At 42.8% G+C, this 142,202-nt stretch overlaps 9 protein-coding genes and 2 long non-coding RNA genes across 17 annotated transcripts; 7 read left to right on the top strand and 4 right to left on the bottom strand.

Annotated features, from left to right (window-relative positions):
- The first annotated feature begins 41,917 nt into the window (after positions 1 to 41,917).
- ncaph (non-SMC condensin I complex, subunit H) lies at positions 41,918 to 51,027 on the top strand. Its single transcript, XM_068311319.1, has 18 exons — positions 41,918 to 42,009; positions 43,080 to 43,299; positions 43,489 to 43,579; positions 44,056 to 44,148; positions 44,535 to 44,652; positions 44,753 to 44,898; positions 45,167 to 45,356; positions 45,476 to 45,558; positions 45,880 to 46,061; positions 46,431 to 46,576; positions 47,369 to 47,475; positions 47,842 to 47,961; positions 48,058 to 48,165; positions 48,329 to 48,472; positions 48,635 to 48,745; positions 48,915 to 48,991; positions 50,571 to 50,646; positions 50,789 to 51,027. Exons 2-18 carry the CDS (start codon positions 43,085 to 43,087, stop codon positions 50,846 to 50,848), a joined length of 2,067 nt encoding a protein of 688 aa, XP_068167420.1. The 5' UTR covers positions 41,918 to 42,009; positions 43,080 to 43,084; the 3' UTR covers positions 50,849 to 51,027.
- A 1,883-nt stretch (positions 51,028 to 52,910) lies between these two features.
- On the top strand, positions 52,911 to 57,789 carry vamp8 (vesicle-associated membrane protein 8 (endobrevin)). The gene is made up of 3 exons (XM_068311750.1): positions 52,911 to 53,106; positions 55,371 to 55,532; positions 56,055 to 57,789. The coding sequence occupies exons 1-3, from the start codon at positions 53,092 to 53,094 to the stop codon at positions 56,238 to 56,240; spliced, it is 363 nt and encodes a 120-aa protein (XP_068167851.1). The 5' UTR covers positions 52,911 to 53,091; the 3' UTR covers positions 56,241 to 57,789.
- Positions 57,790 to 69,372: 11,583 nt separating this feature from the next.
- LOC137592691 (ectonucleoside triphosphate diphosphohydrolase 2-like) lies at positions 69,373 to 83,783 on the top strand. The gene is made up of 9 exons (XM_068311022.1): positions 69,373 to 69,683; positions 79,161 to 79,278; positions 79,980 to 80,130; positions 80,210 to 80,369; positions 80,481 to 80,708; positions 81,322 to 81,594; positions 82,431 to 82,550; positions 82,683 to 82,817; positions 82,919 to 83,783. Exons 1-9 carry the CDS (start codon positions 69,567 to 69,569, stop codon positions 83,123 to 83,125), a joined length of 1,509 nt encoding a protein of 502 aa, XP_068167123.1. The 5' UTR covers positions 69,373 to 69,566; the 3' UTR covers positions 83,126 to 83,783.
- LOC137593092 (uncharacterized) lies at positions 70,675 to 78,831 on the bottom strand. Of its 2 annotated transcripts, XR_011035075.1 has the most exons (4): positions 78,686 to 78,831; positions 78,528 to 78,610; positions 77,831 to 77,957; positions 70,675 to 71,044 (listed from the first exon to the last, which is right to left on the bottom strand). It is a non-coding gene; the product is annotated as an uncharacterized lncRNA (long non-coding RNA). The 2 variants fall into 2 exon arrangements; XR_011035074.1 differs by lacking the exon at positions 70,675 to 71,044 and having other exon boundaries at positions 77,625 to 77,957.
- Positions 71,405 to 71,918, bottom strand: LOC137593093 (uncharacterized). The gene is made up of 3 exons (XR_011035076.1): positions 71,773 to 71,918; positions 71,615 to 71,697; positions 71,405 to 71,533 (listed from the first exon to the last, which is right to left on the bottom strand). It is a non-coding gene; the product is annotated as an uncharacterized lncRNA (long non-coding RNA).
- Positions 83,784 to 83,900: 117 nt separating the features above from the next.
- On the top strand, positions 83,901 to 90,187 carry nelfb (negative elongation factor complex member B). The gene is made up of 13 exons (XM_068310804.1): positions 83,901 to 84,331; positions 84,979 to 85,139; positions 85,227 to 85,326; positions 85,408 to 85,638; positions 85,725 to 85,910; positions 85,990 to 86,102; positions 86,186 to 86,288; positions 87,167 to 87,262; positions 87,387 to 87,529; positions 88,445 to 88,551; positions 88,631 to 88,772; positions 88,908 to 89,016; positions 89,867 to 90,187. The coding sequence occupies exons 1-13, from the start codon at positions 84,230 to 84,232 to the stop codon at positions 90,023 to 90,025; spliced, it is 1,752 nt and encodes a 583-aa protein (XP_068166905.1). The 5' UTR covers positions 83,901 to 84,229; the 3' UTR covers positions 90,026 to 90,187.
- A 1,712-nt stretch (positions 90,188 to 91,899) lies between these two features.
- ube2l3b (ubiquitin-conjugating enzyme E2L 3b) lies at positions 91,900 to 99,345 on the top strand. The gene is made up of 4 exons (XM_068310953.1): positions 91,900 to 91,947; positions 95,784 to 95,879; positions 95,961 to 96,147; positions 97,828 to 99,345. Exons 1-4 carry the CDS (start codon positions 91,921 to 91,923, stop codon positions 97,980 to 97,982), a joined length of 465 nt encoding a protein of 154 aa, XP_068167054.1. The 5' UTR covers positions 91,900 to 91,920; the 3' UTR covers positions 97,983 to 99,345.
- Positions 98,789 to 107,177, bottom strand: ydjc (YdjC chitooligosaccharide deacetylase homolog). 2 transcript variants are annotated; one of them, XM_068310950.1, is made up of 6 exons: positions 107,106 to 107,177; positions 106,187 to 106,362; positions 105,454 to 105,613; positions 103,711 to 103,810; positions 102,363 to 102,540; positions 98,789 to 101,888 (listed from the first exon to the last, which is right to left on the bottom strand). In XM_068310950.1, exons 2-6 carry the CDS (start codon positions 106,348 to 106,350, stop codon positions 101,558 to 101,560), a joined length of 933 nt encoding a protein of 310 aa, XP_068167051.1. In that variant the 5' UTR covers positions 106,351 to 106,362; positions 107,106 to 107,177; the 3' UTR covers positions 98,789 to 101,557. The 2 variants fall into 2 exon arrangements, with proteins under 2 accessions (XP_068167051.1, XP_068167052.1); XM_068310951.1 differs by having other exon boundaries at positions 102,363 to 102,537.
- Positions 107,178 to 107,922: 745 nt separating this feature from the next.
- On the bottom strand, positions 107,923 to 110,687 carry ak6 (adenylate kinase 6). The gene is made up of 5 exons (XM_068311288.1): positions 110,451 to 110,687; positions 109,719 to 109,811; positions 109,351 to 109,409; positions 108,446 to 108,591; positions 107,923 to 108,315 (listed from the first exon to the last, which is right to left on the bottom strand). Exons 1-5 carry the CDS (start codon positions 110,479 to 110,481, stop codon positions 108,126 to 108,128), a joined length of 519 nt encoding a protein of 172 aa, XP_068167389.1. The 5' UTR covers positions 110,482 to 110,687; the 3' UTR covers positions 107,923 to 108,125.
- A 224-nt stretch (positions 110,688 to 110,911) lies between these two features.
- rad17 (RAD17 checkpoint clamp loader component) lies at positions 110,912 to 123,340 on the top strand. Of its 2 annotated transcripts, XM_068310971.1 has the most exons (18): positions 110,912 to 110,975; positions 111,064 to 111,123; positions 111,644 to 111,739; positions 112,688 to 112,921; positions 113,582 to 113,656; positions 113,737 to 113,875; positions 114,013 to 114,161; positions 114,576 to 114,628; positions 114,739 to 114,864; positions 115,629 to 115,698; positions 115,787 to 115,898; positions 115,987 to 116,175; positions 116,880 to 116,983; positions 117,061 to 117,207; positions 117,500 to 117,628; positions 117,834 to 117,954; positions 118,288 to 118,345; positions 122,709 to 123,340. In XM_068310971.1, exons 3-18 carry the CDS (start codon positions 111,698 to 111,700, stop codon positions 122,890 to 122,892), a joined length of 1,932 nt encoding a protein of 643 aa, XP_068167072.1. In that variant the 5' UTR covers positions 110,912 to 110,975; positions 111,064 to 111,123; positions 111,644 to 111,697; the 3' UTR covers positions 122,893 to 123,340. The 2 variants fall into 2 exon arrangements, with proteins under 2 accessions (XP_068167072.1, XP_068167073.1); XM_068310972.1 differs by lacking the exon at positions 111,064 to 111,123 and having other exon boundaries at positions 110,931 to 110,975.
- A 180-nt stretch (positions 123,341 to 123,520) lies between these two features.
- Positions 123,521 to 132,071, top strand: ccdc125 (coiled-coil domain containing 125). Of its 4 annotated transcripts, none has more exons than XM_068310975.1 (12): positions 123,521 to 123,823; positions 125,048 to 125,300; positions 126,295 to 126,356; positions 126,436 to 126,522; positions 126,772 to 126,849; positions 127,433 to 127,518; positions 127,591 to 127,673; positions 127,925 to 128,037; positions 128,192 to 128,296; positions 129,399 to 129,549; positions 130,667 to 130,785; positions 130,867 to 132,071. In XM_068310975.1, exons 1-12 carry the CDS (start codon positions 123,812 to 123,814, stop codon positions 131,131 to 131,133), a joined length of 1,416 nt encoding a protein of 471 aa, XP_068167076.1. In that variant the 5' UTR covers positions 123,521 to 123,811; the 3' UTR covers positions 131,134 to 132,071. The 4 variants fall into 4 exon arrangements, with proteins under 4 accessions (XP_068167076.1, XP_068167077.1, XP_068167074.1 ...); XM_068310976.1 differs by having other exon boundaries at positions 126,298 to 126,356; positions 130,867 to 132,069; XM_068310973.1 differs by having other exon boundaries at positions 127,433 to 127,673; positions 130,867 to 132,069.
- The last annotated feature ends 10,131 nt before the right edge of the window (positions 132,072 to 142,202 follow it).

The raw sequence follows: 142,202 nt of genomic DNA, 5'->3' as shown, positions 1-142,202 counted from the left end.
TGTGTGTGTGTGTGTGTGTGTGTGTGTGTGTGAGTGTGAGCTTTAACTTGATTGAGTCCTCTGGACTGGAGTCACCTCTTTATTGAGTTGTAGTCTTTAGCTCACAAAGTCTACAGCTTAGGGGAAATAAGTTTTGTCAGAGTGAAAGATGGCAGTTTCTGGTGATGTCATTGTTAGTGCTTCTTTCTCAAACTCATATCACTGCTTTACCACAGAGTGGCAGCTGCCAACAGCACAAAAAACATGCATAATGTGACCTATAATGGAGACACAAAAGCTGAAAGAAGTCTGGTAATCTGCCTGGATCAGCAGCAAGCCTTCATTTCCCAAGAGATTTTTTTGATAGACGCATGACCATTGTATACTGATTAGTTAATTCCACAGGTAATTCATTTAAAAATGTCAAATGAACTGATTTTGTCACTCTCACATTTGCTCCAGCTTTCCCTCCATTCTCTTTTCATCTTCATGAATGAGAGTTACGATGAATTGCATCCAAAATAAAAAATTTTTTATAAAAAATACCCGAAGCTTTAAAGGAAACACTGCAAGGCATCAAAACATTTTCACCTGAAAACGTTTTATTGTAAAGTGGGGGTAAAAAAATCTCTACTGAAAACACAAATACTACAATTTCTGGGTTTCTCTGACAACAATTGGACCATAATTTCAAGCAGAGATTGTCCGACTGTGAATGTTCTAGTGCTCTTTGCATGACTTTCCAGCATTTCCGGCTTTGCTTCATGGATTTGGACCCTGCCTGTTCCTGGATTTTCATTTTTTAAATTTTGTATACTGGTGTGATCCCCGAAGGGAAATGAAAAGCATACACTCTAGTATTTCGTCAATCAAACGTATGCATATATATTATATCCCAACTTGTAAAGCGGGATGGTGCCTTGCTCAAAGGCATCTCAGCAGTGCTCTGGAGGCGTGCTGGCACCTCCCACTGTCAGCTCACACGCCGGTCGTCTGGGCAGGAGCGGGAATCGAACCGCCGATCTTGGGAACATCGGACCACCCGCCTTACCACTGAGATACTGCTGCCCCAATTAATCAGTTCCTGGATTAATCAGAGATTAATTAATCCCAGATTTGACCATGCTGGTTCTCAGATACCCGTTCTGCCTTGTATTGGACTTTGCTTCAGCTTTCTGTCCCCTACCAGACTGGACTCAATCTGTCTCATACCTGCTCTGTGTGCCAGCTCTCGAGCAAAGACCATGTTGGAATTACCTTTCTGAGATTTCTGCATTTGGATCCCACTGCTAAACCCCAGGACAGATTACAATCTTCTTGTCTCTACCCTTCCCTTTATTTCAGGTATGACCTGACTCTAGCTGTTCCTCAGAAAGCTTGGTACCTTGGTGACCATAGGAATAGTAAATTCAAACCTTCGCTTTGTATGATCAATATTCATATTTCTCATTTGTGGAGGTTCGTAAAAGTTTATTGGGGGGTAATCTTATCAGTTACCAGTTTTTACTTTCTTGCTTGAGTGAATCCTCTGATTACACCGGCACAAACTGATTTGGATTACGTGTGTGTCTGTGCATTAATGCAGTTTTAGGTGTGTTTATATCCAACGGTGATTGTGTGTGTGTGTGTATGTGTGTGTGTGTGTGTGTGTGTGTGTGTGTGTGTGTGTGTGTGTGTGTGTGTGTGTGTGTGTGTGTGTGCGTGCGTGCGTGCGTGCGTGCGTGCGTGTGTGTGTGTGTGTGTGCTCTGAGACTCCAGGCAGGTGGTGAGCAGAGTCTTCGATCTTGAGAGACTTCTCTCCAGAGATAAAATGAAGGACTATTATTTCTCTTCACTCTTACTATCTTTGCCACTCACATTGAGTACATAATAACCAGCCAGGAGCAGCACAGCTCTCTGCTCCCCTCTGTGCAAACACACACATCAGATACAGTATTGAGATCTGCTGATGCCTCAGGCTGATACTGTCATTCATATTAGATAGCAGAACACCCCGACAGAGCTCTCCACTCCTGACAGGATCCAGGTTTCTTCACAAATCGTGAATAAATGTTTCCATCGTGGACGAGGATATATTCCAAAATGCACATGGCAGCAACACAGATCTGTCCAGACACACGTTAGCCTGGGTCTTAAGAGTTCGAGATACTCAGGAAACTGCCTTTGGAAACTGATAACTGCTTCCATGCCTCTGGCAACCCCGTCAATAATTTAAAAATTTTGAACTAACAGCAGGTAGTGACAGAGCTTTCTGACAGGTAGTCTATCGTCTACATAAATTTCCCAGTTTGGGATAAATAAAGTGTATATATATATATATATATATATATATATATATATATATATATATATATATATATATATATCTCTGTCTATTGTTGCTCTAACTTTCAAGCTGACCCGAATCGTCTCCATGTTGGTGGATGTCTCCATGAACAGAAATGCATTGTGGGTTCATTTCCCACTCAGAAATTCACAGAGATGTGGAGAAAATAAGGGGGAAACGCTGCAGATGACGCCAACAGGAAAGACCAGAAGACCACAGGAAGTGACATCAGACCAAACTGTTCACTTAGACTGATATTTGCGGAATCATGTTAACATGACACGTGGAATCTGGTGTTACGTTCAGCAGACCGTTAGCATCAGGCTAAATCGTGTTGCCATCGGCCTCATTAGTACATCTTCATCATCTTCATCTTCCACGTTGTGACTGGAACACGAAATTACCGTATTTATTCGAGTATAACGCGAACATCCCTAATTTTCGATTAAAAATCGGTATAAAATTTTGTTTCACTTTTTCTTGGCTCAGACAAAGCATTGTAAGTGCCAAACATTGTTAAACACGTGCGTCCATGATAAAAATCATTTATTGACAACGTAAACTATGAAAACAATACCGAAATAAAATTAACAATATTTACCGGTATTTAAAATCCTTCAAAGTCCGATTCATCATCAGATACACCAGCAATGCTTACCGGTAACTCACGTTTCAGTGTGGCCGAGGCGAGGAAAGGAAATGAAGAGACAAGGCGTAGCTAATAAAATGCTAATCAATAATCAAATATCATACGTCACAGCGGATAATAAGAATTCTCGGAAATGACACCATCCGACAAGGTCTGCTGATGACGCATTTGATTATTGAATACCATTTCCTTAGATACCCCTCGCCTCTGCAGGAGTGATGCGCATAAGCCATCATGAATTACCGGTATTTATTTTAGATCGCCCACGCAAATGATTTGGATATTGTTACTAAAAATCGACCATGGACGTTTTGTGGGTATAAAGATGTGGTTGCATTCAATGTTTTGCGATTGTGGTCAGCGATATCTTCGACCAATAAGTCATTGCGCAAATAATACTGTATACTAATACATCTAAGCGTGTCACCCCAGTCCTCGTTTATAACGCGCACCCAAACTTTGAGTTCTTTTTTAGGTAGAAAATTTTGCGCGTCATACTCGAATAAATACGGTAAGTTTTATTTAACTAAATAAAGATGTCCGATGTCATTTTCTCCATTCAAAGGAAGCGATAGATCAGAACTTACTTTCCTGATTATTTTGTTTTTCTTGGAAACACACAGTGAAAGCAATTCAGATCATTATTAGATGTTGAAATGACTTCTCACTAACAGAAAATGGGTAAAATAGCTTTTTTGTTTTTCTGCATGTCATCCTTAGAACCACCAGTCATTTCACACCATCATTACTACACAGAGCAGCATTCATCCGGCTGCAGAAAGACCCCTCAGTTCAGAGATTCCTCAATCCATACTATGATGGTGATCAATAGATGAAATAAACTAAACTAAACTAAACTAATAAAATAGTCCAGAGATCAAAATGAGACTCTAAGAAAATTTTTCTGTGCCCTGAACGCTTCTGTCATCCTGCTCCTGTAGAAAGAATTCATCAACAGAAGAAACCTTTGTTGTTTGAGAATCAGTTTGGGCTCATTGTGTTCAGCAGTGACAAATCACAGAGGGAATTCCCTGGAGACATGGCGGATGGAGAATAAATCCAGGCCCGACGTCAGGAAGACGAAGTGTGGCTCGCTCCAAAATGGCATGGGGGGGGGGCATTAAAATGTGTCTTCTTATTTGGTACAGTTAAGAGTTTACAGGGTAAATGAAGGAGATTGACAAGTTTAAAATCAGTAACAATGGCAGAATGTTGACATTTTACGTCGTAACTTTGTTATATCAACGCATTTACAACACTGTTCTGAGTGTTGAGAGGAAAAGGGATCGATAAACACTAATCAATGGTTATTTCTGGCTTGGCAATGTTTTTGGTTGTCAAATGGAGGTGAATGAACAGTTTTATTAAGCAACATGTGAAACATCTTAAAGTAGGACGATGCATTTCTATACGACCACCAGAGCAGTAAATGTGTGACTGTTTCCTTTCTCTTTTTGCAGGGAGTCAAACACTAAATGGTATAATAATAGTTATAATAATGTTCTGGAAACAGTGCTTTCCAGATCCATGTACTTTTTGGAATTCCCATTTATTTGGTCAAACTCAGTTTCCACATACTTTTAGCTTCAATGCTAAGCTAATTTGCGGAGTTAGATCATTAAAAAGAGTAAAAAAGGACTATATTTTCCTAATTGATTTCTATGTCAAACTATTTCTTGATATTAAAATTTTCATTTCATTTACTCTACCTCTCAATTTCCCCATTAAAAAAAATAATCAAAGATACTACTGTACGTATTAGTAATTTATGATTAAGCTGCTTAATGATTAGGAATTTATTCTATGATGCTACCGGAAGTATGAAAATGCAGTTGAAGTGTAAAGAGAATTTAGGAGGAAGGTTGACTTCAATGCATTTAAACTTTTGAAAGGTTCATAGAACAGAACTAAGAAGCAGCATTTCCTGGTAGTGAATGTAGTTTCACCCCGTCCCCTTCACTGTCGACTACTGACCTTTCATTCCAAAAAAAAATGTGTAAAGAATAATTCATGAAATGCCACAAACAATCTGAAGGCTGTTTCCAGAAGTAGAGAGGATGAATACAATGGTCACAACCTGACAGCAATTTTGAAAAAGAAGCCTGTAAAAAATAGAAAATAGGAGAAATGCCTGTGAAGCAGAGGGTGAAAAACTTTTCTTCAGTAAAGGACAAAGAAAACTCCCCCGCACGTTTAGCTTGTTAGGTGCAGATACTGTGTCCGATGTCGACAGAGTGTCCCTGAAGAGCATCGTCCTCCACATCTACAATTCCAACTAACGGGCAGCACAAAATAGTCCCTGAGCGAGCCAATTATGAACGCTTTCATATTTTTACCGGAAAAACCTACTGGTTTCAGAAATGTGGGCCGAAACAAAGAAGATTTTTTTTTAATTAAAAAAAAAAACATTTATTCATAAAAGCCAAATTACAAGAAAATCACGTTGACAGAAAATCCAAAAGAGATTCACACAAAAAAGGAATTCACATCAAAAACATTCCTGAATGAAGAAAACTAACATTTATCAAACTAAAAACAGAGGCTCTTGTCTCCATTATGAATATGTTCCATTCATATTCAAAGTACAGGACTTAAAACACAGAAGAAGAGGAAGGAGAACAGATTAAAAACATTGGATGTTCAGCAGGGAGCTCACAGCCTGGGGGTCCACCAGCGCTGGGGCGTTGTCCACCAGCTGCTGGAGGGTCCTGGTCCTGGTTCTGCAAAGCGCTGCAGACAGCCCAGGTGTGGCTCCACTGCAGACGTCCAGCCTGGCTCCATGCACTAGTGGTTCCTTCAGGAACCAGAACAGAGTCAGAGCTTTTTCCTGGGCTGCTTTTAAATAGGACCCATGACTTAAATACACCACGATAAAACGGAGGCAAACTTTAGAAACTTAGAGTCCATTAAAAACAGAGCAGCATCCAGGTCCACGTTACTCACACGTCTGAATATGCAGCCGGCCACCTCTCTCCACGTCAGATCCGCTGGTCCGGTCAGAAACCGCTGGATGGACTGTAATCTGAACGTGGCTGTTCTGCTAGCCAGGTGGACGAGGCCCTGTCCCCACTCCTCTCTTGATAAAAACAACACTCCTTGAGGCACCCAATGCAGCCCATCCATCCCAATATTTATTGATTCTACATTTCCAAATCTTTAAAATTATAAATTTGCCATTATAAAAGAAATGCAGTTTAGGAAATGTCATGTTTTCTGTTGACTAACCGTGGAACAGAATTTTATTTATTTGTCACACTCATCAGTAAATACTTGTAAACACCAACATTACTTTTTGTAAGGCACCCCAACATTTGGAGTCATAGGAACATCTTTTAGACTTCTGGTCACAGAATGATCACACAACTTTAACACCTCACAAATCCTCAGTTCTACTTTTAGAAAAAAAATAGCAAAAATGTCCCCTTTCTGCTTATTTTATAGCAAAAACTATTTCATACTAGCTTTTCCAAGAGCTGACCCAGATTATATAGCTGACCTGGGTGCAGACTAAATTGCATGAATTATTTAATGTGACAAAATAATTTCTGTCAGTCATTCAGAAAACCAAAAGCCGTTCCCAAGTGTCAACGCAGATAGCGACTTAGCAGCAGAAGTGGAGTAGACTAAGATGATGATGAAGGGGAGGAAGATGTTTGTGACAGCTGTCAGTTGATCAGATGCTGAGTGAAGAGGAGAAGATGGTCTTGATCTCACTCTAGAATTAGTTTAATCCCCACCGACAGTAATTGCTCTTACACAGAGTTATCCCCGCATAAGATCCTAACTTCTCTATTTAGTATTCATTCCATATATTTATGTATTTATTTAGATTAATTTAATTAATTTACATTATTATTTTGATTTATTACGTTGCACTTTATTATGTGAGATATGACCCAGGCATGTGCGAGTTTTCTAGCTGATTCGTTTTTATGCTGCTGTAACATGACAGTTACTGATAAGTGCTTCAACACTGTTAATTTGTGTCTAGAAAATCAATTAATCAAGTTTATTAAAATATAATAACCAGTGTGGAATATTAACTGTTGGATATTTTTGGTTTATTATAATTTATAATTTATCCACTGTTGAACTGGAGCTGATTGCAGTTTTTAAATGTATGGTATTATATAAAAGTCTAAAATAATATATCACAATTTTATGAATGATACAAGTCAATGACTGATGAACCTCAGTGTAACTGTTCAGTCAAAGATTGGCGTTCAGACTCATGTAAACTCTCCACCTCCAAACAGGAAACGTCTCCTGACGGCGGAACAAAGCCCGGCGCGGACGCCATCGTTCATTTCACAGCGTGCGAGAACGTTTCTGTACGGCTGCTGACGGCTGCTGATGGAGAAACCATTTATCAGCCACAATATAATGTCAAACAAACAGAATGCAGTTAATCCCCTGATATAAATATTATATAACTGGAGCAAACATTGGCCCCACTGCTGACGATGTGTTTCTGTGACGTGGGAGTAATTCTGTGCCAGAAAACACTGGAAATCACCGCTACAGCCTTTTCATCTGACATGAAACCCTTTCCACCGCGTTTGTGAATCTTATAAATGTTTGAATTTCCCACTGAATAACGAACTAAACACACAACCTGAGTACAGTCAATGACTTCCCTGACCTCTTGCTGGATTAAATCTGAATAGTGTAAGGAACAGTGTTCTCCCACCTCCAACACAAAGTTAAATACTTCCACTTGATGCTTATTTAGGGTGGCTTGACCTACAGAACCCAAAACACAAGAGCTCTGGTTTCAGGAATTCATTATTCTAGTAAAGTTAGCAGTATGACCGCCCTCCAGAGCCTGGGTCCTGGGTTTCTTCCTCAACGAGGGAGTTTTCCCCCGCCACTGTCACTTATTCTTGCTCTGGAGGGTTCTGTTAGTTTTCTGTCTGTAAAGCGCTTTGAAATGTCTGCAGATGCGATTAAGCGCCTCATTCTACTTACGAATGTCTCTACATACGAAATTTTCTACTTACGAAACGCCTCAACAGGAAAATGTTGCCTCTAGTTACAAAAGGAATTTCGAGTTACGAAAGGTAAAAATACAGTATGGGCTGATACTCACAGCTCCCACAGGTTCCTGAACACAACATTCTCATAGCTGCTCTGCCATTGGCTATTACCTAGCATCATCCTGGCATCCCATTGGCTCAGAGGAACCTCTGTGTGGAGCTAGATAGGTGTCTATGCAGCGTCCTCCTCATTCGGCCCTCGACCCATGAGGTGTTCTGATAGTTTTACGTAAATATATTAACTTTTAGGGTATTCACTATGGACCCCAAGAAAGTGACGAAGAAAAGAGGAAAAGAAAAGACCAAGAAAAGAGTTTTTATGTCCGTACAAACAAAGCAAGAGATGATAGAAAAGCCTGAAAAGGGATGCTTTTGGTTGATCTCACCAAAGAATATGGCCGTAATGCATCTACAATCACCACGTTATCTTTCTTTACTCTTTATTCTTTGTATTTTACATTATACACAACTCTCATTTATTGTGTAATAATCTAATCGTAACATGTATTTGTTACATGTTTTGATGCAATTTTATGCTTTATAAAACATTTATGTCTGAATGTTGGGGGGCTTGGAACGGATTAGGGCATTTACATGGAAACTCGTTTCTACTATTTTTCGAGAACCAATTCATTTCGTAAGTAGAGGTACCACTGCATTAATAAAGGTTGATTGATTGATTGATAATTGATAGATACAACTGTGTATCATCAGCATAACAACGGACGTTGATGGGGTGTTTCCTTAACAAATTACTTATGTAACCATTAGCATGCTAAACTAACTAGCTCACCTCATACATAAGTAACATTAGACCTACCTCCAAACAAAAGCCTTCATTCTGAAGCTAAATTATTGTGTGAGCACAAACACCAGAAGTACTTACTGCTCTTATGCATGTTTTATATTTTCCAAAGCCAGAAGTTCATTGTTTTAACCAGCTGAATTATTCTATTTGGTTTAAATATCCATTTTAATGACCCCTACTGTATGAACTTAAAAGTTAATATATATGTCTACTAAGTTTTAAGGAGACTTCATTGAACATCCAGGGTTGAAAACACTATTTATGGAATGGAGAACTGAAGTCAAGTGAGTCCATCCCAGTTGTTCTTCAGGAGACAGCCATAAATTTAATTTCTGCTGATATTAAATTAGACTTTTCACTTGCAAGATACCGCTCTGTACTTCTGCTCGACAGGAGGGGAACAAGCATGGAAGACAGGAAGTCCAAAGGCCTGGAAATCCCACCCCCACTTCAGCAACTACAGCACAATGTGGACTGGAAATTCAATCTGGACTATCTGCTACTCTCTGTCTGTCTCTGTCTCTGTCTCTGTCTGTCTCTCTCTCTCTCTCTCTCTCTCTCTCTCTCTCTCTCTCTCTCTCTCTCTCTCTCTCTCTCTCTCTCTCTCTCTCTCTCTCTCTCTTTTCCTTGCCCTGTTTCTATCCCCAGTTTATTTCTTTTCCACCCAACAGGTCAAGGAGGATGATCGCCCTCCAGAGCCTGGGTCCTGCACGGAGTTTCTTCCTCAATGAGGAAGTTTTTCCCCGCCGCTGTCGCTTATGCTCTGGACGGTTCTGTTCTGTTGGGTTTCGGTCTATTAAAGCGCATTGACATGTCTGATGATGTGATTGTGATTGTGATGTGATATGAAGCGCTATATAAATAAAGGTTGAGTGATTGATCGATTGATTGATTAATGCAACTACTTGTAGGAGAAGATAGAATACAGTCTTTACCATGCATTCAATGGCAACAGTTCCTTTAACACTGTTGAATGTGCCTTTCACTATTTATAGAATGATGTTGTTTGTCACCAGGTGGTTAAATTAGCTGGTTAATGTTAGGTAAGACTAAAGTTGATCACGGTCAGTGGTTCGAACACACAGTCCCCAGCTCTCCATCTGAAAGACTCTTCTTGTTTGTGAGATAATGTTTCTGTCGAGTCGTCCATCAACCATCCATCTATTTATTTGTTCCGCTTGTCTGGACTCGGGTCACAGGGACAGCAGTGCTACTGGAAGAAACCCAACCTCCACCTCTTTGGCCCCCACCAGCTCTCCTGGGGGGCGTATCAAGATGTTCCAAAGTCATAATCTCTCTAATGACACAAGCATTGTTTTGTACATTGATTAATCCATGATAATATATATATATATATATATATATATATATATATATATATATATATATATATATATATATATATATATATATATATATATATATATATATATATATATATATATATATATATACAGTGAATCAAGGCTTCCTAAGTAAAATCATGTGATCCTACGTCATGTTGTTGGTTGCTATGGTAATGATTTCAGCATCACGTCCAGCGAGTAAAGGTGTTCAGCGTTAAAACCACCTGGGAACAACAATGACAGATGACAGGTTGTTGAGTTAAAGGGGGAGTTAAGAGCATCGAGTCTTTACAGACATGAAGGAATTATGAGACGTTTCGGTTCAAGTCACACAAACAGCAGAACTACAGTATTTTGAGAGGAACATAATGTATATCTGGATCTTAAATTACACACAGGAAATACTAAGATTTTCTGTCTTTAACTATTCTAATTATAACAATAATTATATACATAACCTTTATTAGATTAAATCTTTATTTCAAAAACATTTTTTAATGTACAAGAGTTGCTTGAAGGTATATTTTGCTAAATATACTCCGTTATGTGTCTTTTTCCACAGCTATAGAGCCAATGGAAATTAAATGTATGCAGATTGTTTCTCTAATAATATGGATGTATTTTTTGGTCCCTGATGCGACTCATGTGTGCTCACAGTGGAAATGTTTGGGTCTGTTAGAAGATTTATAATTTCATCCAGACCTGGTATTATGTAAAGAATCAAGAGAGAACTTCTGTTATGATTTGATGCTTTTTACATAAAGCTGAATTGACTTGAACTGAGTAAGAAGAATTCCAGATCTGCTCCTGCATCACTAAGACTTTTGTTCTGTCGAGTTTCGTCTCATTAATGTTGGAATACTTTGTTTTTGACATTTCTGCTTTGCTACCATTTGCGATTAAAAAATCAGATTCAATCTAAATTTGAATTTAAATCATGTTTTCAACCGTTGCATTCGTTATGGGTAAATCAGGAGGCCTGCCTTAACTTTTCTGACTCGGATTTTTTTATACTCCTACATCATAAATTTGACATACAGTCAGACGCATGCATCTCCATTTTCCAAGTGAAAAAAATCAGGGTTTAGCCATAATTACACAAATTAAAGCTCACATATCCAAATTTTTTGCAATTATTTTGTTATTATTTTAAATTTCTGGTAAGTATTTCATGTGTCGGGCTTTAAATGGTTAAGTAAGAAATGCAGACATAATTCCTCTGACAGCTGGTTGAATCCATGCAGTTACTGCTCTGTTTGTCTCTAGTCATGCAGTCAGTCTGTTTAGAGACGAGACAGTCTTGTCTGGACGTCTAAACTGTGAAGGGATGATGGTGGTGATGGTGAGGTGGGGGGGGGGGTAGTGTCCCAAAGACAAGCAGCCAGCATAGAGAAAAGGAAATGACAGAAGGAAACACTGGGAGATGGAGGCCGCCAACAACCCTCTCAGGTCAGAAAGACAAGATCTCCATGAAGCATCCAACGATATTCACTGAGGGCCACATCAGCATAACGTCGGTCCTCAAAGGGCCAGATTTAACCAATGAATGTAACTAAATGTAACATTTGGCCCCCGGGCCTTGAGTTTGACACATGTGGTTTAGAGTCTATGAATGTTGGCTCAGCATTTTAAAGACATCTGATTTTAATATATGTCCCTCTTGATGGACTTTATTTGTGGGGTTGGGTCATTTTTAGAGTACAGTCATCCGTAAATCCATCCATCCATGTTTTTGTAGACGAGACGATCACGATAGCTAAATTGTCTTGGTTATTGCAAACAGCTGATAAATAGCACGCTTCTCCAATACCCCTTACATTTGGGAATCCAACTGTTGCCGCCTTAATCCATGATTTTTTATGCACATGTCTGCCTTTTCAGGGAGACCATCTGTTGAAAATGTGTTTTTTTTTGTGCTTCAGATTAAGTCAAAGCTCCCCTAGGAGCCTCATCAAAAACGATGGAATTGTTTCCCCATCTCGGTCGTTTTACTCTGTTCCGGATGCTTCCGAGTTCCTTCACCAACGGGTGAGCAGCTGGCTCCACATGTCGACGTCTCAGCCAAATTAACAGTAAAAAAAAATTCACCAGCATTGAAATCAAAGAGCAAATACAATCGCAATCACGATCAACCACATCAAATCACGTTCCGATTCAGATTAGTTTTCAGGAAGTAGGGTCTCTCACACACACACACACACACACACACACACACACACACACACACACACACACACACACACACACACAAAATAACAGAAGAAATGATGAAGACAGTACTCACAAATAGACCAATCCTGGTCTGTATTCAGTCTTTTTTACTTGTGCTTCCCGAGAGCTTAGGTGGAACGTTTTGTTGGGGATGGTGTCGCCATAGTATGAGCACATATGTCAGTCATAATAATTTAATTTCAGAGAGCAGAAATAAATCAGAGTACTGTACTGAGGCCAGCGGGAGCCTGAGGCCAGCAAGAAAATTGTTCTTAATAATAATGATAATAATGAATAGAGTGGAGCTGAGTGGAGCCAAATTGGTCTATGCGAATACTCAGTGTATAAAGAAGTATAACAAAACTGAACACGAATGTCATTTTGTAGAAGTCAAAATGAATAAAAAATAAAAAGGGAGAACTCAGAACAGGTCGTCGAGCAGTACTGTAAATTAAAATAGTTCAAAGAAAAACAGAGAAAGGTCAGACGGACAAGAGAAGAGACCAGCAGCAGCAACTGAGGTGAGGAGGAGGAGGAGGAGGAGGAGGAGGAGGAGGATGATGATGATGATGATGATGATGATGATGATGATATGATATGATATGATATGATATGATATGATATGACTTGATATGACATGAATGAATGAATGAATGAATGAATGAATGAATGAATGAATGAATGAATGAATGAATGAATGAATGAATGAATGAATGAATGAATGTGAAGTAGATAACCAGCACCACTGGATTTTCTTTTCTTCAGCACTGAACCAACAAAATGACAAGAAATCCATAATTTAAGCAAAATAAAGACGTGTTTCAATCTTCGATGTAATGAAAATAAACACTATATCAGATTAATGATGATGCAAGATGAGACGACTGTTACCGTCTCTACTAATACTGACTAAATACAATAAAATGTAATATCATCGTTTTGAATAAATAACTTAAAAATAACAACGTTTCTGTCATTTCAATTATTAAATACATTATCATCAACAGCAATGATATAAATGGTAACATGGTCTTTATGTTTGTCCAGCTTCTGTCTATTACTAATCATATTTACTAACTAGTGATATTGACACAAGACCCAAATATAAACTAACAGTCCAAAGCATAAATTGATGTTTGACTATAAATTCCAGCTATAAATTCCATATCACTAACTGGTTAGTTTACCACAGCCAATAAAAGACAGGCCTGTTGGAAAATAAGACTAATTCTAGTCCAGTAGAAGTTGAGCGACTCCTCCTCCCTCTGAGGGCCGGAACTACTTTCATTTTTAGACTTTTATGCACTTATTTTTACATCCAACCTGTGAGAGCGTCATCTTGTCTCTTTAGAATAGTTGGGGACATTTATTTAAGAACATATACTACTGAACACCTGATTAGAAGGCAGGCAGGTGCATCAGAAAGATCATCAAGAATGATGATTGATTTAAATATTCATGATTGATTATTTGCAGGATTCTCCAAAAGTATCTTTTGTTATAAACTTCAATATGTTCTGTGTTGTTTCACATTTTGTCACTTTATGTTTACGAATGCTAAAATTATAAATCCGATTGTCTTGAATTGGTGAGGAAAATATCCTTCTTCCTTTCTCCTCTGCAATTCCCAATAAATGATGCATAATCTCTAGGATTATAGTCACACCTGAATCAGACAAGAGCAAAGACGCACAAAAGATATCTTTAGATAAATGTTGTTTCCATGATTGTTTTCCACGTTGGCTTTTGAATAAAAGCAGGAGATGAACGCTTCAGCGGATTAGCAGCACACATTTAATATTCAGTGCTATGATTTGTATTGATTTGTGAGCCAATCCTCTGTGCTGCTCTTATTGGGAATGTGCTCTTCCACGCGCTAAATACAATAAGAGCTAACAGTTTCTTAGAAATACCTCTGGTCTGCTTCTTTTTATGACCATTTGATCTGGACCTCATCGAGGGTCGATTTCAGGACGTAGCCCCCGTCTTATTGGATCTTTTTTTATCCATGTTTCAGAAGAATGGACCCAGACAGAAAGACTGACACTCTGAGATTTATTACTCTGAAAATAATTAAATTGCTATGGATAGAACAAGAGAAGTGATTTTTTTTTTTAGATATCAATGTTCATTTTGCACACATTAGATATAAGCTAATAAAGCTGCAGTCACTGGACTCACATGAGCACTACACACCGTCACCGCTCTGCAAAGAAACATTCAGTTGGTATTTATTTAGAGGAGATTAACTGTGGCCTTTCCTCCACCTGTCTTTCAAATCAATGCAATTAAATTATGGCTAAAGCTAGTTCCTTTTGTAAACTTATCCATTGAGCTAATTAGAAAAAAAAACTTAAAATGTGCACCGAGAGACCTAGAATGGACTGTTTCCATACATGCATCATCACATCTGTGTGTGTGTGTGTGTGTGTGTGTGTGTGTGTGTGTGTGTGTGTGTGTGTGTGTGTGTGTGTGTGTGTGTGTGTGTGTGTGTGTGTGTGTGTGTGTGTGTGTGTGTTAGATGTTTGTTTGTTCAGAAAACACACAGTATTATTGAAAATCCTCTTTACGTAAATCTCTTTTGGATTTTGTGTCAACATGATTATTTTGTAATTTGACTTTTATGAATGAACGTGATGTTAAAATAAAAAAAGATATCGCTCTATCTCATACACACACACACACACACACACACACACACACACACACACACACACACTTACACACAGACACACACACTTATTCCAGCTGCCACCAAACCTAAAGAGCTCCTCAGCTCCTCGCCTCCCTCCTAACGACGAGCGTTTCATGTCAGTGATATCCGGTTCGTATCCCGTTGATTGCTTCATTTCAGTCGTGTTGCTGTGTGTTGATTCGCTGCTGGCGTTCTGTTGCCAGACTGTTGCCATAGCATCAAAGCTCTCACCTCAGGCTCAGCCAAGGAGTCGAGTGTGTCGCCTTCCAAAACCCACAGTGAGCCTTAATCTGAATGTAGCACCATGTCAAAGGAAACGAGCCTAAACCAATGAGAAGCCAGGCTAAGACTTGTTTCTGAGACTCGTTTCTGACTCTTTTTATGTTTTAAATGTTAAAAACTAAAAATATTGAGGGGCCCCAGTAGAATATGATTGTCAGCACATGAACAAAACATATAAAAATCATTTTCAATCAGCCTTAGTTTTTGCTGACTCCTGTATTTAACAGTTAGTCATCTCATGCTTCATATTTTTTTCATTTTATAGTCATATTTTATTCATATTTATTCATATTTTATTTATATGACTATTTGCCGATTAGTGCTGATCACAGTTAAGTGTGTACATCACTACATGAGAATCAACAGTATGAATTATTTACTTTAACTATTTAACTAAAGTCTTACCATTAAATAATTGCCGGAACTTTTTTAAGCTAGTGTTGATTGAACCTTCTGATGAAGGTTCATTTGATGTAAATTTAATGTAATATAAATTTACATATGAGTTGTAATTTGTACAATTTTGAAATTGAACTATTTTTGTGTGTGTCTGATTGTGAACATCAGGTTTTTTTTAGGAAAGCAAAGTCACACTCATCAAAATGCAGCTCTTTAAAAAGCTGTGATGCTGTGTTAATGTACTTTATGATATACAAATTATTAAAGTTCATTTGCACCCAAACATTCTCAGTTGTAAAGAGAAAATTTGATTTTTTTTTTTTGATTAATTTTTTTAATTCATTATTTATCTCTGAGTTCATCACGTCTTCTGTTTTAATCAAATCAGTGAATAAAGTTGAAGACCATGTGACCTCATACCACCAAAAAATCTAGTTTCACAGAAGAATTCTAAATGTAAAGAGAAAATTTAGTTATCAAAAGTCTATAAAATTACATGGTCTGTAAATTAAAGAAATGAATTTAAGTATCGCCAATATTTTTTCTAGTAAAAGAACAATATTAACAATGCAGTGTTTTTCTTTATTTAATTACTAAAAATGGAATTGCAATTTTTGTATGAAAAGATTTATGCCACATGGTACCTCCGCCATTTCAGCTTCCATCCATTTACATTTGATGATTTTTTTTTTTACAGTGCATTCTCTGTAATATTTATCTCCCAATCATTTCTGTGAAGAATTAATGAGGCTTTTGTCTCAAAGCTGCACTACATTATTAGTGAGTTAAAAGGTGATTTTCACACACACACTGAAGGCACACACACACACACACTTCCACCACGTAGCCCACACACACATGGGGGACCAATCAGTTTGGAGTAGCAGCAGGTTGTTTCGGCAAACAGAAACGTCTCCTTGATTTATGATCAGAGGACTTGTTGCCAAACTCATTTCCTGTGACGGCGACCAGCCGCTGCACTTTAATGATGAAAGTGGTCCAGAAGTGATCCAAGCATGTCATTGTTAAGAAAACAACAAACAAGTAGACCTGTGTGTGTGTGTGTGTGCGTGTGTGTGTGTGTGTGTGTGTGTGTGTGTGTGTGTTCCTTTTAAAGTGTTTGACATTATGCATAAGAAACTTTATAAAGACAACAGAATCAATCATTGTATACGTTCTTCTTCCACGTCTCAGGCGACCACAGAACGCCTGGAAAACATCTTTTATCGAATCTTTCATGATCTCAGCGTGTGACAAGAAGCTTTTCCTTACAAAAGGTTCTATACTTTGAATATTTGGAGTAGCGGATGGGATAGATGGAGACAATTTTGAAATTAAAATTTGCTCCATGGGACCGTTACAGTCTATAAGTTCCACAGCATGGTGGAGCAGCAGATTAGGCAGTCCAAAAATGGCGCTGATGAACTGGTGACTCTACACCTCTAGAAGGTGTATCTGCAACTTCCCTTCATGAATGCAGAAATGAAATCTGCTTGAATCTGAATTCAGGACATTTCCTTCTAAGTGTTAAAGTCAGACGAACAGTTTAGTGTCATCAGCAAACAGCGTTATGCTAAATACCTCTTTCGAGGCTCACTGATGCACCGTTATTACAAATACAAGTGGCTTTTGGTCAGCATGCAAACCTACACACACACACACACACACACACACACACACACACTCGCGCGCCTGTCATCATTAGTCAGCGTGATGGCGTTAATTGCCACAGCTCTGCATGCCTTTGCTTAATGAGATGAGGTTCTCCGGTCCCACGTGGAGCACCAGGTCATGATCAGGGATGCAGGGGGTGGAGGTTCATGCATGTTTAATAGACACGCATCATTCATTCATGTATTTATTGGCAGGAGCGAGTCGGAACACGTGTGTGACATGTTACCGTGTCGGTGTGTGAGAACAAATATCACCCTCAGCTTCACTTTGGATCTACTGACACAATGTTGGAGGGTTTCCTTTCACAACCTCGTCTTGTCTGAGTGTCAAAACGAGGTCGACGCTCTATCCTGCTCCATCCCTACATTAACTCTTGCCTCTGCTGCTAACCTGCTACTATAGACTGTTGAAATATGCATCATATCTTACGTTCAGTGTGCCTACACACACACAAACGCACATGGAATGTGCTGTCCATCACCACTGGTGGTTCTCCCTCCATCACACACAGGAGGAGACGTTATTAAAGCAGACGCTATGAACTCAGTCAAGACATATCATCTTCATTTCGTCTCATCAGCATCACCTCCTTCAAGATTTTCTAGCCTTAACTTCCTTTAAATGGTCGTTACGCTCAGTTCAGCCTGAACAAGGTGCTTTTTAGGTCTCCTTTGAGAAAGTTAAGGTTTTATGGACTGAAGATTATATATTAAATCCAAATTTAGAATAAGGGTTCATAGATCAAATCTTGAGAAGTATAGACACTGAATTTCTGAGTGAGTGACTGAATGTGACGCTTCATTTCTTGATTTAGATCTTCTTTTTGAGGATGTCAGGTTTTATGAACTGGAAAGAGTTACTTCACAATGCCTACTTAGACGGCACTTTATTTAAATTATTTCATAAAAATGTGATATAAACGGGCTGATTTAACTCGACCCCTGGCATTTTCAGTTGATGACCCCGTCTGGGATCCATGGGAACATTGTGAATGTTTAAAGATATTGACCCAGGAATGTTTCACACCTCTACCATCCTGGTTCAGAAACTGAACAGGGTCTGACCATCACCCAATCACCGAGGTAGGGAAACATGCATGAAGTTGTTTAGTATTTGGGGGAATTTTTGTTGCAAACACTCTATCCCACTCTATCTCACTCTATCTCACTCTATCCCACTCTATCTCACTCTATCCTGCTTTATCCCACTCTATTCCGCTCTATTCTGCTCTATCCTACTCTGTCCTACTATATCCCACTCTATCCCACTCTATCTTGCTCTATCCCACTCTATCCCACTCTATTCCGCTCTATCCTGCTCTATCCTACTCTATCCTACTATATCTCACTCTATCCCACTCTATCCCACTCTATCCTACTCCATCCCACTCTATCCTACTCCATCCCACTCTTCCACTCTGTCCCATCTATGTCTGTGGCTGTCAGTCAGTCCTGGATTGAACAGACGTCTCTTCAGATTAAAGGTTATTTAAACTATGCTGTCAAGTGCCTGAGATGAAGTGGAGGTCTCGTCTTGATGCATTCTTTTTGGCAGCGTTCTTCACAGCACAAGGCCATGTCGGTCCTGAAATGAAGTGCCTGTAAGTAACTCACAAAAAGCAAACGCGAAGCTTGGGAAATGTTGATGTATGTCGACCTTTCCTAATGCCTGTAAGGCTGTCTGCATTTCTTAGTCTCTAAAAGGTTTCAGAAGAGTTCTTTAGAGGGGGGGCTGCCTCTGTTGTTGGACTAACTTAAGGTCTTGTTTTGTTCCAGAGGTCATGGGTCTGGTGGTTAAGTCTCACTCTGGGTTGTTCATAAGAAAGTTTTGATTCTTGTAGGATTGAAATCCAACTTTTCTGTCTTGGTTATTTTGTCTTGAGGGTTCTGGGAGGAACATTTTGAACGTTTCAGTTCAGGTCTTCCAGATGAATATCTGATGAGGTTGGCATGTTTGATGTTGGTGCAATAGCCCTGAGGTAGGGGTTCAAAAGATATGAATGTTCTTGATGAAGCTAACCTTAAGTCTAAGTCCAACATTTAGACACTGCTTGACTAGATGGACTGGTTTGTTGTGTTACGGCCGTAGCTCATCCGTTTGTGATTGTGTGTCCCTCTGGCCCTGCCTTTGAGCTGCTGGCCCTGCCCTGCTCTGCTCCCTGATGCTCCGCCCTCCGTCAGTGCCAGGTGTGGTTGTTCTGGGACTCCTGACTGCACCTCATCACCAGACCATCTCCTGATTGGTGTGCTGTCTTCCTGCCTGGCCCAAGCCCTGCCACGTCACCTGGCGGGGACACTTTAAAAAGCTCGGCAAGCCAGCTAGTCAGGGCGCCTGTCTGACTGTGGCAGCACGCCTTTGACCTCTGACGAATTAAGAATCTTGTGACCTTGCTTATATGTTGAGTTTGTATCCGGCCCTTGGTTAAAAGCTTGTTTAATTGGAGTATTTTTGTTAGTGAAATTTTGATCTTTGAAATGCGCCCATTGGCTGAGAACTTTGGTTAAACCTTTGTACTTGTTTGCGAGAATTTTGAATAAATGTTTTATGTTCCCCCTTTTTGAAATCCGTATTATGTTATCTATCCAGTCCTCTAGCTGGGTCGTAACATAAGTGGGGGCTCGTCCGGGAATTGAACACGGGACCTCTCGCACTAGTTGGTTTATTGTCCTCTCACACTAGTTGGGTAATTGACCTCTTGCACCTGTTGGGTAATTGACCTCTCACTCGTGTGTTAATTGAGATCGTTGATTTTGTGCAGCTGTCATGTCACAGTTTGACTTGGACACTTTCTTAGCTTCCCCCTCGCTAACGGTAATAAATATCTGTAGAAAAGATGACTTATTAAATATAGCCAGTCATTTCAGTCTCTCGGTGCCGAAACCAATTTTGAAAAGGGAGCTCAAGGCTCTGGTTACGGGTAAGTTGGTGGAAGTGGGACTGATTGAGGCTCCAATGCCGACAGTGTCAGCCAAGGTTGAAGAGGTCCCCCTGGGTGGAGAGGCTGGTAGTCTACCACTTAAGGGTGACTCTTCAAAGGGTGGGGATGATGATGGAGCCTCAGACGAGGGCTCCCGTTCCCCTTCCCTCAGCAGTTCCGGGTCCAAGGACGCAGCCCGTTTGAAGGTGCGCATCGCTCGCCTGAAAATGGAAGCCCAGGTGAAGGCGGAAACCCGACAGGCTGAGCTGCAGTATCAGCTTGAGGTACAGAGAATGGAGATGGAGAAAGCTGTACGGCTGCGTGAGCTGGAGATTGAGGCTCTGAGGTTGACTCAGAAGCCCAGTGTGTCTGCTGGTTCTGATACCAGAACCCACTCTTCCACCACTTCCCTGCCAGCGGCCTTTGACATCGGTAAGAACATTGTTTTGGTTCCTACCTTTCGAGAGACTGAAGTGGACTCCTATTTTGGTGCATTTGAGCGTATAGCTAAAGCTTTACAGTGGCCACCTGATGTGTGGGCCCTTTTGCTACAATGCAAACTTCAGGGGAAAGCTCAGGAAGCTGTCGCAGGTCTTCCGGTTGAGGATAGTTTAATTTATGACTCTGTTAAAGCTGCTATCCTTCGCGCCTATGAACTGGTACCTGAGGCCTATAGACAGAAATTCCGAAATCATAAAAAGGCCTCATCCCAGACTCATGTAGAGTTTGCCAGGGAGAAAAATACTCTTTTTGATAAATGGTGTACTGCTTGTAAGGCTAACGACTTTGACTCTTTGAAAGAGCTAATTTTGATGGAGGATTTTAAAAAGTGTCTTCCAGAACGCATTGTGGTGTATATAAATGAACAAAAGGTGTCCAGCTTGTCCTCTGCTGCTGTGTTAGCGGATGAGTTTGTTTTAACGCACAAAACGGTTTTTTCCTCTGGTGCCGAGGAAAAGCCTCGTTCGCCTCCTGCTCGGCAAAACTCTCTCCCCTCTGGTAGCCCTAAAAAAGAGAACAGGGAGTGTTTTTACTGCCATAGGTCTGGACATCTCATCGCCAACTGCTTGGCCCTGAAAAACAAGTCTTTGAGCTCATCACAGCCAAAAGGTGTTGGTATAATTAGAGCCGAGTCACGCGTCAGCACGGACTCCACTGGTGAGCCGCCTGATCCCTGTTTTAACCCGTTTGTATCAGACTGTTTAGTCTCCCTATCAGGTGAACCCGATGACCAGTGCCCAGTGCGTATGTTGCGTGACACTGCTTGTTCACAATCTGTGATCCTGGCTAATGTGTTGCCGTTTTCTGAGACGTCTGCTTGTGGTTACAGTGCTGTTTTACGTGGTATTGCGATGGGTTATGTTCCGCGTCCTGTGCACCGTCTCCACGTGCAGTCAAAACTAGTAACGGGATTCTTCCCAGTTGCTATCTGTCCTGCGCTGCCTATTAAAGGTGTATCATTTTTAATGGGTAACGATATAGCTGGTGGTAAAGTTACCCCCGCGTTAGAAGTGTTGGATATCCCTCAGTGCGCACAGACATATAAACCTCGGTCGTCTTCTGATGCCTTTCCATCTTGTGTTTTAACTCGAGCACAAGCTCGAAAAGGTGATAATGTGTCTCTATCCGACAGTTTTCTGATGCCGGCCTTCTCAGGAGAGGCTGAGCCAGAGACGGAGGCAGAATGCGCCCCGGAGCCTCGGTGCGTAAAGGCCGCTCCAACCTCTCCTGACAGCTCGTCTCTTCATGATGCTCGGCCGATCAAACAACACCCTTACCGTGTAAACGCCTCTAAGCGCGCCATAATGAAAAGAGAGGCTGAGTATTTATTAGAAAATGGTTTAGCCATCCACAGCTCCAGTCCCTGGAGTTCTCCGTGTCTCCTGGACACTAAGCCCGACGGTTCACATCGTTTTATTACGGACTACCGAAAAATCAACGCCGTTACTGTACCTGACTCCTATCCGTTACCGAGGATGGAAGATTGTGTGGATAATGTGGGTTCAGCAAATTTCGTGAGCAAGTTAGATTTGCTCAAAGGTTACTGGCAGGTGCCGCTAACCAAGCGTGCATCTTTGATTTCCGCTTTTGTAACCCCCGACTACTTCTTGGAATACACCGTCATGGCTTTCGGTATGTGTAACGCACCGGCCACCTTTCAGCGTCTCATTAACTCCGTGCTGGCCGGTTTATCACATTGTAGTGCTTATCTGGACGATCTTATTGTGTACACCTCCACGTGGGAGGAGCACATCCAGATCTTGGAACAGGTGTTCGCACGCCTCGCCAACGCATCCCTCACCATAAATTTGGCCAAGTGTGAATTCGGTAAGGCCACTGTCACCTACTTGGGGAGACAGGTGGGCCAGGGACAGGTGCGACCTGTAGAGGCTAAGATTTGTGCCATCTCAGAGTTCATTGTGCCATCCACCAGGAGAGCCCTGCGCCGCTTTCTGGGCATGGCTGGTTACTACCGCAGCTTCTGTAGAAAATTTTCCACCGTGGTGCGACCACTAACCAACCTCCTTAGCCCAAAAGTAGAATTTGTGTGGTCCCCAGAGTGTCAGACTGCTTTTGAAAGTATAAAATCACTTCTGTGCCACTCTCCCGTGCTCGCTGCGCCTGACCTCTCGCTACCCTTTAAACTAGAGGTTGATGCCAGTGGGGTGGGAGCCGGTGCTGTTCTGCTGCAGGAGGATGGGGATGGAGTAGATCACCCAATCGCATTCTTTTCACGAAAATTCAACAAGTACCAGGTCAACTACTCCACCATTGAGCAAGAAACCTTAGCTTTGTTGTTGGCACTCCAGCACTTCGAAGTTTACCTCGGGTCCAGTCCTTTGCCAGTTACAGTTTTTACAGATCATAACCCTCTCACCTTTCTATCCCGCATGTATAATCACAACCAGCGTCTCATGCGGTGGGCACTGGTCGTTCAGGACTACAACCTGAACATACAACATAAAAAGGGGTCTGAGAATGTGTTGGCTGATGCTCTGTCCAGACAGTAAGTATGGTGTTGGTATTTTGGGAGATTTGAACAATTTTTGCAGTAAGTATGCTTTTAGTTTAGATGGGTAATTTGATATGTAACCCAGTGGGGTTCCATTTTTAAGGGGGGGAGTGTTACGGCCGTAGCTCATCCGTTTGTGATTGTGTGTCCCTCTGTGGCCCTGCCTTTGAGCTGCTGGCCCTGCCCTGCTCTGCTCCCTGATGCTCTAGCTGGGTCGTAACAGTTGACTCACACACATCCTGCTGTCCGTCTCTGCAAGCCATTTAAAGGGAAATAGGATGGAGACTGTTTCTGTGGGACTCCGTCTGTGGAGTCTTCTTAAGTGTGTCTGCCTCATTTGTTCAACCTCAAGCACAAATTAAGGACTAAGCTTGTATGGCTAAAGGAAACAGAATAATTTAGACTCACAGAAGGAGGAAAACACTGGCTAATGAAGGAAACGGGAACCCGGGTGTTTCTGGGATTCGTGTTCAGAAAACAGTAGACGTAGTTATCGATTCCTGTAGGCTCCAATACTAAACAGGCAAAATAAAATAAGAGTGGACCTATTCCCCACATCAGTAGACATCACCGAGGTAAAACAGACAGGATTACTGTGTGTGTGTTCATACTGCAGCTCTCAGTAAACTGGACCGATGCATTCGAGGACCGCATGATTGAACTAAGCCTTTGTCAGTCCTCAGAGCCTCGGGATGAGCGGCACAAGGTTGTTCTGTCAAGGGCAAAGTGAACACAATTTCTGAAGGAGGTCCTGTTCTCTGAGGAATCAATAGGTCAAGTCAAAATTATTGGCAAAGTCCAAAATTACAAATCACACAAGGGATTTATAATCTTAAACATCTCTACCCTATAATCTCAATACAGACAAAGAGAATTCACATATACAGTGGTTCCTCTACTTACAAACGTCTCTACATACGAAAATTTCTACTTACGAAACGCCTCAACAGGAAAATATTGCCTCTAGTTACGAAAGAAATTTCGAGTTACGAAAGGTAAAAATACAGTATGGGCTGATACTCGCAGCTCTTACAGGTTCCTGAACGCAACATTCTCATAGCTGCTCTACCATTGGCTATTACCTAGCATCCTGGCATCCCATTGGCTAAGAGGGACCTCTGTGTGGAGCTAGATAGGTGTCTATGCAGTGTCCTCGTCATTCAGCCCACGACCCATGAGGTGTTCTGATAGTAAATAAAATGTAAACTTTTAGAGTATTCACTATGGACCCCAAGAAAGTGACGGAGAAAAGAGGAAAAGAAAAGATGAAGAAAAGAGTTTTTTTGTCCGTACAAACAAATCAAGAGATGATAGAAAAGCCTGAAAAAGGGATGCGTTTGGTTGATCTCACCAAAGAATATGGCCGTAATGCATCTACAATCACCACGTTATTAAAACAAAAGGAAGTTTAAGGAGTTTCAGGCGTCGCGTGGGTGGTTGGAGAAGTTCAGGAGGAGGACTGGAATTCACTCTGTTGTTCATGGTGGGGCAAGAGGGCATGAACCAAAGAGGGCAAAAAACAATGAGGGCAGCAGTTAAAAGGTAAATGACCATCATTTTTATTCTTTACTCTGTTCTTTTTTTTTTACGTTATACACAACTCTCATTTATTGTGTAATAATCTAATCGTAACATGTATTTGTTATATGTTTTGATGCATTTTTATGCTTTATAAAACATTTATGTCTGAATTTTGGGGGCTTGGAACGGATTAGGGCATTTGCATTGAAAACACGTCTCTACTTACGAAATTTTCTACTTATGTAATTTCTTCCGGAACCAATTAATTATGTAAGTAGAGGTACTACTGTATTTGTCTAACACTGATGTTACCTCTGTCGGTTAACAGGATGGAGATGGTGAAAGAAAGAGATGGAGTAGCATTAGCAACAACAACAGCGAAATACGAGTCAGTTTCAGCTTGTTTCCTCTTGGTTAGGTTCTAAAATTAATACACAACAATGGAGCGTTCAAGGCTAAAGGCTGAAGGCTGAAGCTGAAGGCTGAAGCATCACTCAAGGCCGTTTCAGCCATGTTTTAATAGGCAATCCTATTTTGGTGTTTTTATTAAGAATTGAGACCCTGCCGCCCAGGAGGATCAGGAACTCGTCACCAACTTGACAGAGTTCACTAAATTTTAATTTGTTAAAGAAAACTAAACTGTTTCAGAAATATATTTTGTGTCATTTAAAAGTTTCTTGCTTCTATAACTTCGGTGACAGTGTTGGATTACGTGCTAGGACTTGTGAAAACGAAGCTTCTCCAGCGTCTTTTAATTGTGATATGTTGTTAAAAAGCTCTGCTTCAGTCTCACAGTTGAATCTCACTCCTCCAGGAGGGGATAATTGAAGTCAGAAACGGACGCCTGGGGATGTTTTTAACCAACCAGACGTCTATCACTGTCTATCATTACGAGCTGCATCTGCTGCTCAGCGCTGCGTCAGCGTGGAGCAGAGACCGACCTCTCCCACATCCAGCTTCTGAGCAAACCAAGTGCATTTTAAAACTTATAATTGATGGTGACTATCTTCTATTATCTGTTGCAGTGTGAATGCATTTATTTGTTGAATGATATTTTCAGTGTGAGATGACACTTAAAAGTCATTCAAGGATTTATTTGTGTCTAAATAATAGCACCAAACACTTTCATTTTATAGGTTTTCCTTGTTTGTAGCAGCCAGGTCAGTTTGCCCAGAACTATGTTAAAGGATGTTTAGAAACTCTTCATTTTCTCCAATAAAAGTCAAATCATTCCAGAGCCAGAGGGTTGAGGAGGAACCTGATTGGATAAGGATTTGTCTTTTCAGTGAGCCGACCCAAATGTCAGGAGGGAGTGGCACAAGATTCTCCAATTAATAACTGGAGCTGCTGATGAATGGAGGATGAGGGAACAAAGAGGTGGGGGGGGGATCAGCGGTGCAACATTTAAAATTACACACTTTGACATTTAGACTGAATTGGTGATCATTTTAATGAAGTATTGTCACAGGTGGGCCAGACAATTTCTCGTTTTAGCAGCGGTTAAAGGTAAAGAATGTTTCTCTGACTCAACGTCAGCCTCTCAAAAAAATGAGTCATGTTTGTATTTTTAACACATGTAATACCTACAAGTACCTACCTGAACAAGGCGAGACTATTTCAGTTATATAATACCATTCAGAGACCTGGAATGATATAAAATAAGAAGAACTTTATTAATCCATCAATACATTTATTGTAAATTAAAAAAGACAGTAAATTAAGTCAATATAAGCTAAAATGTTAAGATGAGCAACTTGTTAGTGTGTTTCTGTCAAATTAAATGAAATTACAGTATTTTCCACACTATAAGGCGCACTGGATTAATAAACACATCTGAGAACTCATCTTCAATTAATGGTCCATTTTTTTCATATATAAGGTGGACTGGATTACAAGAAATCTAGAAAATTAAAGGCTTTTAGGTAAGCCTTATAGTGTGGAAAATACTGTAAATGAAATGTCCTTTTTTTACCTGGAAAGATGGACACAACACATTTTCATATTTCATTTTGAGATAGATAGATAGATAGATAGATAGATAGATAGATAGATAGATAGATAGATAGATAAAAGAATTTATTGTATGAATTTAGATTTAAACACACACACACACACACACACACACTTTGACTTTTCTCAACACTCTTCCCAAAGGACGACTCCCAGACAGAACAAACACAAAAAAAGATGAAGAAGAAGCATACAAAATTTATCATACAAAATTCATTTTAAAAAAAAAGACTTAAAAAGACACTGATAAAACTGAGGCAAAGCATTTGACTTTAGAGATGACTTTAGTTTGACCCAAACTCCCCTCATCACCATGGCAACCAGACTAAACAACTAGGAAATACAGAAAAACAGACAGAAAATGACGTGTGGCTCCTGCATCTCGTCTTAGTCAGCATTCAGGAGGATTGTTTTTTTTCTCCATAAAATTACAGTATTTTCTGCACTATAAGGCGCACTGGATTATAAGGTGCATGTAATAAAAAATATTAAAATAGATTAAAATAGATTAAAAAACTAGTGGCTGTTGTTGCGCTATCTGTCCACTAGATGGAGAATTCATGACTGTGAGTACCTTTAGTCAGCTGTGAACGCCCCTATTGTTACGTCAATAATCCATTCTGAGCCTCATCAAGGAAACTTGATCCCTTTGCCATCTTAGAAAGAAATCAACACGCATATTAAAAAACCTGACATTAAAAACTGGTTAAATTCATTACGAGTGCAGTCAGTGCCAACAGAGCGGATTATTTCCTGATCTGAACTTTGAAGAAGCGACGTTCGTCTTCGTTTATTAATTAAATATTGTTTCGATCGATCGGTAGTCCAGTCGGAGGTGAGGTGCAGCTATTTGCTGCTGTGTGTCCTAAACAATTTTTTAACTAGTTTTAATGTCAGGCTGATAATTTACTGTCAAACGTGAGGCTGTTTTACTCCTAGAACTGACTTTAACGTCGGTGTCTCACCGCCGTGAATCTCACAGCACGTCGCTGCAGACAGAATACACAAGCCTGAATGCGCCCCTCCGCCCCCCCAGAGCTATCAACTACATTTGTAAATCAGTGCAGCACACCAGACACCTTTGTCTAGCAGTGACTCTGCTCTTGATATTTCAGAAAATATCAAGAGCAGATGATAAAGCATTCATTGTCACACGACTACAGGTGTGACATTCCCCCATTCAATAGTGTTCTTCAGAATGACATGTCAGCTCTTCATTCTGAGGAAGACGAGTGCAGCAACACACACGCCAGTGTCTCTGTCCAATCACGGGCCTCTCTATCAAACAGGATCGACATAAATTGCACATCGACTCCAGCAGCGAGAACGAGACATGAATTATATTTTTCCCTCCCATCATGCAGCCCATAAGTGCTTCATTTAATTCATTCAGTTGAACCCAGTGTGTAGCATAGCGTAATTATCAGCTTTAACACCCCCCCCAGCTGTGACACGCGGCCCATCTTTCTTCTGAAAGGGGGTGACCTCAATCATTACATCAACAAGCAAATGACGATCAGCGGCGGGAACAAGAAAATCACTCAAACAAATGTCTGACCCCCGGCTCAGGGGGCAGAACTGTTGGTTCATGATTTAGAAGCGAAGGCTCAGCTGCAATGACAAAAAGCCGGGAAGAGCATAAAGATTATAAAGTATTATTTCACTTTTGTAAGTAATACATGCTTTCATTAGTTCAATGTGATCAGCATCTGAATCAGTAACATTTAAAGAAACTGAATCATCTCAAGTCAAATTCTGATTTATCTTTTTAAGATTCTTATTTCTTCCTGCGGCATCTTTTCTCCGAGTCCGATCCCGTTAAACAACTCGAGCCAAAATCCTGACATGATAGAGCCATCAGGCCGATCCAGTGCTGTTAATGTAATCCATGCTTGTCTCAGTCATAGGATAAAACATGTATGTGTTGATTCTAATTCAAAAACAATTCAAACAACAATTCACTTTATTCAATTTAAAAACGTTGCACTTTATTAACAAAATGGAATACTGTACACCACAGGGACAAATCATGCTGAGGAGACAGGTTGGACATAGATAGATAGATAGATAGATAGATAGATAGATAGATAGATAGATAGATAGATAGATAGATAGATAGATAGATAGATAGATAGATAGATAGATAGATAGATAGATAGATAGATAGATAGATAGATAGATAGATACTTTATTAATCCCGGAGGAAATTGCATATATCCACTGCTCAGGCATTACTTAACAAATAATACTGGATAAACACCAGGAGAAAAGGAAACACTGACATCACAGGACATACCACAAGACATACATTACACTAACAGACAGACACATGCAGCACTAACAGGGCTTATATACTAAACTATAACTAAAAATATAAACAGTATAAAATGTAAAAATATTACAGTATTAAAATATAAACAGTATAAAATAAAATCTAAACAGTATAAAATTGAATTAAAATATAAAAACAGTATAAAAAATAAATAAATAAATTTTATATATATATATATATATATATATATATATATACAACAGTATAAAATTAATTTAAATTAAATTAAATCCATTTTCAACCCCGTGCTGACCTCGCCACCTCCCCCCCGCTCCTCCTGAGAGAGTCATTGTACCCCCTGATGGCACGGGGCACGAAGGAGGACCTCAGCCTCTCTGTGGAGGCGCTGTGTGACAGCAGTCTGCCGCTGAAGGTGCTTCTCTGCTGGGAGAAGGTGGTGTGTAGGGGGTGCCTGGTGTTTTTCATGATGGCCTTAATTTTAGACATGGTCCTGCTCTCCAGAAGCGTCTCCACAGAGTCCAGGCTCAGCCCGACCACTGAGCCCGCTCTGCGGATGAGTCTGTTCAGACGGTCCATGTCTCTTTTCCTGGCCCCCCCACCCCAACACACAATGGCGTATGACAGCACACTGGAGACTTCGGACTGATAGAACATGAAAAGGAGCTTAGGACAGACGTTGAAGGAGGCCAGCCTCCTCAGGAAGTACATCCTGCTCTGCCCCTTCTTGTACACACAGTTGGAGTTGAGTGACCAGTCCAGTCTGCTGTCTAGCTGCAGTCCCAGGTACTTATAGTTTTCTACCACCTCCACCTCACTGCCATTGATGATCACCGGCTGTGGAGAGGGAGGTGCCCGCCGGAAATCCAGAACCATCTCCTTTGTCTTGGAGACGTTGAGCTGGAGCTGGTTCTGTTGGCACCACTCCACGAAGTCAGCCACCAATGCCCTGTACCCCCCCTCATCACCCTCCCGGATACATGCCACTATCGCGGTGTCATCGGAGTACTTCTGTATGTGGCATGTATCCGAGTTGTGCTTGAAGTCTGATGTGTAGAGGGTGAAGAGAATGGGGGATAGAACGGTCCCCTGTGGCGCCCCCGTGCTGCTGGTCACCATAGAAGACAAACAGTCCCCCATACGGACGTACTGGGGTCTGTCCGTTAGGTAGTCCGTAATCCAGCTCACGAGGTAGGGGTCCACAGCCATGGAGGTCAGTTTATCCTGCAGGAGCTGGGGCTGGATGGTGTTGAAGGCACTCGAAAAGTCGAAGAAGAGCACTCTGACGGCACAGCCCCCGGCGTCCAGGTAGGAGAGCACACGGTGGAGGAGGTACATGACAGCATCGTCAACCCCAACCTTGGCCTGATAGGCAAACTGGAGAGGGTCCATAGCACCCTGCACCTGTGGACGCATGAGCTCCAGGACCAGTCGCTCTAGGGTCTTCATTACGTGGGAGGTAAGAGCGACCGGTCGGTGGTCGTTGAGCTCAGTAGGGCATCCTTTCTTGGGTACAGGGACAATGCAGGAGGTCTTCCACAGTGACGGGACCCTCCCCAGCCGCAGACTGAGGTTGAACAATTGTTGCAGGGGGTCCCCTAGTTCCGAAGCACAGGCTCGGAGGAGTCTTGGGGAGACCTTATCTGGTCCAGCCGCCTTGTAGGGACGGAGCCTCCTCAGCGTTGTCGTCACCAGGTCTGCAGTGATGATGGTCTCGGTCGTGGTGGGAGCAGGAGGTTGTGGCGAGGTTGGAAGTCCAGTGGTTGAGGTGGGGCCGTTGAGCTTCGCAGTTCTGCGAAGCTCATGTTGGAAGGAAGGACATGTTGCTTCCTCCAAACTTCTAACAATCCTTTCTCTTTCTTCATCATTCTGTACAACACCATGGCCTCTCCAGTGCATCCTTTCTCCATCCTCTAATGTGAAATTATTAGTGCTTCATCACCATCATGTCCCGTGACATTGGAAGGTCGACATAGAGGACGTGTTATGTGGACCTGTCTGTTAAGAAAAGATGAGGCTTCATGGTCAAAATCAAGTTTTTTCACAAGTGACTCTTGAATAAAAGCATAAAATAAAAAGTACGGTGAAATAAAATAATAATAATAATAATAATAATAATAATAATAATAATAATAATAATAATAATAATAATAATAATAATAATAATAATAATAATAATACATAGAAGTATGAGTCCAGTTTGCGGAAATATATGCAGAATATGTGTATAATATATATATAGAATATATGAACCAGTGCGTAGTGGTTAGCGCTGTCGCCTCACAACACGAAGGACCCGGGTTCAAGTCCCGCTCTGTAACCTTTATTTTCCTTTTTTGGGGAAATAAAAAACAAGGAAACAACAGCCCAAACAATAACTGATATCGACATATCAGAAAGCTTTTATTGAATCTCTATTGTTACAGGATTATAGAACACTTAGATAAATAGTATTTCATGGGAGTCAATCCTGCTTCCAGATGTCAGCTCTGTATTATGGTCCCCCTATGAAATTATTGCAGTACTGCACTAAATTCCATTGCAGTATACTTTTTAAAAGCATGGCCTGAAAGAATGGGTTTTTAAATAACTGCCATCTACATTTTGTCAGTCTTAAAATAACAATAATGGTTTTTGGTCTTAATAACGGTTCTTTTTTAAATTTTAATTGTAATCCTAAATCCCAGATGAAATTTGAAGCTTGGGTTTTGGTGGAGATTATCAGATCTTTGCTGATAGCAAAAAATGTAACTTACTACACACACACACACACACACACACACACACACACACACCTACTCTGTCCGATACCTGCCTCACACATGATTCAGGTTTATAATGATATAATAACAGGAAACTCTACAGGAAATTACATTTCATATTGAAGTCTGGTGATTCGTATGAATCACAAACCATTATTAACTGGGAAGAGTGGATGAACAAAAGGAAGAGCTCCTCCTCCTGTCTGGGGGTGAAGACCTCCAATATTTATGTTTTATATAACAGGACACACGAGATATCGGTTAAGATTAAGATAAATTATTTCCATCTTAATTCAACATTGTTTGGTATTTTTTTTGTTGGTGTTGATGTGCAAGAAGGGACAAACAAATATATCATGACACAGAAAACAAGTCATGAATGCGGAACAAACCAACCCAGGTGGAGAGAATAGAAGGTGTCTGAAACTTAAGAAAAAGTATTAAAATCAGTTAGTTTTGTGTTTCACTGTAAAATTTGGGTTTATGCTTAAATTATATTATTGATTAAGGGGTTTATCATATCCAACGCAGCGATGATAAATAAGAATTCCTCAGGTTACAAAAATGGCCAAAAATGTGTCTTCATTGAGGCCTGAACCTGTTTAATGGATATAGCCAATAAATAAATACATAAGCAAATCTTTCTCCCTATAATAATTCTGCTTGTCGCTCCGTCTGTTAGTTCTCTGTTTTATGACCCTTTTAAAAAACAAAAACTAAACATGCTTTGGGCAGTTATTCCAGTACAGTGAAGAATATTTTGAATAGAACATATAAATGAAATAAGAATCTATTATGTGCTGATTTATTTCTGATATACCCACAGATATTATAGAATGCAAATAATAAGAGAGGCTGCACAGAATTCATGTGTTTGCGACAAACACATCAAAGCACCAAAAGAACAGCTTTCATCAAATGCATCATCTAATCCCAAAGATTTTGCCTCCATGATAACTCGGGATGTGTTACACCTGCCCTGCTGGTCGCTGCCCACGTCCCACGAATCAACAAGGCTGGATAAGGTTCCTTCAAGGATCTGGGAGTTCTGGGAGTTCTGTCAGAGATGCAAGTTGAAAAACCATGCTGCCAGAGGGTTTGGACGTTCCCTAGAGATCATTGTGACATGTTTGGGCTTGCAAAGTCTAAAATCTTTTTTATTATTCATTTTTAGATCAAAATAACTATTCCATCAATCTTACATGTCTTTGAAATCATACCTGTTGACTGTTCTGAAGCTGGACTTGAGGGTAAACTGTTTCTCCACCGGTTTATCTATTGTCGGCACCCTTTCAGTCAACCTTTCAGTCAACATCTGAAAGGTTGGAAAAAATTTTACCGGAGTAAACAAAACCAGAATTTATGGCATCACATCCATCCATAATGTTTTTATTAATGGGTGAAGAATGAAATGAAACAAACAAAAGCCACATTCACACACAAAGAAAAACATTCACACCTCCATTTGGTGAAAATACTCATCTTTTTCACCACTAGATGGTATCATTCTCTATAATAATAATAATAAAACTAAACACGTTATCATTCTCCATCGAAGGTAGTTTTAACGATTAACAGATAAGACAATAAGTCAGTATAAATAACCACAACCATAAATAAAAGCGAAGGGAGAGTAAACTGTACTGCCATAACAAAGATTCAAGACACAAAGATGGCATGAACAGAATTGTGCCGGCATGATGAAGAGCATGATCCTACATGATCTTGTAAAGAAAATGATGACCTGCAGACTGTGTGCTATTGCTAATCCTACAGCTCCTTACGTTCAAAATGGATCGCGGCAAAATAAGTTTCGAGAAGAAATTCCGAGAAGAAACATGGCTGATGACGGCAGGTCGCTCTCTTCTTTGCCAGGAGTTGCTGTATCAGACTGTCGTTGAGCCGAGAACCTCCTCAGATGTCTTCAAGATGTCTGTTTCCAGTTGAGCCCATGGACCACCAGGGGCGCGTTCACAGGATTAGGGTGATTCCTCAAAACTTTATCTACCCAAAGGCTAACATTGGTCAGCAAGTTTACTCAGATCAGAATGTTGCTGGTGCTACCATTATCATCTTGTGACAAATCTGATAACATTCCTAAACAGTAGAGAACAAAAGAAGAGGTGAACATGATGCAAACTGCAAGAAAAAATATATTTATTTATTGCGTAACTCAAACGAGAGTGAACAAACTGAACTTTTCTGCTGTGAGGTAATAGTGTCATTCACTTGACACCAGGAACCTTTAAAAATAAGAAGGAAAATGAATCAATTCATTCATTCATTCTTTCATTTTCTTAAGCGCTTTATCTGTTTCTGCAGGTCATGGGAATTTCTGGAGTCTATCCCAGCAGGAGCATGAAAAATAACGTGGTAGGACCAAGAGGGAATTGGGACGTGTCCGAGGAGTCCAGAGATGATTTTTCCTACATCAATAATCAGTGTCAACAGGGACAATGTTGAAGTTGTTAGGATGGACGTGGGTTCCATAAAAGCCTGCATGTCTCCAGCATTTTCAGGATTATGCTGATGTTTGTTAATCGTGTTCAAGACCCAATTAACTCGCCATCAAAATCCCAGAGTTACAAATCAGGTCAATACTGGACATAACTGCAGGACGAGTTAGAGTTAAAATATTGAAACACAACATAAATCAATTTATGTTGACTTGGGTGAGCAGAATGGCTCCCAGTCCTGTTCACCCAATGGCCAACGTGGCCAACATTGCATTTTATCTTAGCCTGGGCTCTGCTAGCTCCAACCCCTATTGAGCACTGTCCTGCCTGCCAGTCTCCTCGATGTTCTTAAATGCAATCACTAGAGTCTCCGTAGGTCGGTTCCTCTGTTGTTCAGGAAACCCTGAATTCCTCCTCCAGGCATCTGAAAGGAAGCTGGAGTCTGTGGTTCCCTTGGTCCAGTGGAGAACTAGTGAGACTGTGTGGCAGATTCTCTCCAGACTCTCACAGTGGACGGGACTATCTTGTACGTTGACAGCTGCCAGAGGATACAGGGCAGGAAGCTGTGTTGATATAACCATGCCTTGATTCTGTCCGATATTCTAGACTTACAGTATCTACTGTGGAAAACCAGGCGTCAAGCTACATAATGGTGGATCCAACTGACGTGTCTCTGGCTGTGTCGTAAACCTTGCCTAGACTCGTGACTGCTTTCTTAGATTCGGGACCATGGACCTGGATTTTGTTAGTTTAAAACTCATCCCAGAAAGATCCACCTGCATCCATTCAAGACACGAATGTGGAAGCCCAGACTTAGACCTGGGGTCTCTACACTCCTTCTCAGCTGTCTTCATCAACATATGATGGCAAGGGCGATTTTCTCCAGAGATGTTCTGCTGCCTGACGTCACTCTCAATCTGAAGTTCCACCAGTCGTTCACGATGAGGACATTGATCTCGTAGGGTACGTATTGTCAATCCAGGGAGGTTTCCACAAGCTGTTGGGGGGATTGACCCAAATGCATTGCCTATGTCTTGCCACAGACTGCCAGGTCACCCCTCATATGCCTGCTTGATCAGCTGTGTGACCCCCCATGTGTGACCACACACCCCAGGACTCCAGGAATTCTGTCCTTCTTGACTATATTCAGTTTTGTCACGTAACAGATACCCTGGGCTAAACAGCTTGTTTGAATCGTTGTGATATTAGTTATTCTTCACTCTACAGATATTCATGGAAATCAGCTGATTATCATCAAGTTAAGGACGTTGTTGAGACGCATTTTGTAATAACGGTGCATTATGTAATAAACGTCGAAAATGTCATAAGTTATTACATAATGCAGCAAAATGTATTACAAAACGCGTTGGGGCAGTTTATTACAAAAATAGATAGATAGATAGATAGATAGATAGATAGATAGATAGATAGATAGATAGATAGATAGATAGATAGATAGATAGATAGATAGATAGATAGATAGATAGATAGATAGATAGATAGATAGATAGATAGATAGATAGATACTTTATTAATCCCGGAGGAAATTGCATATATCCACTGCTCAGGCATTACTTAACAAATAATACTGGATAAACACCAGGAGAAAAGGAAACACTGACATCACAGGACATACCACAAGACATACATTACACTAACAGACAGGCACATGCAGCACTAACAGGACTTATATACTAAACTATAACTAAAATATAAACAGTATAAAATTTAAAAATATTACAGTATTAAAATATAAACAGTATAAAATAAAATCTAAACAGTATAAAATTGAATTAAAATATAAAACAGTATAAAAAATAAATAAATTATATATATATATATACAACAGTATAAAATTAAATTTAAATTAAATTAAATTAAATCCATATTCAACCCCGTGCTGACCTCGCCACCTCCCCCCCGCTCCTCCTGAGAGAGTCGTTGTACCCCCTGATGGCACGGGGCACGAAGGAGGACCTCAGCCTCTCTGTGGAGGCGCTGTGTGACAGCAGTCTGCCGCTGAAGGTGCTTCTCTGCTGGGAGAAGGTGGTGTGTAGGGGGTGCCTGGTGTTGTTCATGATGGCCTTAATTTTAGACATGGTCCTGCTCTCCAGAAGCGTCTCCACAGAGTCCAGGCTCAGCCCGACCACTGAGCCCGCTCTGCGGATGAGTCTGTTCAGACGGTCCATATCTCTTTTCCTGGCCCCCCCACCCCAACACACAATGGCGTATGACAGCACACTGGAGACTACGGACTGATAGAACATGAAAAGGAGCTTAGGACAGATGTTGAAGGAGGCCAGCCTCCTCAGGAAGTACATCCTGCTCTGCCCCTTCTTGTACACACAGTTGGAGTTGAGTGACCAGTCCAGTCTGCTGTCTAGCTGCAGTCCCAGGTACTTATAGTTTTCTACCACCTCCACCTCACTGCCTTTGATGATCACCGGCTGTGGAGAGGGAGGTGCCCGCCGGAAATCCAGAACCATCTCCTTTGTCTTGGAGACGTTGAGCTGGAGCTGGTTCTGTTGGCACCATTCCACGAAGTCAGCCACCAATGCCCTGTACCCCCCCTCATCACCCTCCCGGATACATGCCACTATCGCGGTGTCATCGGAGTACTTCTGTATGTGGCATGTATCCGAGTTGTGCTTGAAGTCTGATGTGTAGAGGGTGAAGAGAATGGGGGACAGAACGGTCCCCTGTGGCGCCCCCGTGCTGCTGGTCACCATAGAAGACAAACAGTCCCCCATACGGACGTACTGGGGTCTGTCCGTTAGGTAGTCCGTAATCCAGCTCACGAGGTAGGGGTCCACAGCCATGGAGGTCAGTTTATCCTGCAGGAGCCGGGGCTGGATGGTGTTGAAGGCACTCGAAAAGCACTCTGACGGCACAGCCCCCGGCGTCCAGGTAGGAGAGTGTGCGCTGGAGGAGGTACATGACAGCATCGTCAACCCCAACCTTGGCCTGATAGGCAAACTGGAGAGGGTCCATAGCACCCTGCACCTGTGGACGCATGAGCTCCAGGACCAGTCGCTCTAGGGTCTTCATTACGTGGGAGGTAAGAGCGACTGGTCGGTGGTCGTTGAGCTCAGTAGGGCGTCCTTTCTTGGGTACAGGGACAATGCAGGAGGTCTTCCACAGTGACGGGACCCCCCCCAGCCGCAGACTGAGGTTGAACAATTGTTGCAGGGGGTCCCCCTGTTCCGAAGCACAGGCTCGGAGGAGTCTTGGGGAGACCTTATCTGGTCCAGCTGCCTTGTAGGGACGGAGCCTCCTCAGCGTTGTCGTCACCAGGTCTGCAGTGATGATGGTCTCGGTCGTGGTGGGAGCAGGAGGTTGTGGCGAGGTTGGAAGTCCAGTGGTTGAGGTGGGGCCGTTGAGCTTCGCAGTTCTTGGAGTGGGCTCGGGAGAAGTGGCAGGGGTGGAAGGAGAGGAAGCACAGGAGGAGGGAGCATCAGTGGAGCGGTCTGTAGGGCCAGGAGAGGCCTGTAGGCCAGGAGAGGCCTGGGACGAGGAGCCGGGAGTGGTGGGGGAGCTGAACCGATTGAAAAAGCTGTTAAGTTCATCCGCTCGTTCAATATTCCCCTCCACAGTGCTGCGCCCTTTCCCGTGTCCGGTGATGGTTCTCATCCCATTCCAGACCTCCCGCACTTGGTTGCGCCCCAGCTGCTTCTCCAGCTTCCTCCCGTACGCCTCCTTGGCCTCCCTCAGGCAGAGTCTCACTTCCTTCTGGGCCTTCCTCATCTCCTCCTCGTTCTTGCTCCTGAACGCCTGCTTCTTCCTGTTCAGGACAGCCTTGACTTCCTTGGTTACCCATGGTTTGTTGTTGGGGTAACACCTGATTGTCCTGACAGGGGCCACGGTGTCCACACAGAAGTTTATGTAGTCTGTAAAACACTGAGCTGCCCCCTCAATGTCTTCCCCATGTGAGCCCACAATAACATCCCAGTCGGTGGTCTGGAAGCAGTTCCTCAGCATCTCCTCTGCTTCCGGGGACCACCTCCTGACCTGTCGTGTTGTAGCTGGCAGCCGTTTCACCAGCGGGATGTAGGTAGGCTGTAGGTACACTAGGTTATGGTCTGATTTACCTAGTGGAGGGAGGGGGGTGGCGGTGTATGCCTCCTTAGCATTAGTGTAGAACAGATCGATGGTTCTGTTCTTCCGTGTGGGACAGTCTACACACTGGACCATTGTGGGCAGAGATGAGTCCAAGGTGACGTGGTTAAAGTCACCGGTGATGATGACGAGCGCCTCCGGGTGCCGGGTCCGAAGAGCAGAGGTGGTCCCACAGATGGTCTCTCGTGCCGCCTCAGGGTCCGCCCGTGGAGGGATGTAGATGGCGAGGACGATGACGTGTGAGAATTCACGCGCCAGGTAGTAGGGTCTGATGCTAACAGCTGCTAGCTCCAGGTCGCGGTTACACAGTGTTGATTTCACCGTCACATGTCCCGGATGGCACCATCTATCGTTGGTGTAGATGATTAATCCACCTCCTTTCTTCTTACCGGCGGTGTTCGTGTCCCGGTCCGCTCGTACGGAGGAGAAGCCGGTTAGTCGGACGTTAGCGTCCGGCACGTCGCCAGTTAGCCACGTCTCTGAGAACACCAACAAGCTGGTCTCCCGGTAGCGATGATCAGTCCTGCACAGCGCCGTCAGTTCGTCCAACTTGTTGGGTAGAGAGTTCACGTTCCCCGTGATGACGGAGGGGACGGAGGGCTTGACTCTCCTCCGGTTAGCGGCTCTAGCCGTTAGTCTAGTCCTTTCAACTCGACCCGCTCGGCATCCGCGATATCTCCGTCGGAGCTCAGCGGGGATGAGATCGCGTGTTGCTGGGTCTCCTTTGACCCTCAGAGACATCAACTCCTCCCTGGAGTACACTAGCATATCACTATACATTATATAATTTAACGTTAGAAAAATACACGCAGAAACATAGAAAAAAACGCAAAATTATGCAAACAAACTCGCTCTGAGCAGAGGAAACTGCAGCCTGCTCGCGCATGCGCAGAAGATAGATAAAAGTGGTACTTTATTACAAAGTGGAATGAAAAAGTTATTACATTTTGGACCATTTATTACAAAATGCATCGTTTTTACAAAATGCGGCTCAACAACGTTAAATACAACATCAATGTTTGTTGCTTTATTTTTTTTTTTACAAACAATGGATTTATTAATGTTCGTTTGACTAATAATGTTCTCTATGACACCTCCTCTTAAGTTCATACCATCTGATATTCCCAGTGAGTGAAATAAACAGCACTCTATTCTTAGAGGCTGTTTTCCCGCTCCAGTCTGTCCTGGTTTTCGGGGCTGTTTATTGTACACAGCACTCCTCTGTTTTGTAATTCCATTAAAAGCATTGGAGCAGTATAGTGTATATATCTGCTGCATTGGCTCAGACCTCATCCTGTCCTCCCCACACTGCCAGTGAGGGCCCCCGCTGCATTATATAACACTAGACCAGGGGTGTCAAATTCATTTTCACTGAGGGCCACAATCAGCATAACGGCTGTTGTCAAAGGGCCAGATGTAACTAATAAATGTAACTAAATGTAATTTAAAATAAATGTAACTACTCCTTAATGTTAAATAACTCTGAATTTATTACTTATTCAAGATACAAACATTACAGTTAGACAGAAAAAAACATGTTTGTTTGTTTCTCTGTTCTAACATAAATCCTTTTCATTTGTCAGGTTATTAAACCCACAGAACTCCATCAATCAAGGATCAAACTATCAATCAATAAATAAAAATAACATCAGACACAAGTTAGGACACAGTTGAAATGGGCTTGATTGCTGCATTGTGGGAAATGTAGTTTTGATCAAAGCACACTTTTGGCCTATTTATTTTTAGAAACTCTGACCTTCTATGCTCCCGTGGGCCACATTAAATAATGTGGCGGGCCACATTTGGCCCCCGGGCCTTCAGTTGGACACACTAGAGTGTGGTGAGTCTTAAGTACCTCATTAACCCTGAGATAATGATAGGAGAGTCACCATGAGTCCAAAACATGTGTTGAAAAGAGAAAGTAATTAAACAAAAATCTGACCAAGGTTAACTCTCATCAAGAAATGTTCTGTTTTGATAACTATGAAATAATTAATTATTATTAAGTGATGGATTCATTCATTCACACACAACCATGCAGGCATACAGGGATAATGGAAATAAAACTTAGAATGAAATCCTCAACCATGACCAAATACTACGATTGTCTGCCACCAGAGAAACCAAGTGTGAATTTTTTGATATTACTATTTACTGCCCATTCAAAATGCATTTATTCCTGTCCCTGCAGTTCACACTGTTTATAGCTCACAGCTGCCTTTGTTCACCACCATACAAATGTCTAATTTCAGTCCCAAGAGTTTTCAATACAGTCAAAGGTCTAACACTTATGTCTGTGAAGTTAATCTGACCAGTCAGATTAAAGGACATGTACTCAAGTAATCTGTAAACACTGAAAGCAGCAGCTAAGAACTGACTGACAGATTTATCCAAATTATGAAAGGCTTGACACTTTGGTTCAAGAATAAATGTTTTTGTGTAAACTATTCTATTTTGTCTGATACTTCAAAAATTAAATTGAAAATGAACAACCATAATATCAGAGACACTGGCAGCGAGGGGTTCCCTTTGGATGAATAGATCCAAAACACTCACAAAATTAATCAATGATACCATTCTCAGGGTTTATAGCCTGAATCCTGCATGCCTGTGTATTTATGGACATGAAATTATTAAATCTCAGAGGCAGTAAAAGGCCAGACAGCCCTGAGACCAAATAAATGTAGAGGGTGAAATCAAAACGCAGGGAACTAGAGAGTTTGTCTGGCAGGGCTTTCATTCATTCAGAAAAAGGTGTATGACAAGTGAGGGAATTACAGCCATTTTAAAAAAATTTCCCTTCCATAACACATTTAGTACACGCTGGAACTTGCTAGGATCTTTACTTTATACTGCCATCTAGTGTGCAGTTATTTCCTATTCGCTGGAATTAATTCATTTCTATTTTATCTTTATTCTGGAAAGTAAACCTGTCATCAGAAACAAAGACACCTGGAGCAGAATATTCAGACTGTGCCAGCTTTAGTTAAATTTTATGCAGCACCAAATTAAGCATACAAATTGGGACTTCTCACTGTTACTTCAGACTTTAATCATTGGATCATATTGGCCTTTGCATAATATTCAGTAATATACTTTCATGTATTTAACAGAGACATTATCAAACCTACTTAGCTGAATCAGATCTCTTGAGTTGCAATTATGTGTAAAAATATGCAATTGTAGGAATTAATGAAAAAACATACTGAGGTGAATCCAGCGTATTTCTCATAAAATTAAAAGTTGAAATAATCATAAAACAAACATAATGTGTGCGAAAACAAGAAGAATGCGATGAAAAACAGCTTGCAAACAGTATTTCCCCCTTACGCACTTCATACTCCAGCGTTCTCACGGTGGGTTGGGCCTACGTCATGACGTCACTTGATAACGTAAACCGTTCGGCGCAAAAATTCAAACGCTGAAACCGGAAGAGAACTATCGGTTCCTTTAGATTTGAGTGCCGCACTGAAATTATTGTCCGTCACAAGAAGGAACAGTCGGATTTTGTATTGTCAGGTAAGAACCGAGGAAGTTTAATTTGTCTTACGGTTGTTTTTTGTTCTAGACAGTCAGCTAGCAATATTAGTGACAATGCGATCGTATTAGCTGATGCTAACTAATGCTGGCGTTGTGATGCTAACGCGGAGCTAATCAAATGCTAATCTTTTGTTGAAGGAGCTGCGCTTACTTCTACCTACACGTCATTATTAATATTTATAACGCTAGATAACTCAAGAAAAGCAAAATACTTTACTTACTTAAAGTTGGTTGAAACAAGTAAATATTCAGACTGAGAGCGATTTAAACATAAAGGATGTTATTGCGACCATATTTGATAAATACTTTTATGAACAAAGTTACACATTCCGCACAATTCACGCATTTGAAAACAGTGGATTTTGACTGGAATAAAAGCTATAAATAACTGCTATTATCTACAACATGCACATTCAGAATTATAAAGAAAAATAAAATAAAGCTGAAATATATCAGATCCGACGTCATCATGACGGTTCATAAACTAAAAATAGTTTTGAAATCAAAGATAGATCCCGTTTCAGAACTCCGAATATACTTGTGAAAAAGTACAGAAACTTCAGATTCAACCATCCAGGATTAGTTTAACTTGAATGATTTGAACATCTACATCAGGGGAGTCAAATTCATCTTCACTGACAGCATCAATGCTGTCCTGAAAGGACCAGATGTAACTAATAAATGTAACTAAATGTAATGTAACATAAATGTAACTACTCCTTAATGTTAAATAACTCTGAATTTATTACTTATTCAAGTTACAAACATTAGTTACACACACAAAATATGTTTGCTTGTTGCTCTGTTTTAAAATAAATTCTTTTAGTTTCTCAACATTATCATGTAAAAGTTTTTCGTAGTTGCAACATAATGCATTAATGACTAATTAAAAAACATCTGTAACTTTCTGCCACCTATCTATTTCATTACTTTATTTCTTACTCTTTCACAATATGTCACCAGGTGTTTTTGTTAAATCTGAGACTTTACTCCATTCATTCATTCATTCATTCATCCATGTGTTACTAAATTGTTCTATTGGTCTCCAGCTAAGATGAGCGCGGCCTCAACCCCCATCTCCCGGGTTCGTCCAGGATGGACGTCGTCCCTGAAGAGCAAGGGTGTGTCCCCCGCATCCTGCAGCACCCCACTGATGGCAGCGTTTCCTGGAAACGACGACGAGAAGGAACGGCGCCAACGCCGAAGGTCAAGGGTCATTGACCTTCAAGCTGCCAGTGACTCCTCCTTCAACGACTCTGCATGTCATAGGTGGGCAGATTAGAAATATGACTTCACCATTTTATGGCTGTTTTCAGCATTCATTTGGTAATGGTTTATTATGTCATGTGGAAATTTGATGCAACTGTGCGGTGTAATGACAAAAGATTGAACCTTGAAATCTTCCATGCTAATATGTTTGTTAAAAGATTAAAAAGATAACGTCCTTGTTGCACACAGTGCCACAGGAACCCCTGCTGCTGTGCCCAAGTTGTCAAATGCACAAATTTCAGAGCATTATTCCACCTGCATAAAACTCTCCACTGAAAATGTAAGTATGTGTTTATATAAATTGAGTGAAAAGCACAACTGAAAAAAAAAAACTGTCTTACATCTTTTTTTATTTCTAAAGCTGTATTTTTAAATGACTACCAGGCTTTAACATTTTGATAAAACTTTTATATAATTTTACCTTTTTTCTTTTTACTTAAACAGTTATGATGTTATTAATAAAAACATTAAAATTAACAGATTTAGTTATTATATTTTACTATTGGCAAAACTAAATCCTTGCGTACGCTTCTACTGTATATTCTGTTACTACTTTTGGGATGCATAAATTTTTCTTGAAGCACATCCCAGGGATGCACTACTTTCTGGAGGTAAAATGAACTCTGTATGTAATATATTGTATATGTGTGTGTACGTGTGTGTACCGGTAATATGTGTGTGTGTGTAGTTAGAGACACAGAGAGAGAGAGAACACAGTGTTTCAGGGATTTTACAGTTGCCTTTTGTTTTTGGCAGAAAATCACTACAAAAAATGCCTTCGGCCTGCATCTGATCGATTACATGGCCGACATTCTCAAACAAAAGGATTCTGAACTCACAAATTTCAAGGTACGTTTTGGTTAATTGATGAAGTAGAATGTAATATATTATCCGTGTTAACTGTTTCCCACTTTGAACTCATGTCTATGAAACTCAGAAAAAAGAAGCTTTACAGATCTTGAATCCATTAAAGTAGAGCTTCCGAGTCATAAATGTAGTTTAAAACTCGTGCTAAATTATGCAGCACATATCGGTGTTTTATCTAATGCAAATACTTTAGGCTCATCAAGTCTGTCTTCAGTTAAACTGAGCAAACTGCAGTTTCTCTTTCAAAAGACTCTTAGGAGAGTTATCCAGAAACCTGAAATAATGTTATCTGAGGTAACTCTAATCTGTCAGATTTACTTCACAAGCAGTCCGTGTGCGTCTGTTCTGTGTGCTCTGATGTCCCACAGGTGGCAGCAGGGACTTTAGACGCCAGCACAAAGATCTACGCCGTGAGGGTGGATGCTGTTCACGCTGACGCTTACAGGGTGCTCGGGGGCCTGGGGGCCGAGACCAAACCAGGAGAGGGTGAGACAGTTTTTTCCGGGCAGAATGTTAAAATTGGTCTGTCAACGACGTTCCTTTATTCTGATGTATTTTTATTCCTCTTGTTTTTCTGCATGTACAGCTCACGGACAGAAGGAGGAGGGGGGTGGCGAAGAGGCAGACAGTGAAGCGACCGTGAAGCAGCCAAAGAAAAAGAGGCCTCCTAAAAAGACAGTAGAGCAAAACCTGAGCAACATCAATAGCGCTGAATCTGAGAGGAGGTGTGAGGTGTGTGTGTATGCAGACTAATATAAGATCAAATGACAACTTAATTATGATAGGATGATCAATATCAGAGGATGAGATTGCTGATCAAATGATCCCGTTATATCAAATGTGTGGCACTTGAATGATTCATGTTCTTAAATCATTAAACTTTGGAATATAGTTTAACACAAAAAGTAGAAGAACATGCTGTAAACTTTTGACTTTGTTTTAGTGGCAAAGGGAAAGTGTTTTTTCCTTGGTGTGTGTTTGAGGATGCTGTGTGTTCCAGGTGGACCCGATGTTTCACAGGATGGCCTCGTCCTTCGATGAGAGCAGCACCTCCGGCGTCTTCCTGTCAGTCCTCTTCAGTGAGAACAATCGCTGCGAGCTGCTGTTCCCCTCCCACATGACCCTCCTCCAGTCCAGACCGTCCTACTCTCCTCCGCCTCCGCAGGGAGTTCCTGCATCCCCCTTCATGGGTAATTCACACGTCTCATTATTAATAAAACCTGTTAATAAGACATTTAACACCATCATTAAGAGCTGACTGACAGTGAGCGCCACCTGAACACGTCCCCCCTGTCCTGCGTTTCTACAGCCGGGCTGCAGCGTTCCCAGGAGAAAAGCTCCATCTGCCCGTCTCTGCAGGACTTCTCCTTCACCAGCTGGAACCCAGAGCAGGTCAGAGGAACCACTCACGATACCTTTTGTCACACGTCGTCGTTTCAGGTGGTTGTTTCACATGTTGAGGCGCAGGAGCAGTCATCTGACAAAATAATTAGGTGTTTAAAGTACCGTAAATAATAAGATAAATAGTTTGGTTTTCATGGATGGTTCCTGGAATGCGTTAACTGCGAGTAACGAGGGATTGCTGTAATAGAAGAGAGTACTAGGATCTATAATCTTTCTTTTCTGTATCTGTTTTGTAATGAACGAGACGAGTCTATTAACACAAACTGACGGATCTCGGGGTTCCTCCTGCCTGACTGCATCTCATTCCAGACCACAAATCAGCTCCTGGAGAAGATGAAGCAAGGCGAGCACGCGTTCGACGTGAACGCCGAGCCGGAGCCGGAGCCCGAAGACGACTGTCCTGAGTTTGACGCCGACTACGAGGAAGGACTCGGTGACTCTGAGGAGAAATACACGGAGGGCTGTGTGGCTTCTGGCTCCGGCAAAGGACGGTAAGAATGGATCGTATGGATGGTTTTTCTTTCTATCCATTGAGTCTGAAAGGAACCAGCCTGAACATTCAGCAGTGACCCATTATTCTAATGGTTTTCTCTCTTGCTGATTAAAGCTTCTGTTATGAAAGAACAGCCTTCATTAAGGTCTGCAGGAAATGAGCCTCTTTGTCTTAATGAATACTTAGGCCAGTGTTTCAGGATTCATTACATAATTATGGAGGTTAAATGATTGTACTGCCTAATATTATCACAACTGAAGTAGGAATTGAACTCAGGCGATTGTTAATGGGCTCAAATCAAACCCGTGGAGCCTTTATCAACTAATTTATGGGGAGGACTAATGTGTGTGTGTGTTGCTTTTGACAGGGACGTGATTCCCATTGGGGAGGGAGACATCGCCACCATGTGTCTGCAGCTGTCCTCTCAGCCCAGGGAGTACTCGTACTTCAGCCCCAGGACCATGGCCACGTGGGCGGGGCCCGGCTACTGGCAGTTCAAGCCTAAACACAAACGTACGTCAAACTGATGGATTTACACTGAAATATACTATTTTTCAATCTACATTTGCTTGATAATTCCAGTTGCTATTTACTTTGAAGGTTTATATAGTTAATACATAATATACTCAAAGTCACATTACTTTTAAACCCGAGCAAGAGACAGGAGTGAATGAAAAATGGATCGACTGTAAAGTATCTTTGAGTGCCTAGAAAAGGGCTAAAGAATTCTAATTATTATTATTATTGTAATTGTTATAGTTGTTCTGTTCAACAAAAAAAATTTGAGTTGGAAAGTGGAATTTGCTGGAATTTCCCTGACTTTGTCAGAAAGCTTCGTTTTCAGTAGTTTCTTGATTTAACAGTTAATTCATGTTTTAATGGAGGCTTATTTAACTTTTCAAGTATGTAGGTACGGTTGACTTTTTCCCTTAATAAATTACACTATTTAATTAATTACACTTAAGACATTTCCCCCTCTGAATTAATAAAGGATTCAGATTCTGATGCATTGTATTTTGTTGTATTTACTTGGGTTATAATTGTTTGAATCCTAGAATATGTTCAGTCTGAAACATAAGTGTACAAAATATGCAAAAGAACTTTGAAAAAAAGAATAGGAAAATTATTTTTTCATAGCATTGTAACGCTAGAACTGTATTTTGTTGCTCAGTTAAACTCCACACATTAGGCCTTGCTTCTTCTCTCACTGATCTTGCTGTGAGTTAGTTGCTCACCTCTTTCTGAGCAGTACAGACTGATCAGACACATCAGGAGTCTCACCTGTGTGTGCTTCATCCTGTCTAGTGGACCATTTGCCTGACAAGGAGGTTCGGAAGAGGAAACCCAAGAAGACGTTTGAAATCGACTTTAGTGACGACCTCAACTTTGACCCCTTCTTCCGCACAACAAGAGTAAGGAGCCTTTCTGCTTTCGTTGTTCCAAACTCAGCACATTCATGAAATACACGGACATTTATTTCCCTTCAGTCAGAGTTGGATTAATAATAATATCACACCTGTGGTAAAAACATGCTACAACCTAAGGTACCTCTGCCAATGCTGAACTGTTCCTTTAAAACTAAATTTTTCGTAACTGTGTGTGTGGAAGTGAATAAGTTTGAATTTGTTCATCCCCACAAAGCAGTGACTGAACTCGATTCAATCGGTGGTGGAGGAAATACTGATACTGTGCAATAAATATGATGAGTTTAAGTGTCACTGCTGTTTGATCAGTAAAACATGCTGATATCTAACTATCTGTTGCTGGTTTTCTCCCAGGCGGCCACCACCAACAGCAAGTCTGCCCTCAGCGCCAGCAACAAGAAAACCACTCTACCGGCTGACTTCCAGTTTCCTCCTGAGACGTTGTCCCAGCTCGGCCTCAAACCGTCCACATCGGTGAGTCTCCACCCCTCCTGTCAGACGCCGGGCCGGTGGGAGAGACGGACAGTAACATAGAACATCCTGTGACTCGTCCATCTGTATTTCTTCTAGCTGTGTCCTGAAGGCCAGAAGAGGCTGTCTGGAGAGCTCGGAGAAGAGATCGGAGACTACAACTACAACAACGCCAACGACACAAACAACTTCTGTCCGGGATTGCAAGTGTGTTGATTTACCCTCGTCAATTTTAGTCCAGTTTGTGTCTTTATGTCCACATACAATATTTATTGTCAATTTTCAATGCAGGATGTTTAACTGAATGCACAGCTTGTTTTTTTTACCATAAATAAAAGTAGACCCAGGCTGTTTGTCTCTTCCTCTGCAGGGAGGAGACAGTGATGATGACGTTGAAGGCTTTGCCGGCTCCGATGACACCCAGCCGTCAGGTGACAGTTTACCTCCACCCTCACAAGATCTAGAGGGAGTCTCCACTTACGGGGAGGATGATCTGGTGCCGGAGCCACACAGGGTGAGAACACTGAATCTTTAGGAAAATAATTCTCTAAATAGTGGTCTAAAAAAAAGTAACTAAGCCAGAAGGTTTCCGTTTGAAACGACTTTAGTTTTGCGTTTTGTCTGCGATCTACAGTATTTTTTTGTTTTATGTTGTTGTTCATTATTGTTTTTGTAGGTCAACAAGATTGAGATCAATTACGCAAAGACTGCAAAGAAAATGGACATGAAGAGGCTAAAGAACAACATGTGGACTCTTCTGACTGAAAGCCCAGAGAAACCCCCAGAGGTCAGTTTGTTAGCAGAGCAGGAACAGCGACGCAGCGTGGTCAAAGAATCTTCTTTTAGCTTTTAAAGCGTTTTAATCTTTGGTTGCTGCTCACAGCTGTGGGTGGACATCCTGTTCATGTCTGAACCTCTCTGCTGGACTCTGATCTCTGCCTTGATCCTCACTGTAGGAGGAAGCCACTGAGGAGCAACCAGAGGTCTGTGGGGAGAAGGTCTTCAGTCAGACCACAAAGACGCTGCTTCAGAGGTACCAGCTGACGAGTTCTATTAACAAGACATTAACCCTCAGGCACCTAAGAAATGTCTACACACATTAGCTAATCGGGTCACAAAAGGGCCGTTTCATAAAAGTGTTTTTTTTTTAAATTAATACAGAAATTTTTTTTTTTCTTTCAGTGCATCAGATCTTTTCCATAACTTCAGACCCATCCACAGATATAAAGTTTATTATATATATATTTTTTATTATATATGTTTATATGGAATTTGCCATTAGAACCCTGTTTTTCTTCCAATGGGGAAAAAACACAAAAAACTGAATATTTCCAAAAGTTTGTGCACAGTTTAATACTTCTGATCAATATATTACAACTATTGCATGAATGGAAACACATGTTTTTGTAGGTGTGTGAACACAGACGGTGGGTCTGTGTCTGGGTTGTGGGGTCATTGTGGGGTCAGTGTCTTACTGCAGACAATGAAGATCATGTTTCATTATAACATGTCAGCATTATTGTATATAGTAATATATATCATATACAGAGAAAACAAATATATATATATATATATATATATATATATATATAGGCTTATCGTGTATAAAATATATGTGATTATAATGGGAGTCAATTGGACCATTTTTGACCCTATCAGGTATTGTGTGCACACAGTGAAAATCTGCTATTCTATACATTCCAATGACAGGCATTAAGGAATTTAGAAAATAAAGATGAAAGAAAATGACTGGCAAATTTTCATATATTTATTATCCATTTAACTGACTGATTTATTGGGAGAGAAACATAAAAGCAACAAAAAATTTCACTTTTGGGCCCAAACAGTTCCCAAGGCTTACACTTATATTAAAGGTTTGATTCTTTCCTGTCTGCATCGGTTCTCCCCCCGGTTCATCGGCTTTTAAGTGTTTAATCCCAAATTGTCCGTAGGTGTGAGTGTGAGTGGGTAAATCTGCAGCATAACCTGTGACCTGAAGTTCAATAAGCGGCTGAAGAAGAGATGATCATAAACATCTTGCCTTCAAGAACATAAAGGAATGAATAGCTTTCACCAAGAAGACAATACGTGCAAATATGTAATTCATTGCAGGACTTGTTGAATCTTCACTCGACTGGTCACTATTTTTGCTTGTATGTGTAGATTTAATCCCAGTTGAATCACTGACACCTGGCTGTGAGACACCTAGCAGCAGAATTACAAACAAGTGCATTCAAAATGAATTATGCTGCTAGTTTTTACTAACGTGGTTCTAATGAAGTCAAGTGAATATTTATGAGCATAGTATATCATTATTTTACAAATAATAAACAAAATAATTCCACAGGTTTGAATTCTCATTTATTTGTTAGTAATGAATGAATCTGGGTTGCTATGGTGATATAATTTCCAGTATATGGTGTGTAGTTGTAGCTTACAGTGGAAGCTAATTTATTTAGTTAATGATCTGACTGACTTACAGTCCTGTCATGATCAGTTTTCTTTGAAAGCGTTAACTGTTCAGAACGTGTAAAGTTCTACAGAAGAGTTTTTATCTATTGTGTGTGTTTATATCACCTCATCCCATAATCTCTTCGTCTCTCTGGTTCCAGACTCCCAAACACGATGGCTCAGAACCTGTCGGTACCTCTGGCCTTCGTCGCTCTGCTTCATCTCGCCAACGAGAAGGTCAGTTCGGTTTAAAATCGACGTTATTGACAGACGGGAAACTCCATTGTTCTATTAATGCAAATAAAAGAATAATTGCATGTTAAACATGAGTGTTGTGACTTCATTGTATCTGTATTTGTACTGTGATTGTATTTAACAGAACTTGGAGCTGGTGAAAGTGGACGATATGTCAGATATCATCATTAGACAAGGACACTGAGGACAGATGGGATGCTTTCGTCTCTTTCCAGTGTATAATATTCACTTTATCTGTGAGTCACTTCTCACATCGTCTTTCTGTGTCTCTTATTCAGAACATTTCTCTGTTTTTATTCTGTATTGTTAATTCTTATCCTTTATGTAGATAATTTTACTGTTCAACATTTTTTGTAAAAATGCAAGTTGTCTAAAAATAAAAGCTGTTTTTCTAAAATATATTGTCCTCATTGATTAGACCTCAGTTCTGTATTGTCAAACACGTATTGAACAATGTTTTTAGCACATTTTGTGACGCTTGTCTGAAAACATGGAATGTCTTGGGTTGTTGCCTGAGGCGCTTTGACATGACAGCAGGGAATGAGCAGCATCTCAGTCCCACATAGAAATAAAACTGGTTGGTCAGGGTCGGCGCTGCTGACTGGGTGTGACGTGAGCCAATCAGCTGACAGATCTGTGGCGGGCCCAGCGACGAGCGTGACATTCCACTGTGATGGGTATTAAAAGAAGAGGAACCAGGAGGAAGACCTCCACAACAAGGAAACGCAAGGACCAAAAACCAGACTCAATAGATTTCATTTGATTTGTGACACATTAAATAAATATTAATTTGGCCAGAAGATCTGAATTTTAATTCTATTGTAAATAATAATAAAATTCATCTGTAAACTAGTACAGTACTCTTAAATCTAGTAAGTCTGTTTGTCATGAACACAATAAGATGACAGAACCGGTTAACGCCCAGCGCTCCCAGTTCAAAGAACGGTACAAAATGTTGTGGAAATGTTTGAGGTGTTTATCTGAGGTATTCAGGCGCTCAGCCAGCATGACGACACACCTGGGTTCGACATTCTGACGAGCAAACAGGTGTGACGTCAAGTTCAACACAGTCACGGAAATTACAGGAAGCAGCCGTCAAAAATAAAAGCATGGGATTGTCACTATAGTAGGGGTGTCAAATTCATTTGCACTGAGGGCCACATCAAAGTAATGGCCAGATGTAAATAATAAATGTAACTAAAAGTAGCTCAATGTACTGTAAAATGAATGTAACTACTCCTTAATGTTATATAATTGAATTTATAACTTATTCAAGTTGCAAACCTTACAGTTGCACAGAAAATATGTTTGTTTCTCTGTTATAAAATAAATCCTTTTAGTTTGTCAGGTTATGAAAATTAAATCTACAGAATCCCATCAATCAAGGATCAAACTATCAATTTATTTATTTATTCCGTTTATTTTTCTTCTTTTCAGACATGTTATTACAACATATTTCACTTTCATCAGTGTTGAAACATCATCAACAACATCTGAAAAGAAAAAAGAAAGGGTTGACGGGTAGAAGCCATTGGCTTGTAAGGTTCTCTCATTAGAATATGTAATAAACGAGCTCACACATTAAAAGTTTTCAACCAGCTCATACATTGATTTTTGACAGACGTTCATGCCCTTATCCACTTCCAGAAAAATAACATCAAACACATTAACTTTGTTCAAAATGTTTTTTGTCAAAGTTAAAATTGGCTGAATTACTGCATCGTGGGAAATGTAGTTTTGTTCAAAGCACACTTTCAATTGATTTGCCCTTAAGACACTCTGACCTTTCATGCTCTCGCGGGCCACATAAAATGATGTGGCTGGCCACATTTGGCCCCCGGGCCTTGAGATTGACACATGTGATATACAAAATGTTGGTTGATTTGATTTATTATGAAAGTTTAAAAAAAATACATAAAAATTATGAAAACTCATTAATGAATTTGCTTAGTTATGTGGTCTAAGTTGTATACAAATTCTGGCTAACTGAGTTATCAGAATTTTTTTCATAAGATAGTTTCACATGCATCAATTGTGAGATTGCTGTTAAATAAAGCTCAGTGGATATAGGTCAAATACTAAATTTGTCTTTTAGAATATTTTAAACAGTTCCACTACTCGTTTTTTTAAGCCAATCATACACACCTTTTTTTTTGTCCTGGTAGTTGGTCTTTTATTTTGAAAGCAGCTCATTCCGGAAACCACGTGGTCACATTTCCTAGCTTGACGCCAGCAGGAGGAGGACTTCAGTGTGAAGGGGAGAAAACAACAACCAGGAAGTTGATCAGAGGAGGAAACGTCTCGGTTTTGGTGGAACACCGAGCCGCCGAGTCTTTTTTAAGAACTTGACATAGATTTTATTTCCAGAATCAACTTGAGAGAAAGTTGATCCGTCGGACCATCGAGCGATCCGCAGTGTCCGCCGACATGAACGCTGATCCGGTAGGTGACGATGTTGGAGCCGCTGAGTCTCCATGTTGGACGGCGGACGCGACGAGCAGCAGGTGGATCTCCACCTGGAAGAAGTTATACTAGTTTCACTCTGTTATTTATCTATATTTTATTATTATTAAGTGTTAGATCTAGTTTCATAAGTCATCATATCAACTTGTCGTTGTTGAGAGGAAGTCAGAGAGCTCTACCACAATGGCCTGTTAGAACCTGCTCCTGAACCCAAGATGGAAATAATGCTTCCAAATGCATTGTTTTAACTTAATATAACACTTCATATTCACAACAAAGTGTTTCCTGCTGCCTTTGGTGTCATTGATGAACATTTGAATGGAGTTCCTTCCTGTTCAGCCCTCTGGTTCTGGTTGACTCACCTGCTCAGGTGAAGGCCTGTCAGACCCAGCATGAGTCCAGCTTATCCAGACCTTCTTCTTGGACAATATCTTAAAGTGGATTGAAGTGTCCGCTCTGGAGTCCCAGTTTGAGCTCTGCTCCTACATTAATCTGACATTTCGACAAACAAACAGGAAATGCTCAAACCAGAGGAAAATGTTGTAGCAGTGTGTTAGCATGTTAGCTGGGACAAGTCTTTATTCCAGCTCCTCCGGCTCAACATTTAAACTAGAACCGCGACACCCCTGAATTCAAAATTTTACCCTGACCTACTTGCATAGATCAAAGCTAGTGCTCTAACCTACTGTCATAGATCAAAGCACTAACTTTGATCTATGGTCTTACTCACACTGACCTTCTCCCTCTTCTTTCTGTCTTGTCCGGTTCTTGAGTGGACTAAAGTTTACATTTGACCTTGACCTAGTTTTCTCAAGGTCAAGATCATCGTCTCATTTCCATCCCCTGTGCTGCCTGAGTCATGTGCTTTTTGTTTCATCTCTCTGTCTGCAACGGTTGTGAAGATATTTGGTGGACTAACGGACCCTGACAATCACAGGACGTCACCGCTGTGAAGCGGGATGGAACAACGGACTTGTGAGGTTCTGAAACACTCTTCTTCTTCCTCTTCTTTGGACCAACCCTCCAACAGGATCAGTAGTGTCGCAGCCACAAACGGGTTTCCTGTCGGTGTGGAGAACAATCTCACCTCCTGTCTCGTGTCGTGAGAACGATCCAAACCTGATGAGAGTTTGTGATTACTTCAGTAACCTGAAGGGTGAGGATTCCAAGGGACTAATCAGGAGGAATCAATCCCGTGCACTTAGAGAAGTCAACATTGATTGATTAGTTCTCCTCCGTTTATATTCTACCCATCATGCTTTGCCTAATAATAGTTTTTTATTGGGCCGCTGGAAGTCTGAAGACACTTGATGAAAGGCAGGAACATGACCAGGTGGAGCCGTGATGCTGAAACAGTTCCGGTCTTTGTCCCGTGTTTCCCCACCGGCGTCACTTGATAGCTGTCAACCATTGAGTCAGCAGAAAGAGAAGAACCTGTTGTTTGGCCACAGAAAGGTGGAATTATTGTACAGGATAAAGAGTGAAGCGCCTTAATGAGAGTGTTAAACTACGTGATTTAACGTGAAGGAACAAGAAAAGCATCGTCAGTGAATAAAAAAGAACATCTGTGGCATCAGATGCACTGAAAGAGAAGAGACGTTATCAATAAAGTTATAAAGAATGAAGAGAACACTTGAATGAGGAAAAGATAAGAAGGTGTGAATGTTTTTGTTTTTTTTGTGGAGTGTGTGTGTGTGTGTGTGTGTGTGTGTGTGTGTTTAGCTAAACAAGAACTTGTTTGAAACGAGAACAGACCAAAAGGAAATCATACACACACAGTTCAACAGACAGACATCAACTGGACAAAATATTAAATGGCAAAGGGGATGAAATTGAGATGATGACCTTGACTTTGTTAAAACTAGGTCAAGGTCAAATTTCAACGTTGGTACACTCAAACTGGATAAAATAGAAAGACGAGGGAGATGGTCAGTGTAAGACCGTAGAGCGAAGCTAGTGCTTGGTTCTAGTTGTTAATGTACCGCTGAGGGACTGGAATTGGACTCAACAGGAGATGAAGCAGACGTCCCACCGTCACGATGGGTCCCTGAACACAACATGAGACGCTTCATTATTTGGTCTCCTTCCTCTTCATCTCACTCCTCATCCTCTCTGTGGGACTTTGCTCATTTCAGTTTCATTTATTTCCGACGGTAACCGAGTCGCGTCGGCGCTTTTCCTCGTCCTTTTTTTGTTTGACTACTTTTCTAAAAAAAATTGAGTATTTTTCTTCCCCACTGCAGGAGCGGGGGGAGGGGGATGGACAGCCGCAGGACAAGGTTCAGGACCTGAGGCAGCAGGTCGATGGGGTGAAGTCCATCATGACGCAGAATGTGGACCGGATCCTGGCCCGAGGAGAGAGACTGGATGACCTGATGGACAAATCAGAGGACCTTCAAGCAGGGGTCAGTCAGGGGTTGTCCCCACTGTGTGGGAGTGTGTATCCTATTTTATTTTATTGGACATTTTTTCTTTAAAGTTTTGGTGGTATTATTATATATTTATGATCAATGGGGATCTTGGCCAAACAAAATATATCATAAGTTACTTTGCGCTCCATAACAGCTGAAGTGTTATTCAAGCCCCTATATGATACCAATCAAGGAGATAACCCCCCCAAAATCTGAGGTGATTGGTGTAAGTTAGTAGCAAGCCCCAGGGGAAGCAAACCCAATCCATTGACCTCTCTATCACTTTTGATATTGTTTACTTTTCTCGAGTCCCATAATCACATGATAATCCGGTCAGAAAATCATTTATACAATCCCTCCAGTGGCTCCACACATGAATTAATTACCCACTAAAGCTTGGGAATACAGAATAAATAATATGTTCTGTCCAAAAATGATCTTCAAACAATATATATTACTTTACAAGGAGTTTCCTGTCCCTTCAAATGATTTGATGTTCGCTGTTCGGTTGCTCAGGCCCAGCACTTCAAGCAGACGTCCCAGAAAGTGGCTCGATCGTACTGGTGGAAGAACGTCAAGCTAGTCGTGGTCATCGTGATCATCGTCCTCATCATCGTCCTCATCATCATCCTGCTGGCCACCGGAGTGATCCCCGTCAGCGCGCCCGTGCCTCCGATAGTCACCCCCACAACCAAGCCCTAAGACACATGCACATACGCACAAGTGATGTACATAGAAATGTAATGAAATCATAAAAGCATTCCTGTTGCACAGTATAAAAGTAAAATATAGACTCCATGAAGTCACCGCTGTCTCGTGAAACAAGATGACGCAACGAAACCTCAGAACGTGAAGCCAAACCACGTCCGTCCGACATCAGCGAGTGAAGTCTTCACGGTTAGTTCGTCTCCTGGTTACGTCTTGACTTAAAAGTTGAGGACCCAGTGCTTTAGTTTATGGAACTTTAAGAACACTCTTCCCTTTGAAATGCTCTAATCGCCCAGATTATAACTTTACCCTTTTTAATTGTGTGAAAACTTTTCAGATTTTCAACAAAAACACGGTTGCTGTTCTGAAAGAACGGCTCGTGGTGGAAATGTTTCACCAGTAATGGTTACTTCATTGATGCAAACACGAGTAAAGCGCGTGGATTTTTCTCCAGCATCTTCCTAGACAACATGTTTGTCTTAATAGTTGGACTCAAGTCCACCTTTTCTAAAATTATTTTTGTACAAATGAAGGTCGAATGCAGTTTCTAAAAAAAGGTTGGGCGACATTTTTGTCGCTGCTTTTGGATAAAGGTGGGGTGTGTCATCGCTTATTGGTCAGACATGCTAACAGTTGTACCACCCTTCAAAGCCATCAGTTTGGTTTTTTGAATATAGATAATACATCGAAAGTCATTTATGCTCAAATTCTTAGTTAATTGAATCTATACGGTCAATTCTTTTTAATAGTTGCTGGAGACTTGCTGGTTTTCAGTAGAGACTACATGAGCGATGGCGGCAGCGTCAACCTTTTTTACAGAGCATGTTCTTTTACTTCTCGTTCGGATTTTAAATATATTGCAGTTTAAGTGTGCGTCTTTGTATTTAGTAAGTAAAACGTTAATCCCATGTTAAAGGGCTGTTCCCATACTATCGGTTCCACTAGCTGAGAGCTCGTCCACTTCATGCTTCTGGGTCCATGTCGACCAACAGGCCCTCAGTCGCCGGACAGAACTCCTGAATGTCCTGTCTTGCGTTCCACATCTGCTGTTCCAGGATCAGTGTAGCTTCAGTGGCTGAATGGATTCCCTTTGTGACCTGTAAATACAGATCCTCACCCATATGTATGTGTGCAGCATCCTTTAACCAATGTGTTTGTTAAAGTATCTCTTTCTTTTAGAGGCTATTTATTTAATGTTCTGTGTTACTTCTCTCAAATCAAAAGCCACACTTGATTATGAATTAGTTTGGATCTTTAATAATTTTTAGTAGTAGATTTGAAGAACAGACACTTGTTGAAGTGGGGCTTAACGTTGACACACGTTACTAGTGGGACCATGATCACGTCCTCTGCTGACCTGTGGTCCGGTTCAGTGTTTGGTGAACAGAATTTACACAAGTCTTGATGGATTTATTGATCTAATATGAAATAAATTGAACTGACAGTTGATCTGCTGCTGAGATGACTTTTTTTGTTTTTTGTTCATGTGCCACAAGATGGAGACAGTGTTGACCCTGGATTAATAAAACAAAGTTAGTATTAACCTTGGATTTATAAAAGTTTCAAAAATGGATCTATGAAACTGTGTTAACCCTGGATTAATATAAGAAATAGCGTTAACTCTAAATAAAACAGATTGTCTTAACCCTGGATTAAATAAACAGTGTTAACCCTGGATTAATATAACAAATACCGTTAACTAAATTAATAAAACGGATTGTTTTAACGCTGGATTTATCAAACAGTCAATGTTAACCCTGGATTAATTAAACAGTGTAAACCCTGGATTAAAATAACATAATTAGCGTTAACTCTGGATTATTAAAACAGATTGTGTTAAACCTGGAATTATCAAACAGTCCATGTTAACCCTGGATTAATTAAACAGTATTAAACCTGGATTAATTAAACAGCATTGGTGTTAAACCTGGATTAATATAACATGATATGCGTTAACTCTGTATTAATAAAACAGATTGTGTTAACCCTGGATTTATAAAACAGTGTTAACCCTGGATTAAAAAATCTGTATTAACTGGATCAATTAAACAGAGTATTAAACCTGGATTAATTAAACAGCGTTAGTGTTAACCCTGGATTAATATAATTTGCGTTAACCCTAGATTTATAAAGCAGTCAGTGTTAACCCCGGATTAATAAAACATAATTAGCGTAAACCCTGGATTAATAAATACAGTTTTCTGTTTTACGTTCTGAGACATGTGAAATGGAAACTGATTTTAATGACTTTATTGATTTAACACCCATTTTCCATCTGTTTTCCATCACCTTGACTTCAAAGAGACTTGGGATGTTTTAAGATCAGAACACAGAACTCTGCTTTGATCAGTGAAAATCTGTATAAACTCTTGAACTGTAAGTATTTGCGAGTTGTAAACTGCATTTAACGATAGAAATGGACAGAAGAGAAGACGAATTACTTTTAAGTATACAAGATGTGCATGGTAAGGAGAGATTTCATCATTTTACACAGGCTTCTTTGATTTACAATCCATCCAATAACTTTCACGTTAACAAATGGTACACTTGTCTATGTTGTTCACATTCTCCCACAGCTATGGCCGACATCGACATCGTGCACAGCTTGTTATTCTGGGACGTTAATGGTGAGTTTGATTGGATATTGAACACGAGTGAACAACGTCGACAGAATCCTGAAAATGCAGGACGCATGCAGGTTTTAATGGAGCCCCACGTCCACCTAAACGAGTTCAACGTTGTCCTTGGTGACGATGAGAGTCTTGATAGTCATGATGCTGACAACACTGATAGTGTTGACATCATCGACAACACCGACCAAAACTCAGACGTTAATGCAGGTGAAGTTGCTTGTGCTGGGCCTGAGTCCAGCAGGGCTCATGAAGCAGACAGTCCCTTACCTGGAATATAGAGGAAGAGTTCACGGGAGGAAGACGAGGGTGACACCGTTGATAGTACGTCTGACCACGAGGATGTTGGTGAAGTAGCTGAGGAAGATCCTCTGTCTAGTCCATCCATTAAAGGGCAGTGAGCAGAGAACCACAGAGGATCCTCCTGGAAAAGATCAAGAGAATCTGATGAAGAGGATGTAAGAGAGAAGAAACGCTTCAAACGCTGAGCGTATTAAGTTATAGATAAAAATGTTAAATATGAATGTTAAAAATTTTATTTCATGATGAGAACTGTCATGATAGAATACTACAGCTGTACTGTAAATGTATTCAGTGTTGTTTACATTGATTTGAACTGTATATCCTGCATCCAGGTATATTCATATGGATATTCAGAGTGAAAAGTGATAATAGTATAGTGTTATTAGATTGAATAGAGAATGATGAATGTGTTTCACGTACACTATGTGTAAATTGTTTATTTCCTGGATGAATTGATTCAAATTCTGATCCTTGGAGGTTCGATGGTGAGCCAGGAGGGACGATGGATGGGACGGAGCGGTGCACGGTGGGGCCGGCCGTGGGATCCACTCCACAGAACCCCAACATCATCTCAACTTTTCTCTCTGACACAGATGATGGTAACATGATAAAAATAGAAGGTAACAATAGATGTTAACGTGATAACAATAAATGGTAACATAAATGGTCACATAACTAGATGGTTTGAGAGAGGAGTGAAAGAAGCCATCCATGTCAAACTGGAGAAGCCATCTCTGAACGGGGGGGTGGTCTGCGAAATCACCTTTTGCTCATTTGCAATCAGGTCCTTTACGAAACTCCCAAAAAGATTGTCTCAGCAGATTGACCCAGGTGATGTGTCTCATGCTAATGACCCTCATTAGTATACAAAGGCTTGGTGAAACTCACATTTCAACGATCCCCTTTGACACCCCCTGGCACCCCCAGCAACCATCATTGAGCCAGAAGGGTTCCAACTACAGTACTGTAGTTGGAATGTGAATTGTACTGATCACACCCCACAGGGTTAGTAAACTGGGACAGAGATTTTGGGAAGTGTGCAATAAAGCCCGCATGCCGGCCCATCATGGCCGGTGCCCCATCTGTGGTTACCGACGCCAACTTCTGTACTGGCACCTTTTTTTCCACAAAGAAGTTTTAGTGCTGACAGTTTTAGAAGTACTGACAGACCATGTTGTGACAAGACATGGTAGTATAACTTGCCGAAGGCTTGACAGGCAGAGCGAATCCTGTTATTGACATCCTCACTATGGTCACTGGTGTTGGTGATCATAGACCCAAGGTAGAACAATCTGGGAACCCGTTCTACCTAATTGCCATGGATAGTCAATCAAGTTTTATTTACATAGCGCATGGGAACAGATATTTCAAAGCGCTTTAACAGACAGAAAAGCCCAACAGAACCCTTCAGAGCATAATCGACAGTGGCGGGGAAAAACTCCCTCATTGAGGAAGAAACTCGGGGCAGGACCCGGACTCTTTTTCGGCGGCCATCAGCCTTGTCCGGTTGGGTGGAGAAGAAATAAAAGGAAGTTAAGAACAGGGTAAGAGAAAGAGAGACAGAGACAGAGTGGCAGATAGGCCAGATAGAGTCAGTGTCTTTATGGTTATAGTTAGACCATTTGATGCTGGCACTGAATTGGGGATGAGAATAGTTATATCAAAAGGCTGGAAAGGATGAGCAGGGTGGGATTGTAGCCAGGATTTTTCTGACATTGACCTCCAGTCCTACACTCTTCATATGCCTCCACAAAAGCATTGGTGGTCTCCTGTAGTTCAGCCAGAGAGAAGTCTGGGGCACAGCGGTCATCACCATGCTGGAGTTCACAGATGTTCACCTGAGATGCCTTTGTCCGGGCCTTTAGACGTCACAGGTTAAATAGACCACCATCCGTTGTGTATCTGATATGCACTCCAAGATGAAGGTGAGACAATTTCACACGCAACACAACCAATGCAAGGTATAGCGAGAAGAGTGTTGGTGCAAGCACACATCCTTGCTAGTGTTACAGGTCTGTAACATTAGTACATTTATCTGCATGCACTTCAATAGGAGTTAATGATAGCTGTCTGACACATAAATTATGGTTTTCAAACCCCTTATTCCAAGGAAGGTGTGTTAGCACCAAACTATTCAAATGTGTACTGGGTGAGTGTCATGAAAATGCCAGGCAGGATTTCTCACGAGGACTTTATTTATCGAACTCAAGCACACACATGTAAGACATGCTTCTGTCTTAGCATCTTCACAAACTCCCTCATTCGGAAGCCTCCCCTTCACGTAATGACGTCACCTATTCAAATGAGTCAGATAAATGATAACGAATATTGCCTTGCATCACATCTCCCCCCTTAGTTAAGGTAAAACATTACTATAAAACAATCCCTTCTTTACAACTAAAATTCACAGCCAAGGATACTTTCAAATAAAGCTATAACAAAGCTATAACAAAGCAGGCTGGTTATTATTTCAAATCTTCGTTACAGTAATTCTTACTTTCCTGTACTGTAGACCATATGAACTCATCAACTCTTTTACTTTAACTCAAGTATCAGTACCTGTTTTGAATCATCAACATTACATTCCACATTTCCAATTTTACATTGACACATTTTTTTTCTCTTTTTTCATTTTCCTCTTTTTTCCAATATATTTTTTTCTTACCACCTACAGTTCTATTTAGACACGTAGTCCTTCAACCAGGCAGGAGGGTTAGTAACTCTCCCAGACGATCTGTTTAGGGCGGTAGGTGGTGGGCTTTGGACCGCAGTGGGACCAGGAGTGACAGGCCCCACCACGGGAAGGCGAGGAGTGCTCTGATCACAAGAACTGGCATGGCTTTGGTCACTAGTCTCTGGTGCTGTGACCTGTTCCGATGACCCCGGCACTTCCTGGATGTGTCTCCGGTTCCGGCGAGTAAACATTCCTTGGTCGGTTTGGACGTAGTAGGACCTGGGCTCAGGTGCCTGTGCAATGACTCTTGCTGGAGTCTTCCAGCCTTTCTCTCCATCCAACTTGATACCTGTACTTCAGACAGGTCAACAGGTCAGTAAGAGACGTGTTGAGTGCCGTCGGTTGTAGAAGAAACGACAGGCACTTTTGGCTTGTCGATCCTTGTTCCTCACAGCCTCACGGTCCACAGGGCTCTGAGTCAGCTGTGCAGGTAGGACAGGAACTGTTGTCCTGATCTGTCGCCCGATGGCGAGTTTGGCTGGATTCTCACCTGTTGCAGAGATTGGAGTAGCCCTGTAGCTCATAAGGGCTAGCTGAGGGTCTGGCTGTCGCAGGATGCGCTTTGCTGTGGCAACGCTCCGCTCTGCTGCCCCATTGGCTTGCGGATAATGGGGACTGGATGTCGTGTGTTTGAAGTTGTACTGTTCACAGAATGCTTTGAATTCAGCTGAAGTGAACTGGGTACCGTTATCTGATACCAGCTCCAGAGGAACCCCCCACCTGACAAACATGCTTTTCAGGCGAGCAATCACTTTCTGGATCGATGTTGTGGTCAGCTGGGCAATTTCAATGTCGCGGGAGTAATATTCCACCACTATGAGATACTGTTTACCGTCCTGTTCAGAGGTCAGCAGCAATCCTTTGCCACGGACCACCATGCAGGGGCGTAGTCATCAGCAGCTCACGCCTCTGCGTAGGCTTGTTCTTCAGGCAAAATCCACAGGTTCTCACCTTGTCAGTGATGGCCTTGCTGATCCCTGGCCACCACACCGACATGCTGGCCCTGCTGCAACACCTGGTGAGCCCCTGATGGCCTGTGTGTAGCTGGGACAGCGTCTCTGCTTGCATTGAGCGAAGAATGATGATTCTGTCGTCATACAAGAGAAGTCCTTCGGCTACTGACAAGTGTGCCCTGGCAGCATGGAAACCATGTAGTGTGCGTATAATGCGTGCTCGCTCACCTGGCCTGCCGGCTCTGGTGTAGTGAATGACAGTCTGCAGATCGGAGTCCTGGCTGGTGGCTGTCCTGATTGCATCCAGTCTGTCTCCTGTTATTGGTCATGTTTCGATCACAGCTTGCACGTAGGCCTTTACTTCGTGCTCCGTGTCAGATACGTCTCTGTCTGGCAGAGGGTTGCGTGACAGCGTGTCTGCCATGACAAGATGCTTTCCTGGGACGTGCACGGCTTCTGCATTGAATGTCATAAGCTGCATCAGTAGTCGCTGACATCTCACTGATGGTGCCTTATCGAGGTCATAAGAGTTGATGAGAAGGACAAGCGGCTTGTGATCGGTCTGCAGAGTGAACTTTTCCATGCCCTGCAGATACCTGGCAAACCGCTCACATGCCCATACGCTGGCGAGGCACTCTTTCTTGATCTGGGAATAGCGTCGCTCAGTCTCCGTCAACGTCCTGGAACAGAATGCCACAGGTCTGAGGCTGTCTCCCTGCTCCTGTAGCAGCTCCCAGGCCGAAGCTGCTGGCATCGGCGCTCACAACTGTTGGTTTGTTGGCGACGTAGAAAGCCAGCACTGGCGCAGAGGTCAGCATTTGCTTTACCTCCTTGAATGCTTGCTCCTGTTCGTCTCCCCAAACCCAAGCCGTGTCCTTTTTCAGGAGGCTGTTGATGGGGTGCATGACTGATGACAGGTCAGGGAGGAATTTCCCCAAAGAGTTGATCATCCCAATGGTCTGCCGTAGCTCTGTGAGGTTGGTGGGACTCGGTAGCTCTGTTATCGCTCTGACCTTGCTCGTATCCGGCCTGATGCCCTCTTTGCCTATCACATGACCGAAGTACAGGATCTCAGTTTTAGTGAACTGGCACTTCGGTTGAGCTTCAGTCCGGACGCTCTGATGGTTTCTAGCACTTTGCGAAGATTCTTGTCGTGGTCCTCCCTGTCCTTGCCGGATATCAGGATGTCATCCATGACCACCATAGTGCCCTCATGGTCCCTCAGGAGAGCACTCTTCTGCTGGAAAATCTCCAGAGCAGAGGTTATGCCAAACGGCAGCCTCCGGAAACAGAACTGAACCACCGCGCGTGATGAACGTTGTGAGCTTCCTGCTGTTGGCATCAAGTGGTATTTGCCAAAATCCATTGGAAGCGTCGACAGTGGAAAACACAGTGGCACCTGAGAGCTTTGGCCCTATGTCCTCCAAAGTTGGCAGAATAAAGCGCTCACGTTTCACAGCCTTGTTCAGTCTCTAAGTCCACACAAATTCTGGGCTTTTTGTTCTTGATCACTGGCACCATCGGAGCGCACCAGTCAGTGGCTTCGTGCACCTCCTCAATGATGTCCGAAGCGTGCATGCACTTTATCTCCTCTTCCACCTGAGGCAGAATTGGGAAGGGAATGCGGCGCGGTGCAGCAACACTGTAGGGAGTGGCATTGGGCTGGAGCTCAATTTTCTCGGGTTCACAGTTCAAGAGCCCAATATCTCCAAAAACATCTTCAAAACATTCAATGCCATCCACCCTGCGAATCAGCCCCATTTCAGTAGCTATTTTCCTACCCAGCAGGTTGGTAGTGAATGGGCCCCTCATCACATAAATCCAGAACTGGTGATTCACACCACGTTTCTCAGTCTCTGCCAAGAATTTGCCTTTGCAGTCGAGCTTTCCGCCTGGGCTAGTGAAAACGGCATTTGTTTCTTTCAAAACAGGGCGCTGGGGCAGGCTGCTGAATGTCTGGTCTGAAATCACTGATAGCAGCGCCTGTGTCAATTCTAAACTGCACAGTAGTTCCTTTAATGTTCAGATCCGTGAGCCACTTGTCTTCATCGACTTCGGTGTTCTCAGTAACAACTGTTGAATGGTGATGGGCAACACCATAGCCCCCTCCCCTCTCTCATATGGGGAGGGAGAACCATAGGAGGTGGAGTTCCAGTCTGAAATATCAAAAAATTAGACCTGGACAATCTGACTTTACATCACCACCATGATATCCATGACCTCGTGTGACACACGACGTGACAGGTGACCTACCTGTTGACGCCGCCACAGCTCCAATCAGCATAGACTGAATTCCAGCAATAATGACAAGTCCTGCTGCTATAAAACAGATGAGTCTGGCTGTTTATGTGGAGCTGGAGGAGAGTGTCCTCTGGTGGAGGTCCTGCATTGCCACATTGCTCCCACTCTTGACCAACCAAGCCAAATATTTGACAATGTCATTTTGTTATAAACATCTCCAATATAATGTAAATGAGTGTCACCACATCAACTTAGCGTGTGTCTCATTACAATTATTAACATGGGTGATCCAAACAATGTTGATTACTACTAATATTTCAGAATATACTATTCGGTGCCGGAGGATGCCCAGTTGTATTCAATCTTGAATGTCCGACATTTTACATTGAGACATCTGACAATAGAAATGTCCTGATTTCACAAATGTAAGAGGTTTCATCACAAAGAACAGACAATTTAAAAAAATCCATTTGTCAAAAGTGAGACCACATCACCTTCCAGTGGATTAAAACAAATTCTTTTCCTTAATAATTTAAACACTTCATTTCATAGCATTAAAGAAAACATGGTTTTAGTGAGCCATTTAAAGACGCTACCTAATAGTTTGGATACGGATCACATTATTATATTACACATTTAACAGACACATGATATTGGGATCAGTGTAACTATTAGACTTGAATGAACAACAACCATTTGTGTGCAGCTGAGATGAGATTCAGAAATGAAATGTAACCCCAGCCAGAACCCGACACAGAAGAACAACCAGCACAATATAAAACAGAACATTAGGATTGGACTGCATAAGTAACTAAGTATGCTATTAATATAGAAATACTATAATACTTGTTACGGGTAGTTCAAGTCTGGACCCCAAGGAGCAGAGACTGACACCAACGTAAAAATAAAGTTTTATTGCTCAGGCAAAAACACAAGTGAGCAATGAAACCGAAACAACAGAGCAAAAACTAAAAAATCCACAACCCTGAGAAGAGCATGTAGCAGCGAGAAAACTAGGTACACTAGCATCACGAACACAGGACAAAATAATCACAGGACACAGGACCTTGGCAGGGTCGGTTCTGATTTGCCCCTTCTCCACAACGAAACCTAAAAAGCCAAGAGGAAACATGAAACTCACACTTCAGGCTTAACAAAGAGTCTATTCTCCAATAGTCGCTGTAACACCAGTCTAACATGCTGGACATGTTCCTGAGAAGTGCAGGAAAAAATTAAAATATCATCAAGATAAACAAATACAAATTGATTAAGCATGTCCCGTAATACATCATTAATCAATGCTTGAAAACCCCCAGGGGCATTAGTTAGTCCAAATGGCATGACCAAATACTCAAAATGACCGAGAGGAGTGTTGAATGCAGTCTTCCACTTATCCCCCTCCATAATTCGAACCAGGTGATAGGCGTTACGAAGGTCCAACTTCGAAAAGACGGTTGCTTGGTGGAGGTGACCAAAGGCAGAATCAATGAGCGGAAGGAGATATTTGTTCCTTATGATAATGTCATTTAAGCCCCTATAATCGATACAGGGCCGGAGTGTTCTGTCCTTTCCCACAAAGAAGAATCCCGCCCCCATTGGTGACGATGAGGGACGAATGAATCCAGCAGCAAGTGAGTCAACAATGTAGGTCTCCATGCCCTCTCTCTCGGGTCTGGATAGATTATAGAGCTTACTTGAAGGGTAAGAGGCACCAGGAACAGAGGGAGATCTAAGGGAACAGAGGTGAGATCTACTGGCGAGGGTGGACTTGGTGTGGATGAGACGGAAACAGGAACGGCAGAATGCAAACAGTGTGAGTGGCAGAACAAACTCCAGTTGGTGATTGAAGAGGAAGACCAGTCTATATGTGGGTTATGGAGCTTTAACCAGGGGAGACCTAACACTAGTGGGGAACTGGGGGAAGAAATAATATACAGAGAAATTACCTCATGATGGTTCCCAGAAAGCAACACGGACAAAGGGGTTGTACGATGAGTAACTAGAGCTAGAAGCCCCCCCATTGAGAGCAAATACATCTCTGGGTTCACCAAGGGGCTCAGTGGGCAAGTTGGCACTAGTGACAAACTCATTGTTCAATAAAACTTTCATCAGAACCACAATCTATTAAAACCTGTAAAGGGAAATAAACTTGTTGCCAGGATACAGTACCTTTGAGGACAATGCGGTTAGAGGGCGACTCAGCAGACGTACGGGTCACCAGTGCCCCTCCTGACACCGATGAGCCTGCTCCTTTGGCAGGACGCGGCAATGCGCTCTCCTGTGACCCGCCTGGCCACAGATGCAGAGCCTCAGTTCAAAACGACGTTGGTGCTCTTCAGGCGTAAGTCTCATCCTCCCCAACTGCATGGGTTCCTCACCGTTGGAAGTAGATGAAACCAGTGGAGAAGAAAATGTGGAGGGAGGTGGCTGGGGATGTGGTTGCTGCTGTCGAGATGGCCGGGGTCGGGAGAGTGGAATAGGAGCACTCTCCCTGGCTGTCCTTTCCCTGCTTCTCTCACGAAGACGGTTATCTAGACGAATTGTTAAGGATATTAACTCATCTAGAGAAGCCGTCTCATCCCTAGCAGCTAATTCGTCCTTTAACTCTTCACTTAACCCGCGAAGAAAAACCCCCTGTAAAGCGCTCTCATTCCATCCGCTCTCTGCTGCGAGAATACGGAAGTCTACGGAATAAATGGAAACAGGGTCTGAGCCCTGACGCAGGGAAAGGAGCCGTCTACTGGCTTCCTTTCCTTGCAGAGGATGATCAAAAACTTTCCGCATCTCAGCGGTGAACAAAGCATAATTACTGCAAACAGGTGAATTATTGCTGGCCATTGCTACAGCCCAAGCAGCAGCTTTATCGGACAATAAACTCATAATAAATGCTACTCTCGACTTGTCTGAATCGTAAGTTGACGGCTGCTGATCAAAAACAAGTGAGCACTGGTGGAGGAGCTCCCTGCACGACCCTAGCACTCCTGAGTACCTGACCGGAGAGGGAATGAAGGGTTCCCTGTGCTGGCTGGGTTCGGTGGCAGGCAGAACAGGTGCTGGAACGTCGACTGGAGTGGCAGGCGAAGGAAACTGAGTGGAAAGCTGTTCCAAGCGGTTGTCGAGCCTAGTAATGCTGGAGCCGAGTTCGCTGAGCGAGTCCATGATCTCCTGAAGTGCTCTTTCGTGGACTCCCAACACGGGCCCCTTGACAGGCCAACGCCTGCCGGATACCATCAGTCTCTGCGGGGTCCATGGTGGCCAGATTATTCTGTTACGGGTAGTTCAAGTCTGGACCCCAAGGAGCAGAGACTGACACAAACGTAAAAATAAAGTTTTATTGCTCAGGCAAAAACACAAGTGAGCAATGAAACCGAAACAACAGAGCAAAAATTAAGAAAAACCCACAACACTGAAAAGAGCATGTAGCAGTGCGAAAACTAGGTACACTAGCATCACGAACACAGGACAAAATAATCTGGCACCCTCTTAGGGAAAAGCCAGGCCTTTTAACATGAGGCTGATGAGCCGAGTGGGAACTGGTGTGTCTCGTCAGCTGCTACGATCCAGACACCCCCTCTGACACAGCTTCACCTGTCAGCAGAAAATGAGTTTTCACAACAACAGACCTGCCGAGCACACCATCAGAACAGAACCATGACAGTACTAAAACAATGGTTTGTTTGTTGTCTAGAACGATCTGGTTTAAATGTTTTGTTTCTAGTCTACAGGGTGTTTCTGTGTCATTCTAACAAATCATTTTAATCTTTAAATTATGACATTTTCTTTAAAAAATTTTTTTTTTTTTTATTAAACATTGTCGTGGAGGAGTGATGTTCTTAACTGCGTGACCTTCTTTATTTAGCATCATGAAGTGGTTTATTATATAAAGTGAAAGAATGTTAAATCTGTAAGGACCCCAAATAATCAACCTCTGAAAAATGAGATCATAGTAAACTCTAGTGGAGCAAACAGAGTTCAGATCGATAGGCAAACAGATGGCTGGTACAAAGTCGTGGATTTACTTCATAACAACAAAAAATTACATTGATGATGAGACAACATTGAAGAACTTGGAGCAGGTTCCGTCTAGTTCTGTCTAAAAGCGGGATTCCATCTGCCTGCGTGGAATGGAGATGGAGAAAATGGAGATTAAATGAAATAAAACAACAATCCAAACCCATGACAGACGAGTCTGGAGGTCTGTTTTACATGCCTAAATTCTCACATCTGCTGCACCTTTATTCCCTGAACATGTGATATAAAACAGCGCGTTGCGTTTGTCTGCGCGTCTTTACGCGCGGCGGTGAAAGGAAGTGTGGAAACGATGCGTCTCCTGCCCAGACCAAACCCACGGCCGTCAGCTGTTCAACGCGCTCCTCGTTATTTCCGTGGCTGCCTTCCGTGGGAGGCTCAGTCCGTCCTCACGCTGTGACCCTCCGTGCGCACGGAACCCACGACCCGCATGGCGCGCCGGTGCGCCCAGATCCTTCCAGCGGTTCTGCTACTCGGACTGGCGGTAGCTGGAATTCTGCTGCTCGTCCTTCCTGCTAAACTGATTGAGATGCCTCCTGACAACATGGTGATTATATTTTTATTCTTACATTTCAGACTGACAGTCATGAAACCACTTCATATATAAGCCCTCTGCTTTTAAACTAAGAATTCTTCTATATTCCATAACAAGTTTTACACTGACAGGTGTACAGAAGGTATATTTGTATCATACGAGTACTTGTTTTGAGATATTTAATAAAAGAAAGACAAAATGTGGCCAATTCAGTTACAAGAAGTAATCAGAGTACACTTACAAGTGTGCTGTTCGTCCATTATTATTAGCATACAACATAAAGTAGACTTGGAATCTATACTAGAAAACTACTGAAGCATACTTGAAAAGAAACTTTTCATAATGATCACGTTAAGTTTATGCTTGAAGCCAAAAATCCTGTCCAACATTAATAGTCTTAAGATGTTCACACGGACAAGAGTTCATCTTGAATCACACTAGGGGTTCTGCATGCAGTTGTAGCACCAATATTTGGGTTAGAGTACCTATTTGTGTCAGATCCGTCCATCCTTTAGCCATAAAGCCTGAACCATGAAAACTTCAAGAAAAATCTAAATTTTGGATTTTAAAGTCTAATGGAACCTTCTGATGAATTTTTTTTTTTTAATTACAAAAATATGAGCTTTAATTTGTAATATTATGACTAAATCATGGAAAATGCAGATGCATGTCTGATTGTATTGGTTGGCTCTGGGAAAAATGTCAAATTTTGATGTAGAAGTCTCAAAATCTTGAAAGCCAAGTATGGAATGTAATCCATTTGGCTTTATAGGTTTAAGGGGTACAGTTTGAGGAGGTTTGACTCCTGCTTTCATGTGGCAGATGGCTTTCCACTACATGAAGGGTGTCATTCTGCCTTTACCTGTAGAACACATGAATGTGACTTTGAAGCTGTTGTTACAGAAGAGTATATAATGGGAACGACGTTAACACAAATGAATGAACTGGGATACCACAAAAAGAATAAAACACCAGATTGTGGCGGGAGCGGAGTATGGGGTGGTGAGGAATACCGGAATTGAGTCGACAACGCCACCTGGGGAATTGCACCCCAGGAAATCCTAAACTCAGATTGATCACACAGGTCCGTTATACCACTGGGGCGAGACTGTTTTCCATTAAAACAAACAAATTTTTATTAACAAAAGAATTAAAATAATACAATATGTGGCACACACCAGTTATGCCGTACTATAGGGTGAGCACTGGGGTCAAAAGGAAATAAGGGCTGGGGCTCCAGGCTTACCAAGCGGCAGGGACAACCAAAATCAAACGAATCACCCAGTGACACTGCACACACTCAAACCAAAAAAAGGGATCGTGAAGAACGCGCCACCACCAAGGATAAAACTGCCGCTGTCAGCCCGCAGCACCTAACAGAAAAGGAAAAACAATTAAAACAACAGAACAGCACAAACTGGTGTGGACTAAATGATAATTCACATTATTTAAATATACAAACTAATTCAATAAACTAATGGTAAATAACAAAATGTAACTGAGAATGAATTAACCAAAATAAGAACAGAACCAAAATAAAGAACCAAATGAACAAAAGGAAAGTCAAAGAGCCAAATAATCCAAAATCAAATGTGCCATACTTCAATAAAATGGTTAAGAGGGCCAGTATGAAATAAAACCTGTATAAAAGGGCCAAGACTAAGCCATTATAAAAAAGGCCAGGGCTAATGAGAAGAGCCAGGGCTAATGAGAAGAGCCAGGGCTAATGAGAAGAGCCAGGGTAGCAGCGTGGCCCAAGGAGTAGTGGTCCGTGGTGTCCTGTAATGGCCAGCGCGCCGCAAGCACAGCACACCCCAGGCAACGGGAGGATGTGCGTCTCAAACACGCCTGGGGTACACAGCCTGGGATTTACACAGGGATGTTAATGAGCTGGTGCGTGGAAACACAGCAAACGAAGGCGGACAAAGCGCAAACTAACATACCAGAGCGGGCAGGTAGACAGACGCGCTGAGCAGAGCTCCACACAGGTCAGCCCCTCTCCCTCGGCCCCCGACAGCCAGCCACACTGGAACAGGTGGAGATCGTGTCACCACAGTGCGCATTACGCACCCACAGGAGGGAAAGATGGCAGGGTGCTTACCTGGGCGAGACGGTTGGGTACCTAAATGGCGACCACACGACAGGTTCAAACCACCCAAATGGGAAGCCGTCTGGGGAAACTGAGCTGCCGATGCCACGCCAAACAATTTGCGGCCACGCTGAGCCACAGCCACTACGGGAGTGCATGAGGAGCAGGAGAGAGCGGGCGCGACCGCACGCACCTGAATATAACAGTGTGCGTAGCACCGCCCCCCCCCCATCAGTGCGCCACAGCTGTGCGTAAAAGGCTGACACAGTGCCAAACAGTGACAGGGAGGGAAATAGCCTCTGGCTACACCTACCCCCACTTTTTGAATCGTCGGCCCGACGACGTGTGCAAGAAGCTGGAGCTAACACCAAGGCCGGAAAATGGCTAGCTGGGTGTTGGACACTGGACTAGCGGCAACACCAACAGCACCATCACTGCGACCAGCAGACCGGGGGAGATTATGTACATTTGAGTGGTGACCAGCAGTGCAGCGAGCAGTCCTGCGCAGGGCCTGCTGACTTGTACTTGGTTGATCATTTGGAGACGAAGGAGTTGGCAACCAGAGATTTTCAGGCACTGGAGAGATTGGCGGCGCGAGCGGGGCTGGCAAATGGGTCACGACAGAGGTGCCTGGGGGACATGAAGCGGCAGCTACAGGTGGTGGACGGGGTGTTTCAGGAAGCAAGACCCACAAGTCACCATCGCTCGAAGACTCATCTGGTGCGGCCAGGGCAGGCGGAGTGGACACCTCCAATGAAGGAGGTGCAGCCTCAGGCCGGACCACTGCCTTTAGCATGTCCCGATGCACGTTTCGAACCTTGTGCAGGTCATTCACCGGGGCAACAGTGTAAACCGTTCCTTCACTAATAGGAGCCCTTACCACTTGGTGGACGACTGAGCTCCAGAGATCTTGGATCTTCTGGCGCCCCCTACCGCTGTGGTCCCTCACATACACCAACTGGCCCACTGAAAGAGGCACCTCCCGAACACGTTGGTCGTGTCGCTCCTTTCGTTTGTCAGCCGCTGCGAGCAACCGCTCACGGGCACCCTCAAAAGCAACCTTGAGTCTGGCTTGATGTTCCACCACCCAATCCTGTACATTGCCTGGTTCTGGATCATCAACTCTACCAAGGAGGAAGTCTACAGGAAGCCGAGGTTCCTGCCCAAACATCAAGTAAAACGGAGACTCGCCCGTACCCTGGTGAGGAGTGGTGTTATAACAAAATAGAACCTGAGGCAAACAGGAGGCCCAGTCACGTTTCCGTGTTACTGGAAGAGTCCGAAGGAGGTTATGCAGAGTTCGGTTAAACCGCTCGCATTGGCCGTTACCTGCCGGATGGTATGGGGTAGTACGGGATTTTGCAACACTGTACAAGGAGCAGAGCTGGCTAATTAACAAACTCTCAAAACACCTTCCCTGATCCGAATGAAGGCGGCTCGGAACGCCAAACTTGTAAAACCACTCGGAGATCAGCACCTGTGCAACAGTGGAGGCCCGCTGATCACGTGTTGGGACAGCCACAGTAAATTTACTGAACACGTCGGTCATAACCAGGACATTTTCATACCCGTTTCGAGAAGGCTCCAACAGCGTGAAATCTATGGCCAAGATCTCATTGGGTCGGGAGGCAAGCAAGCGGCCCATGAAGCTGTGAGTCCTAGGTCCAGAGTCCTTGGCGACCTGGCAGCGCTCGCATGCCAAGACCCACTGCTTGAGGTCAGCAGACATGTTTGGCCAATAGCAACGCTGTCTGACCAAGTCTGTTGTTCTTTCAATGCCCTGGTGACCGTGTTCTTGGTGGAGCTGGTTCAAGGTCTCCTGCTTTAGAACTGCAGGCAAGATAAGTTGGAGACACCCCTCTCCCCCGTCTGAGCGGAAGACCTGACGAAAAAGTACCCCATCTTTTTCCACCAAACGGTCCCATTGACGCAACAGAACCAGGGCTTCCTTAGAAAGTTGCTGGCGCTCATCCCAGTTTGGTCGTACCTTACGTCGCCAAAATGGCAACACTGTCTTTAGGAGGGGATCATCCTCCTGCAAGGACTGGAGGTCAGCAACAGAATGAGAGGGGAGAACAGAAACCATATGCTGAGTGGTTGACACTACAGGGCCTAGGTTAGAGTCAAGCTGAAAATCAGCTGGAACTGCAGTACCAGGCAAAGACTCAGTCCCATGGAGGGGACCAGGCACATACTGTCGTGACAGCGCATCGGCATTCTTGTTGCTACGGCCAGAACGATACTTGATGTCGAAATCAAAAGCGGCAAGTTGCGCAGCCCAACGCTGCTCCGTGGCCCCAAGTTTTGCAGACTGGAGATAACTCAATGGGTTGTTATCAGTGTAGACAATACATTTATGCCCCAACAAATATTCCCTGAATTTCTCGGTCATGGCCCACTTGAGTGCAAGGAATTCCAGCTTCATAGAGCTGTAGTTGGACATGTTGCGCTCAGTGGGCCGCAGACCCCTGCTGGCATAGGCCACCGGTCGGACACCGCTGTCAGTCTCCTGGGAGAGGACAGCACCAAGGCCACTATGACTTGCATCGACTTCCAGAATAAAGGAGCGTGAAAAGTCGGCATAGGTGAGGACCGGGGCAGACAGCAACTTTGCCTTTAAGGCCTCAAAGCTGTCTTCACACTGAGCTGTCCACGCAGCTCGCAGATCCTGACCAGACCTCCTCTTTGACTTGGTGCCTGCCAACTCGGCCACCAGTCGATGCAAGGGAGCTGCCAGCTTGGCAAAGCCCTCTACAAAACGCCGATAGTAACTGACGAAACCTAAAAAGGAGCGCAGTTCGGACACATGGCTGGGGCGCCGCCAGTTAGCCACCGCTTCAATTTTCTTGGGGTCTGTGGAGACCCCCTGGCTTGAAATCACATGCCCCAGGTAACCAACCTCCCGCTGAAAGAATGCACATTTTTCAAGCTTTGCCTTTAGGCCCTCCTTCTGAAGTCGCCCGAGCACCATTTCCAGCCGCTGCAGATGTTCTCCAACAGAGGAGGAATATACGATGATGTCATCCAGGTAAAGCAGTAAGGACTGACACTGCTGATCACCAAACATCCTCTGCATCAGCCGCTGGAACGTGCCTGGGGCATTACACAAACCAAAAGGCATGCGGTTAAACTCGAAAAGGCCAAAAGGTGTACAGAAGGCGGTTTTAGGCCGGTCTGGCTCAGATACGGCAACCTGGTTATAACCACTGGCCAGATCAATCGTGGAAAACCAGCGGGCCCCTGAAAGTGCATCCAGGCTCTCCTCGATACGAGGCAAGGGGAATGCATCCTTCCTGGTTTTGCTGTTCAGGAGGCGGTAATCCACACAGAGACGCAAACTGCCATCCTTCTTCCGGACCAACACTATCGGCGACGCATAGGGGCTGCTGCTCTCCCTAATGACCTCAGATTCTAACAGTTGGTTAATATGAGTCTTCACGGCTTCGTATTCCGATGGAGGAATGCGCCTATACCTCTGCTTAACCGGAACGTTATCCAGTAGCGGTATCTCATGTGAAATGAGGTTGGTGCAGCCCAGGTCACCATCATGGGCAGAAAACACTGAGTAGTACTTGTGCAACAATGACTTTACACTGGTCTGCTCCTGATCAGTCAGTGCAGACAGGTCAAGTGACTCTACCTTACTTAACACTGAGGGGAGCACAGTTTGGGAGGAAACAGTTGCCAACATGGACTCCTCCTCTGTCACACCAGCAGGCAAGCTGACAACCTGAGCAACTCCTAAGGTGCCAAGACCAGTCCGTGGGTAAAGGAGAACCTCAGTTGTCCCAACATTAACTATAGGGACATACACTGTACCCCGGACGACCTGTACCAAGCAAGGAGATGCCAGCAGACCAGCAGGCAGACCACCTTCAGGAGGCTCGAACAATACGCTTTGGCCAGAAAACCGTTCAGAGCAGGTGCTAGCAACCAACTTCATCATCCCCCCAGGTATGCGCACGGCTCGTCTGCCCCGAACCCGCACAGCACCTGTAGGGCTTTCTGGGGCTGGGCTGACAGACTGATGGCACTTCTGCAAAGCTGCAATGATTGGGCCAGGTGCCTGTGAGACCGAAGGAGAATCAAAAAGAGAAGGGCCGAATGTACCAAAGAGATCTCTATAACATCGGCGAAGCACATTCATTCCCAGGATTCCAGGAACAGAAGAGATGGCACCTGGGGGGTCTTTAACAACAAGGATCCCACAGCGAGGCATCACCTTGCCACAAAGTTCTACGTCGAGCTCCAAGTAGCCGATGTATGGAATTGCCAGGCCGTTAGCTGCTCGCAGCTGTAGCCAGTGGCAAGAATGAAGGCGATCATGGCCCCAAGGTGCAAACCGCTCCAGAAAGAAGCTCTCTGTAATGGTAGACACCATGGATCCTGTGTCCACCAAGCAGGAGACAGTGACTCCCCCAATGGAGACATCAATGTTAGGACAAGAAGCAACCAATTCAGCTGCTGCACCTCCCTGTGAGCCTAAAGACTCCCCAGCTGAGCTGTGGCTCGACAGCTCAGCGGGCTTCAGTTTTCCGACAGATGGGAAGAATGTGGGCGTCCCACAGTATTTGCATTTAACCCAGCAACAGAATTAGCCCTGGCTCGAGGGGGAGCCCGCTCTCCATCACACTCACGAGCAAAATGGCCAGGCTGCTGGCACCTCCTGCAGATTACAGGGCCATTGCGAGGAGCCCGACCTTGGGGGCGAGAAGCCCCAAGGGAGGCTACAGTCTGCGTGAGACGATTAAGCTGCTCCTGTTGGCGTTCCAAGAGATCCATCAGCTCACCGAAACCTGGGCCCTGTGAAGTGACAGTAGGAGTTGGCTGAACACAACCCTGCACTCCGTACTGCAGGCCATAAGCTGATGGCAAGGAGAAGCTGCGGCCCCTAGCACCCCCTGGAAGACCTTCCCTCTCCCACCGGATAGCCTCACCCCGTAGTTCCAACAGGGTGGCAGTGGGCTGCCTGCGAGAAAACTGTTTAAGTTCCCTCCGGAGAGAACTATCAAGAACATGCTCAGTAAATTGATCACGAAGGAGAACATCGGCATTGGGCATCCCATCAGGTGCACACTGTTTGACCTTGGCCATCAGAGCCATAAGAGCCAAGGAGAACTCCAGGAGCGTCTCTCCCTCAAGTTGGTGACGAGAGAAGAAAGCTTGCTGTAGATTGACATAGGACTGAGGACAGCCATATAGCTCCTTTAAGATGGCGAGTACCCGGGATGGGTCCCCTCGCTCTGCACTAGATCGAAATTTGATCTCCTCCTTCGCTTCTCCCTCCAAATGATCAAAGATGAAAAAGGCTTGGTCAGCAGCAGAAAGGTGGCGGGCCCGCACACACGCCTGCACTTCTTCTACCCATTCAGCTATCCCAATACCGGTCTTACCATTGAACATGGGACACTTCCGTTCTCTTGGTATTAGCACCAGCCGCTCGAGAGCAGCAGTGGCACCTCCTGCAGATGGGACATGACTGTCGTGGGCGGAGGAAGAGGAGCCGGCCCCGCCAGAGCCCGCCATGGGAGCAGCCCGCTCCTGACGAAGTCGCTCATTGTCCGCCTTAAGCTGCAACACCAGCTCCTTAAGCTGCTGCACCTCCTCCTCCATGCTGACGGCGGGTACGCTGCACCAAACCCTAACTACTAACAAAAAAAATTTGGATCCTAGGACAACACTGCTGCCCTGGCTCTCACTAGCAACACAAATATACCAAAGAAGGGGGGGGGGAACTAATAACAAAAAGGAAAACAAGTCTCTGCCCCTTTAAATGTGGTATCCTGCCGACAACGCCAGAATGTGGCGGGAGCGGAGTATGGGGTGGTGAGGAATACCGGAATTGAGTCGACAACGCCACCTGGGGAATTGCACCCCAGGAAATCCTAAACTCAGATTGATCACACAGGTCCGTTATACCACTGGGGCGAGACTGTTTTCCATTAAAACAAACAAATTTTTATTAACAAAAGAATTAAAATAATACAATATGTGGCACACACCAGTTATGCCGTACTATAGGGTGAGCACTGGGGTCAAAAGGAAATAAGGGCTGGGGCTCCAGGCTTACCAAGCGGCAGGGACAACCAAAATCAAACGAATCACCCAGTGACACTGCACACACTCAAACCAAAAAAAGGGATCGTGAAGAACGCGCCACCACCAAGGATAAAACTGCCGCTGTCAGCCCGCAGCACCTAACAGAAAAGGAAAAACAATTAAAACAACAGAACAGCACAAACTGGTGTGGACTAAATGATAATTCACATTATTTAAATATACAAACTAATTCAATAAACTAATGGTAAATAACAAAATGTAACTGAGAATGAATTAACCAAAATAAGAACAGAACCAAAATAAAGAACCAAATGAACAAAAGGAAAGTCAAAGAGCCAAATAATCCAAAATCAAATGTGCCATACTTCAATAAAATGGTTAAGAGGGCCAGTATGAAATAAAACCTGTATAAAAGGGCCAAGACTAAGCCATTATAAAAAAGGCCAGGGCTAATGAGAAGAGCCAGGGCTAATGAGAAGAGCCAGGGCTAATGAGAAGAGCCAGGGTAGCAGCGTGGCCCAAGGAGTAGTGGTCCGTGGTGTCCTGTAATGGCCAGCGCGCCGCAAGCACAGCACACCCCAGGCAACGGGAGGATGTGCGTCTCAAACACGCCTGGGGTACACAGCCTGGGATTTACACAGGGATGTTAATGAGCTGGTGCGTGGAAACACAGCAAACGAAGGCGGACAAAGCGCAAACTAACATACCAGAGCGGGCAGGTAGACAGACGCGCTGAGCAGAGCTCCACACAGGTCAGCCCCTCTCCCTCGGCCCCCGACAGCCAGCCACACTGGAACAGGTGGAGATCGTGTCACCACAGTGCGCATTACGCACCCACAGGAGGGAAAGATGGCAGGGTGCTTACCTGGGCGAGACGGTTGGGTACCTAAATGGCGACCACACGACAGGTTCAAACCACCCAAATGGGAAGCCGTCTGGGGAAACTGAGCTGCCGATGCCACGCCAAACAATTTGCGGCCACGCTGAGCCACAGCCACTACGGGAGTGCATGAGGAGCAGGAGAGAGCGGGCGCGACCGCACGCACCTGAATATAACAGTGTGCGTAGCACCGCCCCCCCCCCATCAGTGCGCCACAGCTGTGCGTAAAAGGCTGACACAGTGCCAAACAGTGACAGGGAGGGAAATAGCCTCTGGCTACAAGATGTTAAATCAGACTATTGACAGAGGGCGGTGCTTTAAACGCATCCTTTCAGTACCAGAAACACAACGAGTCTGATCAAGATCAAAGAGTGTTTTCCAGCAGCTCATCGGTTAATCCATTGTTTAAATGAGGTGGTGGAAGCATAATGTATGTGTGTGACCTGTAACACTCTTTCAGTATGGAATCGTTCTGGACGCCGGCTCATCCCACACTTCCATGTACATCTACAAATGGCCAGCCGACAAGCAGAATGACACCGGCGTTGTTACCCAGCACAGTGAGTGTAATGTGGAAGGTGAGTCGAAGGAGCTTCAGTTACATCCAGGTGTTAACTTCACCCATCTCTCTAAAGTCTAATTAAAATGTTTCTAGAGCTCTTAAAATGTACTATGAAGTAACTGATGGATGTCCTGGATGTAGAAACCTGATAACCCCACGATCAGCAACATCTTGGTAGACAAAAGCACGCAGGAGAGAAGACCAACACACAACCTTTGGTAGACCTTGTACCTCATATTCCAGATTGCATCCATTTGGTTTTTATTTTGTCCTATTTGAAAGTTGTATTTTTAGACACTTTTACCTTTTATGCTCTCGCGGGCCACATAAAACGATGTGATGGGCCACATTTGGCCCACGGGCCTTGAGTTTGACACATGTGTTCTAGATGGAAGTAAAGTTGAATTTAAAAACATTTATTTGACTGAGCTGACCTTTCAGTCTCGACTATTCGAGCGTTACTGACGCCCATGCTTTCACTTCCACAAAGTCTTCCTACAAAAAGGTCCAAAATATTTCTTGTGCAAGATTTTTGTTCCCAAGTGGTCTACTTCCTCCCCAGACAGTCTGAGCTAATGCCAGTTATTCCTCTTCTTGCTTGAGTGTGTTTTCAAGGTTTCCCTAGAGACACCGTATCTTCTCTCATTGGGTCTCAACTAAAACAGGGAAGTCTATTTTTATAGAACGGAATATGAACAAATCTCTCTTCCTGTTAAGGTGGAGGGATATCCAGTTATGCAGGAGTTCATGGTGGTGCAGCAAGAAGTCTAGAGGCCTGTTTGAAACATGCTGTGAAGATCATCCCAAAAGTCAGACACGCCCAAACTCCACTTTACCTGGGAGCGACTGCTGGCATGAGGCTCCTAAAGTCAGTCAGACCTCCCACTGAGACGGGATCATACATGTGTTTAACCTGGTGTCAGTCGTTAACGTTCACCCTCTAATAGTCTAGTCAACGCCACGGAGTCCCTCAGGGTGTTGATGGAGGTGGAGACCAAACTTCGCTCGTACCCCTTCAAGTTCAAGAACGCCACCATCTTGGACGGGCAGGAAGAGGGAGTGTTCGGCTGGGTCACCGTCAACTACCTGCTGGAAAACTTTGTCAAGGTGAGCCTTTCTGAGCAATACAGACAGACTCAAAGGCAAGAACCCCCTGGAGGTCTTCTTCTTCCTCTCCCTCTTCTTCTTCTTAATTTTATTGTTTTTTGTGCTTCTTAGTACAGTTTTGGTGGACATTGGCTGAATTCCGGCAAAGAATCAATTGGTGCTTTGGATTTGGGTGGTGCTTCCACTCAAATTACTTTTGAGATGTCAGAAACGGTGGAGGAGAAGGACAATGTGATGAAGCTGACCCTTTATGGACAAACGTACCGGCTGTACACCCACAGCTTCCTGTGCTACGGTCAGGACCAGCTCCTGAGAAAACTGCTGGCTCATCTGATCACGGTACCATGACTCATGAAAAGATGGCCGTTGTTTTCAGGAATCTCTTTCTGACTGGGCACCAGAAAGACCAGGTCCAGGTCCCAAGATTCTCTAGTGCAGGTTACTGTAGAGTGTCTGCTACTCCAATCAAAGAACAGGAAATAATATAAATTATAATATAAATTAATTATTATCATATAAATAATCAGCAATAAATAACAACATCAATGGAATTATTATTATTATTATTATTATTATTATTATTATTATTATTATTATTATTATTATTATTATTATTATTATTATTATTATTGTCCATCCCTCCATCCATCCATCTTCCTCTTTGTGGGTAAATATTACTTTTTTCCTCTCATGGACTTGTATTTATAATAAGGTTTAAATTAAATTAAATTTAAGGTAGTGCAATACAGAGCTTTGGTGTGAAAGTGCTGTAAAGAACTCTTTCAACACTGTCTGGACATTGTGTTGAACCTCTTGCTTCTAGTCTAGCTTACTGTTTAGGTGAACGCCCAGGAATGTGTCGATGATTCATCCAGATGCAGAGAATTTATCAAACTGACATACCGATAACGGCGATCTCACTTATACCTAAGTCACTTTTTTGTTCTTTCAGACTCAAGGTGTGAAGACCGAAATATCCCATCCATGCTATCCACAACATTTTAACATATCCATCAAACTGGGTCGGGATGTCTTTGACTCTCCGTGTACTCAGAGCAACAGACCGGCCCAGTTTAACCCCCAGATGTCTGTGGTCGTTGTGGGAACAGGAGACTACCTGAGCTGCCTGGACAACGTGACACACATGTTTTCCTTTGACACCTGCTCGTACTCCAAATGCTCTTTTAATGGAGTCTTTCAGCCCCAAATTAGAGGAAACTTTATGGTGAGATACCTTCATGACTTCACTGAGGTCAGCAACATTGCCTCAACTATACAACCCTGAATTTGGGCTCCAGAAATCAACATTATATCCGATCACTGATGGTTTTAGTCTGATTTTTACAAAGATTTTAGTCTGTCAGTCAGTCTGTCCCCCATTTTAGTTTCCAAAAATCTGAAAAACTCTCAGATAGTTTGATATTAAATTGGGTATTATAATATTATACAGACATTCACTGTTCATTTAGGCACTGGAATTACTTCCTGGTGAATTTGTTGTATTGTAGACAAGCAGTGTTCAAGTGCAAGCTGCAAAGTTGAGTCGGTAAACTTTGGGCAGGTTAATACAACCAATCAGAAATATTCTGTTTAAGTTGCAGATGTCTGATTGCAGACAATGAGGAGGATTGAGCGAAGGCAGGACATTTCAGGAGCTTCTACTTCTATATTTGGTTCACCATTCAAAGTCACTCTCAGGTTCTGTCTTGTATTTCAAGTAAGGGTCTAAGAAGTCTTTGTTCTCAAATGTATTGGCTGTCAATGGTTTGGTGGTTGATGTACTTGGTTGGTGGTACATGTTAAAGTCACATCTATGAGGATGGGAGGACCCAAGGTTTTACAGCAGAACATCGCCCAAAGCGACATACATTCACCACAGGATGTGACAGACAATGAGATTGTCAAACAAGAGCAAGGCCTTCTGTTACTTTATGGTCCAGCTCTGGTTTGTGATAAATAAACCAGAGCTGGAGTCAACATTGAACTATTATAGTATGTCTTCATTTCTGCTTGTCATGACGATTGTCTCCCCACATTGACTAGGTTTCTTATCTCCAACAGGCATTCTCTGCCTTCTTCTTCGCTCACAGCTATCTTCATCGCCTCACCAATATTCCAATCACATCCCCCAAACAACTGAAGGAGGCAGTTCGTTTAGTTTGCCACATGAACATCTCTGAGGTACTCCAGAGCACACATCTATCCCTAATGATCAAAGATCTTCAAACCACCACTGCTCAATATTCCACAAACTTTCTTCCAAATGACAGACATAATAAATGATTTGCGTACCAACACAAATGTCTCTCACAGATGACTGAACAGACAAAGCAGCCTGAGAAATACATGAAGAACGTCTGCGCCGTCTCCAACTTTGTGCAGGTCCTCCTGACTCAGGGCTACGGTTTTGATGAGAACTCCCTGCCTTCCATCTCTTTTCAGAAAAAGGTCAAGCGTAAAGAAAGATCTCTTTTCAATCATCACCTGCTGGGATTTTATTGTGTGTAAACGTTGCTCATCTTCTGATGTTCTGTTGTGTGTTTGCACAGGCAGGAGGAGCGTCTGTGGGCTGGGCTCTGGGGTGCATGCTAATTCTGAGTAACATGGTACCAGCAGAGAGACTCGGTCTGATGAGGGCTCTGCCCTCGGGGCCGTGGGGTGGCCTTCTCCTCCTTTTCGTCATCCTCCTCCTCATTACTCTGGTCAACCTAATCATGATCTACAGAAACACACGAGCAAGAGAAGGAGTAGTGTAAGAGCCCCCCCCCCCCCTTCAACCTGCATTCCAGTTACAGCATAGAACCTTATGAGATTTCTTTTTATACATATTGACCTTGATTTTTTTTTCTGATATTGCCTTTAATTGATTATTTTATACCTCATTAGGCCTAATTATAATAATTAAGACATTATTCAGAACTTAAATACAAAAGGATCCTAAAATGAAAAAAAGAAAGGTTTGAACTATAAATAGCTATAAATAGGACTGAGCCAAATGTAGGATCAATAAAGTTATTTAGTGTTTAGTGTTGTTGTTCAACATTTGTGTCCCATCGTGTTGTTTTGTGTGTGTCGACTTCAAATCTAATTGCACGAACACACCAGCAGTTCATTCCCATTCACATGATGATGATGATGAAATGTTCAAATGTGTATTTTTTTTTTTTTTGGTGCCAGAATATTTTCAGTATAATTGTCATCCATATTCTTTTTATTATCTATCTCACATCAACACCAAGAAATTCTGTGTGCTCCCTTCGTGGGCTGAGACCCACGACAGGAAGGCATAAGTAGATGGTGAACAGTTGGTAGTGTGTCCATTATCATCTATAAAGAAGTTTAGATTATTAATCATAATTATAAGTGATTTATTTTAATTAGTGGTATAAAACTCTGTAAGTTAAATTAGTGAAACGTTATTAATGGATACTAATTTTTTTTTTTAATAAAAAAAGAAATTAAATTCTTTAAACCGGAAACGGAACAACCCCCGGAACTTGTTCTTCATCGGTGTTTCCGGCGGAGGCTTAACAGAGTTGCAACACAGGAAGTTTGTGTTTTAGCTGCCCAGAGAATCAAGCGTTAAAGACAACAGCCAGTATCTAAGACAACCTGGTCTAGCGAAGCCTAGTCTAGCCTAGCCTAGCTAAGCCCAGTCTATTTTAGTTAAGCCTAGTTTAACCTAGCTTAGCCTAGCCTAGTTTACCCTTGTCTAGCGTAAAGACCCGCGGTTGTAATCGTATGGTGGTTTGGGTAAGTGAACCTGAAACACAGGAGACTGTTGATTGGATAGCGGACACTGACGTCAGAGCGACTGTTTCGTGCATGAATATTAAACTCGGTGATAAATCAGACGGAACATGTTCGCCGGACTCCCGGAACTCGGAATCTCCAACGGAGAGGACCTGAAGGAGACCCTGACCAACTGCACGGAGCCGCTGAAGGCCATCGACCAGTTCCAGGTGGAATCACACCTGTGTGTGTGTGTGTGTGTGTGTGTGTGTGTGTGTGTGTGTGTGTGTGTGTGTGTGTGTTTTAAATGCTTCAGGGTGTTTTTGTCTCTAATAACTATTTATTGTGCTTTTTGTTGGATAAAAAATCTATTTAAAATGATTTTTCCATTTGTCTCTATCATCTCTCTAAGTGGGTTTTGCTCATTTACTCAGCTTTTCAATATAGATGAATTGATATATTTATGCTTTACATTTTTAGACTCAAGGCTGTATTGTTTTATTAATATTTTCTTGATATGACTTAACTGACTAAAGACTACCGCCTGAAAGACTGTAGGATGTCTCTGAAGGATTTCTCCACAGGGCTTTTAAGGGTTTCAAGATGGCCCATTGTTTTTTCAGCTATCAAATTTCAGTCTTAACACATTTTATCGTGCATTCAGAGTTTAGCTGTAACTCCATTAATAACTGAAACAGTGGTCTTTTCACCACAAATATCTATTTGTTTTATTACTTTTGTTCATTTTTGTTTGAAGCTGTCTTATGGACATTATATCTTCACTACTCCTGCTCCTACCTGATGTTTAGCATTCTAATGCTAGTTAATCAGTCAGCTACAGCTTGAACTATCTTTTGGTGATGCTTCATGCCTGCAGGTGGAGAACGGCATCCTGTTGCCCACTCTCCAGTCGGCTCTGCCCTTCCTGGACCTCCATGGAATTCCCCGGCTGGAGTTCCACCAATCCGTGTTTGACGAACTTCGAGAAAAGTTGATGGAAAGAGTTGCTATCATTGCAGAAGGCAAGGAAGAAGACAGGTGTGTACCGGTTGGGTTCTGACCTGGAAAGATGTTTCCTGAAGGAAGCATCTCATCAGGCTTGTCTTTCTCTGTCTCTACTAACAGATATGGAAAACTAGAAGAGCTGCTGGAGAAGAGTTTCCCCCTCGTCAAGATGCCGTCCATTCAGCCGGTAGTCATGCAGGTGCTCAAGCATCTTCCCAAGGCAAGTTCTGGGGCTTGTGCTGTAGTGCGCGTAAAATAGAAGTGTACAGTTTAAGAAGTATTTAAACGCTCCTTCCTGCAGGTGCCAGAGAAGAAGCTTAAGCTGGTCATGGCTGATAAGGAGCTGTACAAAGTGTGTGCTGTGGAGGTGAAGAGGCAGATCTGGCAGGACAACCAGGCACTGTTTGGGGACGAAGTGTCGCCCCTCCTGAAGCAGTACATCGTGGAGAAAGAAGCAGCTCTGTTCAGCAGCGACCTCTCCGTCCTTCACAACTTCTTCAGCGCTTCTCCTAAAACACGACGCCAAGGCGAGGTGAGGATTCAGGCGTCAGATCTGCCCGCCCGACGGGGTCCCGACCGGTCCGGAGAGACGTTTCTGAGCGTCTTTTGTCGTCGCAGGTGGTCTTAAAGCTGACCCAGATGATCGGAAAGAACGTCAAACTGTACGACATGGTGCTGCAGTTTTTACGGACGCTCTTTCTGCGCACGCGGAACGTCCACTACTGCACGCTGAGGGCAGAGCTGCTGATGTCTCTGCATGACCTGGACATCAGTGAGATCTGCTCAGTGGACCCGTGTCATAAGGTGAGGACACACGGCGGCGGTGAAACACACTCTTCTCTCGTTGTTTTCCTCTGCATCACGCTGTCTGTCTTCGATCTAGTTCACGTGGTGTTTAGATGCTTGTATCCGTGAGAAGTTTGTGGATGGCAAGCGAGCAAGGGAGCTTCAAGGCTTCTTGGATGGAGTGAAGAAAGGACAAGAGCAAGTTCTTGGGTAATCCGTGGAGGGGATTCATTGTTTTCTCTATCCAGAATGAATGGGTGAATGGATTTCCAGAGTGTTTCTGTCTGTTTCAGAGACCTGTCCATGATCCTGTGTGACCCCTTTGCTTGTAACACCCTCACCCTGAGTATCATGAGGAACCTGCAAGAGCTGCTGAGTCAGGACGCGTTACCCAGGGTGAGCAGACTGAGGCAGCGTGATGTGCGTTCGTACGGAGAGTCACGGTGCAGCGGTGTAAACGACCCCGTCGAGCTGAAAGCAGCTTTTTTTAAAACACTTTAACACATCTATGAGATAGAACCTAATTTCAACTTTTAAAACATTGACACACACTTCAGGTCTCTGGTTTTAATTCTACATTTTCTATATAATGTATTGCTTTTATGCAATTAGACCGAGTTTGATACAAGTTCTGAAATTCTGTAGAATTTAGGGTGAGACACATGTAGAAATTACCTTGAAAAAAAAAGTGGGAAATCTCACCTCACATCCCTACAAAGTCTACAGAGAAACATGATTTACCTTTCAGAAATAGGTTTTTTTAAGTGCACTTACTTGATTTTTGTTCTAAAACACAAAACCAAAATTGAAATAGTCTTTTCTAAAATCCAACAAAAATAAAATATTACTCCTCCCCTTATTGGCTTTAAAAATAAAAAAAGTTTTCAATTCTATTTAGTTTTTTTGCAGGTTGAAAGGATAAATCCAATACAGTATTTTCTGCACTATAAGGTACATTGGATTATAAGGTGCACCTTCAATGAATGGCCTATCTTTAAAAAAACAAAAAAAACATATATATATATATATATATATATATATATATATATATATATATATATATATATATAAAATATAAAAAAGGCACACTGGATTATTAGGCGCATTGTCGGTTTTTGAGAAAAGTAAGGGCTTTTAGGTGCGCCTCTTAGTGCGGAAAACACTGTGACTTGTTTTTTGTGATTGGTTTCTGAAACCAGAATCAAATGAAGTGGGTTGTGAGAGTTTACCGAGCCCACTGCGTGAACAGGAGCCTTCTCTCTGTGTTTTTACAGGACAGTCCAGACCTGATGCTGCTGCTCAGGATGCTGTCTCTGGGTCAGGGGGCGTGGGACATGATCGACAGCCAGGTCTTCAAAGAGCCGCGTTTGGTACGTAGAGCGTGAAGGTCACTGATGGTTCAAGACTGGAGTCTTTTGTATATCAACATGAAAACCTCCATTACAAACATATGAACATGGTTTTTGAATGTTCTACCTGTGTGGACCCTGTCAGGACCTGGAGGTGGTGACCCGCTTCTTGCCTGCCATGATGTCAGTGGTTGTTGACGACCACACCTTCACCGTGGAGCAGAAGCTTCCCAGTGAGGAGAAGGGTTCCCTGTCGTACCCCAGCACCCTGCCCGACGCCTTCAACAGGTGCTGCGTGGAGCAGGACGCTCTATAACTCCTTATTCACTGACACTCTATAACTCCTTATTCACTGACACTATAACTCCCTATTCACTGACGCTCTATAACTCCTTATTCACTGACGCTCTATAACTCCTTATTCACTGACACTATAACTCCTTATTCACTGACACTCTATAACTCCTTTTTCAATGACACTCTATAACTTCTTATTCACTGACACTCTATAACTCCTTATTCACTGACACTCTATAACTCCTTATTCACTGACACTCACTGACAGCAAGTTTACGTAAAATGATGTAAACTTGGTATTTATTTTTATTTGTATTTTTTCATCTTTTTTTTAAACTGCCATTATAATCATGAACATCGTAACTCCAAACAAAGTAAGCCGAGATAGACCCAGATAAAACAAACTCAATCTTAATGTTAACAGTCAGAAAGGAGAACCTGCATCTTAAAATGTTATATTCTTTTTGTCTTTGTGTTTCTGACAATTTTTTGTAGTTTCACCGCTAACTATAAATGTAAATATTATATTTATGAAATCTTGATCGATACTCAAATTTATATCTCGTAAATTTTGAACTTCAGTGTGAATCAAACATATACTGTATGTTTGTATATATGTTTAAATTTGTAATTGTATGATATATTTTATTTGGTTTTATTTGGTTGGTTTTACATGATGCTCTCTAGACTTCATTTCTCATTGGTTGTGGTTATAAAATTGTAAGTAATTCACCAAAATTGTCGCTTTTTCTCAGCTCAGTGTTTCAGGAACTGATTGTTATCCGGTCCCGGATCAGGATTGCATCACATCATGTGTTTCTATAGTAATGGAGCTCACACTGTGTTGAAGCAAATCAAATGAAAAGACGAGCTAACAGCAACTTTTTGTGGTTGCGGCCCCCCCAGGTACCTGCAGGAGAACAGAGTGGCCTGTGAGATGGGTCTCTACTACGTCCTTCACATCGCTAAACTGAGGAACAAGAATGCCCTGCAGAGACTGCTGCCGGCCCTCGGTGAGCCCGACCTCGGATTTTATGTTTTATGACTTCAAATCAAAGCTTAATCTCTAATCCCTAATCCCTGTCCCGGCAGTGGAGACCTACAACGACATGGCCTTTGGCGACATCTTCTTGCACCTGCTGACGGGACACCTCACGCTGCTCTCGGAGGAGTTTGGATCCGAGGACTTCTGCTCCGTCGTCTTTGACGGCTTCCTCCTTACGTCCTTTTCCAGGTGTGTGGACCCTAAAAGCCCGTCTGCCAGCTGTCGGTGTCACGTGTTCCACGTGATTTATCGTGAGCATCAGACACAGGTTGATCTACTGCACACAAAGAGCCTCTTCATGTTCCTCACCAACATGTCTTCCAGTAAGGAGAACGTCCACAGACACACGCTCCGAATGCTGCTGCATCTCCACCACAAGGTGCTGCCTTCATGCATGGAGACCTTGATGAAAACCCTCGAGCCTCCAAAACAGGTGGGTTTCTTTTCTTCATTTAAGTTTGAGAAGAATTTTTTAGAGGATAGTGGAGTCATTTTAAAACCAAATACCACTTTAAAATAAATCCAATCATATCTGCCCACCTATCAACCCACAAGGCAGCACAAAGATGGGCTGGAGGAAGTAGCCTCGTGGTTTGAGGCCAGTTCTTGTCCCAGGCTACGGAGCGACTTAGTTTCAGTGTGTTCGATCGCAAAATGTGGTCCTTACCAAAAATAAATAAATCCAAATCCAGTTTTCCAAACCCATTTGTAAATAACTCAGCGCACAATAAAGGAAAGTTAAAAGCACAGCGGGATGTCAGTACATGATAAAATATACAAAACACTGAAAGACCACAAACGAGTTATCTAGAAACACTTCAACTATATATAATATGACCCTAGTAACCCTCAATCATGCCCTGTGAAATTTAAGCTTTTGATGTCAAAAACCCAAAATGCATCTTTTTCCACATTTTTGGCCAAACTTTATCACTTCTATGTCCAGACAGTAAAGCAATGAAAGATGATGTTGCTTTTCATTTAAATGCGTTGTAACAAGACACGCTTCTTTTAAGACACATACACACGCACACACACACACATATATATATATATATATATATATATTAATTTTTTTATATATAGGCAATGCTTTTTCATTTACTGGTAATAAGGTTCTAATGGTGCTCATTCTGGTCTTGCATTAGTAAGGGTTTAACATCAGTTAAAGTTAGTATCGACATCCTCCTACAGACTAATGGTAATAAATCAGGGTTACAGTGTGTCGCTTGTGCTAATGCTAATGCTAATGCTAAGTGTGATGCTCCGCCTGCTGACCACAGAGCAGCGAGCCGGTGAAGGAGCTCTACACCCAGGTGACGGAGAAGCTGGAGGCCCAGAAGAAAAGCCCGGCGCCGCTAGAAGAAACCCCGTCTCTGGACCTGGGGCTGCACCCGGTGACGGTCCCCACCACCGCCTCCACCCCGACCACGCCCCACTGAGACACACACGCCTCACTGACACACACACACACACATTATGCTTTTTTGTAATATTGGCCAAATACATAATATTTTCTGAGATTGTTGTGTTTTTATTTGATTTTTGTCAGAAGTGAAATAGATTTGTAAATAAAGGATTAGAAGAAGAAAATGTGTTATTTTTCAGTTAATTTGAAAATGGAGCGTGGTGTTTATGTGTGTGTGTGTATGTGTGTGTGTTTTTGGTATTATTGGTACGCTTCCATTAAAGAGAAGAAAAATCCACAACGGCCCCTGAAATAATTTAGACTGACGAAAGAAAGAAATACGAATTTACTGAAAATTAACCAATTAATATCAGGCATTTTTGTTGAATTGTAGTTCAACAAATTATTTTAATTTACTAATTATATGAATAGGGCGGCACGGTGGCGCAGTGGTTAGCGCTGTCGCCTCACAACACGGCGGACCCGGGTTCGAGTCCCACTCTGTGTGGAGTTCTCATGCTCTCCCCGTGTCTGCGTGGGTTCTCTCCGGGTTCTCCGGCTTCCTCCCACCTCCAGAAACATGCTCTTCAGGTTGATTGGCCGTTCCAAATTGCCCGTAGGAATGAGTGTGTGTGCGTGGTTGTATGTCTTTGTGTGTGGATACAGCAGTGGTAATTATATGAATATTTAGTTTTCTCTGTGTGAGTTGTCATTACTTCTGGGTACAAACTGTTCTGATGCCTCTACTATGTTTTTGCCTGTTTCGTTACTTCAGTAATCTATTTCCAGTTCTGTATTTCCATCATTCAACACCCTCAGATATTATTTATCCCATTTTGCCTCATTAAACTTCTAACATCCGGCCCACTATCCTTTCAAGCCCCTATCTTTACGTATATTTAGTACTGAATGCCATCTAGAGCAGGGGCCGCCAAACTATTTCCTGTGAGGGCCACATAAATAACTTTTCCCTTGTCTGATGGGGGGCCGGGTTCAGTTCGTAACAGAAAAAAAGTATGCAAGGGATCGCAGGGATGCCTAAATGTGAAATTTATTGTTTTCCAGAACCAAATATTAACAAGAAACAAGGCAGTCAGAGACCGCAACATCCCACAACTTACCCTGACCTAATTCCAGGGTAGGTCAGGGTACCCTGAAAGTAGAACCTGACTAGCACATAGCTTTGATCTTTCAGGGTAGGTCAAAGCTATGCCCTGGCTTTGACCATAGATCAAAGTTAGTGCATTGAGTATATCAAAGCACAAGCTAAGACCATTGATCAAAGCACTGGCTTTGATCTGTGGTTTTAGTCACACTGGCCTTCTCTCATCTTTCTATCCAATCCGGTTCCTGAGTGTACAAAAGTTTAAATTTGACCTTGACCTACTTTTGTCAAGGTCAAAGTCATCATCTCACTTTTATTCCCTTTGCTGCCCGAGTAATTTCTTTTTGTTTCATCTGTCTATCTACAACGGTTGTGAAAATATTTGGTGGACATATGAATGAACAGATGGACACACACACACTGACAATTAAAAGCGGTGATGTATGGTAATTGATGTAATAACCCTTTCCGGTTATTACAGAACCTCTAAAACCTGTAAAACCTGTGGCACCTGATTAGGGTTCTAACTCAATTTCTCCCTCGAACAGTTCTTCAAGAATAAATGGTAGTTTTGTGGCTTTGTCTCTGTATTAATATCAAGAACGTTTACAATATATTTTAATTAAAAACAATAAAATGAAATAAAAAACCCAGAAAATAAAACCCCTTCCTGTTCAGGCAGCAGGCAACGTCATCACACCGCTGAGCCAATCAGATCTAGAGTAGGGTGGCCGCTGGCGTCGCCATAGTAGGATCCCTTCCTCCGGCACCAGTGCCCCATATTCGCCGCGCTGTGTATTATGGGAACACAGAGTACTTTCAAGATGGCGGCGAGCAGGAGGCTGGCCAAGGTAAATCTCCTGATCCCGTTATTTTCGTATAATTTTCAACGTTATTCACGCAGCGATTGGCGGCCAGTGTAATTATTCAGACGTTGTGTAAATATAACAAGAAAAATGTTAATTTTTAAAGCAGCATCTGGTTTGTTTAGTTTTAAACTTAATAATCGCGAGGTCACTGCTGGCCAACTGGGCAGCAGAATCCCGTTATGTTGCTGTTCGCTGCGAGGCGCCGGTAAAGTAGGCCAGAGGGTCGCGAACCCACGTCCCGGAGGAGACCCGGGAACCGATCTGTGAAACACCACCAGCGTCCCGTCGGGGGGTGTCTAGTGGGCGAGGGGAGGGTTTTTAGTGGGGCTAATCTGAGGCTGGGGGCGAGTTTTAGCAGCACCAGGCGGCGGCTAACCAGCTAGCTAGCCTGCTAGCTGCAGGCCGTGGCTGCGTTTCGGCGAACAGGCTAGCTAGCAGGAAGCTGGCCGTCACTGCGGCGGGTCGGGGCGGCGCTCGGGGGGGCATAATAACACCAATAGGGTCCGATTAGTCACTGGATCAGCACGCAGGACCGGGAACCCGCGTGGAACGGACGTGAAACCCCGCATTAATGTCCGGTGTAGCCGGGCAGGAGGAACTGGATCTAGTGTGTGTGTGTGTGTGTGTGTGTGTGTGTGTGTGTGTGTGTTTGTGTGTGTGTGTGTGTGTGTGTGTGTGTGTGTGTGTGTGTGTGTGTGTGTGTGTGTGTGTGTGTGAAGGTGGAGGAGGAAGTCTGGACATCCCTGAAAGGTGCAGGGTTTAACAGGATGTTAGAATAAGAAGATCCACCTTGAGTGGAACCTATAACCTTTCTGAACCCAGATGGAAGACCGTCTGCATGGACTCCATCGCACTGCGTTCGAAGCATCATTTGGTGGGTTTAACAGTCCAGTCTTGTCCGGTGAGAGTCGTAACAGGATTATTCGTCTTGACCCTGGTGGTGTTTGCTTCATCCTCCCGTTTTGAGCGACACCACATCTGTCAGACGGAGACAGATGTGGTGCTGGTTCTGGCTCCCGTTGGTCAGGATGAAATTTTAAAATTCCTCTTCGGTTTTTACGTCAAAGTTAGCCCCAGTTTCAGCTGAAGGAACGATCCTAAAACGTGATGCTGCTACCCGCAATCCTTCTCTCTGGTGTCGTTTTGGTGATGGACTGTTGTGTTTCTTCACCAAACACACTCACACATTCAGACGGAGTCTCATCAGACCAGAACACATTCCTGTGGAAGACTGGATGCCTGTTTTTGGAAACTTTTTTTTTCTCCCAGCAGTTTGTTGTGTAAGAGAGAAGAAAGCAGACACATGGTCACGTGTGGAACACAACAGACCTCCCTGACCAGTTGCTTTCCCTGTTTCCGTGGGTTGTGGACACTCAGTTCTTGGTAACGTGACTGTTGTACCATATTCCCTCCACTTCTTGACGCGTGTGTTCGTTGTCTCACGGTTTATCTGAGTCCTCGGGTCTTTTGTGCCTCTCTACTGGCTCAATGTTTAGGTCAGTGTTTTCTGTTGTCTTTCCAGTGATGAGTTCTGCTAGAAGATACAAGTAAATTTCCCTTTGATCGGGGTCACTTTAGTTAATGGTATGAGTGGAACTGGCTTCTATTTACACTTTAAAAGTAAATTCTTGTGTTATTTTTATTTTGAGTTTCCCAAAGTGTTTTTCAGTTGAAATGTACAGGATATAGGTCACGTCAAAGGTGGGAAATGTTCTAAAATTATTCCTATTGTTCTGAACCCATGACAATTTAAACGGTGTGTAGAAGACCCCGATCATCCTCGCTGGCGTGTTTGCTTCTTTCAAACATGCGTGGTGCAGCAGCATCAACATGACTTCCCTTCTCCAGACTCGCGGAACGCAACGTTTAAATTACTGTAAATAATAAAATAGTTTGTCGCTCTATCACGGAATTTCATTTTTCATGGGTGGTCCTAGAACGCATTAACAGTGAGTAACGAGGGATTACTGTTATCAACCAATAGACATGCAGACTTTACGTCTTAATAATTAATTACTTATAAACGTAAACAATGTGTGAAAAGAAACACAAAAGTCAGGAGAACACACGAGCTACGTCTTTACTCCACCAATGAGAACGAGATCCGGTCTCAGCTGATGTTGTATCCATCCGCCAACACGTGGTAAAGAACGAGATCCGGTATCCATCCGCCAACTGGCGGTGGTGTCATGTGACTCATAACTTGGATTTTTGCTCATACGTTGAACAACAATTGGACCAAATAACTACTGTAGAGATCTGTCTATATATATCCATACATATCTATATATATATATATATATATATATATATATATATATAAATATGGATAGATGGGTGTTCTGTCAGTTGTGCAGCCACTTGTTACTATTTCCAGCACCAGAAGAAGACGACCGACCGCAGCTCAGCTGTTTGTCAGTAGATGAAGTGACTGATGATTGATGTGCAGAATAAACAGCAGCTTTCCTCTCACAAATGACCGCTGGACACACACTTCATTGCATCTGTACTGTTAGCATCGTGCTAACACGCGCGCCATCCATCCAGCGGTGGGGTTGGTACCTGCACTAACTGCTCACTTGGAGCGCAAACCGCTCCCACATGCACACACGCACACACACACACACACACACACACACACACACACACACACACACACACACACACACACACTAAGACGCTGCTCTGGTGTTTGTCTGCCCTTTGTCATGAAGACTCTCTTGTCTGCCTTTCATTGAATCCCAGCAGGAAGTGTTGAGAGTTTTATAACAAGCCTTATTTGGTTGTTGTCTTGTTACATAAAATCACTGCCCCCCCTGTGGGACACTTCAACAAAGACTGACCCACCAGTCTTCACACAAAACACTGACCCGGGGGGGTAGAACGCATCTGACTTAACACTGATACATAATGTGGAACCTGATTGTGTCTTATAACTTTCAAAATAATAAATTGCTATATTTTTACCTGCAGTCTCAGGATATGACATCAGATTACAGATTACAGGTGTGTCTGTCGCAACCTGTATACAATTACAAGTTAAAAATATAATCAGTCACCTAGACCCATTACAGCAGTGATGAAGTGATGCAAGTTGATTATTTTTGGTCACCTTTGGGTTCTGTAAAATGCCAAATATGTTCAAACAAATGTGTACGAAGCAAAACATCAATAACATGGTTTTTAGTGAAGCACATGTTCGACATAACATGGCAACGTAAGGCTAGAACATATGAGAAAAGAGTTGTGGAACAGAAATGTGTCCTGTGTTCAGTTTTTCTCAAGAAAAGCTTTCTGATAAAAAAAATCACAGAATCCAGTTAAATAAATCCAGTTAAATAAATCCAGTTAAATAAGTCCAGTTAAATAAATCCAGGCAGTTGCTTAGATCATAGAAAACACAGGATCTAAGCAGTTGTACCGTTTAAAGACATGATAAAAACTGCTAACACGGCCAACAGAACACGCTGCTTTAGTCCAGTACATAGATGAAGGGCAGCTACACGGTTTTAACATCTGGTGTCCTGCTGAATTTAAGAACATACAACGAAATGAAAGAAAATAGTGTCTAAATGAATCAGATGATTTGTATTAGCATCTACAGATATTCAATAACGAAACCTCAAATGTTGGTTTTACATGTTGGAATCTGCTCTCTATGCTGATGTCTGCGTTGAGTCAGGCTGGAACTTACGTACAATTCTCTGTCGTGATCTTTCTGCCCCGGTATTAAAACGTTTTACTTCCTGTCAGCTCTTTTTGTCTCTTTGAATCCGAGTTCCTTGTCTTGACTTTCTGCCTTCTGCTGGTTCTTTTAGGAACTTGATGAGATTCGCAAATCTGGAATGAAAAACTTCCGAAACATTCAAGTCGATGAGTCAAACCTGTTGTCATGGCAAGGGCTCATTGTTCCTGTAAGTACGGTTTCCATGGATACCGCTCTAACATGGGTCGGCCTGCGGTTTCCTTGACACTTCTCATGTGCTCCATTCCAGGATAACCCTCCGTATGACAAAGGTGCGTTCAGAATCGAAATCATTTTCCCCACTGAGTACCCGTTCAAGCCTCCCAAGATCACATTCAAGACAAAAATTTATCACCCCAACATCGATGAGAAGGGCCAGGTATGCTTGCCCGTGATCAGCGCAGAGAACTGGAAGCCTGCCACCAAAACTGACCAAGGTGTGTCTGTTTGTGTGTGTGTGTGTGTGTGTTGAAGTTGACACTTCCTGTTTGACCTCACGTTGTTGTCTTTGCTTCCACGTGAAACAGGGTTGTGTTTTTAAGCTGCTGTATGGATTAAACACGTTTTTCTACAAATAGACCAAAGCACATGCATTTCTATTTTAAATTGGTTAATTACTGAACCTTAAAAGTGTAAAATCCTTAATGTTTTGTCACATGAAACATAATCAAGCCTTGAAACATCTGTGTCGTCTGAGAGGCTTGGATGTTCACGTCTGTCGCAACAGTGGAGCGAGCAGTAGAGGCGCCGTGACTTTGACACTAGTCAGAGCAGTGGCCCCAGGGCCGCGGACCGGTACCGGTCCGTGGGTTATTTGGTACCGGGCCACATAGAAAGACTAATAATTTACAATACTTCTGTTTTATTTTTTTCGGAGTCTGACAGATGTTTTGTTTTGAAAAGTGACGTCTGTGCTGAATGACACACACGTCAGTCCCTCTTGACAGGTCTGGGTCACGTGACAGGTTACCAGCAGTTACCCCTAAATTAAGTGCCCACAACTGCCCCAGTGTTCTGGATTAAAGTCAAGGCAGATTATCCTGAGACCCTAAAAGTATCTTAATCCCTGCTTCCATTTCAACCTCCTGTCTCTGTGAAGTGGGATTTTCTGCAGTGACTGTAAAGAAAACCAAACTGGAGTAGACCGGACGTCTGAACACACTTCAGGTGTCATTGTCTCCGTTACCCCGAGATCAGAGGGCCCCCACCACTAATTCATTACCTGTAATTATTATTATTGATTGACTTGTTCACCCTTTTATTGAAATGATCAGTATTTCTCCTACGTTGAACGAACTGATTGTAAGTCGCTATATTTCAAAATAAATGTAGCGACTTAAAAACTCACTTCAATTGACTTTTTGATTATAATCATTTCTTACAACTATTTTGTTTACAGAGATATTGGTTATCAATTCATAAAAAAAGTTGTCTGTTGATGTCTGCATTTTACATTAAACCACTGTAGTTGGTTTATTATTAGACTCATTAACGATTATCGAGTGAATGAAGACCGGTCCGTTAAATATTGTCGTAGATAAACCGGTCCGTGGAGATAAAGAGGTTGGGGACCGCTGAGTTAGAGGATAACTAGAATGATGATTTTTTTTTTTCAGGAGGTGTAGAGTAGAAGTCGGTGTTGTGTTACCTGGAGCTACTTTGTGGCTAACGGCTAAATAAAAACCATCAGATTCCTGACTTGACATCCAAACACATTCAATTCTTTCTGCAGCTTTTTGTCATCGGCTGCAGTCATTGTGAATAAAATACTGTCAGATTCTGAACTTGATGTTGACTAAAAAGTAAGGTGAATAAGTTTACACTAATGTAAAATTTATTGCCAATCGTATATTACCTTCCTTGTTCAGGGTTAAAAAGGTCAAAGGGTCGGGACGGGTGAAAGCACTCAAACTGAATGTACATCATTCATGAGTGACTTCACTAATTCATCCTACATCTTGAGGTGTCCTCAAGCTGCTAACGACAGGGACCAGGAGAGATGTGGATTATGAACGTGGGATTAACGATCCGATCGGGTGGATTCTCCGCTGCCCGGTGCCGTTCGGGTCTTCCTGGACATCCTGACTGGATTTCTCGTCTCTTGTTTTTTCTTCCAGTAATTCAGTCTCTCATTGCACTGGTGAACGACCCCCAGCCGGAGCACCCCCTGAGGGCGGACCTAGCAGAAGAATACTCAAAAGACCGAAAAAAATTCTTGAAGAACGCTGAAGAGTTTACAAAGAAACATGGTGAAAAGCGGCCATTGGACTGATCACCCTCTGAGCGAGTAGTCCCGTGTCTCTTTCTCTTCCTTTTCCTCCCCTCCTGTCTCACCTGTCGACCAAATAGAATTCTCTCATCTCTCTGCTCCCCCCCCCACACACCCACACCACCTCACCTTCCTCACTCCACCTTGTCCCATCATCATCATCCTCCTCCTCGCAGCCCAGGATCCACCCAGCTAAGGGCAGGGCGCCCCCGGCCCCCTCCCCTCCCTCCCCACCCAGGACTCTCTGTGGATCAGACAGCTTCCTCCCATTCCACTTCCTCCATAAGCCTCCAAAACCATTTCTAACTTTCTTACTTTTTTTTTTTCTTAATTTGAGAAACAAAACAAAAAAAAAGAAAAAAAAATCCTGTTTTAGATGAAGAGTTAGGTGGAAAATATTCTGTAACGTGTTCATTTCCTCGATATAAACTGTTGTGTTAATAGATCTCATTTAGACACCTAGAGGGTTTTTCTTTTTTTTTTTTTGAAGAGCAGGAAAACTGGTTTGAAACTCTTTCTCTTCTCCCCATCGATGACACCAAACTAAACATGTCAGAGAGACGAGGGGGCGTTGGTGGGGGGGTAGGACCCGGAGGAGAGTCCTGACAGGAAGTCTCTCTTGACCCGGCTCCACTGCTTCTGGACTGGTTGCCAACATAACCCCCCCCCACACACACATCACAGTTTATAACCCAATGGCAGGTCTGCCTCTACTGATCGTACCGAAGCAAAACCAATTGGTTTCCAAACACTAGTCGTCACCGATCGAGCACTGGCCACTCTTCTTCTTCGTCTTCGTCTTCACTGTCGTTGCTAGGGGGGTGGGGGGTTTGAACTGACACTGCTGTTAAAAATGGATTCCTGCATGACAAAAAAAGGCTGTTTGTGATTTTATTTTCTCGATCCATTTGATTTCTCCACTTGAAATAATTTCCATTGGCGCTCGCTAGAGAAGATAAGTTGAGTTGGGGGGAGAACTTCCTCAATCAGAATCTCTTCTGTCAGTTTGGGGCAACCCCGCTGTGAGCGCTTAGCGTACTAGAAACGGAGCCCTCCACCATCCGGTCGACAGTCGAGTGTCTGGCTGATAGGAACCTAACTCGTCGGGAGGGGAGGGGAGGCAGGGAGGGAGGGAGGACAGGAGTTGGAGAAGGATGAACTCTGGATTGAAGCTGGTTTGAAGCCCAGCTCCTGGTGGTGGTCCGAGAAGCACCTTTTGTTGAAGGCAACTGGGGGAAACAGGTTGGCTGTCTGAGGAGGGGTCTCGACATGGAAAGGGACTGCAGTGGCCAATAAACCACCATGTAATAACTGATCTGGTCCCAATAGTGTTTCATAATAAAGATAGCCATGTGGCCTCACTCTGCCTGCTCGTCCAGTGGATGATGTACGCCGTCGGGGGTCTCTATGAACGCAACGCAGAACCCAAACCAAAAGCTGTTAGAAGTGAATTTAAATGATGTAATGAATAAACATTACAGGTGTACATTATGTGATTCCACAGTCGCTCCATATCCTGAGAACATAAACTGTTAGTTACGTTAATTACGTCTCAAGTCGTCCATACAGTTAATAAATCACCTTTTGTTTCTACGAAAGAAACTTGTTCAGGAGTCGATCTAGATTTTTGTTAACATTCAAACTCTTGGTTACGGAGAACTGTTCTGTTTTTGCTCTGGGTTACTCGGAATGTTCAGCAAAATCTATGAAAAATAAAATTTTAAAAAAGTTATCTAGTGCCTCGAAGAGGTTGAAGTTCAGGAAAACATTTCTAACTCAATCACCTTCGGCCTATAAAGGATGAGATCCCTTAAGACTGAAAACGTTTTGGAGCTACTTGTGTGTGTGTCATATTAAAACCTAAGTCAACATAGAACAAAGGTAACGTGACCATAGGTTAATATTTACATCCTGCAAAGCGGTGATGTATTGTAGTTGTCAGTGTTGGTGTGTTCGTCAGTCCACCAAACATCTGCAACAACCGTTGCAGATAGAAAGATGAAACAAAAAGCACATTACTCGGGCAGCAAAGGGGGTGGAAATGAGATCTTGACCTTGAGAAAACTAAGTCAAGGTCAAATTTCAACTTTTGTAAATGTTTTTGCACACATCTCAGGAAGCAGATAAGATAGACGAAACAAAAGGCGTTATATTCAGGGAGGCAAGGGGATGAAATATAGATCATAACCTTGACCTTGAAAAACTAGGTCAAGGTCAAATTGTCACTTTTATACCTGTTTAGGTACGCATCTCTGAAACCTGATGAGATATAATCACGAAACAAAAAGCAACATTTTCAGGAAGCCAGAGGCACAAAATATGACCTTAACCTTTGGAAAACTAGGTCAATGTCAACTTGCCACTTCTGTGTCTTTTAGGGTGCAAAAAGAGTAAAATATTGAATTCAGGGGTGTCGCGGGATGTTGCAGTCTCTGACTGCCTTGTTTGAAATAAAACCATTAATGGGTCAAACAAATTATCTGATACCTGCGTCTGCACCAACTGACACATCGTCACGTGTGCAGGTCGGTTTCAGAGGTAGGTCTGGTAGGTCTCACACCTCTGAAGGAGTGAGGGTGGGAGCTGGATGGATGGATTCATGTTGTGTGAGAATCATCCACATATATAAACACTGGAAATCAAATGATAGGGAGAAAAACTTTTTTTTTTTACACATGTTTATCTTCTCAGTACAAGTAAACATACAATTCAAGTAACAATCCAATAACAATAAAATAATTCAGTCATTTCAGTCTTGGACGTGTAGGGGATCTCCAGTATCTCCATATAATTCTGAGATTATCTGAGTTTACACACATTTTTTTTTCCACCTTTGGGATTTCTTGTTTTATCCCCCAGAAGACAGAAGCATGTAGATAAATCTCTGCCAAACATTTCCCCAGGAAATCCATCAGTTGGTGCGTGAAGGGTTAGAACACGGAACATCTCCAGGATGTACTTGTTAGTCGACTCGTTTTGAAAAGCCAACGTACTGTCCAATAGTATCAATGCAGAGTTCTGTTTGTATCTTTATGTAAATCCTCTTTTCAAACATACTTTCCATCATCTGCTAGATTCTGATGCCACTTTTCCTCATTAATTTCACAATCAGGATATTGATATGTTATATAAATGATCGATTCTTTGTTTTAATGGATTTTGGAGACATTTACTGACTGGACCGTCTCTGACTCTTGTTTCTCGTGGACTGATTAAATGCTTACGTGTCGATCAGACCATTACCTTCTGTGTGCCAGTGAATAGGAGCAGGAACTTGTTTGAAATCTTTCTAAAATTGCTGACCCTTGTATATTTCCCACACCCCCCGCCCACCTCAGAGCTTCATTGTTGGCGTGTATACAGTACATTTAGAACAATAATAATATAACAGCCTTTAATGTACTAACAATCAGAGCACCATTGTTTGCCAAAAAATGACCCATAATAAACCTGACAGTAAACTGGCCCAATCTGTCGTCACCTTAAACACTAAATATAATTAATCTCATATTATCGTCACATAATTGTATCTCGTTAATTCCCAACGGAACTAAATCTCCAGGTGTTTTTTTTGGCGCTCAGAAGTCTTGGAACACACAAACACGGATTCTGTGCTGGCGGTAAAAGGCCAGCAGTGACGGCTGTGTGAGAACGTCCAGCTCGTGCTGTCGGTCCGCTGACTGGGAGAAGCTGTCAGGACCCTCTCCACAACCCCCCTCATGGGCATCACTGGGGTAACCTGGGTGGACCATGAGCTCTGCTGTGACCACAGGTGGGTCGCAGACCAGGCTGCTGCTTCCATCGGTGCCTGAGGGCCCCACCACTAGGGCGTGGCTGAGGGCCCTCTGCAGGTTGGAAATGGACAGATTCTGACCCATGGTGGTCACCCCCAGGAACATGTTGGGCCACCTGCAGACATTGAAGGGTTCAGACCCTGGTGAGGGTTAGGGTCCCCGACTGATGGTAAATAAAACCCACCCCAGCATAACTGTCACATTAGCACGCAATGATAAAGTAATCCAAAAATGATCTAATCCTGACCTCTAACCCTTATTATTAACCCTAAACCCTAACTGTAACTGTGCTCTAACACCTTAACCCTAACTCCTAACCCTTAGCCTTAAACGTGACCCTAACGCTAACCCCAACCCTAACTCCTAACCCTCACCCTAAACACAACCCCTAGCCATGTGACTTTTGCTAGAAGGACCTCATTCAATTTCCCTTTGTGGATTATCAAAGTATACAAAATAAAAAATAAAAATAGAAAGTAGTTATTTAAGAAACTGAAAACTGTATATATTCCAAATGCACATGCATTACATGAAAATTTAAAATGTTTCTAGTTTATAGCTTAAAATTAAAACACATTCATACACACACCTGAGTCCATAGTGTGTGAAGACAGGAATGGCATTTAGAGCATCGTTCTCCACCAGTGTGTGGAATGCCTGTATGTGTGGGGGCAGCCGGGGGGCGCTGTTTAGACCTTTCTCCAGTGGAACACGAGTGAATGGAATCTTCAGGTCTGACAGGACGTGAGCAAACACCTCACACACTTCTGCAACACACAGCACAACGTGAAGACTCTCCACTGAGCCCCTGGTGGTCAGTTCACTCAGTCAGCAAGTGACCCAAACTACAGTATTTTCCTTCAGTACGTCAGTAACAAAAGCACCAGATCATTACAAATGGTTAGTCAAGGCACTTTCTGGGTAGAGCAGGGAAGGACCTGCAGGGAACTTATCCCGCATTGCAGCGCTTTGGCGATGGAGGCAAAAAAACCCTTTCTTTAACAGGCAGAAACCTTGAGCGGAACCCAAGACTCATAGTGGGTGGGTATCTGCCTTGATTGGGTGAGTGGAGAGAGAGACAGAAAAACAGAGAGAGAGAGAGGGATAGAAAGACAGTGAGACAACAACAGAAGTATAGAGAGCCTACGGAACTTCATAAGAGTTCTGTTCAGTGGTTTCTAACATGTCAATAGACTATTTGTTACGTATGGTTGTATTCATGTCTTAGTCTTAAGTTAGTTCAACTATTATTCCATTGACTCAATGGCAACTAGAACCAATGCAGTCACAGACTGCAACATCCCGCGACACCCCTGAATTCAAAATTTTACCCTGACACACTTGCATAGGTAAAAGATCAAAGCTAGTGCTCTGACCTACTGTCATTGATCAAAGCACTAGCTTTGCTCTACGGTCTTACTCACACTGGCCTTCTCCCTTTTTTTTGTAGTTTATCCGGTTCCTGAGCGTACGAAAATTGAAATTTGACCTTGGCCTACTTTTCTCAAGGTGAAGGTCATCTCATCTTCATCCCCTTTGCTGCCTGAGTCATGTGCTTTTTTGTTTCATCTTTCTATCTGCAACGGTTGCGAAGACATTTGGTGGAATAACGAACGGACGGACGACACTGACGAACACTGACAATTATATCATCACTTTGAAGCGAGATGTAATCACGGCAACTTTAATCTGTTCAGTATAAATGATGTGATGTAGTCGTCCTTTGATTGGTCCAGCGGTTCAATGGGAGCTGTGTGAACACTGGGTGGAGCTGGGATGTTTTCATGTCGGCTAGCAGCAGTTAGACCAACAATCCAACGGGTCTCGGAGAAACAAAGTAATGCCTAAACACTCCATTTCTAATTAAAGGATGCAATGGTTTGATGAATACTTTATTTGATGAATACTTTATTTGCTTGAGGCAGCCGTCTCATTACCTGGCAGGACGTGGACATGCTGGTGCCCGTCGACGTGGCGAGGCAGGTGACCTGTCAGCTTGGTGAACAGCCTGACTTGGGCTCTCAACTCCAGCTCCACCTGAGAACGGAGAAACAAAATGTCACTTCCCAATATGATGGTAATGTCCAATCAGCAGACAGCAAGCACGCAACGTACCGTGATGTTAAAAAGTATTAGGTCATCGTCTGATGTCTTGTATTTTTCCAACTAAACCGTCTTGAATGTTTAAAATAATTTAAGATATAACACAAAGAACAGTGTCTGTTCTAAATGTCTGTTTCGAAAGGTGATTGTTTAGCTCGTCATATTATTGGTTGCGGCTTCCTTGTTGTAACATGAGTAACATTCTTTCCAGCAACAAAGGCGACTTGCCATCAACGGGCTTCAGATGTAGGTGAGATGTAGTTTCACACCTGCTGCTACACTCAAACCTGTTCCCCTGGTAATTTAAATTTAGTTATCCCTCTCTCTTCTAGTACTAATTGTAATTCCTACATTATCATTACTAACTGCCACGTTTAAAGTGTGTCCTGGTAATGAAGCTTCTGTTTCTCTGTTCAGAGACCTCTCAAGCATTTCTTGGTAGTTTTAAACACCTTTCACTCAGCAGCGAACTTGTTAACCAGGTAGTGAGCCCCCTGCTGGACGGTAGAAGAACACACACAATCCTGGTAGAAATCAAGACGACCAAACTAATAACTACAAAATGAAACGCGGACTCGTATTGACTGACTGGCTGACTAGGAGAACATGGTTTGAAGTGCTGAGTCGTACTCAGCGATCGACAAAATGAAAATCAGACTAGATTTCTCCGTTGATCAGACGACTGAGGACTTGGACGTCTACACTGACGCATCGTACTACTAAGGCCTTGAACCTGACGTTGAGCTACAGTGGCTTGAAAAAGTATTCAGCCCCCTTGACCTTGTCCACATTTTGTCACGTTACCGCCACAAATCTAAATATATTTCTTTGGAATTTTATGTGAAAGACCAACACAAAGTGGCACACAATTGTGAAGTAGAAAGAAAATTATATATGATTTAAAAAGTTACAAATAAAAAACTGAAAAGTAAAGTGCAAAAGTATTTAGCCCGCTTTTCTCTGAGTGTAACCAGTTGCCTTCAGAAGTTGCGTGATGATCGCTGAATGATCAAATGTTGACTTAATGACTAAATAGAGTCCACCTGTGTGTAATCTGATCTGAGTACAAATACAGCTGTTCTGTGACGCCTCAGAGGTTTGTTAAGAGAATATTGGGGAGCAAACAGCATCATGATGTCCAAGGAACACACCAGACAGGTCAGGGATGAAGTTGTGAAGAAGTTTAACGCAGGGTGAGGCTATAAAAAGATTTCCCAAGCTTTGAACATCTCACAGAGCACTGTCCAATCCATCATCCGGAAATGGAAACGTACATATGGCCAGAAGCCATACGTATTGACTCAGGGGAGATGAATACTTTTGCAAACTGTACTTTTCAGCTTTTTTATTTGTAAATTTAAAAAAAAAATCATGTATAATTTTCTTTCTACTTCACAATTGTGTGCCACTTTGTGTTGGGTCTTTCACATAAAATTCCAATAAAATATATTTCTGTTTGTGGTCGTAGCGTGAGAAAATGTGGACAAGTTCAAGACTTTTGCGAGCCACTGTAACTTTAAGCCCAGCTCAAGTAGAGTGGATGAAACTTCATGGTGTGACACTGGTGAGTCCAACACCTGTTTCAGATCGAGTTGACCTTCCTCCAGGACGTGACGGACACCCATTTTCCCGTGGAAGAAGCCACGCTGGTTTATCAGAGTGGACACCTGCTGGAGGTCCTGACAGACTGGAATGCCCTCTGATAGGTTGGCATGGAGACCAATGGGGATGTTGTGTCTGACAATCACAGAATTAATCTTTAGCAACCACCGCTGCCAACAGGATAACAGTAAACACAAAGATACAAGGTAAATACGAATAAAAAACTTTCTTTACAGACACAAACTTTCATGACTAAACTACAGGCGTCTTCAGTACAAAAGTAGTTCAGCTATGATTTAAATCTGTTCTGTCTGCCGTGTAGAAACAAAGTGACATTGAGGACATTTAAATAGGAGTATACTGATATATCTATTTATTCTGCACACCTTTGGGGATTTAAGCCAAGCATTAAAACATGTAAAGCTTCAGTCCAGACACATACTTCACTAATAATTACATGATCTTGAATTTTTTCTTAACATTACACCCGTTTTCATTACACAGAATTGGCTGTCATTATTTTGACTATCTGGGTATCCACCTGATCCAGTTTTCTTTAACGATTATTCTCCTTATTATGAGGAATATAATGGGACCTGTCTTTTTCAATTTAAGATCATGATTGAACAAACTGATCTTGTTTAATTAATAGTAACATCTGATGGTTCACAAGCTGTTCTCAGAGATCTGAAGGCATCTGACCACTACCTTCTAGCCAGGTCTGCTGCCTCTCTGGCAGCAGAAGCATTGACCAACAGCGACGTGCTGGAAACCCCTCCAGCCAGGAAACTCTCCACGATCCCCTGGTTCCGCTTTGGACAGTAGCCAAAATCATCGGCCGTCACCACCAGCTTCATTCTGGGCTCTGACATGATGGTTGATCTCTGCAGCGGACAAACAAGAGGGAGGTCACAAGAACGACCTGCAATCAGCACGACATTTAATACAAAAAAACTGTGTGCATACACATAAACACACACATGCATACATGCTGTATATATGAAATAACAGCAACAGAGCACCAACTAAATTATATTTATTTATTAACAATGTATATAAAATAAAATGAAAATATTTATATACACACTGTATACAAATAAATAAGAGCAACAGAAAGTAACGTAAACGGAGAGCCACGTTAAATAAATAAATATATATGTGTGTGTATAAAAATATATGTGTGCGTGTGTATGTATGTATATATATACACGTACACACAGTATATATATATATATATATATATATATATATATATATATATAGTATACAATGAATGTATATTAAAATAAATGTAGATAAATAAATTTAAATACATACACATATTTATACTTATACTGTAAAATAATAAATATTTTATACACACATACTGCATACATGCAATAAATAATTGCAACAGAGAGCAACGTCAACATTTTTAATTTGTATGAAAACATTGTGTTTTATTGAAGACGCGTCTTTTCTTCTTGTCTGGAGGGAATTTCTTTTATTCCCGGTCAGTGACGTGTCCGCCGGCTCCGCTCGGCTCCGAAGGAGACGAGAGTTCACGAGAAAAAACGACGATTGGAGGAAGAGCAGCGGCCGGGCCGCCGTTCGGTTACCCCGGTAACGGTTTCTGACTGTCACTGACCTCCAGCACGCAGAACCGGGAGCGTAAGGTCCTCCGGGGCGACGCAGCGGTTCACCGGCGGTCGCATCTTCCTCGTCTTCTTCCTCGTTTTTGGGTCTGTTAGCATGAGCAGACAGCATTCAGGGCATTACCGCCCCCTAGTGGACTGAAGTGTAATTACACGCGATAAAGTGGCCCCCGTTTTTTTTTTTGTTGAATAAGTACAAGTTTAACAATAATTAATGTGCTTCTAATGAAAGGGAGGTTGTCCACTTATCAGATAAGTGTTGATGTGTCCATGAGCAAGGAACTTCCTGTCACCCCAGTTTGCTCCCTGGGCACCTAAAGGGCCACCTGACCTTGGGGGTCAAATGCAGAACATTTCCCCCACAGGGGATACATTAATTTAAAAAAGAAAACCTCTCCACCCATTTCAGATCAAAATATGAAGACAAGATTTCCCCTGCATTGAATTCTTCACTAACTTAACAAGTGGTTCTAAAAAAAAAAGCTGTAATTGTAACCAGGTTTGGGTTGTTAAAGGTTTTATCAAGTTCTTTACACCTGAAACCATCACCTCTCAAGAGACCTACAGTGTGTAAAAATCTATCAGTCATTTACAAATCAATCAAAAATCTGATAGATTAAAATATAATCAACCAGGCTTTTCCATCCCACAAGCCACATTAATTTCATCTTTAGCATCTATTTCTACATTCTGTACATTATATGTATTTAAAGTTCTTTATAACATTTACAGATGGGTTCTATAAGTATAATTAATAAACGTTGACCAACCTGTTGCACAATGACCCCAGAAACTTTGTTTGGAAAAAAAAAGTTTTCCGTATGCATTTATTAAAGAGAAAACCAGCATCCAGTAGTACCAATGTGTTGACCTGTTGGTACTAAATTAAAATGAAATAAAAAATAATAACATTTCTGAAAATAAATGCACACTGGAAAACGAACCAGGATTACATTTTCAACTGTCCAGTTCACTTTGGCAGACGGCGCTCCCGGTGGACGCCGTATGAACTGCTAGTTATGGTCCTTAATCCACTGCTCAGTCCACTGCAGGATCTGCTCCAGGTTGTTCTCCAGGTCCTCAGGAGAGTTGCTGGGCAGCTGGTGGACGATGTCCTCGCTGTAGGCCTCCATGGCCTCCTCGTAGATGGTCTGGAAGATCTCACACTGCACGTTGTCCTTCAGCTTCTTACCTGTGTAGCCCCTACCAGCAGACAAGGAGGACAGGCTGCTCAGGAGGGTGTGTATACACACACACACACACAGACACACAGACACACAGACACACACACACACACACACACACACACACACACACACACACCCGACGTTACCTGCTCTCCAGGCGTGTGTACAGCTGGGTGTTGTCCGTACGCAGGACAAAGACGATGTGGAACCAGCGTTCAGGGAAGAGGTCACAGCCGTGATAGTCGACAATCAGACCGCCTTCCATCATCCTCTCATCCAGCTCATCCACCACCTGCAGGTCAGGAGGAGACATTACAATTCAGATCCAACTTCACTGCATCTGTACGGATAATTCACTATCTAAAGTGAGCACACCTCAGGTCACAAAGGGATCGACCACCTTTACCTTCACTTCAATTATCTTATGAATTACACTTCTCTAATTTGTCCACACAAAGCTTAATGTTCCATGTCCTTTGTTCTGGTAATTTGTGTTATATGCTTTTATATAACTGGCTGTTTTTATGTTTTAGGTCCGGTTTATATATTGATATTCAAACCTTCATATATCAATATTAATATCCATTAATAACCTTCTGAAAATGTCATAACTCATAAGTTTTAACATGGAATATATGTGTAATTGGGTCACAGTTCAAACAATACAAATTCTCTGTTTAAAGTACAGGTTTATAGTGTTTATACTGTTTACAAGAAACAAACCAAACTACATTAGAATAAGTGTAATCATAACAATTCAATAAGTTGTGTGTATTTGACTACATGAACACGGCCATGTCCACACAACAAACCAGTCAGTCATCTGCAAACATGCAAATATAAATACTGAGTTTTATATCCAAGGAGTAGATAAACAGAATCACATTTTTCAGTGAAAACAAATCTCCTCAATCCTCCACAACATCTCTGGGGTCGGTGAGTGATTCCACATTTCTCTATTCTGTCCCGTGGTTTAATGTCATGGATCAGAAAAGTCCACACAAAAACTAAACTGAGTTTAACCGCAGAACATTTTTAAACCTGTACTCACCCTGTCTTCATCCAAGATTGGACACTGGTATTCTTCATCATAACCGTCATAGAGTTGTCCTGAGGAGAAAGAATCAGTTTATTACCCCATCTGCCCCTGCTGGCACACCAAGACTACGTGACTTAAGAGTTAACGCCAGCTACAGCAGATGAACCCCCAGATGTCACCAAAAACAAATAAACAGAGCGATCCGTCAGCTTCGCTTTCAGCTCCAGACTCTCAAAGGAGCTCGTATGTTTGAGGTACTGCCCAGTTAATATTATAGTTACAGCTAAAGATTGATCATAATTATCATTTATTATCAGTAACATTTATTGGTAGTTTAGCCCCAACAGGGATGATAACATCTGTTGTAACGGCTGGTTCACCTTCCTCTGCCAGCTCTCCTACGTTCACGTAGGTCAGGCCTGAACGCAGCGCCAGCTCCCGTCCCAACGTGGTCTTCCCAACACCAGGGGTCCCTGTAGGGGGGATTCACACCTGATGTTACACACACACCACCAGGGGTCCCTGTAGGGGGGATTCACACCTGATGTTACACACACACCACCAGGGGTCCCTGTAGGGGGGATTCACACCTGATGTTACACACACACACCACCAGGGGTCCCTGTAGGGGGGATTCACACCTGATGTTACACACACACACCATCAGGGGTCACTGTGGGGGGGATTCACACCTGATGTTACAAACACACACACCTACACACAACCTGATGTTACACACACACACACACACACAAACACACACACACACACACACAACACAACCTGTGGCTGAATCTCATTTACAGAGAAAACACATCTTTATACAAGATATTAATAAAATCAACGTGTGTGTGTGTGTGTGTTTGTGTGAGTCGTGTAAAGCACATCCGCTCAACGGACTGACGTCATCACTGTGGTTATAGTTTCAGGTTAAATCGATTTCATCGACGATCTACTCGTCGGCCTGCTTCAATCTAGCATGTTCTCATCGCGCCTGAATGATTTATCGATTTAAATCGAACTACAGTAGTTAATATTGTGTTCCTGAAGGAACGCCCCCCACGTGTGTGTGTGTGTGTGTGTGTGTGTGTGTGTGTGTGTGTGTGTGTTACCTGTTAGTAGAATATTTGGTCTCTTTTTCATCTTGGAGGTTTTCTAGCGGCCAACACGTGTTTTGATGACGGAAGCCTTAAAGAAACAATAATCGGATGATGTGCTCGCGTTAATCCAGATGCAGTTTAATCTCCATGTCACATGATCGTGAGGAACACCAAAAGAAGGTAGAGATGACACAGTGGACGTGGATGCCTTCACGGAGTTCCACAAACTCCACAGTTCAGGCAGCAGAAGATTCACGACACTTTACGACACTTCCAATCGCCGCAGTGTCGACAACAAAAAGCCCGCCCTCGCGTCCCTCTGATTAGTTATTATTCAACGCCTTCTTTCCTCTGATTGGTTATAATTATATTGGGGCGGTCCATGTTCATTTTTAGGATCATGATTGGATAGATTCAGAATAAACGTGTCAGGCTCAGCCAATCAGAAGTAGAGGAGGGCGGGCTCATTGTTTATCGTCAACTTCACGCCGCCTCCAACAACAACGTCTCCTCCGGATCTTCAGATGGACAAACAAGGTAAATTTACCCACAAATTAATTCGTTTTACCAACGTGGACGAGTCCTGGAGCGGAAACACGAGTATTTACGGTGTTTGTGTCTTTAGGGACGGGTTGTAGGTGTAACGACTCAAGTTTGGTAGCACCGTAACGAGGCAGAAGCTAAGGTAAAGACGAAGCATTATTAAAGACTACATGTCCCAATAGCTTTTCATTGCGCTGTATCCTCACACAATTATGTAGGTTACTCTGCCTTCCTAAAATAAACACAACCTGTACCTTATAATAAATAAATAAAATTCAGTTTAATGGTATTTAACCTGGAAATAAGTACACGTCCAGCAGTTTCAGAGGAATACAGGTGTAGACACACACAGAGCAAAGCATTTAAAATGCATTTAAACAACATGTGACTTTCATTCATGAACAGCTGATGTGTTTGTCCCACCTGTGTTCGACAGGATTATCCTAAATCTGTGCACATGTTTACAGTTTAATAATCAACAATCTTAACACTTATTTGGATATTTGTGACAATTGGACAACAACACATCTCCTCACACACATTCTGACAGGTGAATTTACTCCTCTACACTATTTCCCCCTTGTCTTAAAGTGTCTACCTTTACTGTCTTGTGTTGGATGTGACACGTTCGCTGCCTGATGACTCCTCCTGATGCTTTCCAGGTTTCCACGTCTTCCTTCAAATGCTGCCATCGATGTGACGCACCCCAGTGAAGGATGAACACGCTTCCTCTGGGACATAAAGCTGCTCCCAACAAGGTGTGTATGTGTGTGTGTGTGTGTGTGTGTGTGTGTGTGTGTGTGTGTGTGTGTGTGTGTGTTAATCATCTGTGTGACACTTGCATGATGTTTAATGACTCCACACACATGATGCCATCGAAATACGTCCACTTATCAGAATAGAATGGAATATAATTGAGTAGACTAGAATAGTCTTTTTTTATTTGAGTCTATTCAATTCTATTTTAGAATAATCTTTATTGTCATTGTGTCAAACATGATGTTTCGAATTGCTGCTCTGTTGGTGCATTTATTTAAAAAATATACAGAATAGACTCCATAGAAATAATAATAATAATATTTTTTATTATTTTTATTGTTATTTTTTATTATTATTTCAGTATTATTATTATTTTTATTAATATTATTTTTTATTATTTATATATTATTGTTATTATTATAACTACATGAAACTAGTTAAAAATGTACAAAATATAGAATATATAAGAAATATTCAAATTAAGGTTGTTCAAGTCAGAGGGAAATATTTACACAACAGTTTGAGAGCGTTGGTATAGATGGGATTAGTGTTATCTGATGGATGTTGCTGAGGGCGGCGGGAGGTCAGTGGTTTGACCCCCACTTCCTGTTCTCCACATGTCAGAGTATCTCTGGTAACCCTTAGATACTCGACCCAAACTGTTCCCACTGGCTGTTCCAGTGCCTGTGAGTGATGGTGTGAATAGTTACTGTTCTGAATGTACTGACGTATGATTGGCTGCTTTCATTTGACTAGAATAAGTACATCATGGCAGCCTCGAAAACGAGAATCCGTTGTCCTTCATCATTCATTTCTGTCTTTTGTGCAACATTTCAGTGGGTCTTTTTTAGTTTCCATCAACATGATTTTGGTGTTTAGTGGATATTCTTTCAAAGTTGTTCCTCATGAACCATTAATCTTTTTTTGTTTGATTGTACCTCAAACAGCTGAACCACTGGGTGGATCCATCCTTCATTGATTTTAAAGGGGAAAGCCACAGTCTGCTTGGAAAGGGAAAGCGCAGCAGGGGTTTGTGTTTGAGTCTTGAGCCCAAGAGACTCAAGAAGAAGAAGAACAGAGAGGTTGGCTCCTCAGTTACCCACAAGTCCTCCCTCCAGAGAGGATCAGCCCAGAGGGACCAGGATGAACCCTGGGTGGACAGATACTCACCCCGTTCTCAGGTCAGAGTCACTTCTGATAAAGTTGTCTGCATCTCCAGCCAGTAACTGGTTTTTCATCTCCAGTTTTTATTTTTTTAATTTTATTTTTTTGAGGCTTTTATCACTAATCGATCAGAGGCTCCTCGAATATATTGATGACAGACCAAACTAAAGGAATTCTGGACACAGAAACTCATCAATTTCTTCCTCCACCACAGAACAAGAGTCACAATTTAGCACAAGTGAATGTATAAATAAAATCTGTCTAAATACGTTCTAGATAAAAAGTCAGGAATGAGGGACATGGATAACTGGAAAACAAGTCGTTCCAACTTTGTTCAAAAATCTGTTTAATAAATAAGAATATTTATTTCACATAAAATTTCTGATTTGAATTATGTAATTATAATAATGTCACATTCCTGTTGAAGCTACTCCGTTGTGTAAAGTTCTATGTAGCCCATTGAAACCCATCAACCAGGAAGCTTCAAACCTCCTCACTTCACAGTTCAGACCATTTAATCTGCACTTGATTTTAGATCCTCATGTAAGTTATTATTGGTGGGCAGCAAATCTCTCCCTCTTCCTCACCCTCTTTCTCTGATTTCTTCAGTGAATCGCTCACACCAAATTGTTCGTATTCTGATGATGGTGTGTGTGTGTGTGTGTGTGTGTGTGTAGGCTGAATTAGCTGTCCACAAGAAGAAGATTGAAGAAGTGGAGAAGTGGATCAGAGTTCACACAAACACTCCAAAGGTACGTTCCAGTGAGATACGTGTTGACTTTGTGAAGGTCTGAAGGATCTGCTGAGGGTTGTTGTCTCTCCTCATCTCCAGGGGGGCATCCTGCTCCTGACTGGACCTTCAGGCTGTGGAAAAACTGCCACAGTCCAGATACTGTCTGTGGAACTGGGTCTCAGAGTCCAACAGTGGACCAACCCCCTCCACCAGGAGCCCCACAGCAGCAGTCAGTACGGTGAGGACAAAACAGCGACCCCTGACCCCTGTTTGAGATGATCTAAAGGACAATATTGTATTATCATCATATTATTTGTGTCTGTGAGCGCTCCACTCAGACGTCAGATCTGTTTTATTGGTCTCTGCTGTCGTCAGGAGGATGGAGGGACTGGAGGGAGAACGGTTTTCCCAGCAGCACTCAGGTCTCACAGTTTCAAGACTTCCTGCTCAGAGCCAATAAATATAACTGTCTGAAAATGTTTGGTGAAGAAGAAGCTGCAGAAAAGAAGTTCATACTGGTGGAGGTACGTATCGCACCTTCAGCTTCCCCTCAGTTTAATCTGTACTAAATATTTATTTTAACAATTTGTTTTTTCTTTGTGTTTCTAAAGGGAACTAACGTCCATTTTTGTTGTTTCATTATTAAAACAAACGGATTCTCTCAAGTTATTCTGGAGAAGTGAATTTAAGTCTTGTTAGCTATAAAAATGTTAATTTATTTGCTCCCCATTTCAGGTTATGTCTGGTTTTATATACTATATATATATATATATATATATATATATATATATATATATTAGTTGCGCCTTATAGTGTGGATAATACTGTACTGCTTGACTGTCTCTTCCATCATTGCCAACCTGACCTGAGATGAAAATTGATGTCTTTGTGTTATTTTGGACACAACACTGACTAAACAGTGACACTTCTCTCCTCAGGATTTCCCAAACCAGTTTTACAGACAGCCTGGAAGCCTTCATGACATCCTGAGGTGGGATCACATGTTTTTATTTTCTTTCTACTCTCTAATCCACCCCTGTACACATTGTGCTCGTTTCTCCTTGCTCTGGGTAAGTTTCTGCCCTGCTGCGTGTCTTCCAGGCGCTTCGTGAAGTCCAGCCGGTGTCCTCTGGTCTTCATCGTGTCTGACAGTTTGAGCGGAGACAGCAACTCTCGCTTCCTGTTCCCCAGGGACGTCCAGGAGGAGTTGGACATCAGCAACATCAGGTTCCACACTCGAGCCCACAGAACCCGTTCGATGCATTTCGTCCCATTGGGCTGACTGATTATTGGACACACATCTAGAACAATTTATTGGCTCTACTAGCAGTCATAACCAGTCATAACTGGTCATAACCAGTCATGTTCATAATAAACAGGACATTAGACTTTGACACTAAGGAATTTAAGGCATTATAATAAAAATTTTACTAGACAAATCAAATTTACAAAATACAGAGAATAATGTTTTTGTGCTATGTTAACTAATGGTTCAGTCATTTAAAAAACATATTTTTGTTATTATAATATTTAACATTATATATATATATATAAAATATTATACATTGTATTTATTATTATATTTATTTATTTATATTTATATTTATATTGAGGAGCAGCAGCAGCTCGGTCCAATAAGGCTTGTGTGTGTGTGTGTGTGTGTCACAGGTCTGTACACATATATACTATACATATGATTAACAACATAGACTAACACTTGAGTGGACAAATAATCTCCCTACAGGGATTAATAAAATTGATTTAACTTTAATCTTTAATATGTAATTCACTCATTTAACCAACAGATGGCAGCGTTCTGCTAATCACTTTTCAACTAATTTTAATTCAAATTGATTTTGTGAATTGTCTAAACCCGTTGAGAAAAATTTCACTGGCATTAGACCGACTTTTAATTTCTGTCACTTTCACAACATCTTCTCCACGGCTGGATCTTCTGACGCTGAACGAGTGTTCTTGTTCTTTGTCTCCAGTTTTAACCCAGTGGCTCCGACCACCATGATGAAGGTCCTGACTCGGATTTCCACTCTGGAGGCGGAAAAGGTTGGAGGAAGTTTATTTTAATCTGGTAAAACATTCTGCTGTTTCTGTTTCTGTCTTTTCTGCTTCTTACTTCCTGTAACTCCAACAGAGCCGTGGGAAGATGTGCGTCCCAGACCAGGCTGTGCTGGAGACGCTGTGTTCAGGAAGCTCTGGAGACATCCGCAGCGCCATCAACAGCCTGCAGTTTACATCCCTCCCAGGTCAGAAGTGATGTCATCACCCACACCAGACTGGGGGGGTCCTGAGTGACGACGTGTGAATCATTAAACCGGCTGGACCTCCTTTCAGACACGTCTGCCGAAACGGGGCGATGGACGCTGAAGAGGGGCGGAGCTGTGAGGTCACGGGGCAAAGCCAGAGCGGCTTCTGTAAAGAGGTCCCACCAGACCAGGGAGCAGGATGGGGGGCAGGCTGTAGGGGGCAAAGATGCGTCGCTCTTCCTCTTCAGAGCGCTGGGGAAGATCCTGCACTGCAAACGTGAGTCTTAGCTCCCAGCATGCTTTTAGACCCGAGCAGAGCGAGCAGCTGAAGGTTCTGCTTATTCTTACATGATGTGTGTGTGTGTGTGTGTGTTCTGACAGTGACGGGGCCAGATGTAACTAATAAATGTAACTAAATGTAACTCAGTGTAATGTAACTAAATGTAACTACTCCTTCATGTTAAATAACTGAATTTCTGACTGATTCTAGTTCCAAACATTACAGTTAGACAGAAAACATGTTTGTTTGTTTCTCTGTTCTAACATAAATCCTTTTAAACTGTCAGGTTATTAAACCCACAGAACTCCATCAATCAAGGATCAAACTATCAATCAATAAAGAAAAATAACATCAGACACAAGTTAGGACATTAACTTTGTTCAGCATGTTTTTTTCAAATCGTCAGTGTTAAAATGGGTTTAATTACTGCATCCTGGGAAATGTAGTTTTTGGTCGAAGCAAACTTTTGACCTATTTATTTTTAGACACTGACCTTTTATGCTCTCGCGGGCCACATTTGGCCCCCGGCCCTTGACTTTGACACATGTGGCACAACGGAATTTATCACCAGGTACACTGTTGCCCTCTGGGAAATGCAGTTTCCCATGTGCTGTCGTTGTTCTTGCAGTATTACTCGGTTTTATGTGTCTGGTATCATTTCTTTACGTCACATTTGCAAATCATTTGCGTGTCATGAACAGGTGTGACTCCTGAAAGCTCTGAAGCAGCTGACTGTGATCCTGAAGAAAGTCTTCCGTCTCATCTGTCTCACCAGCACAGAAAGGCATTACTAGTGAACCCTGAGGTACGGATACACTTTTACGGCTCGCTAAAATGAACTTTGAGCATGCAGAATTGATCTGGACATACCTTTTTGGTCAGGCGGTTGTGGAGCGGTCGCACATGTCTGGAGAACTCTTCAACCTGTACCTCCACCAGAACTACCTCGACTTCTTCTCTGGTGTGGACGATGTGGACCAAGCTAGCAAATATCTGTCTGATGCTGATCTCCTCACTGCAGATTGGACGGTCAGTAGAAAGGTCTATCTAAAAAAGTTGAAATATCAAGGAAACGTTAATATTTTTCCGTTATTTAAAACCGTACAAACCTTACAACCTTCTTACCCTGCCACCTTCACAGGGTTTGTGAAGGCTTCGCTTATCTAGTAGAACCTTGAGATACGAACTGCATACGAGTTATTTGAGATACACATGTTGGCGGATGGATACAACATGCATGCTGGTAGCTCAGTAGTTACTGGTCACTAACTTCTTGATTGCAGTGTGGTGTTCATTCTGGGCTGTGTTCTGCTGGTTTCAGAGCCGTGGCGTCATGGGGGAGTACGGTTCATCCGTGGCTACCAGGGGACTACTTCACTGCAACGCTCAACAGGTGTCTGTTGGCTTCAGACCGCTGCACAAACCCAACTGGCTGCAGGTCAACAAGAACGTAAGACGCGTCGGTACACATCAGTGTTCGCTCAGACGGCTCTGGATGTGTTTGAATCAATGACCTCTAAACACTCTAGACGGGAGTCCAGAACAATAATCATGAATGTAGTATTTGTCAGGTCAGACTAGCGTGCTCTAATGCTGTGTAGTTTGCGGTAGCAGACGTCTGTAGACCATAATGACACTGATGTTGTTCCTGTCAGCATCAGGACAACTGCCTGACCGCCCAGTCGCTGTTCAGGAGCTTCTGCCTGACGCCCGTCTGCCTGCAGATCGAACTGCTGCCCTACCTGGCCAAACTGAACAACCCCATGAGGAACCAAGGTAGCACACAGACACAGACACAAGCTAGCTTATGCTTGGGTGAGTTCCCTTTAACTTGAGTCTCTTTAAGGTGGACTGAGACAGATGTAATCCTGATATCCAGTGTTTGATCTGTGTTATTTAGAATTTGAGGCATTTACCGTTCCAGCCTAAACCTTGGGACCATCACTCCTTCTGGCAGCACGCAGTTTTAAAGCCATATTTAATAGTTCACAAAAAATGTCATGTATTTGTTCTACGGTATTTTCCTAAATCATGTCCACTTTAATCATGTGGTACTCAACATTTCACGTGTACCTGGGCGTCCATAAACAAGTGTTTTGTGTTTTCCAGCTCAGATCACTTTTATCCAGGATGTGGGACAGATGCCCCTGAGGCGGTTCTCTTGCAGGTACACGCTCAGTCTGCTCATTTTACAGTTCAGTCAGTCCAGCCAGGTGTTACCGCAGCTGTCCTGTTGACACTGTTTGTTCAACTGGGATAGATTGCTTCCTATCGCTAAATAACTACCGACATTTTCTTGACAAGAAAACTGACGATTTTACTTTATATAAATCTAAAATAAAACAAGAAAAATGTTTGGCAGAACGCAATGATCACAATTAGAAAAAAATAATGACTGTAACATGGAAGGGTAGTCTCTACCAGAGTACTACCAGTCTCTACGACAGGCCTACCAGTTTCTACTAGAGGCCTACTAGTATCTATTAGTGGCCTACTAGTCTCTACTAGAGGTCTACTAGTTTCTAGTAGTGGCCTAATACTAGTCTCTAGTAGCGGTCTACTAGTCTTTACTAGAGGCCTACTAGTCTCTACTAGAGGCCTACTAGTCTCTACTAGAGGCCTACTAGTGTCTACTAGAGGCCTACTAGTGTCTACTAGAGGCCTACTAGTGTCTACTAGAGGCCTACTAGTGTCCACTAGAGGCCTACTAGTCTCTACTAGAGGCCTACTAGTCTCTACTAGAGGCCTACTAGTCTCTACTAGAGGCCTACTAGTCTCTACTAGAGATGTACTAGTGTCTACTAGAGGCCTACTAGTCTCTACTAGAGGCCTACTAGTCTCTACTAGAGGCCTACTAGTCTCTACTAGAGGCCTACTAGTCTCTAGTAGCGGTCTACTAGTCTTTACTAGAGGCCTACTAGTTTCTAGTAGTGGCCTAATACTAGTCTCTAGTAGCGGTCTACTAGTCTTTACTAGAGGCCTACTAGTGTCTACTAGAGGCCTACTAGTCTCTACTAGAGATGTACTAGTGTCTACTAGAGGCCTACTAGTCTCTACTAGAGGCCTACTAGTCTCTACTAGAGGCCTACTAGTCTCTACTAGAGGCCTACTAGTCTCTAGTAGCGGTCTACTAGTCTTTACTAGAGGCCTACTAGTTTCTAGTAGTGGCCTAATACTAGTCTCTAGTAGCGGTCTACTAGTCTTTACTAGAGGCCTACTAGTCTCTACTAGAGGCCTACTAGTGTCTACTAGAGGCCTACTAGTGTCTACTAGAGGCCTACTAGTGTCTACTAGAGGCCTACTAGTGTCTACTAGAGGCCTACTAGTCTCTACTAGAGGCCTACTAGTGTCTACTAGAGGCCTACTAGTGTCTACTAGAGGCCTACTAGTCTCTACTAGAGGCCTACTAGTTTCTAGTAGTGGCCTAATACTAGTCTCTAGTAGCGGTCTACTAGTCTGTACTAGAGGCCTGCTAGTCTCTACTAGAGGCCTACTAGTCTCTACTAGAGGCCTACTAGTGTCTACTAGAGACCTACTAGTCTCTACTAGAGGCCTACTAGTCTCTACTAGAGGCCTACTAGTCTCTACTAGAGGCCTACTAGTCTCTACTAGAGATGTACTAGTGTCTACTAGAGGCCTACTAGTCTCTACTAGAGGCCTACTAGTCTCTACTAGAGGCCTACTAGTTTCTAGTAGTGGCCTAATACTAGTCTCTAGTAGCGGTCTACTAGTCTTTACTAGAGGCCTACTAGTCTCTACTAGAGGCCTACTAGTCTCTACTAGAGGCCTACTAGTGTCTACTAGAGACCTAATAGTGTCTACTAGAGGCCTACTAGTGTCTACTAGAGGCCTACTAGTGTCTACTAGAGGCCTACTAGTCTCTACTAGAGGCCTACTAGTCTCTACTAGAGGCCTACTAGTCTCTACTAGAGGCCTACTAGTCTCTACTAGAGGCCTACTAGTCTCTACTAGAGATGTACTAGTCTCTACTAGAGGCCTACTAGTCTCTACTAGAGGCCTACTAGTCTCTACTACAGGCCTACTAGTCTCTACTAGAGGCCTACTAGTCTCTAGTAGCGGTCTACTAGTCTCTAGTAGCGGTCTACTAGTCTCTAGTAGAGGCCTACTAGTCTCTACTAGAGGCCTACTAGTTTCTAGTAGTGGCCTAATACTAGTCTCTAGTAGCGGTCTACTAGTCTTTACTAGAGGCCTACTAGTGTTTATTAGAGGTCTACTAGTCTCTACTAGAGGCCTACTAGTGTCTACTAGAGGCCTACTAGTGTCTACTAGAGGCCTACTAGTCTCTACTAGAGGCCTACTAGTTTCTAGTAGTGGCCTAATACTAGTCTCTAGTAGCGGTCTACTAGTCTTTACTAGAGGCCTACTAGTCTCTACTAGAGGCCTACTAGTCTCTACTAGAGGCCTACTAGTGTCTACTAGAGACCTACTAGTCTCTACTAGAGGCCTACTAGTCTCTACTAGAGGTCTACTAGACTACTAGAGGCCTACTAGTCTCTACTAGAGGTCTACTAGACTACTAGAGGCCTAGTAGTCTCTACTAGAGGCCTACTAGTCTCTACTAGAGGCCTACTAGTCTCTACTAGAGGCCCACTAGTCTACTAGAGGTCTACTAGTCTTTACTAGAGGCCTACTAGTCTCTACTAGAGGCCTACTAGTTTCTAGTAGTGGCCTAATACTAGTCTCTAGTAGCGGTCTACTAGTCTTTACTAGAGGCCTACTAGTCTCTACTAGAGGCCTACTAGTGTCTACTAGAGGCCTACTAGTCTCTACTAGAGGCCTACTAGTGTCTACTAGAGGCCTACTAGTGTCTACTAGAGGCCTACTAGTGTCTACTAGAGGCCTACTAGTGTCTACTAGAGGCCTACTAGTCTCTACTAGAGGCCTACTAGTCTCTACTAGAGATGTACTAGTGTCTACTAGAGGCCTACTAGTCTCTACTAGAGGCCTACTAGTCTCTACTACAGGCCTACTAGTCTCTACTAGAGGCCTACTAGTCTCTAGTAGCGGTCTACTAGTCTCTAGTAGAGGCCTACTAGTCTCTACTAGAGGCCTACTAGTTTCTAGTAGTGGCCTAATACTAGTCTCTAGTAGCGGTCTACTAGTCTTTACTAGAGGCCTACTAGTGTTTATTTGGGTCTACTAGACTACTAGAGGCCTAGTAGTCTCTACTAGAGGCCTACTAGTCTCTACTAGAGGCCTACTAGTCTCTACTAGAGGCCCACTAGTCTACTAGAGGTCTACTAGTCTCTACTAGAGGCCTACTAGTCTACTAGGGGTCTACTAGTCTCTAGTAGTGGCCTACTAGACTTTACTAGAGGCCTACCAGTCTCTCCTAGAGGCCTACTAGTCTCTAGTAGTGGCCTACTAGACTTTACTAGAGGCCTACTAGTCTCTACTTGAGGCATACCAGTCCCTCCTAGAGGTCTACTAGTCTCCACTAGAAGTGTACTAGTCTCTACTAGCGACCTACTAGTCTCTACTAGAGGTCTACTAGTCTATACCAGTGGCCTACTAGTCTCTACTAGCGACCTACTAGTCTCTACTAGAGGCCTACTAGTCTATACCAGTGGCCTACTAGTCTCTCTCACTGCTCTGGTGTGATCGTGGTCCAGTCTCCTCCTCAGTCCTGCTACGGTGGAACTGCTTCAGATTTTGCTGCATGAAAGTCCTACATGAAGGCTGCCGGCTGATTGTGTGCGGAATGCAGGGAATGAACCTGAACATGTTGTTGAAGCAGGTTCTGGTAAACGTTCACACTGACTCTGTCAAGTCATTCTCTACCAGTTATTCTTTACATTATTAAAGCACCACAGAGTAAATGCTGTCCTACATTCTGACGTCCTACTCCCTGGTGGTTGAGCTGGTAGTTGCAGGAGGAGTGAGGAAAAGTTTAGAATACAAGTGATGTCAAAAGAAAAGCAAACGTCGAGATACGCTCTTCATAAGTGTCAAGAGGAGGTGAAAAAATATCTCCTTTGAGTCAATTTAGGCTCCAGCCCCTTTGCTCCTGCAAGAGATGAGTGCTTATAGAAAATAGAGAAGGGTTTTTATTTTTGTCGTATATCAGGTCTGTGACTTGTGTTCCTGGTACAACTGGTCTCTGAGGATACCGAGAACAGTGGTCCGTTTTATTTCTGATCTGATTCTGAACAATGTTTTGTTGATTCTCTCCTCCACATCTATCTACGAGTCACTCTTGATGCTTGTGGAGATGCTTGCCTCGGTCACATGACTACCTTCTTAAAGGGGCCGCTCCGGCAGCTAAGGCAGAATACATTACCGCTAAAACGAAACTCTGAAGCTACAAGAACCAACAAGAAACAAACGTCTTTAGGAAGTTTCTTTGCACAAAGTAAAAGAGTGAGTGAGGAAACAGAATAAACTACTAGTTAAAAAAAGAGACAGCTGATGAGTACCAGTTTTTATGCTGGTCATAGTGGAACTTCTCTATAATGCATGTAGATCAGTTTAATGTGTAATGTTTTTATGTGTTGTGTGTGTGTGTGTAGATTAAAACTGGAACATCTGACGGACAAAGACTCAGGCCAGATGGAGATAGAAAACGAAGAAGAGGAGAAGAAAGACCAGGCGGACGTTGAGGAGAATCTGTCAGCCAGTCAGACCCAACCCACCGCAACCCATCTGCTATTGGAGGAGGAGGAGCTTACCATCGATCAATACATCAGTGACTAACAAACAGCCGTTGTTGACCCTCCTCCTCATCTCTTGGCGTCAGACTGTTACTTCCGAACGTCCTTGTCTCTCTTCAATCATTGCGTTCCTCTTGCTGTCTCATAACTTTGACTGAAATTTAGAAGAATTTGACTTTCAAACTCATTTCCTGGTAGAACCTGAACTGAACATGATTGTGTTATTGGTCACATGCTCATAATTTAATAAAATGACGGGGATTATAATGGAGAATCTCCCAGACCAACCCTCAGCGATCCAGCTCTACCAGTTCAGACATCAAACGTGTTTGCTTTCAGTTCACGTTCCTGAAGTTTCACTAACTTAACTGTTGGTCTCATTTTCTCATGGAAAGCCGTTCATTATTTCTCATTTTCAGTTTCCTGTGAATAGAAGATAATAGTTACTTTATTGTTTAGGGATAAATTTGAACCTAAACAAGCGTGTCAATTAAAATCTACTAAGGGCTGTTACATTATCTTGTTTTGACTTCCTCACACACCCCTTTGTCTAATATTTGCTCAGCAGTTTGACACACACTCTTTAAAGTCCCCTCTGGGGCTTCACTGCTCCAGTACTTTCAGTTTAAGGGAATCAAATGAAAGACACTTATTCTATTTTAAAGTTTTGACATGAGAAGTATAAAGGTGAGAATTCTGCATTCACCTGTAATTCCGATCCTCTTTAAACGAGTTCTTTCTGAGTTCTTACCGTTCATGTACTCTTAATCTTCATTTGTACTCTCTGAAACAAACGCCCTTTTATTTTGAAGGCGATAACCGGAAGTAGGCGGGGTTAACGCGGTACGTGGAAACCGAGGGCCGCGGACGCGTCAATGGACGACTGAGTTGTTTTATTGGATTCAGAGATAAAAAGTTGAAGAGGAATTCACGTCGTTTCCGTGGAAACCGAGGCTCAGAGGATGATGATGCAGGTAAGGGGAGGAAGGCTGGGAGACGGACCGGAAGCAGTGGAGAACAACTTTCAACCAATACTATGACGTCACTAAATCGATACAGGTGTTATTATTAATGAGTTCTACTCATTACAAAACATGTTAGTCCTTCATATCAATACATGATCATTAACGTAATTATCTACATATCAGTAATAATAGATCTTATTTCTATCACAAATTCTGCTTAATTTGACTTTAAAGGTTATTAATCTAATAACTAATAATGTGTGAGTCCTGTTTCACCTGGACACAGGAGTTCTGAATGACTCCTGCTTTATTTACACATACATTAATCTGTTAGATAATACACGTTATTATGAGTCCAGCTCCACAGCAGTACAGGAGTTATTAATGAATTCCACTTTACATCAAAAAACCAGGTATTACTTTAGGACGGGAGGTTCCACAGAGGTCGCCGGTTCGATTCTTAAAGAGGTTTTTAAAAAAAAAAAGTTCTTATTTGTGTTTCATGTAGCCTTGCAATGAGCTGGCGTCTCATCCAGGGTGTACCCAACCTCTTGCCCATAGCTGGCTTGAATAGGCTCCAGCAAGGCCCATGACCCACAGGGTAGCATTAGCTACACAATACACATTATTAATAAATAACCCTTTTGTTACAGGGAATTGTGTTGTTTTGTTCCCCATAAAGGCTCAAAGTGGTGATGACCTCTGACCACACATTGCTTGTCATCAGAGCCCATTTGGGGGCTCTGATGTTCCATTGCTGTCAGTATTCCTGCCTCCTGATGGTGAAGTCTGACGTGAGACAAATCTGTAGATCCTGAAATTACTGTCTTATCATGTTTGTTATTGTTGTAGCTGTTGGGAGAAGGGGGAGTCCTAGTAGGTCCCATTCATTGGGACCAGGTCCCATTCATTGGTAGGCTGGTTCATTGATTGGTTGGACCGTTCTCTCCCCCATTCTCTTCACCCTCTACACATCGGACTTCAAGCACAACTAGGATACAAGTTGATAATGAGTGTTTCTGTGTAGCGATAGAAGAGCTAAATTAAAAACCCTGTTTCATATTAATAGCAGTCTGTTATTAATATACAATGCTTATTAAATTTATTAATATTAATAAATATGTTTAAAAAATCAATGTCTTCTGATCGTGTTTTAAGTTGAGTAGCCAGAGTAAATGTAAATGGTCTGTGTTGTGTTATGGTGAATGTAATGCTATAAATGATCTGGTACAGATTAATACCTCCAGTGAGACCTGCAGCCCGGTGGACGACATGGTGGACGGTGACCTTGGCGACGGAATGGAAGTCAGAGCAGCATCCAGGTCCACCAGGAAGAAGAGCCAGAGCTTTGCTGGAGCCACAGAGAACCTGCTGCCTGGAACGGAGTGGCTCAAACGCAGCGGCCAGCCTGGGGAGGCGGGCTGGATACCCGTCCTAAAAGTTGTACAGTCACAACAAAAAGCTCGCTGGAAGTTATCGTCCTCAGGTGAGAATGATCTGTTTTTATTACGTACCATAGCTTCTATAACAAAGGACAGAGGACTATGATGGTTTTCTATCCAGACTAAAAAACCTTCTGACATACTTTGACCTGGATGACGTACAGCCGACACAAACACTTCTCTTATAATAAAAAAAAAAATAGATACTAAACTTTAACTTTTGTCATCAGAGAGTTTGAACAGGTACAACCAGGGTCTGAAATGACCTTCTTGGCTCACCGTCCCAGTGGACTGGTAATGAACATATCCACTGGACAAGCATATTTTTTACCAGCTAAAACAACAAAATTGTGTTTTTTTGTGTTCCATATCTTTGTTGAATACAAACATAAAGCAGTGTGTAGAGCAAAGTTCAGTCAAAATTAATTTTAATATATTAATCAATGGCTGTGAAATTCATTTCACAGCCAAGTTCAAGATTAGAGCATGACCTCAGCATGACCTCCGACCTCTACATCTCCAGGACCCTGAAGTGAATGCAAAAGCTTGTAGCTGACTCCTCCCACCTCGGACATTGACCTTTTCAGACTCTCCCCTCCGACAGGCGGCTGTGGTTCATCAGGAACTCATGCCGCAAAAACAAGCCCTCCTCAACAGGGTTAACTCTGACTGTCGACCCGTCTCCATCACCACCACACAACACACATGTTCAGCTCCGATCCACTGATGCTGAAAAAATGGGGAAATGTAGAGTATTTTCTGCACCATAAAGCACACCTAAAAGCCTTTAATTTCGTCAAAAACCAACCATGCACCTTATAAACCAGTGGACCTTTTAAAATAGGCCATTCATTCAAGGTACGCCTTATAATCCAGTGTGACTTACAGTGTGGAAAATACTGTAAATGTTGTTTTCCACACACATTTTTTTAAAAACATATTTTCACCCGCAATTGTGTGTCTGAAGCTAGTGGTTGTCATCACACACACTGGCACACAGATGTTTTGTATGACTTCTGTTTCTTGTTTGTGGCTCAGCAGAGTCGCTGGTTGATCTGTCAAAAGATGACCTGAAGGGGAGGCTGCAGGAGGCAGCAGAGGTACTGAACCCTTCAGCTGATAGAACTGAACATCCGCAGCCCTGTCAGGCTAACAGGTTGATGTTCTTTGTTCAACAAGGTGATCGACGCGTTGTGCTGTGACCTGGAGGTCACACATCGTTACCTCGAAGGCAAATACGAAGCTCTGAAGATCCTACAAGGAAAGGTAGAGCGATGACGACTCCTGAGTCCTGAATGAGAAGATGTTTTCAATAAGATTCATCAGGAAGAGTTTCTGTTCAGGATGAATCAGAATAACAAAGATATAACAAAAGAAACTAAATGACAGTTGGTCAATGTTGACTCCCTAAATTAATCAGGAGAGAAAGTTTCAACAGAAATGTCAGTTCACCCCCATGTATGTAAATGACAAAAACTGTGATCATAAGGTAGTTTATTTCTCTTCTCCATGTAGGCCATCCTTGACAAAGCCACGAGTCACACTAAAATTCTGCTGCAGAAAAGTGAGGAGAGGGTCAGAGCTCTGGAGAAGGTGAGTGGGTCTGCAGTCTACACGTCTTTAAGTTCATTACTAGTTCATGCAAACGCTGACCAGTTTTATGTTTTATTGTTTTGCATTGATTTTCTACACCTCATCATCATGGTCGCACCAAATCAACTAAATTTACAGTAATCCCTCGTTACTTAGTGTTAATGCGGTCCAGGAACCACCAGTTACTATTTATTTATTATTTAAATTTTATTTAGGTAAATGTTTATGAACCCCCCCATACTGATATTAAACACCTTCTATCTGTATTACCTTTAAAACACTCTGATAGACTGTTTAAAGCACTTCTGTGTCTCACAGTTTGGACATTAACTTTGTTCAAAACATTTTCATCAAAGTTAAAATGGGCTGAATTACTGCATTGTGGGAAATGTAGTTTTGGTCAAAGCACACTCTTGACCTATTTATCTTTAGACACTCTGACCTTTTATGCTCTCGCGGGCCACATAAAATGATGTGAAGGGCCACATTTGGCCCCCGGGCCTCAAGTTTGACACAATAGCATACACACAATGTAACACACACACAGATCAAACTATATAAATGTGTGTGAATTGTTCCCCAGGAGGTGAACAGCCTGCAGTGGGAACTCAGCTTTAACCAGGTCCAGATGAAGAGGTCTCAGCAGTCGCTGGAGCAGAAATACAACCGGTTGGATTCAGGCCACGTTCACTCATCTTTATTTGTTGTTAGTGTAATTTCATCTGTTGTTGTTGTAATCAGGATTTTGAATGAGAACAAGACTCTGGCTGATAATCTGGACGACAGAGAGACGGAGCTCCAGCAGCTACGAGCAGAGAATTCTGGTAAATAAATAATTGTCTGAACGTACTATGTAGTGTACTTTTATTGGAGTAATTTTATGAGTATGAACATTGATCTCAGTAACAAATCCGGTACCCAATAATATTAACTGTATCTGTGCGCTGGAATCTGCTTAAATCGTTACTTAAGGTCTATTTATTAACTTTTTTTCTAGAACAAAATCCTCTCAGGTCTTTATGAAAAAATTGAATTTACTAATAAATAATCAGAATAAATGTTCATATATTTGCAGCTCTAAATCAACAGTACCTGGAGCTTCTGTCCATGTTGAATGTGAAGGAGCAGAGAGTGTACCAAGGAACCAAACCCCAATACCATCCAGAGAAAGATGCAAGTGTTCTTGAGGTGAGGAAGAGCAGAGACATCTGTCTACACTGAAACTGAACCTACGCTGAAGTAGCATAACGTCTCTGTATGTGCAGAATTTAGTTTTACGTGAAAAGTCAGGATTTAAACACAGATGAGATATATGGAGGAGTTACTGATCTCTCTTTTCTAGCTGGCGGTCATGGGCGCCTGCCGGTGTGTTGGTGTTGCTGAGGCGTGTCCCTGCAGTAGGACCGCTGCTGCCAGCAGGAAGCAGCTCGCCCAGCTACGACAGGAGGTAACATAGGTCCAGTTATAACCAGTTATAACAGGACATAAACCAGGCCTGTGCTCATTCAGATGAAGTCACACTAGGTAGGGAAGAGGTTAAACCAGGTCTAAGTTCATTCAAATAGAAACAGTGGTAGACCAGCCTGAAGCACATCCAGCTTCAACATGTGGACTGAGGACCTCAAGCTGCAACAGCGCAGGCTGCCCCCCCCCCCACAGTAGAGGCCCCCATAAGTTGACGCATTAGAGCTGACTGAAGTAGTACAGATGGCTCTGACATTATTGTCCAGAGCCATCTTTCAGGAGCCGTTATAGAGACAGTCAGACAGACTGTCCTACCTCTGACATCTGCTTTAGATCAACATGGACTCCAAGATACTCTATTTTGGGGCAGAAGGGGCATTTAGAATATCCTGACTGGTATAACTGCTGCACCACGATTGTGGGTTTTAGAAGCGGGAGGTCCAGACCCTCTGAACGTCCAGGAGAATGAGGGGGAGGTCATCTCCAAAGACAGACCCCTGGTGGTCCATTGGTCTACATATCTAACCTGTCAGGATTCCTGTCACCAGAGAGAACATCAATCAAAACACAAGACACTCTAGTTCTGGTTCTTTCCAAAAAATGCACTGACATAAAAAAATACTCAGAGACCAAAGTATTTCTTCAACACAGTTTTACTTGTCGACAAGTAACAGAAGAAAGTTCCCGTAACAGGAAACGGCATGATTTAAGGGAGAGGAGCACGGTGCTCCTTACAACATTGATTTCTCGTGTGACAGTTAACAGATAGCAGAAGAGGAACTGTTAGTGCCTACCAGTAATTAGGGCATGAATCAATCAGAGCGTCTTCATCTGTATCAGTTAGAAAAACTTTCCACTGAGACCTTTTTATTCTCTCGCCGCTCCTACCATCCTGAGAATACACTGAAACAGTTGTTATCATGTGATTAAAGGCATGACATATATTTACATATCAACATAACCCTTAAACCTTTCAGTCAAAGATGTTCCCAGACCAAAACGAGCTAAACCAAGTCTCAGCCCAGTAGATGTATGGATTGATGGAAATGTGTACACACGTGTGTGTGTGTGTGTGTGTTTTCCAGCTGGATGCTCAGTGCTCCAGGAGAGAGGAGGCGCTGATGGTTGCAGACGCGTTTCGCATCGCCTTCGAGCAGCAGCTGAGGAAACGAAGCGACCACTTCCTGCTGCTGGCGGAGAACAACATCCTGAAGTCCCATCACGACAAAGCTGAAGGTAAGGTCTCCGTTTAGCTCAGTCTGCTGGGGTGTGTGGTCCAGGATCCCGAGTGCAGCTGCATGTAACTGTAAAACTATGTGTCAGCTCACCTCCCGCTCACTGCCGAGGCGCCGTTGAGCAAGGCACCGCCCCCCTCTGCAAGCTGCTAGGAATAATTGCACGCCTACAGGCCCCTAGTGTGTTGTGTTTCAGGGGCCTGTACACAACTTTGTGTGTGCTTTGACTAACACATACACTGTATGTGAATACTGTGAGTATAAAGATAATTTCCCCACTGGGGATTAATAAAGTGAATTTAATCTTTAATCTTTATTAACTAACTAGGTTTTGAACGAACTAGCTTTTTTATTTTTTATTATTGCATTTATTCTTTTTTTCTTCTTCGATCGGGTTTTGTTAGTGGAGCTTGTTTTACTAACTTTCTTCTTGAATTCATACCCAAACTAAAAACTACTTGATGATCCTACAGCTGGACTCTAAGGCACACCTTCAACGAATGGTGTATTTTAAAACAGTTTTTCATATACAAGCAAACCTTGGTTTTTGAACGCTTTAGACATCGAACAAATCGGAATTTTACCAAAAAATTCAGGATTTTTTTGTCTCAGAAGTCAAACAAAATTTGGAAGTCCAACTCGAAACAAACGCAGTCACATCCATCCTCCTCCTCCTCTTCACGTATGCGAACTGCTCACCACCACAAAAGTAACAATTCTTATCTTTATTGTTCTTATGCTTTAACTGTAATGTGCTTTTTATTTCAGTTTACTGTATTCAATAATTTTTCACTTCATTTGGGTTCCATTGCCTACGGTATGAGTTACGGTACCGTAAACTTCTGTCCTAAAGACGACGGTAACTCGTACTTGAGAAAGTTATTTGGAATTCGAACAAATCTCTATTCGAACAGCCTTCAGGAACGAGTTGTGGTCGGAAACCGAGGTTTGCCTGTATAAGGCGCACTGTCGTTTTCTGAGAAAACTAAAGGCTTTTAGCTGCGCCTTATAGTGCAGAAAATACTGTAATTAGGGTTTCCTTCAATTAGCGCTAATGCTAATCTGGTCTAAAAACATGGATCCTTATGAATCCTTACAGACGTGTGGTTTCCTTCCAGGCGCTAACAGGAGTCCTCTCATCAGTGTCAGCCAGAAGCTGAGAGGGTTGCTACCCTCCAGTCTGGATGGGAAAACTCCTGACGACCTGTTGGCGACCCTCTACAGGCTGCTGGACCTGGTTAGTAACAACACTCACTGACATCTGCGAGATGCTCTTATTCTGAAAGGTTTCTCAGTCTCCGTGTTTCCTGTCCTGCAGTTGAATGACAAAGAGGAGGCCTTGGCGCACCAGAGGAAGGTTAGCATCATGTTAGCCCACAGCGCTGAGGAGCTGCAGAGGAAGTTACATCAGGATGCACATGTGGGGCCCCCAGACCCGCCTCAGTCCAGGACCCCATCAGATCCCCCCCAGACGCCCCCAGAGAACCAAAGCCAGCCTCAAACACCAGATCCATCTGAGTCCAGTAACAAATGTCATCGGTGTTCCACGGACAACGTCTGCAGGAAGGACGAGCACCAGGTCTGAACAAACGTCTCACCGACCGGCTTCACGGTTTGTGTTAGGACGGAAATCCAGCTGTTTCTGATACAGATAGAGTTTTGGTTTAAAGGAGAAAAAACTTTACAGAAGAAAAATAAATAATCCAGACAGAAAAGACAGACATTATTACCTTCTTTCAATCACAAGATACTTTAGTATCCTGTATTCGAACGAAGGTAATCATGTCTGAAGTCAATAAAATGCTTGAGACTCTTTGAGATTGACAGACTGTCCTGAACACTGGTAAGCACATCTATTTATTATTTGAAGTGTATGTTTAAGTTACATTTTGTATCTTATTGATGACTTATTGATGACTAATGTTACTGTAATCCTGCTGTGGTAGATTGATGTGGTATGTCACCTTTCTTGTCCAACTAAAACTGTTTACGGCAGAAACCAGCGTTCAGCTCTTCACTCGCACACCGTTCACACACCGCTCACACACTGTTCATACACTGTTCACACACTGTTCACACACCGTTCACACACTGTTCACACACCGTTCACACACTGATGGACCGTTCACACTGCATGGAGCCCTCCGTTCATAGACGACTGTTCTACCTCCGTGGCTAAACACTGAACTACGACCACGAACAGCAACTAAAAATGTCAGATACATTTGGATTACAGACATGGGTTGAGGACGAGGGTGTTTTCCTACTTTTTGACACTTTTATGGGAGAAATAAAATTTACAATATAGCTTTGTTCATGAAGAGAAGTCTTTATAATAATCCTTTAGTGTTTTTTGTTATTTTTTAAATAAATAAAAATCAGTACATAATTGTGTGTATGTTTCTAACAGTTCAGCCCAGATCCAGGGAGCAGGGTTGACTAACTGGACATCTGAAAGTTCTAATTAAAGATCCTCGGTGTAAGAAAATGCAAACATTTTTATGCTTCAGCTAAATGGGGTGAACTGGGGTATCCTGTGTGTTGCCTCAAGAACTGTGGGACAAAATGAAATGAACTCAACACACGTCACAAGGGTGTGTGTCTCTACATCTCATAACAAGCTGTCTCTACAGGTTGAACTCTCATTTTGAATTTTATTTTTTTTACTCACATTCACTTGAGACAGAACAACTTGTGGGGGGTCTGGGACCACAGATACCCCCGCAGTTTTATAAAAAAGGAAATAGTAATATGTGTGTAGCTCCATGTTTATGAATGCTTTTGTAATTTGGTTGAAATTAACCAGAAAACCATTTTTACTCATAATGTTGTCAGAAGGACAATGACCAGCAGGGGGCAGTGTTTGTCTGCTTCTCACATGTCCGCCTCAAATCAGAAGGGTTGCTCTCAGTGTGTGTGTGTGTGTGTGTGTGTGTGTGTGTGTGTGTGTGTGTGTGTGTGTGTGTGTGTGTGTGTGTGTTGTGTGTCCTTTCCACCATGGAGACATACAAATGCCTGCTTGTGTCGTCACAGAACAGCCACTACAGATGCTTCGTGATAATATTCAGGGATTGGATCATGTGGTCAGTGTTGCTCCCTGCTCTACCACAGGAGAAAGGTCAACATAGAAGGTCTTTTAATGTCGAACTGTGACTGACCAATGCTGTCCTTGACATTGGGATGCCAGATCACATCCTTTACCACAGCAGGTGAGAGTAGGAACGTAGATTGACCGGTAAATCCAGAGCTTTGTCTTACGACTCAGCTCCTTCTTCACCACGACAGACCTACAATGACTGCATCACTGCAGAAGCTGCACCGATCCGTCTGTCAATCTCACGTTCCATCCTTCCCTCACTCGTGAACAAGACCCCAAGATACTTAAACTCCTCCACTTGGGGCAAAGACTCTCCACCGACCTGAAGAGGGCACACCACCCTTTTCCGTTCTAGAACCATGGTCTCGGATTTAGAGGTGCTGATCCTCATCCCATGTGCGTCACACTCAGCTGCAAACCGTCCCAGTGCACGCTGAAGGTCCGGGTTTGGTGAGGGCCAACAGGACAACATCGTCTGCAAAAAGCAGAGATGAAATCCTTTGGTTCCCAAACTGGACTCCCTCCGGATCCTGGCTGCACCTAGAAATTCTGTCCATAAAGATTATGAACAGAACCGGTGATGGAGGACAGCCCTGAAGTCCAACATGCACCAGGAACAGGTCTGACTTACTGCCGGCAATGCGAACCAAGCTCTGGCCTCGGTCACACAAGGACCGGACAGCCTTAGGCAAAGGGTCCCGGACCCCATACTCCCAAAGCACTCCCCACAAGATACCACAAGGGACACGATCAAATGCCTTCTCCAGATCCACAAAGCACATGTGGACTGGTTGGGCAAACTCCCATGAACCCTCGAGCACTGGATGGAGAGTGTAGAGCTGGTCCAGTGTTCCACGACCGGGACGAAAACCGCATTGTTCCTCCTGAATCCGCAGTTCGACTATCGGTCTAATCCTCCTCTCCAGTACCCTCTGAACAGACTTTCCCCGGGAGGCTGAGGAGTATGATCCCCCTATAGTTGGAACACACCCTCTGGTCCCCCTTTTTGAAAATAGGGACCACCGCCCCGGTCTGACAGAGGTACTGTCCCCAACTGCCATGCGATGTTACAGAGACGTGTCAACCATGACAGTCAAAAAAGCTTACAAGGAAAGCTTGTAAGCAGGTCCCAGACAGGTTATCTGTTCTTAGTCCAGAGACTTGAGGTACTCAGGGTGAATCTCATCCACCAAGGAGTTTGGCAACCACCTTGGTGACTTCAGCTTTGGTGATGGACGAGTCCACCCTTGAGACCTCAGGCTCTGATAGTTGTTGTTTTTTTCAAGGAAAACTTTTGGGGTTCCCCTGATAATTTAATTAGAATCAGCATCTCAAAATGATAAAAGTTCCTGCAGTGGAAAAGAGGCTATTGTTTAATTTACTTTATCTATGTAATATTGGGGGAAGTATTCACAATCCTGGTTACTGCAGCCTTTATTAGTTCCACTACTGCTATTGTTGGAACCAATGTTATTAACAATGGTCTTTACTACTACTTTAATACTACTGCTAATAGCATGTGTTACAATTAATATTATTCTCATAGTACTACTGGGATTTTCAGCTGCCAGCTGTTCCATCAACAGATTTCATCAGTCACCTTTAGTGCTCTCCTCCCTCCTCCTCCCTCATGTCTTGCTTCTACCACCAGTACTACCGTTAAATAGTAGAATCTCACTCATTCAGCTGGTAATACCTCATTGCATTGGTAGTATTAATACTGAGGCTCACACAATGACTCAGAGACACAACCCAGTCCTCTAAATGCCTGTAATGACTGATGACTGTTGCTTCAAGTCTGACTCTCATGGATTGGAGGTCACCCCAAGTGTTAAAGTCAACAACTGTGTGAAGCTAATGGGGCAGATGTGGGCAGTAGCTCCAGTGATGTCATTCACTTCCTGGAACCAGTGCAGGAATCAGAACAAGCTGATTATAGGAATCTGCTCATTTCATTTGTGACCTGTAGGGACAGACGTTTGTCTGACATCGCTGCTGTCCTCTGTCCTTGTCCTTAGGTTTAAAGTTTTATTCCCTAACTGGACTGTGTAGCTAAAATAATAATAATAAAACTAATTTGGTGAATATATGCTGAATGAGCTGTGCTGTTCATCTCATCAACTTTATAAATATTACTTGTTAAAATATATATTGACCTACTGGAGTGATACCAACCTTACATTTTAAACACCACATGTTTATTAAATTTGTTTTATCAATGGCTGTATTGGTTTGCATTAACTTTATCCTTTATCATGACATCAGTTGAATGACTTCTGTCATGTTCTTTGTTTCAAATGACATTTCCCATGGATGTCGCACACAGACTTGAACCAGGTCTGTGGGTCACGGCCCTCCTTTCCTCCTCCACTCAACTAGCAAGAACAAAAGTAGCCTGACAGAGATGCGGACTGAAAACAGGCTTATTTTTTTGGGCGTCCTGCAACCCCAGGGCATTTTATCTGGAGCAGCTCTTTCCTCCAGGACTTTCATCTTTCGCATTTGGAAAATATCGACACTCCCTGGGCTCTCAACCCCAAAGCGATTGATCGGACCTGAAGCTACGAGGCTGGATACTGACCCGAGCTGTTTGAGTGATTAATTAAAAAGAAAATGGTTTTTAGTATGGATGGATGGAGACTGTTAGCAGCACTGAGAGAGAGGGGGTTGAGGCAGTACACACACACACACACACACACGCACACACACACACACACACACATTAACCCAAAATGCACTGCTGAGTTGTGACACATCCCCGCTCCAGGGCTGCTGGCTTTACGAGCCATTATTCCTGCTGGCCTGGATCTAGTTGGTGCATTATGTTCCATGTCATCCATGATTAGGGGGGCAGTGACTGACATCTATTGAAGAAGCCAGTGCTCCATGACACCACATGGCTTCAGGGCCACCCTGGCACGCTTCAGCTATAATGCAGCTATACGCTCGTTGTGTTTCCAGGCCGCCCTTATCTCTCACTTGTACATCCAATTTAGCCCATGTCTGCAGTAATCAGGGGACCTCCAGCCATCGCCGCGGCCACCGCGCTCTGCGGTCCAGTCCACATGACCTCCATCAACTTTGTTTTCAGGACAGCGTGGACTTTGTGGGCAATGTCTGAAGTGCTGTTTAGCAATCAAATCAGAATACTTTATTGATCCCTGAGAGGGAATTTGGAGACTTAAACATCAACTTGAATTGCGATGAGCAGAACATAGATACCCACTAAGACCCAGAAAGTCTGTTTGCATTAAAAAGATGTTCCACTAAGACATATGTACTGTCTGGCAATGTTAAAAAAAACAATGACATGGCTCCACCCCTTTTCCAACCCTATTTAAATTTGAAATTATTTGTATTATTTGTATTTATTTATTTTTATGATATAGCCCAGCCTTCAACACATTTACACCACCATGTGTTTCATGTGTAACGGACATAAAGAGGTAAAAAAAACCCCCAACATTTTAGATTCTTCATGTCAGGAGAAAGAAAACCTCCTGGGACCATACCTTGATCTGTCCCGATCCATTCCATGACTTCCTGGAATCTTTTTTCCTACATGCCCTCTTCTTTCACGTTTATCGAAAGTTACGCTGTTAGTTCAGAGTGACCCTGATAATAGACAGAAAAATATAAAGCACACAACAAATAACTAAACAGTGGCCCTAATACAGAGGTTTAAGTGACAATTATATCGCATGATAAAACAAATATTTTAACAGTAATCAATTTCTAGCAGTACTCTCATCAGAATGGTTTTCATACTAAACATGCAACATGCTATTGTTGCAGCAATCCCCCCCCAACTAGGCTGTTCTCATTATGTTTCAGTCTAAACAGATTGTAAATGTGATGACAGAGGTTAATAATGGCATTCAGTCTAGTCTGTAGTTGTTTAGTGGGGGTCAATATATTGACCTCTGTGGACGTGGGGCATAACACAACCCCAATGAATAATCTGTGCAGCCTTGATGTTCCATTAAATGATCGATTCAACTGGTCTGGAGGTTGTGTGGATGAAGGTGTGTGGGGGGAGGGGCTGCTCAGGGACTATGAAAAGCTCAGTATCTGTTAGTTCATTGGAAGAATGATTAATAAATCAATGTGAGCTGGAGAGTGGCTCAGTGAATCCGCAGAGTCCTGACGCCTCTTCTCAAGAGTGACAAGTGGCTACACGATGGGGGGAGAAAACATTCCATGAAACCCCCCTGATCATCCAGGTTGGGTTATGACTATAAATATGAATGTAAACAGCAAAGTGAATCCAGGTATTTGTGACACACGGATAATGTAATGTCATGTTCCTGTAGTGTTAGTTACTGCGCCACCATGCTGTCCACATCACATTCAATTCAATTCAACATCACTTCCCTTTGTATAAGGTTTAAAGCAACGTGATCTTAGTAGAATCTGCCAAATAAAGTGAAGAAGGGTAACTAAGAAGGGGATTTGTGGGGCTTGACCATCTACAGACTACAGTTGAACAGTAACACAGCCTGACTTTCTGGTCCCCAACTCAGCGCCTGCATCAAATGGTCTGACTATAACCATAAAGACACTGACTCTAGCTGGACTATCTGACTCTCTCTCTGTCTCTCTTTCTCTTACCCTGTCCTTATCTTCATCTTATCTCTTTTCCACCCAGCTGGTCAAGGCGGATAGCCGCCCGAAAGAGTCTGGGTCCTGCCCGGAGTTTCTTCCTCAACGAGGGAGTTTTTCCCTGCCACTGTCTCTTATGCTCTGGGGGGTTCAGTTGGGTTTCTCTGTCTGTTAAAGCACTTTGAAATGTCTGTTGCCATGATTAAGCACTATATAAATAAACCTTGATTGATTGATTGATTGATTGATTGATGTGAACTCACAGACATCACCAGACTGATTTTGTGCAATGACAATAAAGTTGAAGGTAATTCAATGTTAAAAATGAATTCCTCCTCAGAGACTGCTATGGCCAGTTACCATTTAATCACAGGCTGATCCAATGACAACTCATCATATGAGTCAGTAGTGTTCATTGTCCCAGTACTACACCATACATAAGGGATGTAGCTGAGGATTTCATCTCAGTATGTATCAGCATATTCATATTCATATCTTATACAGGGAGGTCTATATAAGACATGAATGTGAATATGCGTCACCAGATCACTGACCCACCTCCAATCTGCTCCTGGTAGGCGATAAAAATAACGACCAACAGTGTCTCGAGACTCTTTCATGCTCAGTATGAACCTGTTCTCCACTGTGAAGACAGAAGGGCACCAATGAGAACTTCCCAATTCTAGGGTTCTTTATTAAATACTAAACAGGTCACGCAGTGTTTGGTTGTGAGCACAGGTGTCAAAGGTAGAGAATTCAGAGCACTTAGACCACCAACGGTCCAGTCATTGGACAAGCTTCTCTACTCCTTGAGCCACAGCTGTTCCACCGACAAGTTACATACACTGTCTGATTCTGATTGTAAGATATGATGGGCAAAGATACTTTTCACCAAACATACACATCTATGCACCAGGAATGTGCACCCCTGTCACAGTCATCTGCATACATTGCACATAACCTTCATGAACAAATTAATCATATTGACGAATCAAATTGCATTTCACTGCTTGACTCAGTTTTGTCCTAGTAATTCTCATCTCTTGTCAACTCTGTGTGTGTGTTTTGGGCGTGGCTCTAATCGGCCTAAATACATATATTGATGATCACAGAGACCCACAAAGCCAGGTCTCTATGACCTACACACACACACTTGCACAATGACCTACACACCCGCATTCACAAGTTCACACACCTGCTTTCATGCTCACACAGTGTCAGCTACATTGTTTAATGCTCTAACATGGTTTTATGTGGTCATTGTGTTGTAAGTGGGTGGAATCTCCCTTAACATGTCCTGCTGTTAATGAAACACAAGCAAACATGGTGAAGCAGGGATTTTTGAGTCGGCTCTTTGTTCATTACCAAATTAAACCAAATAAACTATCCTCTTTTTCAAGACATGTTGCAGGTCAGTCTTTAACCAACAGGGGGCAGTAGCACCCCACACCTAACGAGAGCTTGAGTTGAGTGAAGTCTTTCTTGAGTGAAGGTATAGAGAGATGGCTGCCATGTGTTTTCCGTCTGATGTATCTGAGTATGTTTGAGTGAATTCCAAACATATTCCTGGGAGATGTCTTTCTTCTGAACGTCCTTCTCCATGTAAGGAAAGGATGGGGTGAATCCTCCGTGTGGAAACGTCGAAGGTAATGGAGGGGAATAGTTCAAACACACACACACACACATACACACACTTGTGATGACATAAACAATCAGATGCAGCACAAAACAATGGCACCAAGATCGGAAAGATGTCAGTCTTGATTTGATTTGTGATTTAGCGCAATCTCAAAAAAGTACAACTACAAACTGTTTTTCAGTGTGAGCCAAGTCGTCACGGCAACACAAATTCATGTCAGTATGAATTTTTACTGAATTTTACAATGTTTAAAGAGAGACACTGGATTTGATTTAACAATAACGTCAGACGTTACATCTCACTGGACTGTTCACATCTCGTCTTTGCGCTCCACTACAAAAATGACTCCACATTATAATTGTACTATATTTTCACTTCATACCGATATAAATATATTTCCCTTCTGTGACACGGTCTGTGATCTTTCTTCACGGTCATTTCCTGTTCTCTTCCTTGATATTTGCAACATTTGCTGCTGTGAATTTCCTAGCAGTAATTGATGTAGTTGTATATACGTAGTGTATATAAGACCCCCTCACTCCTCAATGGGGGTGTTTGTGTCCTCATCAACCTTGGGTTCTCTACCAGAAGCCTGTGAGTTTCAAGATTCTACAGTATTGAAGGTGTTCCTATAGGAATCCACTCTTCTGGACTGAGGCTTCACATCGTGTTCCCGGAATTTGCTAGAGCCACTGTCCTAGTTTGGGGGTCACTGCCCTGTGTTCACCCACTCCCACAGGGGCCACTAGGATTACTTGTATAGTAGCATATATCTCCTTTTTCCATGCATGTCGTGTTTCACCATTTCTCATCAGACTGCCCTGGTTCCCTAGCAACTGACACGGATCTTGTTGACCCAGGCTATGTCCGAATCATTATGCTTGAGCAAATACACACACACACACACACACACACACACACACACACACACACACACCCAACTCACTTACACAGACAGACGTATCGTTGGTAACACTTCGACATCCATCCAAAATACACCCAAGACAACTCAACAGACTGACCAACACTAACTCAGTCATCTCCATTTCTCCACCTTGATCTTGCCCCTTCACCCCTCCATCTCCCTTTCAGTTTTACCCCACATCCCCAAACTATCTGCACAAATACACATCTGCAATGATATACTCCACCTGCTTTGTGGATTTCACCCAGTCTTCTGTTACTGAGGACTTTCTCTCTGGTATCTCCTCACTCAGCCTCAGCGTCATTAAACTCCTCCTTCTGCTCTGGCTCTGTTCCTGTATCCCGTAAACAGGCCTCTCTCACCCCCATTCTCAAAAAAACCTGGATTAGACTCTGACATTATGCTGTAATTGCTCATGTGTGCACTAAAGCCCCCCAGCAGCCCCTGGGAGGTTCTTTCCAGCACCTATCCTGAGGACTCCAGAAACGGTGGGTACTCTGAACTGTTTGACGGATATCCACAGACAGTAGTCAGAACTCATTCCCTGACCTGAACGTGCAAGGAAACAAACCCCTGTCGTCTACTGGGTAAACTCTAAACAGAGAGCCAGGGAGCCGAGAGTAAGCCCATATCTTCTCAACCAGTGCAACTTCAGCAAATTAGAGGGTCCAGCCCCCATCAAGACACCTGGTTCTGGAACAAGAGGTGATATTTACTATATCTAGTTATTACTTTTCAACCTTCCACACAAGCTTGGGCTCCTTACCAAGCAGAGAGGTGACGTTCCATGTGCCTGTAGTGAGACTCTGCAACTGGGTATTGGACCCTCCAAGCCGGTGTATCAGACCCCTGTGGCTCCTCCTGTGGGTGGAGGGCTCATGGAAGGATATACCCATGTCCGTGTTTTGGAATGAACCTGACCGGGCCCCATGGTTAGGGGCCTGGCCACCAGGCTCTCACTGTCAGGCCCCACCCCTGGTCTTGGATCCAGGGTGGGGCACCGGTATATCACCGGGTTGGGATAGAGTCAGTTCTATCATAGATGTTTTTAAACCACACTTTGTCTGGTCCTTCACCTAGAACCTCTCTGTCATGTGAGACCCTACCAGGGGCAAATTGGTCCAGACCTCTCCTTTTGTTCACTACCAGATTGTTTTCTACTCTTCCCACTCTTCAAGTTTGTTGAACTTTTTGAGATTTTGTGTTTCCTGGAGTATGCTTGTCTTATTGAAATTATGAATGTGAGCTTCTCCTCTGGTGTTCTGCATAAGGGTAATCTCCGTTGTGAGATTAATAAAGTACTTGTTTTTCTTCTTCTTCTAACCCTCCCCTAACAACAGTGGCTATATGTTGTCAACCTCAGCAAACTGTCTCATGGGATGCTGATACATCATATGCTACAACAGTTCTTGGGCAGTCTGTTAGGCCAGCTGCAACAGGATCAAGTTTAACATTGAGTTCTGCTACAGGTCTCACCATGATCCTACAAGAGAGCAAATGTCATACATCCTATTGTATTGTCAACAATCTGTACAAATGGTTTAGTCAAGTAAGGTGAAGCATGTTTCAAGTTGATAAATGTTTCTTCAGCTTCGTTAGTGCATGTCAGTTTGTCTTTGGATTGCAATCCTGTTTTTGCACAAATGCTATCTGACTGTAAAGAGTTGATGTGAGGAGAATCAACAGATAACCCAAATATTTCTGTAAAGAGGTTACTGTACTGTAATGTCTCCCCCCCTAAATCTTTGACATGATTGTAAAATAGTTATTACAAAAGGACCACGTAGAATTTGATGGAAGTGCCCCCCCCCCACCTCTCGCCGGCAAGTCAGCTGGGCTAGGCTCCAATAACCCAGCTGTTGTTGTCTGTAGAGATTCAAGGGATGCTGTTGCTAGTAATAGCTTATGTGATATTTTCGTAACCAAAGCTTAATGGGTGACATGAATCTTGAATGTGACGGGTCCAAGTTGGACTGGAGGTATGGGGTGTACAGGGTGAGGAAGCGAGATAAGATGGTGCACAGGTGTGCCCTGTGGCACACCTGTGCAGCTGGTCACTGTCTCTGATATACAGTACAGTCATTCAGCCTGATGTACGGAGGCCGGTTTGTGATGTAATCAGTGATGTAGCTGACATGGTGGGTGTCAACCTGCATCCTGGTCAGGTTGGATACTGTTAAAGGTACTGGAGAAGTCAGAGAGGATTCTCAAGGTGAGTGAGGGCTTGATGGAAGAGATAGATAGTGGCGTCCTTGACTCTCCCTGTCTCCCTGTAAGGGAGTCCTTAGCATGTGCACTTGAGTTGGAAAGAGTGGATCATCAGCTGCTCCAATGTCTTCATTTGGTGCGATGTGAGTGTCACTGGTCTAAAGTCATTTTGCCCAAAGTGGG

Source organism: Antennarius striatus, chromosome 3 (assembly GCF_040054535.1).
Source record: "Antennarius striatus isolate MH-2024 chromosome 3, ASM4005453v1, whole genome shotgun sequence".
Taxonomy (NCBI): domain Eukaryota; kingdom Metazoa; phylum Chordata; class Actinopteri; order Lophiiformes; family Antennariidae; genus Antennarius; species Antennarius striatus.
Note: the sequence above shows the minus strand (reverse complement) of the source record. Positions and strands in the feature narration are given on the sequence as shown.

Bases quoted from the DNA above. Each gene is read 5' to 3' on its own strand.
- ncaph (XM_068311319.1), top strand. From the start codon at position 43,085: ATGAGCGCGGCCTCAACCCCCATCTCCCGGGTTCGTCCAGGATGGACG. The intron at 45,357-45,475 runs GTAATTCACACG...GCGTTTCTACAG, and splicing joins TCCTGCATCCCCCTTCATGG to CCGGGCTGCAGCGTTCCCAG. The intron at 47,476-47,841 runs GTAAGGAGCCTT...GTTTTCTCCCAG, and splicing joins CCTTCTTCCGCACAACAAGA to GCGGCCACCACCAACAGCAA.
- vamp8 (XM_068311750.1), top strand. The intron at 55,533-56,054 runs GTCAGTCAGGGG...TCGGTTGCTCAG, and splicing joins CAGAGGACCTTCAAGCAGGG to GCCCAGCACTTCAAGCAGAC.
- LOC137592691 (XM_068311022.1), top strand. From the start codon at position 69,567: ATGGCGCGCCGGTGCGCCCAGATCCTTCCAGCGGTTCTGCTACTCGGA. The intron at 82,551-82,682 runs GTACTCCAGAGC...TGTCTCTCACAG, and splicing joins GCCACATGAACATCTCTGAG to ATGACTGAACAGACAAAGCA. The intron at 82,818-82,918 runs GTCAAGCGTAAA...GTGTTTGCACAG, and splicing joins CCATCTCTTTTCAGAAAAAG to GCAGGAGGAGCGTCTGTGGG.
- nelfb (XM_068310804.1), top strand. From the start codon at position 84,230: ATGTTCGCCGGACTCCCGGAACTCGGAATCTCCAACGGAGAGGACCTG. The intron at 85,327-85,407 runs GCAAGTTCTGGG...TCCTTCCTGCAG, and splicing joins TGCTCAAGCATCTTCCCAAG to GTGCCAGAGAAGAAGCTTAA. The intron at 87,263-87,386 runs GTACGTAGAGCG...GGACCCTGTCAG, and splicing joins TCTTCAAAGAGCCGCGTTTG to GACCTGGAGGTGGTGACCCG.
- ube2l3b (XM_068310953.1), top strand. From the start codon at position 91,921: ATGGCGGCGAGCAGGAGGCTGGCCAAG. The intron at 91,948-95,783 runs GTAAATCTCCTG...TGGTTCTTTTAG, and splicing joins CGAGCAGGAGGCTGGCCAAG to GAACTTGATGAGATTCGCAA. The intron at 95,880-95,960 runs GTAAGTACGGTT...GCTCCATTCCAG, and splicing joins GGCAAGGGCTCATTGTTCCT to GATAACCCTCCGTATGACAA.
- ydjc (XM_068310950.1), bottom strand. From the start codon at position 106,350: ATGTCAGAGCCCAGAATGAAGCTGGTGGTGACGGCCGATGATTTTGGC. The intron at 105,614-106,186 runs GTAGTGGTCAGA...TGTGATTGTCAG, and splicing joins GCAGCAGACCTGGCTAGAAG to ACACAACATCCCCATTGGTC. The intron at 102,541-103,710 runs GTAATGAGACGG...TGTGTGTTGCAG, and splicing joins GCATGTCCACGTCCTGCCAG to AAGTGTGTGAGGTGTTTGCT.
- ak6 (XM_068311288.1), bottom strand. From the start codon at position 110,481: ATGAAAAAGAGACCAAATATTCTACTAACAG. The intron at 109,812-110,450 runs GTAACACACACA...TCCCCCCTACAG, and splicing joins ACCAAATATTCTACTAACAG to GGACCCCTGGTGTTGGGAAG. The intron at 108,316-108,445 runs GTAACGTCGGGT...GTCTGCTGGTAG, and splicing joins TACACACGCCTGGAGAGCAG to GGGCTACACAGGTAAGAAGC.
- rad17 (XM_068310971.1), top strand. From the start codon at position 111,698: ATGAACACGCTTCCTCTGGGACATAAAGCTGCTCCCAACAAG. The intron at 113,876-114,012 runs GTGAGGACAAAA...TGCTGTCGTCAG, and splicing joins CCACAGCAGCAGTCAGTACG to GAGGATGGAGGGACTGGAGG. The intron at 117,208-117,499 runs GTCAGTAGAAAG...TGCTGGTTTCAG, and splicing joins TCCTCACTGCAGATTGGACG to AGCCGTGGCGTCATGGGGGA.
- ccdc125 (XM_068310973.1), top strand. The intron at 126,523-126,771 runs GTAGAGCGATGA...TTCTCCATGTAG, and splicing joins TGAAGATCCTACAAGGAAAG to GCCATCCTTGACAAAGCCAC. The intron at 126,850-127,432 runs GTGAGTGGGTCT...ATTGTTCCCCAG, and splicing joins GGGTCAGAGCTCTGGAGAAG to GAGGTGAACAGCCTGCAGTG.